A 144,179-nucleotide genomic window follows, 5' to 3' on the forward strand; every position below is an offset into this window, starting at 1 on the left:
TGAAATTCGAAGGGCATACATTAATTTGTGGCTATATCAACCTTTGATATATGGATATCCGCTGACTAGTAAAAAAACATCTTCATCGATTTCAGTCTTATTGGTTCAAAAGTTATTCGTGACTTGAATATTCAGAGAAAAATGCTGCATTTTGTTTCCCTTGCTATTTATTTCCAAGTAAACCATCTGGAAAGCCAGGATCAGACACATTTATTGTTAAAGAATTTAATTGTTTGAAGAAAGTTAATAATGAGGAACGATGTGCTTTTTTTTACTCATATGGGAGAAGGTCCAAATTCAGCTCATAGATTTGTTACTAGCTGCTTGGAAAATTTGAAAAACCAGTCATGTCATATTGAGAAGGTAGTTAAGAGGCAAACTACTTAAGAAATTCTGAATAATCGATTGCATATTAAAGCTTTAATAGATATTGTTCGTTGGCTCACATTTTAAGCATGTGCTTTTAGAGGGCATGATGAACGTCCAGAATAAAAAAACCAAGGTAATTTTCTTGAAATGATGGAACTTTTAACATCATACAATGAACAAGTAGGTGCTCTTGTTTTGGGTAATGCTCCATAAAATGTTAAATACACCTCACATCAAATTCAAAAGGAAATTTTACATGTCTTTGCTAGAAATGTTCAATCTTTAATTCGTCGTAAGATTGGTGATGTAAGATTTTATTTACTTGTTGATGAAGCTCGAGATGAATCTAGAAGAAAGCAAATGACCCTTGTTATTAGGTTTGTTGATAGAAGTGGATTTATACGAGAACAATTTTTGAATATAGTTCATGTCAAAGATACAACTAATGCAGCTCTTAAGGAAGAGATTTCCTTTGTTTTATCTCATCACAATCTTGATGTTTAAAATATTAGGGGCCAAGGGTATAATGGTGTTAATAATATGCGTGGAAAATGGAATGGTTTGCAAGCTTTATTCATTAATGATTGCCCTTATGCATATTATGCACATTGCTTAGCTCATCAATTACAATTGGCTCTTATTGTTGCAGCTAGAGAAATATTTGATGTTTACACTTTTTTTCAGAATTTGATTTTTATTATTAACATTATTAGTGCTTCTTGTAAGCGTAATGATGAATTACAGGCTTTTCAAGCAGCTATAATTGAACATTTAGTTGATATTGGTGAGATTGAAACGGGTAAAGGAGTTAATCAAGTAGGTGGTTTGCAACGACCTGGAGATAGCATATAGAGTTCGCACTTCAAATCAATTTGCAGTTTAATAAAAAAGTATGGGGTAACTTGCTTGGTTCTTGAAAACATTGCTTTAGATGGATCTAATTATTCTCAACGTGGTGATGCGGCCTTTTCATTTAAGTTGCTAATGTCATTTGATTTTGCATTCATCTTACATATAATGAAGGATGTTATGGGAATTACTGATGTGCTTTGCTAAGCCTTGCAACATAAATCTCAAGACATTTTAAATTCTATCCATTTGGTGACTACCACAAAAAATTTAATTCAGAAGTTAAGAGATGATGGTTGGAAAACTCTTTTAGAAGAAGTGACATCATTTTGTAAACATCAAGACATTGAAGTTCCTGATATGGATGCTTGTTTTTCTAGTGTGGGACGATCTCGCTGTAAACAAAAATCAGTAACAGCTGAACATTACTACCGAGTTGATATATTTACAGCTATCATTGATCAACAATTGTAAGAGCTAAATAATAGATTCAATGAGCAGGCGATCGAGCTTTTTAAGTTGAGCACAATTTTAGATTTTAAAAATAGCTATAAATTATTCAATGTTGAAGATATATACTTATTTGTTGACAAGTTCTATTCTCAAGATTTTTCTGACCAAGAAAAGGTTCATTTGAGACTTCAGTTGCAGCATTATAAGCTTGATGTACCTAATCATCCAAAGTTAAAGAGCATGTCATTAATTGCTGATTTATGTCAAGGATTGGTTGAAATAGAAAAATCAACAATTTATCCACTAGTTGACAGGTTGATTCGGCTTATTTTGACTCTTCCTGTTTTGACAGCAAATACTGAACGAGCTTTCTCTGCGATGAAGATTGTTAAAATAAGACTTCGTAATCGAATGGAAGATGATTTTCTTGCAAATTATTTGATTGTCTATATAGAAAAAGAAATTGCTGAAAGATTCACAATTGATATGATAATCGATGATTTCTATTCTATGAAAGAACGACGAGCACAATTAAAATAAATATGTAAGAATCATTCTTTATTATTTTTTACTATATTTCAAAGTTTATCAAACATAAATAATGCTTCGCTTTAGCTAATGTTTCTTATATACTTTGTATGTTTATATTTGATAGGTATAAAGACCAACAACATTAAAGTGATGGATACATCATGAAGATGAAATTAACTTCATTGCTTTGACTCAATTTGGTATTGCTCCAAACTTTTTACCTTATATAAAGGTTATTATATATTTGTAATAAGTTATTTGAATAAAACTAAATCATGTAGGTTTTTTTTTACAACTCATGTACAATAAATTAAAACAAATATTATATCTTGGTATATTATTTTTTATTACCCCTAACAAATAATCTTAGCTCCGCCCCTAATGGTGACCATACCGATATTAGTGAAGGATGGTGATTGGAGAACTTCATTCATAAAACATCTCCTCGCAAGGGAGCTACCACCAAATAGAGGAAAAGTGGTTATGATGACAAGGTGTATGATTGGATAGTTTTATTAAAAGTGAATTGTATTGAAAAGTTACATTATTATTATTTCTACGACACTTTGAATTTTTTAAGTCAATTTATAACATGTGTAAATGTTAAAAATTAATTAAGGAGCAATTTATATACCAACTAAAAAAAGACTTTGGACAAATGATTCTACTCATCTAGGCCAGGCCCAGGCAAGTTAATCCAGGTTCGTTTGGGCCTAACTTGATCTTTTTTTTCTTTATGATTTTTCTCTCCCTTTTATTTTTTTACACACAATCCTATAATTTTTATTAAAATACTTATAAAGTCAAATAAAAATATTCCAAAACCCAGACTCTTTATCGGATAACAAAAAGTCAAATAAAAATATTTAAATGCCATTTTAATTTTGTGTTTTGGATTATGTTTGATTTTTAACCTATTATTATGCAAAATCATTATACATGCACTTATCTAGGATCATTTGGAATTATGCACATAGTTTATAGGTAGATGTTGGATAATTAAAGAATTCAGTGTCATATTAGATATAAAACATGTTTCAATGTTTCCAAAACATAAGGATTTATCAGATTTTTTTCTGTTTTTTTATAGCTTGCTCCTCAACATTAACTTATTAAGTACTCCACATGCCATTTATCATAGTCTTAGTCCATTTTACAATGTTTAAACCATGAGTGAATTAAAAAAGAAAAGGAGTAGAATAACAAAAACTTGCTGGAAACTCCGATTCAAAAACTAAATTATTGAGTAGGAAAACACTTAAAATTAAAACACGCATATAACTTGTGTTGTGAAATAGCAAACAATGCATTGCTAATCAGAAAAAAAAATGAACTCTATTATTATTATTATTATCATAATAATTATTTTAATTGTCTTCAAGCTATTATTTATAGCTCGAGAATCTTAGTATATATTTGGTATTGTGATATAATGTGCTTTTTAAAAGTATTTTTTTATTTAAAAACACATTAAAATAATTTTTTTCTAGATTTTCTTTTATTTTTGACATCAACATTTTAAAATCATCGAAAAACAAAAAAAACACATCAAATTGATACCGTTTTAAAACAAACATGCTTTTAAAAAATATCTAAAAACAAAAACTATAATACTAAAAACTTCTAAAGCTGAAAGTCACTCTAATTTACCTTATGATTGATAAGCTCGTTTACCAACCACTTGCAACAAAATTAGTTATCCAAATTATCAATTACTTAGCATTAGTTAATTGTTCATGTGTATTGTAATATACAGAGCATCATTTATTAAATCATGTACTATTATTTTTTAATTTTATTAATCACAAACTAGCATTTTTTAGAGTTCATATATATAATATGGGAAAATAAAGCTAAGCTAATTATAAAATTGACCAAAATAACTCCTGGCCATCCAAATTTCCATGCTGGGCCCACTAATACCAGTGCAGCACACTTCGTAAAGGGCCCGAGTCCCACCGCGAAAAGGGCAAACACCGAAAATATCCCTCCACCCAAACCAATAAAAAGCACACAATTGTATTGGGATTTACATGTCAGTATACCATTAGCTCTTAAACCCCGCAATCTCACCGCCTCCACTTGGCATAAACAAAAGGCTAACATTACAATCCAGTCCCTTAACTATATAATTTAATTCAATTATGTTTTCATATTTTAAGATTAAACAATATATCACAACACTATCTGTTAATCAATATTTTCCCTCATGTAAAGATAAAACAATTACATGATTGTGATATTACTATTTTTTTTATTTTTTTATTTGAAATTAATATTTTTTTGATATTTTTAAATTATTTTAATATGATATTAAAAATAAATGTAAAAAATAAAAAAATAATATTATTTCAATATATTTTTAAACAAAAATACATTTTAAAAATCAACTGACATTATAATTAATTTTTTATTTTTCATGTGCTGATTAAATAGAACTGTAAATTAGTGGAGATAGAATATAATCTTAATTAATTAAAAATAAACAATAAATAGAATTGTGTATATTTTAATCATTGTATATTACAATCTACAAATTTATTTGCCATCCCTCATAGCAACAACCATTTAATTTTGGAATATATTAAAACATGTAAAAAATGCACATAAATATCAAAATCATCATATTCCAATAAGACATTATCATAAATGAATAAAAAAAAAAGAAAAAAAAAAGAGGGGTCTTAAGTCTTAACTCTCATGTAGGGTTTAGTGTCTTTCGCTTCCTAGCAGAGCAGAAGCCGTAACTAACAGCTTCTTTCCACTCCAAATCACCACACAAAGAAAATCCACCGATCAACAAGAACCGACCTCTCTATCTCCTTCCCTCTCTGTAGAGAATCACTATTGCTTAATCATCGATTAGATTTTTATAATTTGTATTATTATTTTTTAGCGGCAGCATGGAAGATATATTGATAAGTAGTAGTGAAACGGAGATGAGAATCGAATCGGGTGTGGACATTGAAAACGGATCCAAGGTCGATTCTACTTTGAAACGAAGTGCAAAGTTTCAGCTGGCGACTAAACATTACAGTGGTTTCAAGAACAGCACTGCTGATTTTAAGATTGAGACTTTAAATCCTGATAATAATTCGAGAAAGAGATCCTTCGGGTATGACCATCACCATCCGGGTCATTCTGGGAAGAGAGTTGACGGGTCCGATTTTGTCGAAAATGGGCTTGATCCGGAGCTTTGTTTTGGGATCACTTTCAGGAGAATTGTGAGTTTTTATTTACGTAAAGTTAATTATTTTTTTTGCTTGTTTTAGGGTTTAATTTAGAGGGTTTTTCCATGTGTTTTTAGGATTTTATTTTTTTTAGTTTCCTTTCTACTGTAAAGCCAAAAAAAAAAAACAAACTCTGATCTTTATATTTAGCTCTGAATATGGACTTAATGGCTTGATTTTTTAGTAAATTTTAAATGTTGAGGATGTTGTTTTGTTGAAGTTATTTCTTTCTTTTTTTCATTTTTAGTTCTTAATTTGAAATTATGGTTTCAAATATGAAGCAATTTACTGTCTGTGGAATCTGCTGCTGTGTATTGTTGAATTCTAAATACTAAATTGAAATTAAAAATAAATAAAATAACTTCAATCAAATAGCATCCTTAACTTTGAAATACTGAAAATTAAGCTATATATATTATATTTTGGTTTTATTTGTAATTGTTTTCATTTATCTATGTTTATTGACCTTTCTTCGTAGCACAATTTTGGCATTCCCCATGCTTTATGGATGCTTTTCAATTTTTTTTGTTTTTGCTCATGATTTCTCAAGCCTTTTGTTTTCATTTTGCTAATTGGCTTGATTATAATGTCGGTTTGGCTGGGAAGATGGAACTTAAGATGCGATTTTGATTTTAGCTAAAAGATTTCATTTTGGCCTTTCCATTGAATGTGATTTCATTTACTTCACATCATTTTAGGGGGTAAAATGAAGAAACGATATAATCTGACAAAAAATGTTTTCTTTCCATTTTCCAATTTATGATTGCTTTGTGGTTACCACCAGGGGTGGCATGCAAGCCATGGCCAAGGGGGGTGCAAAATTTTCCAAAATTCATTATTATCCCTGTAATTTGGTATTTTTCATATTGCCTTCGGAAACTCTAATTTAGCCTCTCCATAAAATTATTGTTTTTATTTATTTAAGGTCCCAATATATCTAACTTGCCCACCAACAATTTTACTCTAATTTTGCCACTGGTTACCACTTTAAATATCCCTGTAATTTGGTATTTTTCATATTGCCTTCGGAAACTCTAATTTAGCCTCTCCATAAAATTATTGTTTTTATTTATTTAAGGTCCCAATATATCTAACTTGCCCACCAACAATTTTACTCTAATTTTGCCACTGGTTACCACTTTAAATATCCCTGTAATTTGGTATTTTTCATATTGCCTTCGGAAACTCTAATTTAGCCTCTCCATAAAATTATTGTTTTTATTTATTTAAGGTCCCAATATATCTAACTTGCCCACCAACAATTTTACTCTAATTTTGCCACTGGTTACCACTTTAAATATCCCTGTAATTTGGTATTTTTCATATTGCCTTCGGAAACTCTAATTTAGCCTCTCCATAAAATTATTGTTTTTATTTATTTAAGGTCCCAATATATCTAACTTGCCCACCAACAATTTTACTCTAATTTTTCCACTGGTTACCACTTTGAGGAACTTTAGTTTGTACTCAAACTTGGCCAGCAGCTTAACTTGGTGGATCACGTGGATTATTTTTAGGGTGCTGGCCTTGAAAATCTTGGGAACACTTGTTTTCTCAATTCGGTGGTGCAATGTCTGACATACACTGAGCCTTTAGCAGCATATTTGCAAAGTGGAAAGCATCAAAATTCATGTGAGTGATTCTCCTACACTTTCTTTTGAGAAAGCATGATCTATATTACTGGGTGTCTGGTCCTCTATGTGCTTGATAATTTTTGACTTAATTATGGTTGCCGCCCTAGATTTCCTGCTTTGTTTTCCATATCTGGATTGGACTGTTCTTAGTGTTGTTGAAGGTTAATTACCCCTGTCATACTATTTCATCGTCTTAACATTTTTTTCTGTAAAATGGGGGAATAAATTACTTCTTTAACCGATCGACACCTTTGCTCCGTGCTGGTGTGCATTGATTTCGTGAAACTGGTTTCACCAGTTTTTAATAGTTGTATTTTGGTATATTACTTCACAAGTACCTGCTTTTGACTTGGTGGAAGTGACTAGTTTCTTACATTCTTCTGTTCTGTACGGCCATGAACTATCCTCCTATTGGACTTACCATTTGAAAAAAACTAATTGCTTGAGTGGAAAATTTGGGGAATGGTTGTTTTCTCTATTCAGTAGTGGTCGGACATATACCGAGACTTTAGCAGCTTACTTGAATAGTGGCAAGAATCAAAATTCATGTGAGTGACTCTCCTACACTTTCTCTCTACAGGCATGCTGTCCATCACTGGCTGTTAGTGCTTCTCAATAATCTATATACTGATTAGTTAACTCTGGGTAAAATATGGTTTCATCATAGTTTTCTTGCATAATTTCTCTGACTGGACTGTTGAATGTATCTGGTGCTGCTGAGGGTCAATTACCGCAAGCTAATAGTTCATTGATTAATTTGTCTTTTTTAACAATCTTTGCCTAAATGGGGATTTGTTACTTTGATTTTACTAAGTTTTTCGAAACTGTCAACAACATTTCTTCATGGCTGGTGTGGATTGTTTTCATGGTTTTACCAGTTTTAACACTAATTTTGGTACATGTCTTCAGGGACTGGTTAATTTACTTGATGGTTGTAATTAGTTTCTGATGCCCTTTCACCAATCCTTGTACTTTGTAACTGCTGTAAATGAAGTGGTGCTTGTTTTTTCCTATTTTTATGTTTGATTTATTTATGAAGGTCATGTTGCTGGATTTTGTGCCTTGTGTGCCATCCAAAAACATGTGAGCCGTGCTCTACAATCAAGTGGGAGGTCACTAGTGCCCAAGGATCTTGTCTCAAATTTGCGGTGTATCCTTCTGATGCTTTATGTCCTTTAATTTCTTGATTTTTGGTCTATGGTAATTTTTTGTTTTGTTTATTTTATCCTTGATTGTTATTTATTATCTTGGTGAACTAAGGAGAAGAAAAACTATTATGGTCGCTACACCTTATATTACACATTTATGGTCTTTTAGTAATTTTTCCGACAACTAGTGTTTTTTTTTCTTTGGTACTAAGGAGAAGTAAGTTCAAACTTGAGACCTCTTTGAGGGGTGGGGGGACAGTAATGCCAGTGGAGCTAGATTTTCTTCATTTATAAATTATGGATCTAAAAATACATGTACAAGTAATTTTTTTTTGTTTTTAAAATAGTTGTTCTGCTTTAGAGGGCTTGTGTCATCAATATAGTGACTGATGGAGTCCTCAAATGTTTATACCTGGCAAGGGTTTTCTTGCTGTTCACATGATTCGGTATTTGTATTTGTATTTCTTGACCACATATAAGGCATATCTCGGAACTTCCGAAATGCAAGACAGGAGGATGCGCATGAATATATGGTTAATTTGCTGGAATCAATGCATAAATGCTGCTTACCTTCAGGAGTGCCAAGTGAATCCCCTGCCGCTTATGAGACAAGTTTGGTACACAAAATCTTTGGTGGTAGCCTTTGTAGTCAGGTAAACTTTTATTGTCTTATGGTTGATTCATTGACAATTTTCTGAGGAATGAAGTCCTCTCGTGGAAGCTCCTCTGTGAATAAATGTGTTCTTGGGTGGGTGGTCAAGATGTTGAATTAGTTCCAGGGAAGTGATTAGATAGTAATAAATACAGCCTTTTAGAAATGGTTTTGCATGGAATTTTTTTGTATTTCGTGATTTGAATGTTCCATTTTTATTTGCAATCTTTTCCCATTCTCAATAAATGTTCTTTCAGAATATTGCTTGTTCAAAGTTCTCTTGAATTTCTCAAAACACTAAATGTATCTCTCAGTATGTTTTCAGGTGGAATGCCAACAATGTTCTTACTGCTCCAACAAATTTCATCCATTTTTAGATTTAAGCCTTGAAATAGCCAAAGCAGATACCTTGCCAGCTTTACTTCGGAATTTCACTGCTGCAGAGATGTTAGATGGAGGAGAGAAGCATTATCAATGCCAGCGATGCAAGCAGAAAGTTAGGGCTAAGAAATGGCTTACAATTCACAAGGCACCGCATGTGCTTACAATACATCTAAAACGGTTTCATGCACATGATCCTGGACGGAAGGTTGACAGGAAAGTTATTTTTGATCGTTCATTGGACATGAAACCATTTGTCAGTGGTTCCTATGTGAGTATGCGCATTCTTGTTGTAAACTATCATTATTCTAGACTTGATGAAATATCTTTTCTAGCATATTTAAGCTTTCAGGTTCTTAAACCAATTTTAGAATCTAACTTCAAAAATTGTGGCATTTGATAACATCCCAAATTATGATTTATTCTTCTAGACTTGATCAAATATCTGTTCTAGAATTCTTAAACTTAGAGGAGTTTCATTTGATAGCATTCCAAATCTTCTGGCTCATTTTTAAATGGGCCTGTTCAATGTTTTTGGCGAGGTGAACTTTGTTACGGTGTGTGTGTGTGTGTGTTTTTGTGTATGTGGTTATGAATGAGATGGTATATGCTTCTCTGAAAGATGTTTTTTGTTTGTAAAATAATAGCCAAGAAAGTTGTTCAAAAAACTAATGAGTTTGGAGTTCAAATATTCAATGATTAATGCTCACTAGAGTAGGTGGAAAATATTAGACAGCTGGTTTTTAGGGGCGAAAAAGAATAGTGCTGTTTATCTATTTTCTTTATCCTATGTGTTGCATGGACTTGCTAAATGTTTTCCACATCTCTTTTCTGTGTTAATATTTCTCATTAGTACACCCTTAGTTTGGTGTAAATGAGTTTAAATAGGTAAGCAATGGAATACCAGCACCAAAAGGTTAATACTGGTTCAAATGGAAGATACTTGGCACTTTGTCGTTCTTAGCATTGTATGCTAGTAAATGATTATTGTTTTTGTTACTTTTGTTATCTTTGGTCATGTGCTCTTTTTTTTTTACATTATTTATTGAGTTCTTTATTCTTGGCAGGAGGGGGATTTAAAGTACAGTCTATATGGTGTTCTGGTACATTATGGACACAATACCCACTCTGGTCATTATGTCTGTTTTGTTCGGACATCAAGTGGTACTTGGCACCTTCTCAATGACAATCAGGTATGGTGGACATAAGAAGTCAGTATTAGAAAATCTGCTGCATGTAGAGCTGCAAGCTAGATGCAATTTTTTTCGTATTACTGGTTTCTGTGATCAGATCTTTTATGAGTTTTGGCTATCTGGATCTAACAGGTTCGTCAAGTTAGTGAGAAGGCTGTTTTAGAGCAGAAGGCTTATATGCTCTTCTACGTTCGTGATAGAAAAAGTATTGTTTCAAGAAAACCTGTTGATGTTGTTCAAAAAGAAAGTATGAAAGCAACCTTTGGCAATAACTTTGCTGATCTGGTCGCCAAGCAATTCTCGAAGGAATGTGTGGGTGGTGGTTTGATTGGGAATAGATTGGATGCTACTGACTCTCCTGCTGCTATGAATAAAAAAGATGCATCAAGTGTTGTTACATCATCAGAGATCCATCCCAAAGACACATCATTTCAGCAAAGCAATAGGCCAACATTGCTGAAAGTGGATTCTTCTTTAGAAACTTCAAGTGCACCATTGTCAACAGACCCATCAAAATTGGCAAATTCTCAGCTTAGAGAATGCTTGCCACCTTCAACTGCATCTCTGAACAGCAATAATGTTGCTCCTAAACTTGAAAATGCTTCTATTATTACTGAGGCCAAAACCAGTGACTGTAAGGAGCCATGTAGCAGCAGCAGTGGCCCCCAAAGTTCTGCTATTGACAAACTTGTCACAAGGGAGACCTCACAAAAGGTAAATAGATGTTTCATGCCCATCATGAGCCTGTTCCCTTGTTCCCTCACTTGGGTGGCATTTTCACTTTGTTTCTAACTCGTGAATTCATTGATCAATCCAGATTAATGTTGACCAAAATGTGGGGGTTTCAAGCCAAGCTCCATGTGAGGATTCTTGTCCCATTGAGAGTCCTGCTTGGAAAACACCTAGTGATAAGGCTGGTGAAGGTGGGCAATATATTGTACATCAGTTGGTTGAGGGTTTAATCCCAACAGCATCTGTCCCATCTGTCATTCAAAATGAATGTTTGCAGAGCAAAGCTCCTGATTGCTTACCTAAAAAGAAATTAAAGAACAAGCATCTGAATCGTAGGATGCATCTTGGCACAAACTTATTCAAGGTGTCCTTGGGCCTTCAAAGGAGGGAAAAGCACAAAAAGAGCAATTGCCACACTTCGAAGACCAATAATCTCATTAAAGAAAACTTGCAGGAGCAGCCAGAGAAAGATGGTTTTTCATCAGAATTGGGGCCATCTACATCCAAAATCTCATCTACAGTTTTATTGGCGTCAATGAATTCTCGGAGGAAGATGGCTAAATCTGGTTCAAGAAAGGGAGATAATGTAAGAAACTGCAGTGATACAGGTGTGGTAGATGTAGAATCTGTGGAGAGAATTAGTCCAAGCAGTGCAGTGCTTGCAATGGATGAGCAGAGACGAAAGATCTCTATCTCAATCTCTGAAGTCAACCAAGGAGATCCAAGAGAACCTGACTGCTCAGAAAATAGCAAAAGATATGCATCACAGAACAGGATGATGGGGGTAATAACTGGGGGTGTGGACGAGACTGGTGAGCACTGTTCTGAAACTCTAATCTGACCATCTATGGCATATCATTTTCAGCAATTGAGCATGCACACTTGTTATCCAATAGTTTGCTTTATGCACTTAGTCATTGCTTTTTGGATTGTTTTCGTTTCTTTTTTTGCACCGCTCCCTTTATCATGGTGGAACAAATCTGGAAATCTAGATAGATTCTCATTCTTTCTTCATAGTGGAGATCTCTATAATGGGCCTATCAATTATTGGATTCAATCCCCCCTTTAGCTTTTCCCACTCTTGGGTGCATGGTCCGTTTAAGGAGGGTTGATGTCTCATGAAGCCATTGGCAGGTGCCTCCATGCATAAAAGTAATCTGCCCAGGTTCATGCCTTCAGTGGGGTGGGACATTTTTTTCGCTTTAGTGCTGAGGCTATAGAACAAAATGCTTAATTCTGAAGAAACTTGTGAAGGACTCATGTTCATAGGTTTATGATTATAATCCCTTGAATGAAAATTCATGCGATTGAGACTTGAAAGTTTGGTTTTGTGGCAGGGGCCAGAAGGCTAGACTGTAGCTCTTGCTTAGACATATTTCCACCTCTTAGCTCAAACACAGACAGTCATCTTTTCTCTGCTGACTAACTCATTACAAAGTAAAGACACATCAAACTAAACAGAAGAGCATGAGATCTATTTGGTTGTGGTCATGACTAAATTCTTGATTTGGAAATTTAACTCACAGTTTGACTTGCTGGAAGTTTTTTTTTTTTTGCCTTGTTTTGTTTATCACAGTTGCACCTTGGGATGGAATAGCAATGCCACCTCAGATTGTGGAATCCAATGGGGTAGAAAATCTCAGCACTGGTTATGTAGCAGATGAGTGGTGAGTTTGGATTCCTGACCCTCCCTTTTTAGAATGAAAAGAAAAATAATATGACCCTTACAGAAGGGGTAGTTGCCAAACTGATTAGTTTTGCTTATTGGACCTGCTTTCTGTAATTTTAATCTTGTTCTGCATGGTGCAACTTCTATTTTACTCAGGGACGAAGAATATGACCGAGGTAAGAGAAAGAAGCCAAGGCAATCTATGCACAACATTGACGGGCCAAACCATTTCCGAGCATTCGCTACGAAGAAAACAAAAGTTAAGAAGGCCAAGATAGACCGATCTTGGTCTGGAAACCAGCCCTTCAGGATATGAAGCTACATGACTTTCGCTTGTGGGATCATGATTTGTCGACATGCTGTTACATTCTATGCAGCAATTGTTGCTGTGTTTGGCCTGAATTGCCTTAGCGGCCTAACGTCAAATCTTTGATGCTTACCAATTTTGTTCTCTTTCCTACTTTTTGATGTTTACTGAGGGAGTGACTTTAGTTATCCACAAAGCCTTGGGTGACTGATCTGAAAAAAGCTTAAAAATGTGTTAGAATCGTTCTGTTAATAAGAGAACATTGTTTGTGGTGTATAAGCTCTGATGAGTCAAGGAAGATGGTGCAGCTATACAAGACAGTGAAGACCTTGCTGATTTTTGACGAAAAGAAGGCGTGCAATCATGGCCAAGGAACTCGCTTGTTACATGGATCTGGTTGCATCGGTGAGGGTTATTCTTATCGAGTTGTTGCATGGCTTTCTATTCATGTTATGGAAAATGTTGCGTGCGGATAAAACTTTATTTAGGTAGGTGCATTAAAAGACATTGAGGTTAAAATATTTAAATATTTTTTTATTAAAATTTAAATTTATTTTTTAAAATTATTTTGATATACTGATATTAAAAATAAATTTTAAAAAATAAAAAATATGATTTTAATATATTTCTAGATAAAAAATATTATAAAATTCATAGATTCATAAGTCTATTTTTATTGATGAAAAAAACATGTCATATTTGAGCATGAAATTTCAGTGTTTTTTTTTACAATCTTTTCAAAATCAAAGTATTACTCTCTCTGTAAACAACACAACCCAACCCATGTTGTTAATAATGATAAGAACTTATTTTAGGAGAGTGCTTGCAGCGGTGATTGGTACCACAGGCAGTTTCATGCCTGGTTATGAACTTATTTTACATCATCATCATCACTGGCCAGTGGAAGAACACCTCATTTCTACTCTTCTGATGTACCTCTAACATATGGGAATCATCACGCATGATTACTACTATAATGTTTGTTTTTACTTTCAAAAATATTTTTTATGTTTTTAAATTGTTTTAATAGTAAAAATAATTTTTTAAAAATAAAAAAAAGTATTATTTTAATATATTTTCAAAAAACCTCGCAAAAACCTCTTATTTATAAATAACCCAGAACTCTTTTGTGTGTCTACTGCTACTGTAATGATAGTAAAATAATAAGCAATCAGCAAGGGAGAAATAATTTTAAAAGGAAGGGTGTCCATATGGTGCATTGAACTCCAATATATGCCGCATAAAGGTATTTATTTATTTATTTATTTATTTGGGAAACATTGATGAACCCTTTGTTTAAGAATAAGTTTGCTGGGTTAGAATAATTAACAATGTCGGTTGATTTCTTGCTACTCCTTATCCTCAATCAACTTAAGATTTTTCTTCTTCCTCTTTCCAACACCAAGAAACAATTATTATAACATCGTCATAATAATTGTTTTTTTATTAAAATATATTGAAATAATATTTTTTAAAAAATAATTATTTTTAATATCAACATATCAAAATGATTTTAAAATAATAAAAATATTAATTTAAAATAAATAAAATATTTTATTTTTTATAAAAACACAATGACACCCTCAATCCCTCTCGAGATTATCCATGAGAAGAGACTATAGGAGAGGGGAGTTCAGACTTGTGATTAATCCTACTTCTGTGTTATAATTAGTGTGAAAACATACGTGGTAATGATTAATCAAGAAGCCATAATTAATAGATTATTCATCCACAACCCAACAATCACTCCAAGAGCACAGAGGGATTGTGGGGGCCTAAACCAACTCAACGCTCATACGGGCCCCAGATGAAATCGACTTGAACTTGGTTGGACTCATGGTGTACAATTGGATTTTGTTAATATTAATGTTTGGAGATGACCCACCAACTTGATGGTCCAAATTGTTGTTTTTTTAATTTAATGTTCTCATTCTCTAATTGGGCAGTCCAATCATTTCCTTTTCTATACTATATAGTATAAAGAAGAAGATAATCAAGTCATTAATTAATGACATTCAACTTTACATTACAATTTTGTTTTTGGTCCCAAATCTTTAATCCTGGCCGACAAAATCCTGTGAAAAAAAAGGCTGGTTGGATTAAGCAGTTTGTCAGAACTTGTGTATGAACGGTTATTTTGAAGCGCGTTTTAAATGATGTTTTTAGAAATATTAATTATTTTTTATATTTTTAAATTATTTAGATAGACTAATATCAAAAATATATTTTAAAAAATATATTTTTTTAATTTATTTTTAAATTAAAAAACATTTTCAAAAACAAGCTACTACGTCCATTTTCAATCATGCTTGCCCAAATTAGGATTTGTAAGTGGGCAGAACAGTAGTGATAATTATGAGATATTACCAAAAGATGAGGAGTTTGCTAGCTGTTAGTGTTATATGTTTACTACAGTGGGCATTAAGGATCTTATGCTGTGTAGAGTTTATACTAAAAATCAACACCTCTACCTAATTACCCATTTTTTAATTAAAATAATTTTTTTTTAATATTAGCATATCAAAACAATTAAAAAATATAAAAAAATTAATTTTAAACAAATAATTTTAAATTACTTCCAAACAATATTTAAACGTGTTCCCAAACACTATATATAAATATAAAAGTTCATAAAATCTATAATGAAATATATCCAACCAACCATCTTTGCCTTGTAACAAAACTACAAAACTTCAAAGCACTTCCCCAGTCAGGAAGTTAGGTGCCAAACTCTCCTCCCTGCCAAGAAGATCTGTCTCCTTCATTTATTTTTTTCCACTTTCTTTTGTGAGCTAAAAAGTCTTATGAAATATCATTCTTCCTTTATTTTATTTTTTCACCCTAAACCCTACTTCCCAACTGATAAAAAAATAATTAATAAAAAGTTGAAAATGCAAGAAAAAAAAAAGAAAAAAAAATTCAAAGTTTCCACTACCAGAGGTAGTGCAACCTTTAGCTAAATTGTGGCATAAAGTAGTACTAGAAAAATCACAAAGGTCACATTGCTTCTAGAGGTGCAACCTTTATTTATTTAATTTTTTTGTATTTCTAAGAATTGTATTATTACAAGTAACACAATCTTTTAATTTTTTTATATAAATTACATTATTACTAGTAGTGTAACCCATTAAAGTTTTGATTGGTTACGCTGTTAGGAATGGTTCAGACTAGGAAAGAGCAAAAAAATCAAAAAATCGATTAAACTGAGAAAACCAGAAAAAAAATAATCGAAAAAACCGATAAAACCAATTAAAATTTTAAAAAACCGGCCGGTTCGGTTTCGGTTTTATAAGCAAAAAACCAAAAAAACCGAACCGAATCCAAACCGAAAAAACCGAACCAAAACCGGAAAAACCGAGCCAAAATCAAAAAACCGAGCCAAACTGATTTGAAACGGTTTTTGTTCTAAAAAACTAAACCATACCAAAACCGGTCGGTTTGAACCGGTTTCGGTTCGGTTTTGGTTTTTTTTTAAATTTGGTTTGGTTACTTTTTTTTTATAAAAACCAAACCGAACCGAAAATGATCACCCCTAGTTCAGATAATCGAACCACATTATTTTTTGGATTTTTTTCTTAGTAGTAAATTATATTTTTCAAATTTGCTATTTTAAAGTGAAAAAACAAACTCTATTTTTGGCTAAATGGATGTGTTATTAAATTCTTATAAGAAAATATGGAAATAAACTCTACTTTGCTCTTATTAAATTCTATATTCATCTCACTAGACACATTGCATTAGAGTAAAAAAAGAGAGGAAGAAAAGGTTTTGTTGTTTTTTTTGCCCCCCCTTTAAACCACAATTAAGAAAAAGGAGCCCTAAGTAATCAGTAATAAGTATAAAGAAGAACCAGCATTGAAGAAGAATCATTGAATACACCGACCCAACAACATGGATCATAAATTCACCAAACCATGTTGATGATTTATATTTATTTCTTATCGATTTCCTCCACATTTATGAACCTTAACTCCTGTCCGCTTTCACTGTCATTTCTGTTCCCAATATTACTCCTGTCACTGTGTTTCTAGGTTACACCATAAGAAATAAAAATAAATACCACTACTCTGATTATAAAAAACATCCAGCAAAAAGTCTCGAGCTTTTTCTTGCTCCTCTACACACAGCAGAGACAAAAGTGCTTCTTCACTTGGGTTCTTTGTTTGTTTTGCTGGCTTTGCCTTCTCCTGCAAAACCAGACAAGGCATGCTCACATTCTCCTTTTAAACTCCATAACCTTTATAATTCTCATATACCTTTTGTTATCTCTGTAGTAGCTTTACACTGTTTTGGTCTTTCTGAGTTACACTGTTTTGGTCTTTCTGAGTCCTTTTTTTGGCCCTTTCTGTGCGCTATTACACAATCACCACAAGCTTGTAGTTCTGTGGTTTTGGAGAGTTTTTATCCCAAGTTTTTATCTTAGAACGCCCCCATAACACTCTGTTTAGTGGTGTTTAATGGAGTTGAATGAGCCTGATAGGATGAATTAAGATGGAGTCAGAAGCATGAATGTTATTGTGGTGGTTCTGTTTTGAAGCACCAGAGAGGCCGAGTTGTTTTCGGGGTTTTGGTTCAAGTTTGGAAGTTTTAGCCTTTGATTCCAAATGGGATTTAGTTTCCTTCGCTCTATATTGATTCTCTCACTGTTCTTCAAGCCTTTGGCTTGTCAACAACCCAATACTGATGGGTTCTTTATCTCTGAGTTTTTGAAGAACACGGGCCTAACTTCTTCTCCACTATACAACTCTTCTGCCTCCGTTTGTTCATGGCAAGGTGTGTTCTGTGATGCCAAAAAAGAACACGTTGTTGAGTTTCTGGCTTCTGGTTTAGGCCTTTCTGGGTCTATTCCTGATACCACCATTGGTAAACTAAGCAAGCTTCAGACTTTGGATCTTAGCAACAACAAAATCACATCTTTGCCTTCGGACTTGTGGAGTTTAGGCACTCTCAAGGTCCTCAATCTATCTTCAAATCAGATTTCTGGGCCCCTGCCCAACAACATTGGCAATTTTGGTGCGCTTGAAACAATTGATCTATCAAGCAACAATTTTTCTGGTGAAATCCCTGCAGCAATAAGCTCCCTTGGTGGTTTAAGGGTTCTTAAACTTGACAGAAATGGGTTTGAAGGAAGCATTCCATCGGGAATTCTGAGTTGCCAGTCACTGCACTTTATTGATCTTTCAATGAATAAGCTGGATGGGTCCTTACCAGATGGTTTTGGTGCCGCTTTCCCGAAGCTCAAAACCTTAAACCTTGCAGGAAATGGGATTCAAGGCCGGGACTCGGATTTCTCATCAATGAAATCCATCACTAGTCTTAACATTTCGGGGAATTCGTTTCAGGGTTCAGTTATGGGTGTGTTTCAGGAGCTGGTGGAGGTGATGGACCTGAGCAAAAACCAGTTTCAAGGTCACATTTCTCAGGTACATTTCAATTCTACCTACAATTGGTCTCGTCTGGTTTATTTGGACTTGTCAGAGAATCAGCTTAGTGGAGAGATTTTTCAAGATTTCAGTCAGGCCCCGAATCTCAAATACCTTAATCTTGCATTCAATAGATTTACTAAAGAGGAGTTCCCGCGAATTGATATGCTTTCGGAATTAGAATATCTCAATTTGTCTAAAACTAGTGTCACAGGTCACATTCCAAGCGAAATCGCACAATTGAGTAGTCTGCACACACTTGATCTTTCTCAAAATCATCTCAGTGGCCAAATTCCTCTGTTAACCATCAAAAACCTTCAAGTTCTTGATGTGTCACATAACAATTTGAGTGGAGAGATCCCAGTGTCCCTCTTGCAAAAACTCCCACGGATGGAGAGCTACAATTTCTCTTACAACAATTTAACCCTTTGTGGCACAGAATTTTCCCGTGAAACCTTCCAAACACACTTCCATGGATCATTAGACAGCTGCCCAATTGCTGCGAACCCAGGCCTTTTTAAAAGAAAAGTCACCAACCACAAGGGACTAAAGCTTGCTCTGGGTTTAGCCCTTTCCTTGGTCTTCTTGCTTGCAGGACTGCTTTTTCTCGCCTTTGGTTGTAGAAGGAAACCCAAAACGTGGGAAGTGAAGCAAACCTCGTACAAGGAAGAACAAAATATTTCAGGCCCCTTTTCCTTCCAGACTGATTCCACAACATGGGTTGCTGATGTTAAGCAGGCAAATTCAGTCCCAGTGGTGATTTTTGAGAAGCCATTGTTGAATATCACATTTGCAGACCTCTTGTCTGCTACTTCAAATTTTGATAGAGGAACCCTTTTGGCTGAAGGGAAATTTGGGCCTGTTTATAGGGGATTTCTACCTGGAGGAATTCATGTAGCCGTGAAAGTGTTGGTCCATGGATCCACATTGACAGACCAAGAAGTTGCCAGAGAACTTGAGTACCTTGGTGGAATTAAGCACCCCAATCTTGTTCCATTGACTGGCTACTGCTTAGCTGGGGATCAAAGAATTGCCATTTATGATTACATGGAGAATGGGAACTTGCAAAATTTGCTCCATGATTTGCCACTTGGGATTCAGATAACCGAAGATTGGAGCAGAGAGACATGGGAAGAAGATGACAATAATGGAATTCAAAATGTTGGTTCTGAAGGGTTATTAACAACCTGGAGATTCCGACACAAAATTGCACTTGGCACTGCTCGTGCATTGTCATTTCTTCATCATGGTTGCTCACCTCCAATTATTCATAGAGATGTCAAAGCTAGTAGTGTTTATCTAGATTATAACCTGGAACCAAGATTATCTGATTTTGGTCTGGCCAGGGTCTTGGGCAACGGTTTAGAGGAGGAGATTGCTCGTGGCTCACCTGGTTATGTTCCCCCAGAGTTTACTGATCCAGACAACGACAGCCCTACTCCAAAATCTGATGTGTATTGCTTCGGGGTTGTTTTATTTGAGCTAATTACTAGGAAAAAGCCAATTGGAGATGATTATCTTGGAGAGAAAAATTCAACTTTAGTTAGTTGGGTTAGAGGATTGGTAAGGAAGAGCCAAGGGTCCAGAGCAATTGATCCGAAAATTCGCAATACTGGACCAGAACGCGAAATGGAGGAGGCCCTCAAGATTGGATATCTGTGCACAGCTGACCTCCCCTCAAAGCGACCAAGCATGCAACAGATAGTTGGACTTCTCAAAGACATTGAACCAGCAACTCATCAATGAAGAAGTGGAAGTTGGTTCCTTGTGTTTTTTTAACTTGCCTTCTACTTTTATTTGTGTTGAGTTTTTTATTTTTTTAGCAGCCATTGGGAAATGGGAAGGATTGTATAGTAGCCCTCAAAAATATGTTCAGAGCTTTTGATGTTTTCTCTTTGCCTTTCCCTTCGTTGATGGCATAAAATTTAATTTATACAAGAGAGCTTGTTCCCAGAAAGTTAATTCTTCTTCCAAGTTTTCAGGTGTCCGACCTTAGCATTTATTTGATTCTTTTTCTGGTGAGTAAATAGCAGAACACATGCAAAGGCTTTTAACTTGCTACATCAGTGAGATAATGGAACAAAGAGTTTTCTATCCTGTAGTTCAAGTCGAGAAAGGAGATTAATCACTGCCTTTTCATTATTGAAGCAAAAGTCTGTTGAACTAGCTTCGTTAGCACTTGTTGTGTTGGCCTTTTTATGCCTCACCCTGAGGCACTTGTTTCTGGCTTCGGCTGATGCAGATTTGATGGCCCTCGGCAGTTAGCTGGGTGCACAAGAAGAGCGAGCCATACTGTAAAATGGATTGATGAAACCATGGACCACTGTTGCAACCTTAACGGCTCATGGGTTCTCCGTGGTTATGCATATAGGAAAAGACAACGTTAGACGTGCTTTGCAAGTAACAGTACAGCGTACTGGTCTACGCTTGACTATTCTACGGGCCATCTTGAGAGTAGAGACCAGCGCCATAGATTTACAGGGGACACGGATCAGAGAGATTAATCTTTAATAAAACCAAGGGGAGAGGGAGAGAGAACCATGTGCAAGTTCTCTGTAGCCTATAGCAAAATCCATTTTTGCTTTAACTAATAGCACGAGCAGCATGTTCATTTTGATTTTATATATGGTACTAATTTTTTCCTGCCGCAAGAATGCTTTACCTCATCATCATACGGTATGGAGCTATATACTAATAATGTGTAAGGACACATTCCTGATTGCTTTGAACATGACTGGCATAACTGGTTCGGTTGTCACATGCTCGATTCCCTTGACCCTCAGCTGCGTGAAGAATGACACCCACAAAAAGAAGAGACCATCTTCCATAATGTCCTTAACCATGGGTTATTCCAAATCAATGAACTCACTTTCCTTCTCGGACATCTCGGGACCATAAAAAATTTATATGATCGTTAATTTTAAAACTTATAGAATTAATCACAAATTAGCTTGTATATCTATGTTAATAAAAAATAAAGGACAATAATAAAAAAAATAATCACAAGTTGCATTGTTCTATATTCTTTTTTTTATTATTATTATTGTTGGGTGTCCGGGCCAGCTTGCACGCACTACGACTATTCCCCACGGCCCACTGAGCATCCTGCAAGCTCAGTGAGCAGATAAGGCACCGCGGGGATGACAGGCGTGCACATAAAAGATCGAACTCGGGACGGGAACGGAACAAGTCACACGGTTGACCACTGAGCCAGACCCTCAAGTGCACATTGTTCTATATTCTCATCGTGGAAGCAAGTGTGTCCAGAACCACAAAGGATCCTGTCATTATCTATAATTCCAATTGGGAAGGTTGCGTCAATGCCCCTTATGCCATGTGAAAACATTGATCTCCTCCCTTTTGCAATCTATCAGAAATTAATGGATTACGCAGTGCAAGTCAATATTTCTTTCTTGCACGTCTTAGTTGTTATAGAAAAAGCAGACCCATACTTTGCATATGCTAAACTTTCCACACCAAACTACGAACCCCACCAGCATCATTGGAAGTCCACGATATTAAAATGAAGAAAAATCGTCGAAAATGATGTGTTTTTCGCCCATACTTTGTGCACCAATTTGTGGGGACAATGGCCGTCACCCCAATAAAAACATTTTGAAGAAAAGTTTAAACAATAAACATGTAAATTAATAATTCATGAAAAATATATTTTTAATACATATATAATTAAAAAATTAAAAGCATGGATATATCCAAACTTGTAATTAATATGAAATTAAAATCCTAGCCTACATATTAATAATAAAATTAAGTATACTTAAATTAAAATAAAAAAGATATTTACTTATTGAAATACTTTAAAATAATAAATCTTTTGTTGCTGTCAAGAATAAATCATTTATTCTTAAAGTTTTATTACTCCCCACTTGTGCAACTAGAAAGTTTATAATATGCATTCCAAGATTCTAACAACACCACATTGATATTTGAATTAAAGAATATGAAACTCAAATATATTTCAACAAGATGAACCTAAACTCTAGATTTGAGAGGAAAATCAAAGCTTAAAATGAGAAAAAAACACTAAACTATGAGGTGAGGAATTTTTTTAAAAAAATTCAAGTTAGAAACTCTTCCTTCATCCCATCTTTTATAGTAAATTTTAAAAGATAGAAGTTTGAAGAATTAATGAGAATTAATTCTCATCGTTATCAATATTTGATTAGCTACTATAAATCAAGAATTAAATATAGAAAAACCAAGGGTTTTTTGAGTAGAAAAACCAAGGGTTCTTTAAGATTAATTTCTCATTCACCTATAATTTGTTTAAATTATGTTAATTAAAATAAATTCCCAAAACCCCCCCTCCCACATGAATAGAAATTGTCTCACCAGTTTGAAAATGACTCAAAAATTTATCGAGAGATACTACAAGAGGATAACTAGTTTTGGTTGTAAACCTTTCTCAGTAAAATGCTATCGGATTTACTTGGTTAAAAAGTGAACGTGATGTCCTAGACTTTTCAATCTTTTGTGTAAACCAAGACAATCTTACTTATATAGTTCTCTACCTATTTTTTTTTTGTTCTCACTACTGTGTTTATTTTGGCCTTGACAGCTCTTGGATTTATGAGCACTTTAAATAATTCAGCTTTTATTAAAATTATAAAATAAATAATCATATTTTTCACTCATATAAGTAATATTTTATTGAAAGTATTTTGTTATACTCTACTTGGTGTATCAAGATACAAAATCATTAAAAGCTCAGCCCACCTTTTATCACGCTACAATTAACACTTATTTTATCATAGAAATAAAAAAGAAAATAATAATTTTCTTGTGCTACCGAGGATGTTATATGACTTAGTTTTTTATTTGAACCTAGATCTTGAGATCTTTAATCAACTACATATGGTTATCATCACTACATCCTTTTATTTTTTAAAGGCTTTAAGTCCATTCCTCTTAATCAATTATACACAATCTCTCTTAACAAACCTTTAGTTAGCATATCTGCAATATCTTCCTTTGACTTTATATAGTCAATGAAAATAATCTCATTCAAGAGCAAGTATTTAACGATATTATGTCTATGATGTCTATGTCCAGACTTCTCATTATATATGTTATTTTGTGCATTTTCAATTGTTGACTATCATAATGAACACACATAATTGACACTAATTTTGGTCAATATTAAATATCATCTAAGAAATTTTGGATCCATTAGGCTTAATCTCCAGCTTTATCAAAAGCAATAAACTCTGATTTCATCGTGAATCTAATGATACATGTTTGTTTGAAGGACTTCCATAACACAAGTGCTCCACCAAATGTGAAGACATATCTACTTGTGGATTTTAAATCCTTTGTGTCAAATATTCAATTAGCATCACTATATCCTTTTAGTATTATTGGGTAACCAATATAGTGTAGCACATAATTGAAGGTGTATCTCAAATACTTAAGTACCCTTTTTATTGCCTTTCAATAACCCATACTTAGATTACTTGTAAATCTACTATGTTTATTAATCGAGTAAGTAATATCAAGCCTTATGCAGTTTATAACATACATTAGGTACATGCTTTTATAATATGATCTCCTCTTTATGAATGCATTATTTGGTCCCTGGTCTAATTGTGAAAACCACACCTTGGAAATGGTTCAAGCTATGATTTTCAAAATTGATTGAACATTAAGATGAATTGAGAAAAAGTGTCTAATATATAATTGAAAAAGATAAAGCAAAACAAAAAGATCTTTGCAGATTTTAATTAGTTTGCTTTGATCCATTCAAGTTGGATAAGCACCAATAGCCTTACTCTTAATCCAAGTAACACATGTTCATCCAACAAGACGAAAGAAACATAAAGGGCCCCGAATAGTAATTTTTTCTTAGGGTTCAACATTGTTGTTATCAGGGGCCAATTTACACTATCATGTCACTGTATTTTTGTCTTGGTCAACTGCCATCAATTAAATTGAAGGTAGTTTGAAGTAATTATCTTGTAATTCATAGAGCTCTAAGGTATAATTTGAGTACCTGCATATAATCTCAAGTATTCATTTTATTTTAAAAAACTCAGGTCCTCATGTTATAGAAGATTAGAAAACAGTTAGATCTTTTTTTAAGATCTTGAAACTATTTTACATAGTTACATTGAGATTTTCTAGCTCGTTATATATGACATCTGATTCTTTCTTTCATGAATTAATTTCCGTACACACAAGTATATCTCAACTTCGTAAAATTAAAGATGCTTTTTTAGGTGACATGGAAAAGAATATGATGAAAAAGTATAAAAAATATTAGGGAGATCAAGATAAACAAGACTTTTATTGTATATGGTTGTTGTGTTAGATTTATGTTATAAATTAAAATATGTGAGATATTATTTTTAGCTAGTATATGATGTTGAAAAGGCTAAAAGTTTTACAAAGAATGTTAGAGATACTTTGTTAAGGTTGTATGACTATTATATAATGGTTGATGAGGGTGTTAAGGTTATGCAAGATGTTGCAACTAGTAGAAATAAACATGATGTTAATGTTGATTCGATGGTATTAATGATATGTCAGATGACTTGGCTTCTTAATTCAAAAAACAATTAGAGAAGTAAGATGGTATGGAGAGAAAAAAATAAGATTGAGAGGTATTTGGGTGATAGTTAAGAAAATCTTATTAATTATAAATTATATATTTAAGGTTAGTGGAAGCGTAGTATTATAAAATATAAAAATTCTTTCTAAAGTAGCACAACATGTGTTAGCTATCCTGATATCTACTATTGTTTTTAAAGCAGCCTTTAAAACCGGTGGTCGTATATAGGTTTATTTTGAAGCTATTATCTCCTTCAATAGTGCAAGAACTTGTTTGTTCTTAAAATTGGTTATGTTTAGCACCATTTACAATTGATATTAGAGCTTTATAGATTATATTGAAAATTCTAATATGATTGATTCAAGTAATTTGTAAATTTAAAATTAGTTATTTTATATTATTATATCTTTACATATGTTTAATCTAACATGTTTAATTTATTATTTTGTAGAATTTGGTGCAAGTTTTAAAATCTCTACAAATTGTAAGTCGTATTGGCGATTTTGGTGAAATGTAAGAATGAAATTGTTTTGGGTAATTGAATTACTTTACCTTGTTAATTCCCTTTTAATTTTCCATTGTTATCTTTTACTAATCAAACTCTAATTTTTTTTTCTAATTTACTAGTGTTTCTTTATAGCATTAAACTTGCTAGATCTTTTGGCTTTTGTTGTTGTTGGATTTTTTGGATGTTGTTGTTGCTGGATCTTTTTCTCTAAACTATATAGTATGTTATTGTTTAATTTTCTCTAATATAGATTTGTTCGTATTTGATTTGCTAATTTTTTACTAATGTATATGCTTATTGCTAGTGTGTTAATTTGAGGTGCCCATAATTTCCTAATCTCCATGGTTCGGTCTTTTTTATTGGACCAAAATTTTATTTTTGTGTGCACCAATGGAGAAAAATAGAAGGCCCGGCAGAGTCATAATAAAATAAATTTGATCATGTATATTACATGGTGCAATGATTTGGCCTAATGGGAAAAAAAATACAAATGTCTAATTAGGTTCATGTTAAATTCAATTTTCAATTTAGTAATGGAGTTGGGCTAGTTTTGTTAAAAAACCTACAAAATACTAAACTTAACAAGAAATTATTAAAGCTTGATTTAATATAGGCCCGTTTAAAAAAACAAAAAAAAAAGGTTATTTAATAGGTATTAGGTTTTCCAGTTTTTAATGCCAAAAAACCAACCTTGATCGATCCAAACTAGTTCGGTTTGAACTGGTTTTCAATTTAGTCTAGGTCATATTCTCAATAAATAACATCTCTTGGTCTGGTTGGATTTTAGACCTAAACTGAAGTGAACCGAAAACACCCCTAGTTGTTGCACTTCTAGATCACTGTAAGAACCCAACCCGATTTAGTGGGTTGACCCATGACCTGGGTGACATGGGACTTAGGTCGGGCTGAGTTTCAATAAAAATATAAGGAGAATTGACTTGGTATGACTTAGTCAAAAATTTATATTAGCTAATAACCTTGTCAGCTTAGGGAAAATCTAGTCAAAACTCAATCAAAATTCATTGATTTTTTTTAAAATGATATCATTTCTATTTTTTATAAATAAAAAAAATAAATTAATCATAGTCAACTCACTTAACCTGTAACCTAGGACCCGAAACTTGCTTCAGGTCAGGTTCAAAGACTATGATCCATATCATCAAAACTGTTATCATCAATTTTCTTCCTTTGAATTCGTCTCCTTCCAAAATTGAGATTGTAAAAATTAAGGTTTTGAAAACAAAAGAGAATGAGAAAGAGAGAATTGTTATCTTCCACTTTTTTGGTGACCTAGGAGTTGTCAAGGGAGAAGATAATAGTCTAGTTAATTCCCTTTTAATTTTCCATTGTTATCTTTTACTAATCAAACTCTAATTTTTTTTTCTAATTTGCTAGTGTTTCTTTATAGCATTAAACTTGCTAGATCTTTTGGCTTTTGTTGTTGTTGGATTTTTTGGATGTTGTTGGATTTTTTGGATGTTGTTGTTGCTGGATCTTTTTCTCTAAACTATATAGTATGTTATTGTTTAATTTTCTCTAATATAGATTTGTTCGTATTTGATTTGCTAATTTTTTACTAATGTATATGCTTATTGCTAGTCTGTTAATTTGAAGTGCCCATAATTTCCTAATCTCCATGGTTCGGTCTTTTTTATTGGACCAAAATTTTATTTTTGTGTGCACCAATGGAGAAAAATAGAAGGCCCGGCAGAGTCATAATAAAATAAATTTGATCATGTATATTACATGGTGCAATGATTTGGCCTAATGGGAAAAAAAAAATACAAATGTCTAATTAGGTTCATGTTAAATTCAATTTTCAATTTAGTAATGGAGTTGGGCTAGTTTTGTTAAAAAACCTACAAAATACTAAACTTAACAAGAAATTATTAAAGCTTGATTTAATATAGGCCCGTTTAAAAAAACAAAAAAAAAGGTTATTTAATAGGTATTAGGTTTTCCAGTTTTTAATGCCAAAAAACCAACCTTGATCGATCCAAACTAGTTCGGTTTGAACTGGTTTTCAATTTAGTCTAGGTCATATTCTCAATAAATAACATCTCTTGGTCTGGTTGGATTTTAGACCTAAACTGAAGTGAACCGAAAACACCCCTAGTTGTTGCACTTCTAGATCACTGTAAGAACCCAACCCGACTTAGTGGGTTGACCCATGACCTGGGTGACATGGGACTTAGGTCGGGCTGAGTTTCAATAAAAATATAAGGAGAATTGACTCGGTATGACTTAGTCAAAAATTTATGTTAGCTAATAACCTTGTCAGCTTAGGGAAAACCTAGTCAAAACTCAATCAAAATTCATTGATTTTTTTTAAAATAATATCATTTCTATTTTTTATAAATAAAAATAAATAAATTAATCATAGTCAACTCACTTAACCTGTAACCTAGGACCCGAAACTTGCTTCAGGTCAGGTTCAAAGACTATGATCCATATCATCAAAACTGTTATCATCAATTTTCTTCCTTTGAATTCGTCTCCTTCCGAAATTGAGATTGTAAAAATTAAGGTTTTGAAAACAAAAGAGAACGAGAAAGAGAGAATTGTTATCTTCCACTTTTTTGGTGACCTAGGAGTTGTCAAGGGAGAAGATAATAGTCTAGTTAAGTCCCTTTTAATTTTCCATTGTTATCTTTTACTAATCAAACTCTAATTTTTTTTTTCTAATTTGCTAGTGTTTCTTTATAGCATTAAACTTGCTAGATCTTTTTGCTTTTGTTGTTGTTGGATTTTTTGGATGTTGTTGTTGCTGGATCTTTTTCTCTAAACTATATAGTATGTTATTGTTTAATTTTCTCTAATATAGATTTGTTCGTATTTGATTTGCTAATTTTTTACTAATGTATACGCTTATTGCTAGTGTGTTAATTTGAGGTGCCCATAATTTCCTAATCTCCATGGTTCAGTCTTTTTTATTGGACCAAAATTTTATTTTTGTGTGCACCAATGGAGAAAAATAGAAGGCTCGGCAGAGTCATAATAAAATAAATTTGATCATGTATATTACATGGTGCAATGATTTGGCCTAATGGGAAAAAAAATACAAATGTCTAATTAGGTTCATGTTAAATTCAATTTTCAATTTAGTAATGGAGTTGGGCTAGTTTTGTTAAAAAACCTACAAAATACTAAACTTAACAAGAAATTATTAAAGCTTGATTTAATATAGGCCCGTTTAAAAAAATAAAAAAAAAAGGTTATTTAATAGGTATTAGGTTTTCCAGTTTTTAATGCCAAAAAACCAACCTTGATCGATCCAAACTAGTTCGGTTTGAACTGGTTTTCAATTTAGTCTAGGTCATATTCTCAATAAATAACATCTCTTGGTCTGGTTGGATTTTAGACCTAAACCGAAGTGAACCGAAAACACCCCTAGTTGTTGCACTTCTAGATCACTGTAAGAACCCAACCTGACTTAGTGGGTTGACCCATGACCTGGGTGACATGGGACTTAGGTCGGGCTGAGTTTCAATAAAAATATAAGGAGAATTGACTCGGTATGACTTAGTCAAAAATTTATGTTAGCTAATAACCTTGTCAGCTTAGGGAAAACCTAGTCAAAACTCAATCAAAATTCATTGATTTTTTTTTAAATGATATCATTTCTATTTTTTATAAATAAAAAAAATAAATTAATCATAGTGAACTCACCTAACCTGTAACCTAGGACCCGAAACTTGCTCCAGGTCATGTTCAAAGACTATGATCCATATCATCAAAACTGTTATCATCAATTTTCTTCCTTTGAATTCGTCTCCTTTCGAAATTGAGATTGTAAAAATTAAGGTTTTGAAAACAAAAGAGAACGAGAAAGAGAGAATTGTTATCTTCCACTTTTTTGGTGACCTAGGAGTTGTCAAGGGAAAAGATAATAGTCTAGTTATCTTTTCTCTTGTCCGATATCCGATTCGCCTTCCTTTTCTTCTCTTTTAACGGTATGTTTTGTGCCTATCATCTCTCCTTTCTCTTCAATTTTCTCTTCTCAGTCGCAGATCCTTTTCTTCTTCCTAACGCCTCCTTCACCCCTTGCATTTGTTAATTTGGTTTTGAACATCCTCGCCCTCTCCCTGCTTTTCTTTTCCAATTCGCCCTGTTTTTATTCTCCTTGTAAAAAAAAAAAGGAAAAAATACTCTCAAGATCCATCCACATCAAATATACCATTTTTTTTTAACTGGACCACAGTTTATAGTCCGTGACTATGCCAGGGATTGGCCCACAGTCATTATCAAAACACACTTGCAAATTTTAAAGGGCAGAAAATCATCAAACTTTGTGAGGCAGTTTTCCTTTAGCAAATCATGCCAGCCCTTTTGAGATTGTCGGTCAGGCCGAAGAAGCCAGGTTTTGCAAGAGATTTTATGGGTCTCACTTACATGGGCCACATGGAAAGAAGGGCTGTCAAAGTGATCCGAAGCTAATTTGCTTGGACACTTTATTTGAGAACATATTACATTTGGAATGGTGTTTATTAAAAATTTGATTTTTTATTTAAAATTAATTTTTTTATATTTTTAAATCATTTTGAAGTTCTATATCAAAAATATGTTTTTAAAATTATTTTAGTATATTTAAAAAAAAACAATGTTTGCCTTGAAATGGGTACAAGACCTTCAGTTTTCATTTTTCCTAGTACTTTTGTCTAATTTAACAATACACACACACAGAGACACGGCCAGGCATCATGAGTACATTACCCAATATAATGCGTGTCATAATCTAGAGGTCATATCATTAGGAGCACGACAAGACCACCCACACCGTCGAGTGTTATGTAGTTTACAAAATCATTGGAAAACGGTTTTTTTTATAGTTTTGATACCAAGCAGCAATTCACAAAAGCAGCAATAGTTTTGGGCTTGAGTTTGCTTGACTGCTATGAGGTGTGTTGAGTTGTCGAGGTTGTTTAGTAATGAGGTTGTATTTGTATTTTAAATATAATGTAGATACAACTTGTTTGAATTAAAAAATTAGTTTACTAATTATGGATCTTATAATTTTTTTGTGTTCGAAACACAGGAAAAAAAATAGCAAAATATTGCTTTCTGCATACTGTTCATGCTAATTAATTAGCATGAACATTGAAACATGCTACACTGTTCAGTTCACTGTTCATGCATGCTGCACTGTTGCTTCAATGTTTTGGTCGGACCGGTTACGATTCAAAGCTCAAATTGCATTAAGCCAGGTCTGACCAAGTAAAATAAAAAATAAAAATTATTTTTTATTTTTTAATTGTGTTTTATTTAAAAAACTAGTGTTTAACATTATTCAATGATACTATATAAATTAGACAGAGATCGTTTGATGACGTAGTATTTGCAGAATTTGATCGCAATTCTAATTTTATTCCTGATTATATTTTACCTAATGTTGTTGCGCGCTTAATTCACTCGGACTGTTCATGTAAACAGAGTTTTTTTCTCTTGAAAACCAGTGCAGTTAATTGATTTTACTCGCACTGTTCATGTAAACAACAAATTTTTTTATTGTTTTCTTGAATGTTTTGCTAAGGTTTGTCTGTGGAATTAGCAAAAAGGAAGATCTCAATCGACAAAGGAGGAGAAAAAAGAGGAAGAAAAAAAAGGAGAGCTGGAGCTGCATGGTTGATTGATTGAAGTGGGTGGGGGTGGTACTTTATGTTGGTCGGTTTGTCCAATGGAGAATCGTTTGACATTTCCTTGTTGCTTTCTCTGGTTGCTCTTCAAAGGAAGTTCAAGTTGCTTTTCGTAATATTACTCAGCTCCTCACATTCTCTTCTCTCTCCTTCTCAACGAGTATTCAGATTACTAAAACTTGCTGTATGCTAGAATTATCTGGCGAGATATTTTCATATTGTGCCTCTCTCTCTCTCTCTCTCTCTCTCTCTCTCTCTCTCTCGGTTGGGAGGTTCAATGAATTCTAAACTATACAATAAAATAATCTTATTTCATTATATTATGACAAAAACAAAAAAAAACGAGAGTAAATGTTATTAGGTACAAAACTCCTCGTGTGGCGTATCTTTTGAGAAATGAATTAATTAGTTTTTATTATTTTAAAACTAATTATTTGATTAGGGTTGATTTATTATTTTTGTTATGGTTAATAAAGTAAAGATTCTATCTAAAATATAGTCGTATTTTTTTAAACTAGAGTTATGTCTTCTGTATAGTAACATTAAAGTTAAAATTAATTGTTAAAATTTTCAATATATAAAGACAATTTCAACAGGGTTTCAAATAGATGAATTTGGCAATGTTTGGCACCGCAGTTAGAATTTTTTTTTGAAAAAATTTGATTTTTTTGTTTTAAATTAATATATTTTTTATATTTTCAGATCATTTTAATGTACTGATATCAAAAATAATTTAAAAAAATAAAAAATATATATTATTTTAATATATTTTAAAATAAAAAATATTTTAAAAACAACCACTACTATATTTTCAAATATTCTCAAAGAAAAATTTTTGTTTTTCAAAAACCCTTGTCTTTTACTTTTTCTTTCGTCAAAATTTTTTTTACTTCTTTCTACGAGAATAAAGTACAGAATTTGAGTAGACTATTGAAAATAAAAGTTTGAGTATGTTTGAAGAATATTAAAATTAACTATAAGTATAGAAGAACAACCAATAAATTATTTTGAGATAAGAAAATTAATCCTTACTTTAAAATAAAATTTAAATTTTATATTTTGTCAACAAATATATAAGTTAAATACTTTTAAGTGTTGAATTATATTTATCATTGTAGGAGGAATTCCAATTTTATTCTAAAAAATGTCTTCTTTTCTCATCCGTCTTTTCTCGACATCTACTTATTTTTTTTATTTATCTATTTTAAGAGCAAAAGATGAAATAAATTGAAAAATAAAAAAATGGATAAAAAGGACTAAGAAATTAGTTTTTAAAACAAGCGGGGCTAATCAATTCATTTCTTAAAACTTGAGGGGGTCCTTTATAGTTTCATATGACAATAAAATAAATTAAAATTATTAATATTAAAATATGAATTTACTATAAAATATTGTTATTGAATGCGTAATGAATGGACCTGCTCCCTTTTTCTATTTTGAGAGATTTGTTCGTATCATTATTAATTCTCAATTTTCAATTAAATTAATATTCTCTGTGTTATAAAATCGCAACCTTTTCATTGTTCTAGCGGGCGGGCCACCATAGCTCAGCTTTTAACTATCCTAGACAAAGTTCTTTGTCTTCTTTCAGATATTTTAGACTTAAATGTGCCTTTTATCTTGCAGTTTGTACATGTCCAGTTTCTGATCTTATCAGTAAGCACGTGTCCAACTTTGATTGTATCCTTTTCCTATTTTTTTGCTTATTAGCATTGTTTCATATAAATTTTTTTGATAAAATAATACAATTACAAAAATTACAAAAGTTCAAGTTATAAATGTAGTAATTGAAAAATATGATTAAGAAAAAATAAAAAAAATAAAGAAAAATAATTCTAGAAACTCCAATTATAATATCATCAGTACCATTAAAATATTTCAACGATATAAATCTCACAACACTAAAAAATATCACCAACAATGACCGGAGAGAATCACACTAGCCACTCAAATATAGGAAGTGACTCACTTGCCTTTGACAACAACTATGACTCACTCTGATCACCGTTTATAACTCTACTTGATGTTATTGAATTTTTCTCGTTGAGATCTTCTAAGTAGTACATGTGATGTCCTAATCAAAACTTTAGTGTGTTTTCATTTTTTTTTTCTCTCCTCTCTCCTCAAAAATTACAATGAAGAGGGAAAAAAACATCATAAAACATCAAAGACACACCAAAAAAGATAACAAATAAAGAAAAACAATCTAGAGACATATCAAAACTCCAATTATAACATCATCAATACCATCAAAATATTTCAACAAGACAAATCCAACAACACTAAAAAAGATCATCAATAGTGACCAAAAAGGGCCACACTTGCTGCCAAAATATGGCAAGTGGCTCACTTGTCTTTGACAATAAAGTGGCTCACTCCGATCACTGTTTATGACCTTACCTACTGTTATTGAATTTTTCTTGTTAAGATCTTTTAAGTGGTACATGCGATGTCCTAATCGAAACTTTGGTGTGCCTCCATATTTTTTTTCTTTATTTTTTTTCTCTCTCCTCTCTCCTTGCAAACTACAATGAGAAAAAAAAAACATCAAAGACACATTAAAGCTCTGATTATGACGTCAATGGTACCATTAAAAAGATCATGACACATTGAAGCTCTGATTATAACATCACTGGTACCATTAAAAAGATCTTGATAAAACAAATCAAGTGATACCAAAAAGGTCACCAACGATGACTAAAGTATGTCACTCTTAGTGCCAAAGCAAGTGAATCACTCACCATCTTTGAAGGGCAAATGTGAACCATTCTAGTCATCGTTGATGACGTTTCATTACGTCGTTGAATTTGTAATTTGTGCAACCTGTTTTATAATTTTTTTGAAATATCATGTTTCTAATTAGCGACAAGCTTGAATATCACTTTTTCTAATCGCGACATATACAAACCATGTTATTTCATTCATTATTTTTCAAAATATGTTATTTTGTCAATTTTTTAAAAAAAGTGTGCTAATTTTTTTATATAAAAAAAATCCTTTGTCTAAGCTTATTCTCCATGACACTGACTCGACTCTCTTCTGTAAAGTTTAATTTATTTATTTTTTGACATAACTATATATCATCCCCAAACATAGTTTCAAACACGGGTCAGGTTTAAGGTCAAACCAGGAAAATTCTAAAGAAATATTTGAGGTTTTAATATCCCACATGAAAATGTTAAGAAACAATCCATGTGAATGTAGACTATACATGTTGTAAATAATGAAGTTTAAAAGATTATTTCAAAAATTTTTTTATCCCACATTGAAAATATATTATCTTCTCCTTTATAGTAAAAGTATTTAAACCAAAAAGGTTTCTTATCCTACATTGGAAAAACACATCCTTTTTTTTTATTGTGAACATAAAGTATATATACTAATGGGTTTTCAATCCTACATTATAAAAATAAAAGCTTCTTCTAATATTTATATAGTAAACTTTGATATGAGTTAATAACCAATAAGAAAAAGGTAGTAGGTAGGCTCACACGTATAAAGTTGGGCAGAGCAAGAGGAAAACCTTCGATTACCACCCATACATGCAAAACAACGTATATGCTTTCTGAATGTGACCTTTTATCTTCATTAGTATTTTGTTGTTATCCATCCTTTAACTAAAACCACTTGTTTTTGTCCCTCCTTTTATTCTACATAAAGATGTTCATAGACATGTTATAAACCTAGTTATTTATTGATTATGTAATTTTTTTCGTGGATATGTTATAAGATTATATCTAAAAAAAACTTTAAAGATGTCAGTTAAATAAAAGATCAACCTTTTCATTTTGTTGCAAAGATGCTAACATGAAAAAAAATGAAAAAAGGTCTTTGCCGAGTTTTGTTGGGTCACGGGTTAACCCGGTAGGTCAATTAAAAATCATCAGACCAATTGCAGGCCTGATTTTTATCTATTTCAGACCCGGTTAGAGCCCTGGGTCACGGATTAACCCGTCGGGCTTGATAACTATGTTCCCAAACCTTGCTAATTTTTCTTTATACTTTTTTAGTCTAACAACTTTATTTTCTACTTTATTCTAGGAAATTTTTATGGTACTTAAAGAGTAACTAGTGATATTCTATTAATTACTTATTAAATTGACTTTGAAGAAAGAAAAGGACACAAAGAGAAGAGAGAAACAAAATTCATGACTAACCAAAAATTATAAGAATATCTTCACCTATAATTCCTTTCTCCTACTTGTATCTCTTTATTTCTTTAAAATGGGTTCAAGAAATAATTAATTTGATATCACTAATTACTCTCTGAGCACTATAAAATTTCTTCTCGTTTCATAACATAAAAATTGAATTTAACAAACTCAATGTTATGAATTTTTAATACTATAATATTATATTTTGGGAAAATTACAAAAAAAAAACATTTATATAGTTTTATGTTTCTTTGCCTCTTTTCTTTCATAAATCATATTTTATATTCTTGTTCAACCAATATTTTTATATTAAATGAAATGGCTAAATTACCCTTGTATATACCATTATTAATTTCTAAATCCTAACCCTAAATTCCTCAATTCATGCCTTATTTGTTTTCAGGAAAACAAATTCTTGGAATCCATTTTCCTCATTTTTCCATGTTTGGTAACCATCTGGAAAGCTAGTCAAAGGAAAGTTAATTCCAGTCAAAAGAAAAAAGTTGATTTCATCACAGGAAAGGGTTTTTCTTTTGACAAGGAAAGGAAAACACTTTCCTATCTTTACATAAAACACATCTCAAATCCCCATCTCTCTGTCTCTTTCCGAAAATAGTTGAAGCAAGAACAATTGAAGCATATCTCTGGAACAATTGGATATTCCTCTTATTTCATGTATTTTTTTCCTCAAATTTCTCTATATTATTTCCTTTATGTTTTTATCTTCTTCGTTTAGATCTGTAAGAATTATGGTAAAAATCCTTTGATTAATTTGTTGTGTCTGTTCAGAAAAAAACTATTGTTTCTCTATGTTTTTTTTCCATGCTATTCAAACAACCCATGATAAATCTTCTGCCTGTCAAATTTTTTCCATAACACAGTTTTCTTCTTCATCTTACCTCATCACGTTCGGCTAGTTCACAGGAAAAACAAACCAAATTCATCAAGCAAGCCATAAAAAGCACATTTTTTCCATGACATTTAGCAGCTCACGTTTGTAACCAAACAAACTAAAAAAACTCACAAATAACAAAATCCCCAAACTTCCCCTTCCAGTCCCTACCCTGTTTCCCCGTTCCCGGATCCAGCCACCATATCCACTCCCCTCTCAAAAAAAGACTCTTGTTTCCATAACATAACCAATGGATTATGCCCGGGTGGAAGCACAAAGAGAAAGAGAGGCATAGTAAAAGGGGGGAATCAGTGAATCTATTAAGGAACAACCCTTGCTCTATTTTTTTTTCAAGTCCCAGCGTTATCAGTACATGTAGCCGGGGGAGAGAGGGAGGAGAACTGGGAAGGAGGAGCAGGTCTTTGAGGTCTAGCCCTCTTGCCCCTTGCCCCTTGAATCTTTGATCTTTGTCCTGCTTCTTTGTGCACAGAGAGAGGAAGTTAAGGAATTAGAGAAAGAACAGGGGAATGATGAGAGAGAACCGAGAGAGAACATAAGAATTAGAGAAAGAGAACCGAGAGAGAATAGCCGAGAGAGAAAGTTAAGGACTTTAGAGAACGAACAGGGAATGACGAGAGAGAACAGGGGAATTAGAGGGGAAATCGACCGAGACCGAGAGGAAGTTTAAGAGGAAGGAACAGAAAACATAAAAATGAGGATAACACCTCCACCATAGAAAAAGAGTGATTTTTGCCATAATTATTACTTTATTTTGCTATATTTATAAATGTGCTTGTTTTATTTTGCTCTGATTAATTCATGATTAGTGTTTGATTATATTTGTTATATATGGATAAATTTGTGGGACCATGTCGGTAATTATAGGATTTCATTGTGCAATGTTTATTGATCGTTGTGAACTTATGAATTGTATAATTTTCAAAAGGGTTTTATCATCGAGAAATTGAATTTTATGGTCTTAAAAAATATATTTTAAGACCTTGTTTGTTTAGGGAATCAAATATCATTGCCATAACTTTTATACATTGTCATCTTCTTTGAGCATAATTTATTGTATTGATTATGTAAGTATTTTATATGTTTTTTTTAATATTTATTTCCCTAAATTTTTAGGTTTTGTTATCAGAAAACTTCACTTTCATGTTATAGATAGTAAGATAATCCATGCAGCATGTATGAGAGCAGCTGTAACTGTGATAGCTACAGGGTTAGCTATTATTGAACAAGAAAAAAATAGAATTTATATACCAAGAGAACCACGTATAAATGCAATTGCTCAACGAGAATTCTATATTGACAGCATTTTGAATCGAGGTGATAGACATTGCGTTGAACAAATTCGTATGAAACTTGTTGTCTTATATAGATTGTGTGATGTTTTCACAAGTCGTGACCTATTACAATCAACTCAAAATGTATCTATTAGGGAGCAAGTAATTGTGTTCTTACAAATTGTAGGCCAAAACCAAAGATTTCGTGTTATTAGTGGTATATACTATAAGTCTGTTGAAACTATCCATCGTTACTTTAGAATTGTTTTTAAAAGCAGTTCTTGAGTCATACAAACACCTTATTAAAGATCTAGAGGATACAGTTCCAGCAGAGATAATGAATAATCGAAGATTCTATCCTTATTTTAAGGTATGAGAACAATACCAATATTTTTATACATTAATTAATTACATCTAGAAGAAAAGGTTTTAAATTATTTTTTCATGTTTATATAGGATTGTGTGGGAGCAATTGATGGTACCCATGTTCCTGCAAATGTTCCTGTTGAGATTCAAGGAAAGTTTCGAGGTCGAAAAGAAGGAATAACAAAAAATGTTTTAGCAGCTATAACTTTTGATTTGAAGTTTATATATGTTTTAATTGGTTGGGAAGGAAGTGCACATAATTCACGGGTTTTAGGTGATGCATTATCAAGACCTAGTGGTCTAAAAATTCTAGAAGGTATATAATAAAGTATGTATTATATGTAATAAACATATAAAATATCTTATTAGATAAAGATAGTAATAGGTTTTTTTTTTTAATTTGTAGGGAACTATTATCTTGGTTATGCTGGTTACGATATTTGAAAAGAAATCATTTCTCCTTTTCGTGGAGTTCAATATCATTTGAATGAGTTTACAGAATGTTCACCAGAAAATAAAAAGGAGTTATGTAATTTTTGACACTCTTCATTGAGAACCGTTATTGAGCGAGGGTTTGGTATTTTGAAGAGTCGTTTTAGATCAATTGATGGAAAATCTTTTTGGTTTTATGAAACATAAGTAGATGTTGTGCTTGCATGTTGTATTATTCATAATCACATAATGAGAGTTGATCCTTATGACTTTCTTATGGAAGAAATATGTTCGGAAAATGAACCAATTAGACGAACAATCAACTTAAGTCAACAGGAGGAAAGGGAAGAGAATAGGAAGTGGCTAACAAAAAGAGAAATGATTGTATCAACCATGTGAAATGATTATAACACTCAAAGAAACTAGTAATTGAGTGTTAATTATATGTGTTTGTTTTTATTATGTCTTGCTTGAGTTTGTATTATCTTTGTTATGTATATGGAGTAGATGTTGACTTTATTATAATTTTTTATGTATTTTATGTATTCTCTTTTAAATATTAATTATAGTTTTTATATGAAATTTATTAAATCTAAATATTATATATTTTATTTTGTATAAATTTGTAATTTCTTTTTTATAGAAATGAGTTCCACACATAATGGAAAATGCAAGGGCAAACACTTCACATGGTCTAAGCCTATGTCTCACATGTTACTTGAGATGTTAGTTGAGGAGGCACTTAAAGGAAGCAAACCTTCTTCCACCTTTAAAGCAGAATCTTTTGTTAAGTTGGCTACAGAAATTAGTCAAAAGTTCAACGTGCAATGCGAGCCTAAACATGTAGACAATCATCTCAAGACCGTGAAAAAAGAATGGGAAATAATAACCAAACTTACAAATAAAAGTGGCTTTGGCTGGGATGATTGTTTGAAGATGATTACAGTTTCGAAAGATGTATATGATGAGGAAATAAAGGTATGATAGATATTATATTCTTTGTAATTTTTATATTTACTTTTGTTTCTAAAATGTTATACAAGGAACTAAAAAATTGCATATTCTAAACTTTATGAACAAGCACATCCCAATCATGACAAGTATCTCAATAAAAACTTGATATGTATGAGGCAATGACAATTGTTGTTGGAAAAGACATGGCAACCGGAAATTATGTCAAATCATATGCTGATGTCAACTTGGAAAAGAACACTGAAGAGCAATCAATTTCAATTGAAAATGAATGGGAATATGAAGAAACTTCTAAGGGAAAAAGACATCTTCCTCTAGTACACAAAAGAGGCAACATCGGAAGAGAAATCGCATGTATGAAGATGATGGTGTTGAAAAGTTGTCTAAACAGATTGGAGATGTAGCATTTGCAATTCAAAGCCTCAGCAAAAATCAACTTGATGTTAATGCGTTGTATGCAGAAGTGATGAAAATTGAAGGCTTAGATGAGATCACTCTTGGGGATGCATTTGATCATTTGGTCCAAAATGAAATGTTGGCAAAAGCATATATGACAACAAATGCTAATTTGAGGAAAATTTGGGTTCAGAATTTTATGAACCAACACTACTACAGGCCTGCTTGCTAAGATGATTTGACTATGATAAGAAAATATATATTTGTTATTTGACAAGTATGTTTACTTGCTTAATTCGGTCTAGCATGTTTATGTTTGTTCATTTGAACTAATATGTATGGATATGACATCAAAACTTCATATTTATACATGACTATGTTTGATATTAGATATTTATATTTATTTCTTGATGCTTATGTGATATATATTAAAGGGATATTAAAGGGATAATTGGCTATACCCGTAAAAAAAATCTTTATCCAAAAAACCCATCAAAATATTTTTGTATTTATTTATCTTTTAAAAAAATCTTCATACAAAAAAAAAACCCAAATATCTAACTCTTACCATAAACTAATTTGGCTTTCTTCATATGAAAAAAAAAACTTATTTTAAGCTTTTAAAATTGAAAAAAATATATTAATAGGTTTTACTTAAGAAATATTTCACAATGTTATTTCTCTATAATATGATATGACACATAAAGTTATATTTTATAAAATAAGCTATATATGAATATAGGATATAATAAAAAAAAATTCATCATTATACTTTTTAGATTTCATTCTTTTATTGTAAGTGATTAAATATTATATTAAATATTTTATATATATTAGATAAACTTGAAAAAAAATTAATTCAATAATAAATTATTTTCCAGTTCATTTTCTATAACATAACCAAACACTGGAAAGTGTTTTTCAGTTCATTTTCCATAACACTACCATACATCGGAAAATAATTTACTTTCCAGGAATTCACTTTCCCCAGAATTCACTTTCCAAAAGGAAACAACTTTCTTGCAAACAAATGGAGGCTATGTTTGTTTTCCGGAAAATGGTTTCCGGAAAATCACTTTCCAAATTTTCCTGTGTTTGTTTGCCACTAGAAAAGTTTGGTCAACGGAAAACACTTTCCAGTCAAAGGAAAATTTGGCTTGATTTCCAATAAAGTGTTTCTTGAAAAATTTAGATGGAAAACACTTTCTGGAAGTTGTGAAAAATTTAGAAATGTCATATTATTTGTTGATTATATCAAATTTGGTCTTCAAACTTTTGATTGCTATATATATTTTGTTTTGAATATTTATTTTTCAATTTCATCTCTTAAAATTTAATTTTTATATTAACTTTGGTCCTTATTTTTATAATTGTTATTTGTTTTTCCCTTATCATATTTTTATTGAAATTTTTTGTCTATCAAATTTGATTCTCATTCTTTTGATTGTTACTTATTTTATTTGAAATAATTTATGAAATATTAATTATTATTATTTTAATTTCTTCTTCTTTAATTTTTTTATTTTTTAGATTTTATCTCTATTATTTTGATTATTATTTATTTTATTTGAGATAATTTATGAAATTATATTTTTTTTCATTTTTATTCTCATTCAACTTTTTAATTTGTAAGATTTGTTCCTTATTATTTTAATAAACTTGAGAAAAATAAAACATTAATAAGTTATTTTCCAACTTATTTTTCATTATATAACCAAACCGGAAAGTATTTTCCAACTTATTTTCCATTACACTATCAAACATCAGAAAATAATTCACTTTTCCGGAATTCACTTTTCAAAAAACTACTACTTTCCAGCAAATAAACGGATCTCAATATCAAAACTTAAGCCTCTCCTCTCCCTCAATCTTTTCTTGCACAACACTTTTGAGACTATCAAAAACCCAAAACCCAACCATCTAGGTGGTGGTCTAATGGTAAGAGCTTGAGACCAAGAGGTTTACTCCCTCTATGGTCTCAGGTTCGAGCCTTATGGTTGCTCATATAATGGCCACTAGAAGCGTACATGGTCGTTAACTTTAGGGCCTGTGGGATTAGTCGAGATACATACAAGTTGACCCGGACACCCACATTAAACTAAAAAAAAAAAAAAACCCAAAACCCATAATTCCTACTATAATTTCTATACCCAAAACCTCATAAAATCCAATTTCCAATATTTTTATCTTCAAAACTCTCCAAAGAAAATGAAGAATTAGAATGGTCCATTCTGTTCACCTTTCCTTTTCTACTATAAAATGATGGGTAATGGTATCTCACCCAACAGGTTCACCTCCCCTTTCAAATTTGAGCTTGAAATTTGAATCAGATTCCAGAGAATGCACACATCCACGCCCAATCTACTTCCCTCCAAATCGTGATGAGAGGAAGCCAACCAAGCTGCCTCATTTCAAAGATCTAGGGCAGGCCCGCCTTTCCTTTCTTTGTTGCTTGTTGTCATCGGAATTCATGCTCCTTTACACCGATCTTAGTTCCCTCATTCCATTTCTATTTTATACTTCCGCTGTGAATAATCAGAACAGATTAGCATAAACCCAGAAGAGTAAACTAATGCATGTTTTTAAAAATGCTTTCTTTAAGGTTGGTTTTTATGCTTTTTTCCTGTGTTTAATCTTCTGGGTTTATGCTGGTTTACCCAGCAAGGAGATGGCTTTAGCTGATTATGTGGAATCTAAAATCCCAATGAATCTCATGTAATTATCCTTTATATTTTTAAAGGTATATGACTTGGAAAGTGATTTTTAAGATGGGCAATAACTGGTTTTTCATAAACTTGAGATATAATGTTATAAAATTATTTTTTATAATTTATTTAAATAAATTTATAATTTTTTAATAAAAAAGTTATGATTTTTTTTTTGTAATTATCCTTTATATTTTTAGCATCTTAGTGCCTCTGGTTTTTAAGATGCTCTTTGTTTATTTCTGCGATAATTAATAAGCGAGTCTAGTCCACTAGTCAACTTCTTTTTTTTTTTTTTTTGTAAAAATCTAATATTCTAAATTCCTGAGGAGATCACCTCCTTCACTTGCATATCACAAAAAATACTGTTATCTACCAAGAAATTATTTTTGTTTCTTATCTAATCATGCCTTGTTTACACTAAAGTCAACAAAGAATGATAGGCTGAAGTTGTATTTTTTATAAACTATTAGAATGATATAAGCATCCTTCCTTTTTTCAATTTCATAATAACAATCATTCTCTGGGTTGATTTTTCCACGAGTCTGGGTGGGTCACCGGGGACCCATGCTTTTATATATATATATATATATATATATATATATATATATATATATATAATATTCATTGTATTAGTGTTTTTTTTCCTTTTATTTTTTTAAATCCATGTTTTTTTGGTTTGATATCTATGAGATTATCTTGATCTCATGATCCATTTCATGAGTTTGATGAGTTTACCCGAGTTGATTCGGGTTTTTTTTTTCAATTTCATCATTTAATATTGAATTGATTGAAAATCATCTAAATTGTTTTTAGATCCGCCAAGTCAACCGGATCATATTAAAATAGTTGTGTATCAAATATATTAAAATATAACTGATTCTTCTAAATAACTTTTTACTATTAAGATATGTATAAATAAAAAATTTATATATATATATACTATTTAAAAATTCATATTATCAAGACTCTTTTAAAGAGCATCTCTTAACAAGGATCAAGGATGAGTATTTCAAGAATATATTCCATGTAGGACCCTAAGCATCTTCCCCTTGAGTACCAAATGTTGCTTCATAAAATACATGTGGAAAATAAAATCAACAAAAGAAAATATGCTCCACTAGGATTTGAATATCCAAAAGAAGATAATCTTGCTAGAAAAAAAAGTCCAATGATGCGATCGAAAGAGGTAAAACATAAGTTGGCAAAGCATCCCATCCAAGTTAAGAGAAAAGTTTGAAAAGAAAAATAGCAAAAACATAAGAGAAAAAAAAAGGAAAATGAAAGTTATAACATGAAGAAAAAAAAAGAAGAAAATCAGGAATGGACAAGTCAAACACTGAAAAGTCAAGAAAATAGAAGGGCCTCGGCTTGGAGAATTTTTTTTTAAAAAAATAGCATGGTTTGCTAAAAATTTTGGGACAATAACATGAGTTGATAAAGTATTTAGAAAATAGTATAGTTTGAACATACCATGCTTTAAAATATCAATTTTATATGCAATCGCTATTTGTAATAGCGGTCGCGTCTTAAAATATATGTTTCTACACAACTGCTATTTGAAATAACGGTTATTTAGTGAATATTTCAAAACATTTTCCTTTTGCAAATGAATTAACTTCAACAAAAATCATCCAAAAAGTTTATGAAGATCTAATGGCTAAAAAATAAGATTGAAGATCCTTCGGCAAAAAAAAAAAAAGGGGGAATAAGAAGATGTGGCATGAGAGAAAAATGAGGGAAGAAAAAGAAAGAAAGAAAGAAAGTCTCACTCAAGACATACCGAGACTTTATTTTTTACATACCTAGTACTGTTATAAAAATCTTGACGACATGATTCTAACTATACCTTGAAAGAACATTAAATGAGGTCATAATTAACTCTAAATTAACCCTAAACAAAACCACTAACAAATTACGACCATGTTTGGTGGTATCTCAAGGTGCTGTTAAAATCATCTTGTTGAGATCTTTTTAATGATGCCGAATGTGTCGAAAACGAAGTTTTGGTGTGTCCCGGTGACCCATTTTGGATCTTTATAAAATTTTGAGTTAATTTTTATGCATGTTAATTATATAACGAGGGACATGGTTTTTGAAAAAACTGTTATTCCCAATAATGGTTATTAGATTGTTAAATTAAACTGTAAAGAACAAAATATGTCTATCAAAGAAAAAAAATTAATTTTTCAAGTTCTTCATTAAGTGTATAGTTCATCAGTCAGTAATAAGAATAAAAATTCATAATAATAACTAAAAATAGAAATATTTAATTTGTGATTAAATTAGAAACAAAATGTTGTGATTGTTTTTTTACCTCATGAAAGTCTTTTTTACCTTTGTAAATGTTGTGATTGATTAAATTAGAAATAGTTAATTGTTTTTTTACCTTCGTAAATGAAAGTTTTAAAAGGCATAATACTTATAAGTAAATCAATAAAATTGAAATTTTTCAAGAAGCAATCAAACATGAGACTATGTTTGTGCTAGAGTTTTATTAATTTTCTTTTGTTTTATATTTTTAAATTATTTTGATGTCCTGAAATCAAAAATATTTTTTAAAAAATAAAACAAATATTATTTTAATATATTTTAAAATAAAAAATACTTTAAAAATAATTCTAAAAACATTATGCTCAAAATGCAATCATAATTAAATCTCTTAAAATGTGACTCAGTTTTCAAGTATTCAAATTCAAAATAAGTTATTTTAGATTTTTTTTATTATCCTTAAAATTTAAATAAGAGACAGTAACAAGGGAATAACAACAAAAGCGGGACTCCACAGTAAGGACACTTATCTTCTTCATCTTCTTCCTTTTTTTTTTAAAAAAAAAAAACTTTGTAAAACCATTACATAAGAGAAAAAAAAATAAAATTAGAAAATAAAATAAATGCTTGAGCTTAATCTAAACCCAAGGAAAAATCCAACGGCCAAGATTGGGTTTAAGAAGAAGTGGGTGTCTCAGACTCAATGTCTTTCTCTATCTATATCAAGGAAGGCATAAAATAGAAGTGTTGGTGTCCTCTTGTGTCTTCAGAGTCATCGTCCTCTTTCACTTGTTCTTCTTTTTTCTGCTTGAGAGAGAATCGATCCAAGCCTAACTAAATCATCATGTCGGACGAGGAGCACCACTTTGAATCCAAGGCTGATGCAGGAGCCTCCAAGACTTACCCTCAGCAAGCTGGTACCATCCGTAAGAATGGTTACATAGTCATTAAGAACCGCCCTTGCAAGGTCTGTCTCTGTTTTTTTTTTGTTTCTTGTTACGGATTTCTATCTGGTTTTTTGTTGTTTTTACCAGATCTCTTGCGTGTTCTTTTTAATTTGATTATCGTTTTTTTTATAAAGTTCAATTTTAAAGAAGTTATTTCTAGCAAATTTAATGTTTGGATGTATTGAGAATTAATTAAATCTGTGTGGGTATGTTACAAAAAAGTTGACTTTGATTTTGGTGTTGATGGTGTACCCTGAGATTTGTTGTTTTCTAGTTGGGGTTTTATGTATCTGAAAGCTTTCAATTTTTCAAGCATGTCTGTTTGGCTTTGTTATGTGTGTTTGTGCATTTTAATGGTAGATTTAAAGGTTGGTGTCTTTATGTGCTATTTGTGTCAAGATTTCAGATTGGGAACTATTGTATTTAAAGCTTAGAAATCTTTGCGTGTCAAGATTTCAGACAGTGGGAATTATCGTCTCAAAAGTTTAGAAAGTTTTGAGCTTTCACAGGGTGCACGTGTGTGATGCCCTCAAGTCTCCCTTGCTTTTGTGACTTTAGTACCTGAGACTCCTCGCAATGTAACAATCAAAAGAAAATACACGAGTTGTCCCAAAGATGGCAGGAAGTAATTTTGCTCCATCTTGCCATGCCTTCTAATGAATTCGATAGGGTGCAGCCATTTGAGTGTCTTTTTTGTGTTTATATACAACAGATTAGCTGGAATCATAGAGACTTTTTCATAAAAGTAATGATACTAGTATCTAAAAAATTATGGATGCAAGTAATCCAATTCCCTCACGGAAAAAAATAGTATAGGAGCTTTTGTACCTCAACATCGACTGAAACTTTGAGGCATGCAAGTATAGTACTCTGCTTAGTCTTGATTTTCATAGAATATTTTACTTACTAAAACCCCATCATAACTGAAACCATCACACCTTAGCTAGAATAGAACAACCCAAAAACGGTAGGGTTATGGTGGGCTCAGTTTGTAATATGGCTTTTGTATCATATTATGAGAAACTTTCTTGAAAGAGGTGATATTGTATTGGAAGTTTTTGTATTTGGTATATTGTGATTCCTTAATGGTGTCAATGTTTCAATCTTCACAGTTCATGTTTCCTTTTCATCTCTTAACATTTACATTTTGCTTTCTAAAAAAAAACAGGTTGTTGAGGTTTCCACCTCAAAGACAGGCAAGCACGGACATGCTAAGTGCCACTTTGTGGGAATTGATATATTTAATGGGAAAAAGCTTGAAGATATTGTTCCCTCATCTCACAACTGTGATGTAATACTCTTGCTAATCTAACATTTCATACATGTTTTTTTCTTCTTTCACAAGTCCTCTTGGTCTCATTTTGATAAATTTCTGCTTTGACAGGTTCCCCATGTTAATCGTGTTGATTATCAATTGATTGATATCTCTGAAGATGGTTTTGTAAGTTTGTTTACCTTCCAATGTTTGTCTGGGTGAATTCTGTTTTGTGCCTGATTACTAGACTGGCTTGGGGCAAGTTGGGAACCTTATAATCTCTTGCATGCATCTTTGCTATGAATAATTTTAAATTGATGTTTTCATCTACATGTATAAAAGACTTGGAATTTAAAATCTGATGTGTAGTGCTAAATTACATGAGTCCCTAAGGCGCTCTGGTGTATATTCAACTAAAATGGGAGCATAAACCGCAGAATTCAAATTTCGAAGCATTAATATCAACCATTGTTTGGATGCATATCGAATAATACCATCCTTCAAGGAAGACTGTAGAGCCCTAGACAGAAGAGAAAATGGCAAAAGCAAATGTTTCCAATTGATCCAGCTGTCTCTCTTTTCAGTTTTGTTCTTTTAAACATAGCTACTTAACTAATTGATGTTTAACATCATGTAGGTGAGTCTTTTGACTGAAAATGGAAATACCAAGGATGATCTGAGGCTTCCCACTGATGACAGTCTACTTACCCAGGTATTTTACATGCGTTATCTTTTCTGAAGCATGTTTAGTGCTTGGCTTGGTTGTACATTATTATTTATTGAGCTTTCTCTGTTCCCATAGGCTCTAGTTGGTTTTCTTCCCAAAAACTGAAATTTTGTGTTTGTTATTTCGTGTATATAGATTAAAGATGGATTTGGCGAAGGGAAGGACCTTGTGGTGTCTGTCATGTCTGCCATGGGAGAGGAGCAGATCTGTGCCCTTAAGGACATTGGCCCAAAAAATTGAATATGATGCTATAGCAGTAGCTGTAGCTGATGGCAAAACGATTTCTTTTATGTTGCTAACAAGGATTTTTATCCACTATGCATGTGTACAACAAACTTATAAGACGGTATTTTAGCTATGGAATTGAAACTCGCAAGGCATGTAATGGAGGAGGTGGGAAGGACCCCGGAAATGCTGATTCCCTGATGCAGGGAACTTGTGTTATCAGCAGGTTGGAATTTATATATATTTCTATTTCGCATTCATCTGTGTTCCGTACAGATCGATAAAGGTACGAGGCCAATCCTTTTTCCTTTCAGCTTATATAATGATAGATCTAAGAGCCAAGCCATGTCTACAGTCATTGTCACTGTCGCTAAGGCGTGTTGTGTCTGGACCAACGTCTACTAATCACAACATTAATTACAGTAGCTACTGGTTAGGTGAGTGGTGCTCTCCTTTGTGATTAATCTGAATGTGACGAGGAATCTTGTGCCGTGCTGTGTCTGGATCCATCCTCTAATCACAACACAAGTTATAGTAGCTACTGGATTAGGTGGAGGCTGCTAGCTTTAGTGATTATTTTAAGCTTGGTTACGAGAAATCCTGTGGCTCTGCTGCATCCTTTTAAGGGTTGGAAAAATTCCTCCAGTTATGGTGCTTCTTTCCAGTTTAAGCATGCCAAGCTGGGATACCCCAATTTCTATTCATGGTCAATTATAAGCACAAGTCAAGATTAATGAGTAGTTTGTCGGGTCAAAAGACGGGCAAGTACTCTTAGATTTAGCTGCTGCCAGCCACAAGGTGTTTCCAAGTTAAAACCATGACTCGAAGTTATGCCTGAGGCATATGATAATGTCTTGTCGTCAGAAAAATCGCAATTCGACTAGGTGAGATGATTTTTTACTTGGATCAATTAGGGCAGACCAAATTTTCACATTTGTCACCTGACATAACAAGTTTGGTCTGGTCAGGTTTTTGTTTCTGCCAGGACCATTGACCACCTTGTGCATTTTTAATCCTAGTGCGTGGTTGTGTTATCGTGTGGCGAAGTGCATGCAAATGATAAGCGCTCAAAATGGATTTGCAATGTAGGCCAGAGGATGGAGGATGTCAAAATTCCCCCTTGAGTTTATAGAATATCATTATGCAAACGATGTAAAATGCCCTGCAAGTTTCAATTATGGCCATGATATACCTTCTGGATGACAATGTATGGCCATGGCCTGTGGCACTGAGGGTTGAAGAGGATGGTTGCTTAAGTTATGGTGAATCCCTAACATGGTGATTATTGTACAATGCTTCATTACCAAGATTCTGTTCTTATTTCCAGGATTTTGGATAGAGCAATTGACCACCTTCATGTGTAAAACGCTCAATCCATCTTTTTAAATTGTTTTCCCTTGGGTGCTAAGAATAAGTATCCGTTCTTCAGGCTAACGATTTATACACAGAACAATGTTTATTTTTCAACCATTCTTATTCCCTCCAAATATTTGATTCCAGCCTTAGTTATTTATGTGACAAACCACCCTAATAAGTCTTCTAAAACAGACAAGTAAAGCTTTTCTTTTATCATTGGCAGTAATGTCATCAGATAGATGTAAAGTTTACAAAGAGGTTGGCTACTCCAATATAATATAATCTGTGAAGGAGGAAAATACCACTTTAGTAGCGTCAATTTATGTAAATCATTCTGTAGAAATTTTATGTATTTATTTTATGCATTTCTGAATGTGCCATACAACTTACAAGCAAAGCAATAATATAGTGTTACAAACCCTGAGAGATAGTTAAACTGGTCGTACAGGTTGCTTTTCAATGCTTACAGGTTCGAGTCCTTTCAAGATTATTGAAGACTTGTATGATCATTAACTCTAGAACCCATAAAATTAGTTAAAATACGCGTAAATTAGCTCGAACACTCACGTTAATAAAAAAAAATTAATAACATTGTGTTACAACATGTAGTGTAGAGACGTAATCTAGGCTATATAGAAAGAACAAAAAGATACAATGGGAGCTTATCAAGAAATTATGACGGGGAGTCTTCACTACTAGCTGAGGAATTTCCATATATGTAAGAAGTAAATCCCCAAAATGTGATTAATAAGGAAATAATCTTGAAACCACTCATGGGATCATGTAGCAAAATAACAGCAGCAATAGCTGTGATTGGTACCCTTATTGCATTGAGAACACCGGCCATCACAGTGGAAGCCAAATAAAGCACAGCAGTTCCTCCCAAAACCCCCAGCTGAAAAGTAATGGCACTCCATACAAGAACCAGGATATATGAAGATTTACCTCCCTTGAATGATCTAGCCTCGGATGCCATCCCTTCAAAATCGTTGTTTAAAATAACCCCAATGGTGGTAAATACAAAACCAAAGAAAGAAACCATGACCTGCTGCTCCAACACAACATGGAAGGATCTTCTTCCCATCAACTTAACGAAAACTAGCTCCGAGAGAGCAAAGATGAGGCCATGAAGAGCGGATCCCAAAATATCCCATATAAAACCCATGGTATATTGGTGATCAGTAACATAATCGTACCTGTCTGAATCCGAATCTAATGCAATCATTGCCATGGCAGCAGTAATTATGACAATAGCATTTACCATGGAAGCATTCAGTTTGTTGTGCACAATAAAATATCCACATAGAGCAGAAAACACTAGGGATGATGAAGCCAGAAGAGCAGCAGTTGATGCTGGGAGGTATGCGTAGGCATATGCATACATGAGATTGTCCGCAGCACTTAAGAAACCCAGCACAATATAAGAAACAAGGAGTTTGAAGGTCAGAGGAGTGGGAGAACTATCAAGAAAGAAGTAAGAAGGAAACAAAATTAAAGCAGTTAAAGGCCACCCAGCAACTGCCACCCATGAAATAATCCACTTGCTTGCACCCCCATTCGAATAATAGACCCGTGTGAGAAGGCTTGATGCAGGAAAAGCCACAAGCATGGCCACGATGCTCAAAGCCAGAAGAATCCAGTGCGAGATTGGCTTTCTTTTGTATCCTTCCATAGTAATGTGCTTCAAGTTGCGAATTTTGTCCCACAATGAATTTGAAGGTTTTGATGATCCCTCCTCCATGGTTGTTTCTGATAATAATCAAGGAACATGGGAAACATAATAAAAAACAATGGCACTAGAATCAAATATATTCTTCGAAAAGGCTGTGCCTATGTACAAAATTCTGTTAGAAGTCAGTGAAATGTGTGCGTGCCTTTGTGTGTATGAGTCTTCTAGGGGTTAAACACCATCTTTTTCTCCCAGTGCAGGCCAATTAGAAGCAGTTGCAGAAAGTATTCCAGTTCAGAAAAGCCAGCACCGATGAATAAATCAATTTAAGCTTAACAGAATCCATCCTCAATAATGCAGTAGTAAGACCTCTTGATAGTAAGACAATACTTGATCTCATAAATGATACAAGAGAATCTACCAATGAAAGACACTCCGTTTTAAAAATAAAATCACAAATAGTCAAAGGAACTGTGCAAACATTGAGGAAGAGATCTCCACATTCACCAAAATGTGAGCTAGTAGAAGAGGTAATAAGTATGATGTTCTTAGAGCCTCACAATCACCAGCAGTAGCAAGGCAAGATTAATATGCATAAAACTGTGTAGTTATAAAACTACATGCTAGTTAGTTTATGCCTAAGAATCATTACAGCCCTGCCTTCCTTCAAAGACTAAATAACTCAAACAAATGAACAACGCCATCATGTGTTTTATTCATACTAAAAACAATTGCAAGGTTAAACCTCAAAACTGCTTAAGAGATCAGACTCTGCGGAATAACAATAGACCATATCACATAAAAAGCCTCAGCTCACAGTGATGAAATCTTGGTAATTTGAAGAGTAGCCCATTCATATTCAGAGATCTTTAATAGAAACAGATGTTGAAGATCAGCCATAATCTTCTTAAGCCAAAGATTAGCTTCAGAAGTTTTCTTTTAGCACTTCGCTTTAACCAAAATTCAATTTTTTGTTAATATATCAAGTATCATCAAGGGCTAATTTTACCATAGCCCAGAGAAAAAAAGTTGTTCATGAGAATTCTTTAGAGTTCACAACATTGCAAAACACAGCCTTAAGATTCTCTATACACTCTCCCTTTGTTTCTTAGAGGCCAAACAGAATCTCACAGTTTTTACAGTTAAAGGGACAGCAATTCACAATCCAAAACTTCATAAAATTGCTTCCATGCCAAATCCAATTAACATAAACAATACAAGAAGCAAGAAAATGACGCTAAGAAATATAAAGAACAGCCAAGAAAAGAAACAAGAAATCCAGATACTAATACGTAATTATGACGTTAAAATATAGATAGAAAGCAAGGAAGTAAACCTGGCTGGAGAAGTCGTGTTTCTATCATGAAATAGAATGAGAGAAGGAGCTACAACGTGTGAGAACTGACTTGGTTAGGAGAGACCTTAAACTCCAACCAATCTTATATTTCCCTTGACCATGAAAACCACGGTGGCAGTGCCATTTCTTTTTATTTTCTTAGTTTTTGTTAACCACCCTCCCCCCTTTTTTTTTTTTTTTTTTCCTTCCCTCTTCTTTCCTGGCATCCATCCATATCCATTCATGTTGATATTTTAATTGATATTGCTACTGACTGATAATGACTTTTTTTTTTTTTTTTAATAAAGAGAGTAATGGAGTCAATTGGTCCCACCAATTTCTAGGTATATATGAATCATGGTGTATTTTTCCTACAGTTTGATTTTTTTTAATAATATATGGTAAAAATTTCTTTAATGAGACAGCACAAATTGGTACATATCATAAGATTCCCACCAGCAACTTCGAAAAATGATTGTCGATATAAATCATGACATGTAATAAAAAAAACAATAACCCTACATCCTAACCTCAGATCTCAAACTTTTAACATTAATTCAAAATTCTAAACAAACCTATTATGTCAGTTCTATCACATCACCTCTCTTTTCTTTCTAATAAAGAATACACATGCATGATTGTTTATAAGTAAGTTCAAAAAATCATACATGGTTTATAATACAATCAATAATCTTATATACAAACAAGAAATCACAAGTTTTGGAGAGAAAGTTTTCGTTCCAGATGGTGGTGACATGCAAGGGTTTAGATTTTTTACCATTGGATTTTGATTTTTTTTCTTCCCTTTGTGATATTATGGATGCTGGGAAGTAGGAAAGGCTCAAGTGGAGCAATGCAAGGTCTATATCGGGAAGAACGAGTTGAAATTTGCTAGAAAAAAAACACTAACGAGCATCAAAATTAAACTTACATTAACATTTTATTATTTTTTAATTTGATTATAATAGCAACACAATGTAACCAGTATAATGGTAATTGGTGTTAGCAACATGCAACATAACAAAGTTGTTTTTGTTTACTTGTAAATGTATGATTTGAAATTCTAAACAACCTAAGAATGAAAATTGAAAAAACAAATTATCAAATTGTCATGCTTTTCGTACTCAAACATAAATGAGAAAACATATTGAAAATTGAAGTCTCCACATAATAATTAAAGAAAATTAGGGATTCTAAAATAAACACTAGTTCTAGAGATTTATGTAAGAGATTAGTTATGCTTAACGGAAGAACAATGTCACCCCGATCGTATATTTTCAAATGAAATGTTACATTTACTATATATTTTCTTTTAAATTTGTCTTTTAATTACCATTAAATATCCTATTTATTTTATAAGCTTGTTTACAATTTATATTTTAATTTATTTCTAATTATTTGTGAAGAATTTGATGTCAATCCCTAAAAGAAGAAGACCTATTAATTTGACCATGCATAAATTTTTTGACACTGATCCTTAAAAAATAAGATTTGTTGAATAGGACATTCACAAAATTTTAACATCAGTCCCTTTTTAAAAAATAGATTTGTCAAACAAGTCATTTCTATCATGGGTATTGGACCTTTAGTGATGATGAGAATTAAATTGGGCTTTGGCCCATTTACTTTGGCTAGTTTTAAAACAAACTCGAAAGGCACCACTCTAACTCAAAGGACCTTAATGAGGTCACGTTGACCTAGCTCAAATTATTATATCTCACTCATGAATAAGTTCACATCAATAAAATATATTTAAAAAATTAAAATTTATTTTTTATTTAAATTTTTTAGAATACTATTACTAAAAATATTTGAACTCAGACAAAAATAAAAATCAAGTTCATACACAAAAATATAGGCATACAAAAAACTAAACATATAAATAACAAAATATTCATTTGGGGTCTTAAAATCGACATTCAGGGTTCAGTAAGGGATTATTTCAAATGGTCGAAGTTACTAGATGAATTTTGTCAAATTTATCTGTCTACACCTTCGTATATTACTTGGACTATATCTATAGTTAAGGAAGTAATTATGCTTATATTCCAATTGAGTTAGAAAGTAGACATCTATACCTTTCCTAAGATATGTGTTAGGCCTGTTAATTCATTCGAACGATAGAGAAAGGTGTGTTTGAAATCAGGACTAAAACCTGCAAAAAATATACGAAAATTAGAGAAATATTATTTCGTTGTGTATTATAGATTCTGGTCAATACAAGGATTTCTTAATGCTATTGTAAACATGTGTTGAAGCTATTGGCTAACCTATTCTATAAGGATTCCATGTCAGATAAGGAGACATTTATGACAACAATTATTATCCATAGTTTGCAAGGATTTCATATCCATTATGGAATGTATGTGGTAGCAAGGAGGCTTGAGATTATTTTATTGTTTTTTTTTCTTATTTTACTGGAATTCCTAGCATATCAATGAGACTAATAGGATTCAATTTAAGAGAGAACATCCCAACAATTAAAAACAAAGTTTCCTATCTAATTTGGAGCATGAAACTTCGACAAAGCCTTCAAGGAAAACAAATGGGGAGTTTCGGTCATGCATAGGGATTTCAAGTAAGAGGACTTTGTTTTATAATATTTTTATTTTATTTTGGTGTTGAATATTATTAACTTTGAACTTTATTTTATAATGGGTTTGTTTCAGCCTATTAGACATTATTTTATTGTTTGTTTCAATATTAGACTTGTGTTAAATGATTACTAGATAAGTCTCATTGACTTGCTACCCAAAAGAAATCAATTAGGGTTATTTAGAGGGAATTATATATCACTTTTATGGTTGCAAGTCTCGGCAGCTATGATGATGATTTGAATAAATAAGATTTTTTCTTTGTTTTGCGTGTTGCAAATAACTTTTATTTGGAGGGACATAAATCATACACTAACCTATCAAATTTTAAATGGCTTTGTGGCATCATTCACACATTTCAAGTTCTTAGGTATAAGGTTATCTCTGAGTCCAAGTTTTTTTTTCTAATACTTTTGGTTCTTATGTATAGAGTTACCTCTGGGTCGAGGTTTCAAACTTGATATTCAACTTTCCTCGGTTGGTTTTCAATTTCGTTGTAGGTTGTGTGACTACATGATCATAAGGTTTGTATAGAAAGGGATGGAGAGTAGCTGGGGAGATTTTTAGTGTTGTTGTTCCTTTTTTATGGTTTGTGTATGATGAATTGAATATTATTGATAAATGTTAGTTTTGGGTAGTGGGTGGTGATTGAATTTGCTATAGATGATTGGTTATGTGTGGGCTTGAAGGTTGGTGTTTTTGTTGGACATGGTTAAGGTTAAATAAAATGGAAGAATTCTTAGGTGAATTGTGACTGTTATATGCTCTGTCTCTTAGTGATTTATTTTTTTTATTATCATATGTTGCTCTTGCTCTTGTAATTTGAGTTGAAAGCAATGAAAAAACTCTTCATTGTTGTTGTTATCTTTCATATGATTTTTATGTATGTTGCTTTTTAATGGAGAAAGGGGCTGGAAACCATCTCAATTGCTAAAAATTTAGGACTGATTTGCTAGATAATCAACTAAAAGTTAGGGTTGGAGTTTTAGGATTGAATTAGTTGGATTTTTAAGTTGAAAAAGACGAACCATATAAGATAAAAATTCAGTTGGGATCCTAAAGTGTTTTTGCTATTTCATTATAGTCCCTGACTTTTGACTTTTTTAATTTCATTCAATTAGGGTTTTAATTTTTATTTTGTTTGAAATTTAATCCCTAAATAAATTAATTGAATCCCTGAATTTGGTGTTTATCCTAGTTAATTAATTGGTTCCTAAAACTATATAATTTCAACCAATTTGACTTTCACTTTTGATTTTTTTCTTCAATTAAAGCCTTAATTTACTTTTTTTAATTTACCTATTTGTTTCGAATTCATATGTAGCTCTTTAATATTTCTAATCTTAACCAATTGAATTATTTTTTCTTCAATTGAATTTCTAATTGCAACTCTAATCATTTCTGGATTTTTAAAAAACTTTCCTAACTGAATTCTTGACTTATGAAACTCAATTATTTGTCCAACCCTCCAATTGTATTTTTGTTCCTCTTTTTTATACTTTATAATTTTTGTATTTTTATTATTATTTATTTTTAAGTCATTTATGACTATTTCTAACTTAGCTTGGCACACAAAATTAAAAATGATGAAACGATTAAGAATTGAGTGAATTTATTGGAAATAATTTTTTTTATTAGAAACTCTTTATTTTTAAAATATATAAAATCGGGGGTTGAAAATTGGGTTATGAAAAAAAATTAAAATCTCAACCTAACAAGGCTAAAATAATTATAAAAATATACTAAAATACATGTAAAACAAAACACAAACGCATCATTAAAAACCTAATACAATATAATATACTATCTACATTCAACAAAATCTATTTATCCCTACGACAATTAATGGATGGGTTGGCTTTATTAATATCATGACTTTTTTGTGTTTGAATAACCTCATCTTCGACAATGACATCATCAAGACATAACCTCTTTCCAAATACATCAAATGCATTACGACATACATCGAACCAATAAGATGTTAGGTAATGTCTTAGGTCATTATATTCATGACCATGAAGATCTACAGTGACCCTCCTATAACAACATGTCAACCTAATATTCAACAAATACATATATTAATCAATAAGTAAAATGCATCTTTCATCATATATTAATTACAAAAAATAATAAATACTTAAACAATTTTAAATTTGTTATGCCTACATCTCGTTCTCCATGTCCGTACATGGAGAAATATGTTCCAGGTTTGGCGTGATGAATCGACGCATTATACCTTATTACCACTCCAAATAGTTATCATCTGAAACCACAAAATGTATCTGAGTAAAGATCTCATTTCTCCATAAATTCCACAATGTTAGATAATTTTAGTGGTAGTTCAATCAATTATAATCATCGTTTTTACCCCTGCAACTAATGGCATATAATGCATCGCTTATATCTATGTCCATGGGATGTGCCACCACAAGCCAAATTATCTTATCAATAATCCGAGCAATCCAACTCAACCACATCCATAAATATTATGGGGACCACTAGTGTTTAGATATCGCTATCCATTATACAAATTGAAGGAGCAGCTGATGGGACATCCTCAAAATAAGAAGTCCACAACACCTATTACAACATCAATAATGCAATTTATTATACATATTTTTTACGTCAAAAATAATTAAATGACAAATTTGATTATGAAATATTTAGTAGCATATACTTAATTAGATTATTGTCTATCCAACTCATGACGATAAAAGGCAAAATATGAATTGTATTATTTTTAAATAACCTACTTCCACACCATCTAACATTGCAAACCACAAACTTATTAATAACTTTAATATAATTATAATTTAGCCTGATATAATTATTATTTATAATATAGTACATGGATCCTTATAAAAGTTATAGTTATACCTTAAAAGCCTAAATAAACTTGATTGGCTTGTGCTCAAACTAAGAATGCCCCACGTGAAGATACTTCCATGATCAAAGTTGTATAAAAAATAATTTAGTGATTAATAACCTTTTTAAGTATTGTTGTTATAATGAGAAACTTGTGTACATTATACAAAATCTATAAAAACAATATGACCCCCAAACTTGTTATCCTTTTTATCAACATCTCATCATTTATATCATCTGGTAGAATGAAGAAAATCTAATCAAACCATTTATGCCATGTGGTATTCCCTTTCTTCATGTTAGGAGGGAGGCTGGTCATTTATCTATAGGTAAGTCAAGTAGAATAGTCATATCTTACAATGTAAAAGTCATCTCATTTACTCCAAGATGGAACACGAGTCTCACACATATATTTTATAATCAATACGCAAATCAAGTCATGATTAATCTTGATATGTTAAAGATAAGTAATATAATAATAAATTCATATATATGAAAAATTACTTCACACATTCACACAGATGCATAATCTTATATTGCTAACAATATTTCTTACCACTATCCTGCAAAACAATTAAACATATGTGTATGGCATCATGATATCATGAATATAATTCTCATAATAGTGCAATTTCATCTAATATAAAAATATACTTACAATGCATATCTAAATATCCTCCTATCAATCATAAAATAAATATATTAATAGGACTGGAAGCAATGTTCTGAGAATCTATGTCTCCACCATATAGATCTAGTGTAGGCATACCAGAAGCACCACCCTAAGCACATATATGACCTTTCTATAAAGATGAAGCTAAACCTTGAGTATGTGACATCATATAAACGCATACCTGTAAGATATAATATAATATAATATAATATAATATGGATTTAAAATAATAAGTAATAACATTTAATATGTGAACTTATAATAGTGAGAAACATATGTTGTCTTATTTCACAAGTTTTTTTATTATGGTTTGTTTAACTACATATGCTATATCTATAATTGGAATCCCTTCCCTTACATACATCTTATTATGCAACCGAGTTGACTCTTTTCGACCTCAATCAAGTTTTCACCTAGACAAGTCTAATTCTATTTGAAGATTAGTATATTCGTTATAATCTAATTTGTTAGGTAAAGAATGAGGTGAAGTCTTATATGCTTTTTTTGTGGTTCTGGATATTATGATGCAAATTAACAAACTAGATATAATTAATATGATTTTTCATGTTACGTGCAAGAACATGTGGATATAATCAATGAACAACTTTTCATTTACCACATATGCATGTTCCTTTTTGTAATTTAATTATTTGATGAATATTTTATTCCCATCGGGTTTTAGAAGTGCATTGACCTAAAATAACCCATTTTTAATATTGAATAATATTACATTAAAATCTCTCAATCAATCCTTATTTATTGTTAGTTCTATTTATATAGCTAGAGGACACTATCCTGCAATCAATGAAGTCATATTCATTCTTTTTTTGTTTGAAAAAAATATATAGTACTCCTATAAAAAGCATGATTAAACTAAAGTAGAAACAAGTATTGCACGTGCATCTTTCAATACTTGATTAAAGGTTTTTGACATATTGGTTGGCATATTGTCATACCAGTTAACGTCATCATAAAAAAATGTTTATCTTTCTTTCAATTCATGCTTAAGTCATTCTTTCATCAAACCATACATTAAATTTATGTTTTAAAGCTTCATAATATATCTATATTAAATCTTTATTTTTTCTTTTCTTGCAGTCAAATCTTTGAATTTGTGATTAAAATTGCTTATAAAGTGTCGAGAACAATACCAATGATATCCAATCAGCTCAGACCATATTTATGCCATTCCATTCTTAATGTAAGCGTGTGTGTGTGTCTATAAATTGTTAAAAACAACTCAAACACCTTCTGTTTTGCAACTCATTCCTTATTGTATAAAATTTTATATTTATAATGTAATTTTATTTTTTTCCTTGAAAACTCACTACTATCATAGAAATGTTAGCATTAACAAGAGTTGAAAAGACTGATACAACAAATTTTACAACATCTTGATACTGGTCATTTTATATGAATATAATGGTACATGTGTGAAGACCTTTTAAATTTGCTATCTTAATGAAATCCGACCTTTTATGATACACCCAAGCAAGTACTATTGACATTTAAGTGCTTGAATATATTATAATTGTATAAAAGTTATTGTTGAATGTTGAACTTAATATTCAAGTGAATGATATATCCAATCAACTCAGACTATATTTATACCATTCCATTCTTAATGTTAGTGTGTGTGTGTGTGTATTGGTACAATCACAATAATGTATCGTTGAAGGTAAAGTAAGAACCATTTCCAGTTGTAATTATTTTCTTCAACTAGAGCAAAATCTAGATGCAATATCCCATTATTTACATCAAAAGGAACTACAATCAACAACTTCTTATCAAACCTTCCATATATATATATATATATATATATATATATATATATATATATATAGGTGCTGTCAATATTGATAAATAGGTTACAAAACTTAAACCCTTCAATTACAGGCCGAAATGACTAGAGAACTCTTTTAAAAATAGTTGTTTCACTATCAAAATCTTCATTGTGACCCTGTTAAATAATAGTACCAAGACTTGATTCTTGGAGTACCAACAATAATTCAGGTAACACTTCAAATGACTTCCCTTATGACTTATAATGTATTTTTTTTTCTTGAATGCTCATTATTGTCATAGAAATGTTAGCACTCACAAGAGTCAAAACAGTTGATGTAACAAATTTTGCAACATCTTGATGGTGGTTTTTTTGTATGAATGCAATAATACATGTGTGAGGACATTTTAACTTTGCTATCTTATTGAAATCCAACCTTTATAATACACCCAAGCAAGTACCATTGACATTCAAGTGCTTAGATATATTATAATTGCATAAAGTTATTGTCGAATGTTAAACTTAATATTAAAGTGAATGTACAGTATGATAATGCATAACTGTATTTATTAAATCATTATTAATGTTAAAATTTTGTTTATCTGCCAAATCAATATTACCATTAGAATTTCTATAAGTAAAAGCCAAATCATTATAAACCATAGCATCAACTCTAGTACCATCCTCGGATTCAGGAGTAGGAGGTCTCATCATCATAATCATCTAATATATCAACCAAGCCCAACATATCTTCATCTTCATTGTCATTAAGCTTAGAGGAGTCATACCTACATTAATCATTGTATAGATTCTTAAACATACTTTGATCACCTTTTTAAAAATTATCATACGAGTTTAATCTACTCCTCGTTGTCCTAAATGGACTAGCGGATTGTGATGTTTGTCTAGCCATTCGAGTATATATGGGGATCAAGATAAAAGTATGATCATTCTTCATAGTATAGAAGGAACCAATTCATTTAGGTAAACTACCCAGATACAACTCTATAATGTTCAATCCACTTTGGACGAACAATTCAATTGTATTCCCAAAACTCACATCACTTGAAATCAAAATGGAAAAATATTGATGTTTCTCGACATGAAACCTCCAACTAATATCTAAATCAACACATTATAATTTCACCCAAATCTTTGACATGGAACTTGTTTAATATCTTCTAATGGCATGCCTAAAATAGCATTTAACAAGACATTGCTTTCGTCATTGTAAGTGATATTATTTTTTATATTGAGAATAATAGTATCATCATAATAACATAACATAAATATATTATAAGACATTATGTATAACAAGAAAACCTATTTTGATTAATTGGATAAAATTTCTAAAAAAAAACCATTGCATCGATTCATATCTAATTTATCTTAACTAAATAACTTCTCAAACTATGACAAACGCTAAATTCATCGCAAACCCTAATTAATCAAATTTCTACATAATTAATATTACTTACAATTCATACCAAATTTATCTCAATTCAAACAAAATCCTCAACTATGATAATTAATCATTAAATTCATCTCAAATCCTAATTGATCGAATTTATATATAATTGATGTTGTTTACATGCTCATGCTCAGTAGCATGAAATCATACCTAATTGTATCGATTCACATCTAATTTATATCAATTCAAACAAAATCCTCAATTATAGTAATTAATTTTGAAATTCAATACAAACCCTAATTGATCTAATTTATACCTAATTGATGTTATTTACATCATCAATTGCATGTAATCATACCTAATTACATCAATTCATACCTGATTGATCTCAATTCAAACAAACCCCAATATATCAAACTCAACTCAAGACAATAATCAAATCAAAACCAAATTAATCAAAAATTAATAATGAAGCCCATAAAATTAAGAGTAATATAGGGTGTTTACCTTGATTTGTCAACAACTAAGATACTGGAGGTGATTTTTTATGAAAATATATTGTGGGGAGGCTTAAAGACGAAAAAGAAAAAAAGAACGAAAAAGATATCATGTGGATGTTATAAGGCAAGAGAGGTCGATTTGCAAAGGTGAGGAGGAAAGGTGGTTGTTTGTAAGAGGTTGGAGAGTGGGGGATTTGCGGTGGAAAAAAAGAAAAAAATTAGGTTTATAAATGGTAAAATATAGGAGGTAAAAACCATGATATTTTAAAAAATTGTATTTCTCACCAATGATATTTTTAAAAGTAGTTGGTGACAACCCCCAACATACTTAAAATAAATGTATTATTGCACCAAAATGTTTTATACATGTGTTATTTTAATAATTTATTTTTTAAGCAGTGCTAATTTAAAAAAAAATCTCACATGTGAAAATTTTTTTGGGTAAAATAAAATTTTCTATCTTGAGTTTTAAGTCAACCAATAGCTTTATTAATTTATTTATTTTTTATAAAGTTGAACCTCCATTTTCCAAGTTAAAAGTAATTTGAGTCCCTTCATTTATGTAATATGTGCCTTATACGTATTGTCATTTGTAGGAATATACACAAATAAGTGGACCGAGGGATTGAAGTATTGAAAAACCAAGATAAGGGATTTAATTCAATAAAAAAATAAAATGAAGTGGAGGTCTTATTTTTTAAAAAAACAAAATCTTACAACTTGAGGAATCATATCTGAAAGCATGTGTATTAGACATCCAGACCCCCTAATTATAATGGGTTCAACAGAGGCACGATGGGGAGGGACAAAACAACGAAATGATTGGACTGGTTGGTGAGGCACTAATTCACTTGCAAAACTCCAAGACACAAGGTAGTTTTCTAGCTCAGTTCTATTTCCTGACTTCAGAGTAGTGAACATACTTACAATGGCTGGCTGGTGGAAAGATGTAGACATGAAGTTGTTGTTGTCTGGACTTCGGGCTCTGGATCTCACGGTGGCCGGTGAAGAGAAAGTTGTCGATGATGGAAAAAAAGAGAGAAGGCTGTTGGTGAAGAGGAAGCTGTAGATCTCATAATGGCTGGTTAATTGTTGAATGGCTGAGAGAAAGAGACTAAAGAGAGGCTGGGGACTTGCATGTGATGGGTGGCTAATGCTGACGTGGAGGTACAAATCTGGTGTAGTATTATATTTTAGTTGAAATTATAAAAACAGTTTTAAAATTGTGAATTTACTTGATTTTAGTCTGATTTTATTAATTTTTGATGACGCCAAAACTTGAACCCTAGTTGAATGGGTTAGAGCCTGCAACTTCAAACAACATGGGAGCTACTAAACGGTAAATGCAGAATTCTTTGGTCTAACATGTGTTCCCGGACAACAATTGTAGGAGATACATCTTTGTCGTTGCCCTTTAAATTTTGCAAGCTGCAGCATCTCTACCACAACACGACTGCGTTTTCTTGAGTTGTGGGGACAAAATAATTTATTGCAAGTCTTCTAGTTAGGTATGCATAAATGTTGATTGATAAAAATTTGATATTTTTTAAATTAATTTTCTTTAAAAATATTTTCGGATTTTTTTAATATAATATGTTAAAAATAATTTTAAAAATAAAAAATTATTATTTTGATATATTTACAAGTAAAAAATATTTTGAAAAACAACAGCTTCTACAATATTAAACGCCACCTTAACTATTAGTAGGGGTGAGCAAAAAAACCGAAAAACCAATTACACCGAAAAAAATTAACCGACAAACAGAACTGTGAAAAAAAACCTATTAAATTTTTGAAAAAACCGACCGGTTTGGTTCGGTTTTATAAGTCTGAAATCGAAAAAACCGAACCGAACCTAAACCGAAAAAAACCAGAAAAAAACCGAGCCAAATTAATTTGAATTGGTTTCAGTTTTTTTTAAAAAAATTTCGATTTGATTTTTTTTTTATAAAAACTGAATGGAATAAAAAATAATAATTAGCACATCTAGATGTGATAAACAATGCTTTAATATCCTTAACAAATAATCATATGCAGTTGGCAGTTACCACATCAAATTCTGATCATTTCCATTTCATTCCTCATCAACCACGCAAGTTCATAAGAAATAATAATAATAATAATAATAATTAAAAAAACCCAATTAATTATCCTATTCGGGCATCAATCTGCATGAGGAAAGGAATGAACAATTAAAGGCCTCATTTTTTTGTCCCAGTGTCTGGCTAGGGCTGTCAGACTCGAGCTCAACTCAATAATTACTCGTGTTTGAGTTTGATCCCTAGTTGAACATACAAAGCAAATTTGATCACAATTTTAAAACCTGATTTTTTTTTGATATTTTAAAAATGATGTTATTATACTATGTTTTGCGTGCAAGGTAGTTTCACCTTATAAAATTAAATGCTTTTAGTATACAAATTGAAGATAAACCAATCGCATTATCAATTAAAAACTATGTTAACATTGTTCATATTACATTCATTTGATTTTCTATGTTTGTAAACATTATACTAAATCTATATATTAACATACCTATTTTACGTACTATTTTTAAGCTTAGTATGAACCACTGTGAATTTGATTAAGTTTAGACAATCTTACCTTTAATCACATTTATTTGACTTGATTTAATTTGATAATATTTTAAAATTTAAAATGTTTAGGAATAGAGTTTTTATAGTTTGAAAATGGTTTAATCAGGATTAATATGATTTATTCTTCTTAATTAAGGTAAATAGTAACTTAATGGAGAAAATCAAGTAAATGCAAAACAATTATTTTTGTTGAATTTAAGGACTTTCAAATGTTCAAGTTAATATTTCTAAAGAGTGTGATAAATATACAAAAAGATATTAAATTCTAAAACTAAGGTTGTTTATTCTTATTTTGATATGAATACTCTATAAAAAAAATTATGTTATGTGTATACGTTGAGAATTGATAAATTATGAACATTTTGCTTAGGTAGTTCAAAAAATATTTATATTTTATGAATCTTGTTTTGTGGCTTGAGGGAGAGGAATGTAAAGTCATTTCGCCCTGATAATATTAAAAATGAATAAATATCTCCTATACATGTATTAAAAAAAGATGAATATTCGTTACATAAATATTAATAAAAAAAAAAACAAATATTTCTTTAACATGTATTATGAGAGATTCCTGGGCAAGTGCCTAGCGTCAGGCTTTGTGTCCAAGTTTAGGTACTATGCCCAGCCCAAAACTAGTTTTCAAATCCCATTCAAAACCAGAAAAAATAAAAATTAAACTAATAAAAAAATAATTTAAAAAAATATTGATAAATCACTATCATCACAGCTCAACTGAATTTTTATATTAAAGGTCTTCTCATTTTGAAAATCGATGTAAATTCAAAAAATTCTTCGACGACGTCGTCGTCTTTTTTTCTTTCTTTCACAACACATCTAGATTCAGGTATAGGCGTGGATATTTTATTTATTTTTTATTTTTTTTTAATAATCTGAGTCACATTAGCAACAATTTTACGCTAGAGTTCAGTCCCACCTACTCAATGCATTCCAAATCCATCCTCTCGGTTTTCTTAAACGTGTTCCGATCAAATTTGACATCATCTCAACAACTGTGAATTTACAATTCATCCTTCTTAGGTTAATTCCAAGTAAAGCTGTTTAATTTAGTTTTGTACTTTATCGGTTTCAAGTGCTGTGCTGTGTTATGGCAAGATTAAAATTTTTTTAACTTAAAAAAAATGCTTAAAGGATAGCAATGTTTGTACAGAAGCAAAAAAACAATTCAAAAACTTGGTTATTAACTTGGCTATATACAATAAATTTGATTGATTTAATAATATGATTAAAAAAATAACAACAATAGATAAATCAAATAAAAAAACTATCAATAATTAACTATAAAAAATAAGTTGCTAATATCATATCCAGAAAAGAAGAAAGAAAAGCTTGTCAGAGACTTATCATCACTTTACCTTGGACACTTTCCCACAACCAGAAGAGCTCACTAAGATAATTTTAACGTCACTATGAAAAGTTGCACGACAACAACAAAAAAACCCGCATGCGTCGCTAAAGCAACGACCTGGTAAACAAACCGAATAAAATACCATGAAGTTCTCATGCTTATATTTAATCAATTAATTTAATTAAACTAAAAAATGAAAATTTCTTTTTAAAAAAACTAAATTTAACAAAGAATGATAAATAAAAAGATACAAGATAACTCATATCTTTTAAAATTAGTGAAAAATCCTATAAAAAAATAATAACATAGCCTAATATCCAATCAAATAAATATTAAAGGATGATGAAATTGAAAAAAAAATATAAATAAAAAATAGCAATAAAAAATGAGGATTAAATCTGATAAATAAAAAAACTAAAGGATGATGAAATAAAAAAAAATGAAATTTATAAATTATTTGAAATAAAACAAATAGAAATAAAAAGAAGGGAAACCAAATATGAAAAAAAAAATTAAAGGTTGCTTTGAAAATTTGAAGTGTAGGATGTGAAAATCTAGAAAATGAGAGAAAAAAAAGAAAAAAGTCGTTGTCATCAAACCAGAGATAAGTAAACAACATGTGTTGTCTTAGAAGAGAGGGTCCACTGAGACAACACAGATGTCTGGGTAGGGAGGATTCGCCGAGACGATTTCAAAAACATCAAATAAGATCTTCTTTAACCATCACAATCCACTATATATGCCACTTAAAAATGGTGAAGTAGGATATGCTCGCGTGCATGCAATTAACATATCAACTAATTTTTTATAATTATATTTTATATTTATTAAAATATTAAATTGCTCATATTAAACTTGATTATAACTAACAAAAACTAAGAAGAAAAGTAAAAAAAAGAAAACCCTTCGATGCTGGTTAAATAAATTTTTTTAAAAAAAATAATATAATTATTCTACCCTATTTAAAAAATTTGAAAAGTAAAAAATATCCTATATGTTAGTTAAATAAATTTTTATTTTAAGAATAATTTAATTATCTTACTATGTTTTAAAAATATAAAAAGACATAGTTATTCTCAATTAATTTGATAATAACTAATATAACTTAAAAAATTATATTACCCTTAACAATTAATCTATTTTGAGAATGGTAAATTGATAAATTACAATTTACAATGCAATAAGTCCGGTCCGCTGTAAAACATTTCGCTATTTTAATTTGTTCTCTTAATGAAAGGGTACAGTTAAAAAGTGTTTTTTGTTATGGATTAATGTATTTATTTTTCGTCTGTTTTTTTTTTTTTTTTCCAAAAACGAATGTGCAGAGATATATACGAAACACATAGTTCAAAGTTATGCACATTAAAAACTAAAAAATAATTTTTGAATCGAAGGGAATTATTTCTTATAAGAACGACAAAACTGTTTTGAAAAACTCGTTCAATATAGGAGACTTTTATCAACTTCAGTGAGCGGGCATTAGAGAGTGAAAAATCTCAGCTTCAATGTAAAATAAAATAATAATAAATTAATCATCATATTTTATCAAAATAAATGAATCAATCTTGACCATCATTTACATGATGCATATGGTATTTCTTTTTAAGATGCCTGTCTCTCTCTTAATTTTTCAAAATATCTAATCTCTCAGGATTCTGAAGATCTTTATTCACTTTAATGGTGGTGATGATGATGTTTAACGACAAAAATGACGTCTCTTTATATATATATATATATATATATATATATATATATATATATATATATATATATATATATATATATATAAAAGGAGTAAAATGAAAGCAAATTTTGTTTTATCAGTTTGATTATTGGTTGGTGTAATGTCGATATTGAAATTGGATTGAAGTTGAGTTTTATTTGTTTTTTTATTTTTATTTTTATTATTTTGTTGTATCTAAAGATTTAACTTGAAAATAAGAGCATTTTGATTAAAAAAAACAAAAACTCCATCTACTTTAATGTTAGGTTTTATGGGGGAAAAGCCCGTGTTGCTAATTTGTTAGTATATTTTACTAGATCTAGTGGAGCTGTACTGTTTTATTTTTTTCGAAAATGATGTTCCTGTATCATAAGCATATTTTAAGAAAAATAAATTAAATATGCAACTCAAATTATAGAGTTGATTGGACTTTATAAGTTGATTTTATTTTAATTAAAAAAACAATAATGATAAATGATTCAATTTTTTTTTACAAAAATAATCACGATAACTTGAAAAAAAAGTATTTTTTTTTGAAAAAAAACAAATAATGTAATTCAATTCACAACCTATTAAATACCACAAGATAAAAATGGGGTAAAAAATTGACTCTGGTCAACCCAAATTAGCAGGAAAAACCTATAACCCCAGTAATCAAGATCAAGCTAACCTAAGATATCTTGTCAAACCCACAGCCTATATCATGAGATCAAAATAACCCAATTGATAAAATAATTAAAAAAATTATAAAGCCAATTTAAAATGAAGTTGTCAACCCGTGTTAACTTTTCAAACCCATAACCCGAGTCATTAGACTCGAGTCACTTTATCAGAAAAAACCATAAAGCTCAATTCTCAATCAATCAAATATTAAAGGATAAAATTAAAAAAAATAATTATACAAAATGATTCAAAACAAAATAGGGATTAAAATAATAAAGATCAAAATTGACATAAAAAATAATAATAATTTTTTGATTGAAAGGTGAAATTGAAAAGAAAAATAATTTTAACAAAAAGAAAAAGAAAAAAAAAAAGATGAGGACCAAATTGGTAAAAATAATATACCATAAATTTGGATTGAAGGATAAAATTAAAAATAAATAGAACTTTTACAAAATAAGGTCAAGAAAAAAAATTAGAAATTAAAATAATAAGGATCAAATTGAAAAAAATAATACCATAAATTTGAATAAAATGATGAAATTAAAAATGAATAAAGCTTCTCAAAAAACATGAAGGAAAAAAATTAGAAATAAAAAAATAAAAAAAATTAAATTTAAATACCAACAAAAAGATCAAGCTATAATCAGTGAAAAAAAAGGAAACAAAAAGGTCCACCAACAACGAATCTCTCCACCATGATTAACACACATTGTACCAACAATATGAAAAAGTCTAGACACTTCCAATAATACAATGGAAGAGTTTTTGGTTAGTGGAAAGTGCTGCAAGCGCCACCCGTATTTTTATATATATCATATTTTTAATTAAAGCTAATTTTAAAATTTTTATTTTTAAGAATATTTTAATTGTTCCAATTTGCTTTTGAAATATAAAATGATTTATTTGTCCCCCTCAGTTAAATTTATTAATGAATAATGAGCCTTGTAAAAAGTTCTTAATATTCTCAATAGCACATTGGAACTTGCTAGTTGGTGCAACGGTGATATTGTGGTTGGATTGAAATTAAATTTTATTTTTTTATGTTGATTTTGCTGCATTTGAAAATTTAACTAAAAAAAATGGCATTTTAAGAATCAAAACACTAAATTCGTGACAGCTCGTAACTTCATTTACGAGAAATATCGAAGAACTAAGCTACTAATCTACATAAAATTACAAGTATTATTAAATTATTTTTCATACTTGGGGAATTAATTAATTCATAAAGACTAATAATTTACAATGAAGTCTGGCTAATGGGTGTTCTTAGGACACTTGTTAAAAATCATTTACAATATTCTTTTGTTAAGTTTATTGTAAACACTTAAAAAATATTTCTATATGAAATATTACTTATTTAATGTCTTTAATTAATATTATTGATTTTGATTCCCTTTTATCAAAAATCAATAATAAATTGAATTTAATAAATACACTCAAATTCTCAAATAATATTTGATAAGTTTTTCATAGACAATTACCTCTATCTAAACTTATAGATAAGATTCAAATTAGATTATTTTGCCTGCATTACGTTGCGTGTTAGATCATTTTTTAACATAAAAAATATCTAGGAGTTGCTAATACTTTTTCTAGTAAAGGACCAGATAAAAAAGAAAAAAAATAAAAAATAATAATTAAAAAAATAAAGACCAGATTGGATATAAAATTTAAAAGCAAAACAAATAACAATCAAAAGAATAAGGTTCAAAATTGATATAAATATAAATTGAAGGACACAATTGATTTTTAAAAGGGTTGATATGAAATTTAAGGCCAAGAGATAGAAAAGAAAGAGGAAAAGAAAAAAAACTCATTAGAACTAATCTATAGCTCTGTCATGAACACGCGCCCTATCATCACGAAGAGGACGACGTGTCACTTTCAACGCTATTATGAATGGCGGCGTTTAACTACTAAGAGGTGCCACATGTACCACCCAAAAAGTACGAGCACCTCTCACTCACTAACACGTGTATTGCATGTGCCAACCATTTTTATTCTTTTTAATTATTTTTATATATGCCAAAAGACTTAATCACCCCTCATTCAAATAGGTTATTACAAAAAAAATGCATGAAAAAGACTTAAGTGCCTATAACTGTAAGTTTTATTCCTTTTGCTTTTAAGAGCAATGTGGTCATTTAATTGTGCTTTCAAAGTGTTAAGAGACCGAAAAGCTCTTCTCCTTAATTTTAAATTTTAATGGTATGTAAGTCATTATACTATGTATTTAAAATATAATTAAATTATTTGTCTCCGATGAATATGATAATAACGAATGAATCCCATGAAAAGACCTTTCTACGCTTAAAACCAAGTTGTATGAGTTTTTTTTATTTTATTATTGGAATCCATAGTAAACCGTGTGAAGTTTCACTACTAATTAATTAAAAAAATTAACACCAATAAAATAATTATTAATGATTCAAATCAACTTATACTTTCCTTTTTAGCCATAGCATTTATTATAATAATTTAAAAATGCTGCTATGTAAAATAACACTTATCCAATATCTATAATCTTTTATTATTATTATTATCCAATAATAAATGAATTTGAATAATGTTTAATGATTACCCAAATTGAAATAGTAATTTTTTACCACATATATATATATATATATATATATATATATATATATATATATATATATATATTCAAAAAAAACTCCCTTTTCCATTGAGCACTTCATGAAAAAGCAATTGATGTTTCAACAAGATCTTACATGTTTGTTGCAAATATTTTCCAAAAAACTAGAATGTCTCATCTTGTTGGAGTACCATCATGCTTCCTCCATTCCAGCCAACACATGTGATATTTCTTCTCTTCCTCCACCATTAATGAATGTACCACCGCATGCCTCGCTCCTCTGATTATTTAAAAGCAATCATACTTCATTCTCATCTGGTCCGTCCATATTATTGATTCGCCATGTCCTAAGCTTCTTCTTCTTTTTTTCTTGTCAAAAATTCAATTCAAATAATAAAAATAAATACATATCCTTGAGATGTTTGCTAGGGTCCACCATATCCTATAATTTATAATTTACTCCTGTGTGCTATGACTGTGTGTATGTAGGAATTAAAGATGCGAGGCAAAAAACGGCCACCTGCGCCGTTAAGCGAACCCGCGAGTCACGATCACCTAAACAAACGGAGAAATGAACGGCGTTGGTTCCCAACACTCACGTCACGTACTCAAAAAACCACGAGTCATTTCTAGTCAAAGACACAGATACCCTCACTGGAAAAGCAAAGCATAGCATCTAAAAAGCCGATTAATCGGTTTCGGTTTCCATTTCGGTACAGTGTATAAAGGGCAGTTGTAACTGTTTTCGAACTTTACTCAAGTGGCCATGGCAGAGAGTGAGAGCTTCGAAGCTCTCGAAGTGCAAAATAATGAACAGAAACGACAAGGAAATGAACAAAACAACGGTAATTTTTTAGAAGAAGAGGAATTAGAAGGCGATTATATTGAGGAGGAGGAGGAGGAGGAGGAGGAGAGTCAACTCAGCGAGTTGCAGCAACCTGTCGAGTTGCCGAGTTCGCCGTCTTCTTCCACGGCGATACTATCGAAGGAGAATGATCAGCATGTGGGTAGGTTTTTTCTTTATTAATTTTTTTTGTTTGTGTGTGTGTGTTTTTTTTTTTTTTGAATTTCTGTAGATGATCTGGCAGGTTTGAAAGGAAATTCAGCATTGAAAACGCACGTGGAAGCTGAATTCAAGGTTAGGCGCGCAAGATAATTTATTTATTTATTCCCCTTTCTTTGGTGAACCTTTTTTAACAATTTGTGATACTTTAATTATTTCTATATGCATGTAACTAACGCGTAGTCTTCAAAATTTGTCTGTATAAATAGAATTTTTTGAGAACTGGTGTGTAATTTGTTGTTACTGATGGAAAGTTTTAGTTCTAGGATTTAAGGAGATGATGAAGTAATTTGTTCTGAGGGTTTAGGTTTTATCACTAGAAGTTATTGATTGTCAGCGAAAACTTTTAAAACCGGAAGGAGAGACTCAACTTAAGCATCAATAAGGAAATTTCAATGATTTTGATTTTGAGTATAACCTGAAAGTTTATATGCCATTGACAGAGAGTTTGATTTCTGGGTCTTGTGGCTGTCTCTGAAATCGAAAGGGGCGAAGACTTTGTCAGTTAGTAAATTCTGTGATGAATTTCAACTTGGTTTCTGACCCGAGCGATCAGAACCAGCACTCTCAATGTGATATACAAATTTCTTCGTTTCACATTACTTGGTAGTTTTCTTTTTTATGTTTTTGCCTGCTGGCAAGGTTTAGAACAAATTTCAAATATGTTGGATCATATATAAAACAATGTTTCTGAGGCATGGACCAACCTCACAAATCACAATAAGTCAGTGAGAGCACTTTTTCCTCAAATTTCTCCATGTACACTCTAGTGAACTTCCCATTTGCATGAACATTAGATCATATTCACAAACTTTTACCTGCTTAGTACAATTTAAGTCTGTCAAATCTATGATTTTTTTAGTTGTGCATTTTTTTTTTCATAGGAGCAAGTAGGCTTGTCGCACCAGGAAGTTCTGGGAAGCGTAACAGCCCAGAGTGCTAAAGCCCAGACCCAAAATCAGCTTCCACCTTCTGCATGTCCAACTTCCTCGTCAGAACTAACACTAACTTCTGTTACACAACCTATATCATCTGCTCCAAGTCCAACTCCACCAGAAAAAAGATTGTCTCCCCCAGAGGTTAAGAATGCATGTATACCAGAAGCAGGGCACCAAAGTTCTGCCAAGCTTAAGGCTCTCCATGTTCCTGTAGCAAGAATGTCAATTCCAGATGGGTACAGCTGGCGGAAATATGGTCAGAAGCAAGTGAAGAGCCCTAAAGGTTCTCGAAGTTATTACAAGTGTACTTATTCTGACTGCTGTGCTAAAAAGATTGAATGTTCTGATCACTCAGGCTGTGTGATAGAGATTGTTAATAAAGGAATGCACAGTCATCCACCTCGCAAGAATAACAGCACGAGGGAAAGTAGGAGTGGATTATCTGTTGGGCCTATTTTGCAGACTACTGTAACTGAGCGTACTGTCAGAATGCTCAAGGATTCAGAACCAGTCACATTGTCAATAGAACCTGCACAAGAAACACTGACAGTTTTTGAAAGAAAACGACAGAGTTCAAGCAGCTTGGATGAGAACAAGGAAACTCAAATCAAAGAGGAGGATGTCGGTGAACCTGAGCCAAAACGAAGGCAAGTTTTCCCATCAATTTGGTTTCCACAAATTTTATTTCTTAGTGATGTTAGCACTTCTCACCGTTCTTCTGTAAAGGCACTGTTGGAGATTTAACATTTATTTTTTGATCATTTCTGACCAGATTGAAGAAGGGAAACTTAGAGTGTTCAAGGGCTGTTTTAAAACCTGGAAAAAAAACTAAATTTGTCGTGCATGCAGCAGGTGACGTGGGGATCTCAGGTGATGGATATAGATGGCGCAAGTATGGACAGAAGATGGTGAAGGGAAATCCCCATCCCAGGTTCATGTTTATTTCTTGTTTTTTCTGTGTATTTGCAACAATTTTGATTTAATAAATCAATAAGATGTTATCATATGACAATGGTACATAAAATACAGTATGATTTTGAATTGCAAAGTTTCAGTTTGTTATCTGTTCTTATAAAATGCAGTGTGGTTTTGACTTGCAAAGTTTTAGTTTGTTATCTGTTCATGGTTTTTGCAATGCTCACACTATTAGCTGCTCGGTTGGTTTGATTATATATTGAACCTTGATAATATCCCTAGCATTTTGTTCTTAGCTATCAGACATTTTCATGGACAACATGTGGAAAATTCTAGATGGCATATATGTTGAAGTGCTTTTAGATTTGGCAGGAGTGAAATTATTTTCCAACTTATAAATGACTGAAGCACTTATGGCCTACAGGGTGTTTCTCATAAAATCATGTTCTCTAGATCTGTATCCGTGCTAGTTACTCCTTGTAACATGACTGGAGCACTTATAATACCAAACAACCAAATGAAGTTGGTAGGGCGTTTTCCACATTTATTTCAATATAGTTGTAAATAAGGAATTTTGGATTTGTGTTATATTCTGCATCCCTGCCACCCTGATGGATATCATTGTGCAAATGACATGTTGAGACAGTGCAGTGATTTCCTCTTAAGTTTTGGTGATTCTTTTGCTTCTTCCTTTTTTCTTCCTTTTCTTTTCTCAATGGGGTAGGAGGAACGAGCACTAGGGGAGCCTGAAGTTTGCTGGAACTTGAGGATTCGAAGTAGCTTGAGGTCTCTCTCTTGATTATCTGCCGAGTAAAGGGCAGAGGAACTGTATTATGAGCCACTTTCAAATGCTAAATTTTGAGGTGAACTTGATTATTTTCAAGAGCTTGAAAGGTGGGGGGGTTGCTTGAAAAGAGAGGGATAAAACTTAAAATGTGTTTTTGAAGGTGTGCTTTGTGTGAACAGCTGTTTTTCTGAGTTCTGTTTGTGGATAGTCAGATTAAGGTATGGCAGACTCTCATGAGGCACTGCTGTTAGTGTAATGCGGTGGTGACTTGGTTCATTTGGTACTGTCATAATGATAAGCCATCAGAGTTCTGACAGCTCGGCTTCCTTTTGTGAAGATTGCTAAGATTTGTGCTTTACCTATTCCAGAGCTGGCATGGAAGCTTCAGATGGAACAGTATTCTAATACGGGTAAATTACAATGACCCACCTAGGTTATCATGAAATTACACGAACCACCCAAAAGTTTGAAGATTTGACAGAAACTCCCTATTATACCCAAAATGCCCTTAGTTACTATTTAGAAAGAACAATAGTTGAGGTAAAGGAGTAACTAATGCTTGATGATTCGAAGGGGTGGAGTTGACTTATTCATATTCATGCACTTATGTTTGCACCTTGTATTGTTCCATTTTGTGCAGGCATGTCACTGTTTTCATACTTTGTAAGCACATTCATTCTTGGAAGAAAAAAACTGGATGTATTTCAGCCCACTCAATCCCTTCTTTACAAGATGATAGCATCTTTAGCTTGCTCAAATAACAACTCTATAAGAACCTTAGGGTTTTTGGTCAATGCATGTGGTCTCAGCTATCTTTTCATGTAAATGCTAGAGGCGCTTTGTATTGAACTGTTCCAAGAGTCTCAGTTCAGAAAACTCTGAAGGTACTTATTTTTAGTATAAAATAGATGGTATTTCATATTTGGAAGAATAAAAAAACCTAATACCCATTCTGGCAACTGATGTCATTTCAGGGCCATGGTTGTTTCTATGAGAAAATTCAAGCACTAATCTTGCACGTTGACTCAAGTTGGTTTATCAATCAATAACCAGACCAGGACTTGTATACTTGATGGGATTGAAGTTTAACTCTTAACCCCACAAATGCATGTCTTGCAAAGCATGCCATGCGAGTGACTTGTAAAGTAGGGAAACTGCCAGATAGAAACTGGTCCTGTGCTTACTCCCTCTAGATCGTCACTTGTCTATGCCTATTGATATACTTTTGAGTTAGATCCCTGAAAACCACCTTGCTGCACGGGCTTTGCAACATTGCTTTTGCATGCGATATCTGTCCCTCTGTATTTAAATGATTCTTTAGAGCCGATGATTTAAACTCTATGTGATCAAGGATTTTTATTGAATCTCAACCTCATTAAATTGAGGGAGTGACTTCCAGAATAATAACCAGCTCAAAAGCCTTACATGATGCATTTCCTTCAGCAATCCGAGTTGTAAGTTCAAATTATAAACTGGCTCCTGTATTGAATCATACTTCTGATTTATTGCATGAATGAATTTTACAGGAACTATTATCGATGCACTTCTGCTGGATGTCCTGTCCGAAAGCACATTGAAACAGCGGTAGATAACACGAACGCTGTCATTATAACATATAAGGGAGTACATGACCATGACATGCCTGTACCAAAGAAGCGACATGGCCCACCAAGTGCTCCGCTTGCTGCTGCTGCTGCTGCTCCTGCATCCTTAAGCAGCTTGCCAATTAAGAAAACTGATACATTGCAAAACCAAGTTGCTTCAACCCAGTGGTCGGTGGGCAAAGAAGGCGAATTAACTGGTGAAACCCTTGATCTTGGGGGTGAGAAGGAGGCGGCGATAGAATCAGCTCGGACGCTTCTGAGCATTGGGTTTGAAATCAAACCTTGCTGAAAAGCTGAAAAGATCCTTTCTGTCTAGGTTACAGTATAAAGATTACCAGTGGGCTGCCCTCATTTATATGAAAATCATGTAGCTTTCTTTCAATGTAAATTATCAGGTTTGAGGATGTCTTTTCGTTTTCTTCTTCTTCTTCAGTATTTCAGCTGTATATTTGGTGTTGTACACCGTCCCGACTCTGAAACAGCCTAATAGGAGTGGAAAACGGAGAATTTGTTGGCATCCACTTTTCCTTGTCTTGATTGAGACCCATTTCGATATCTCCATATCTGGTGCAGCTTTCTCATTTTTTCTGCGGTAGACATCGGATAATTAAGACAGGTAGAAATTACTAGAAATTCAATATAATGAATTTTGTTTTATTTTGTTTAAGATCTGATCGAGGAGGGACTTAGTTTTGATGTACAAAAACTAGCCTGCAGATAGTCTGAAAGAAAACTGCATTTGTAGAAAAAAGTGGACAGCTAATATCTGATGCTTGCAAAGAAGATGACTCCAGAATATACACATACAAGAGTGGAGGAGAACTTCAAGGATTTGCAAGACCAGGCATCCATCAATTATTGTCTCAGTTCTCCTCCTCCCCAGATCGCTAGGATCATATAAAATGATCTGGGGCAAGGAAGATCTCCCAAGTCGGTGTATCCACCAGTCATTATTTTATTTTATTTAATTCAAATCCTGAAACAGGCATACCCTCCAAGCATGTCTTGCCCTAAGGGGACATCAAATTGTCTCCACTGATGGGCTGAGAGATTTGAGCTGTCATGCAACTTCTGAGGCTGTCCACCCGCAAGATCATGAGCATGTTCGGGGTAGTTTTTTAAAAAAAAAATTTATAAAAAATATTTTTAATGAAAATTGATTTGATAAAATATTTTTAGTTAAAATTATGGTTTAAATTAAGATTGAACAAAAAGTAGTTTAATGTATTTAGTTAAAAATATTTTTTAAATTAAGGTCCGGTAATAAAATAATTAAAAAATATATATATTAATATTGATGGTTTTTTATTAAAATATTCTAGATTTAATTATTATTATATTATGAAATAAATAATACTTTATGAAAAAAAATATTATTATTATCTCATTAAACTATTTGTAATTTCATCACGTACAAAATTCATATGAAAAAGTCTGTGGTACCCATTGCTTTCTAAGCATGCAACAATATTAGCTAAAAATCATTAGGAACAAAATTGAAAATATGATCAAATTCTATAAATGCTACATCATCATGTGATCTCCTTTTATAAATATTAAGTTATCATATGATCTTTTTTTTAATGTAATTATACAGTGTCATTGATACCACTGCAATCTAAACTTACATTTTGTATGGATAAACGAACATGTTTTGTAAAATCTCCACCTATATTTTCATGCTTCAAAGAACATTTTATCACATTACGTTGTAATAACTGTGTACATTATTCATGATACCTAAAATCTTGTAAATGATACCTTATCTTTATATGAATCTAAATATTCATACTCATTAGAATATCTATTATCAATCAAATAATATTAACTACCTTTCAATGGATTAGAAAATTTTATATTATTATTACCAATAACCTAAAAAAAAATACATATATTATGGACATTACCTTTCTATCCTGCCCATTTATAAACAATCATTATATTTTATGTTGGTACAAATATTTTTTTAATAAATAAAATTTGACTTTCGATGTATGCAATCAATTACAACAATACAATTCTCCTACAAATTACGTTTCCTCTCTTTTTCACAGAACTGATAAATGGTAAACTCTGCTTCCTAATGTCCAAGTTGGGTTCAAAAGTAGATTCTGATTACTGGCTATTTTAACTGTACAAAAAATCAACATTAATTTTTCAAGGCTCGCTCGAACAGGCCCCATCTACAGTCCATTCATCTGTTGATTTAATTCGTTTTTAGTAATCTACAATCTAGGAATCCGTGATATGCATAAGAATTCATTAAAATTTATACAAAAAAAAAACCATATTCATTGCTACCCGAAGAACAGCTGAGAATCAGTTACTAGGGTAAACTGATGACTGAACATGGTGTTCCAAGTGCCACCTCCATCATTCCGAGGAGAAACTCAATTCATCAATAGATATGGATACTTTGGATTCCATGATGTCATCGGTTTTTACATCTTCAGACTTGATGCCATTTTCTTCTTTCCCTTCTGCTGCATCTATACACTCCTGGAATCTGAAGCAACTAATGAGGTGATCGTTTGTTACCCCTGCTACCTGCATGAACGAGTAGATGACTGTGGGCCCCACAGAGCGGAACCCTCTTCTTACAAGGTCCTTGCTTATCGCATCTGCTTTGGGAGTTTTCGCAGGGACCTGTCGAGGATACCGGAATCTGCTAACTATAGGCTTGTAGTTCACAAAGCTCCAAATATACTTGTCAAATGACCCAAACTCATCAATGACCTGGCATCAACAAAACCTGTAAAAAGTTAATTGCAAATGATAATCATGGAAAATATATGGAGTAAGTAATCATGGCTGACTTCATTAACAAAGTTAAAGGGGTTAATGACTGGAAGTCATCAAGTCAGATAAATCATTTGTAAGTTACCAACCAAGCAAGCTGGCATCTCGAAGAAAAGGAATAATTAGGTTGCATGAGCAACTCCTGAGATAAGATAAAGTTATCAAGGTCAAGCTGTTTGGTTGTAATAGTATAGTTTGTCCTATATGGTTCATGCAAATTGCAGGGGAAACCAGGACCACCACTCAACTACTTTTCACCAAACCAAACTGATCGAGTAATCATTAAGCTCACATTATGTGCCATTTAATACTTTCACAAATAAGAGAACATCATGAGCGGTCCCCATTACGACTGCACTGATCTAATTAAGGTAATCAGCACTAGGATATTGAAGCACAAAACGAGCTCTACCAGTTATGATTTTTAACACTCATCTAAACTCAGGGTAACGTCAAAAACCAGGATTAAATTTGGCTTTATTTGGATGGCCAGGCTACTCTTTCTATCTCCACATATAAGCACAATTTACAGTGTCCTATGTAAACACATCTTTCTGCTATTTGGAATAAATCAACGCTTAAAAAATGAGAATCTACCTTGGATATTTGGCGAGCATTCTCAATGATTGCACGGAGCTTAAGCTCTGATAACAGGGAAGCTGCGGTGCTTCCAGGTGCTATGATCTTCTTCTCATTAAATTTTGAGACTGCAATTGGATCAAAATCTGCAAAAACTTCCCTGCAAATAAAAGTTTTTTATAAACTCTATCTAGCAATACAATTCAGATAAGGAGGAGACTGCAACTAAAAGGACAAATGATGTGGATGGTCAGAGTTCATCGATGAGCATGTTGGTTGTTGAAACATATAGGAACTTGGATAGGCAAAGTACCTAAACATGTGCCTTTTACTTAGAATAGCAGGCCAGGTAAGTTCAGCCAAAGCACCTGAAAGGACAAGAAGCTCAAACAACTTCCTGCATGCGGACAAAAGTAGCAAGCAAATAACAGTTAAAACAGATCATCATATCAGGAACGACAGATCTTTTTACAAGTAGACAGATGCGAACAATATTGCAATTTCATACCTGTCATCATGTACTGGGAGTCCCCATTCTTCATCATGGAAAGCGGTATAATATGGATCTGGTTTCAATATGAAAACCAGTCAGCAATAAAATCCAAAATAAGCATGGCTAAAGCATGTGGACAATGCTATATAGCAAATCGACATGCTTAAGTAACACATGACACAACAATTCCTAAGTGACATTTATATGCTTTGATTATTACCTCCATCAAACATGAAATTGAATCCAGTCAATATTTACAAAAGGCAAGCGCACAATGTCTTTCATTTTTTTGCAGAAATGATACAAGAAAGCAATTTCAAAGATAACAGACTTGTGCATTCCTTTCTAACACCAACATAAGTAAAAACATTGAATGAGGCATATTATACAACAGCAAGGAAAACAGAATGAAAAACTGCATAATTTCATTATTTAATCAAAATATTTACTCTTAAGACACAAAACTGAAAGCACAATCATACAGCAGGTATCCATGTTTGTGGAAAAACTTCCAAAAATCAGAAAAAGTATATGCTCCACTTTATCTACTATTAAATAGTTATGGTTGAAAGGAAAAAAGCTTGCAAATCTAAACCAGACAGTCCAAGTCAATAAATCAGCATGATGGAAAGTAAAAATGCCTACCTATGGAGCTATAGCCTGATAGTTACATCAAATTCTTAAAATCTACTACAAAGAGCACTTGGCAAGCTTTACAAATTAGGAGTAGCATCGAATTATATTTGTTATATTAACACAACACTTGTTTAGAACAATCCACAAATAAATCAAGCCCAGTTTTCGGCTGGTTTAACTCAGTTCTTTAGCAATTATAATTCACCTCCAGTTAATAAAATGAGGTTCAACTTGGTAATTGAACCAACTTTTATGAGGTTTGATTCCAAGTAGAAATCACAGTTAACTGAATGTCTGAACCAAGTTTCAGAAACAACATTTGAGTGAAGCAGCAGAAAGCAGGGCAGCATCATCTATTCAACCAAAACCATCACATATCATATAAATGTCTCGTCTTGCAATGCAACTCCATATAAGCACTACGAATAGCACTAACTATAGCACTTCCAAAATAAGTTTCATTTTGGTGCTGGGAACTTAAAAGGTATGTAAAACAGAACTTCCAAAATAAACTACCCAAACCTATTCCACATTCATAGCATTAAACTCAAACGAGATCTCTGGTAAATTTTTTATATGGTTCAGAGAGACAAACTGGGTAAATTTTTTATATGGTTCAGAGAGACAAACTGATAACAGTTAATATATACAGTATGCAAGGCTCTACATATTATCAGTGTCACAATTTAACTGTATCTTTCATAAAAAAAAAAAAGGGAAAAAATTAAATCAAAGAAGTGAGAACATACCAGTATTTGGTGTCACCCAGGCACAACTTTTCTTGGACTGTGAACCATCAGAAGAAGGTAGAGATTCTAAACCCCCATCAGAAACAACACTTCTTGGCTTTGAAACATACTGCTTCCTTCTAGTCCCTACATTATTTGACCGAATCAACCTCCCAGTAGATGCTCGGCTATGAAATGAATCAGTGGAGGCATCGGATGAACAAGAAGCATTTAGTGACAAATTCGAATGCAACAACTGTTCATGGCGGCGAAGCACTGAAGAAAAATTGCCAGAAAGTGATTTGGGGGATAAATTACCGACAGTGGGCACCGTAAGGACTTTCTTCTCTTCCCCTAATTTAGCCTCCTCAGGCGATTTCCCATCCTTTCTTAATTGCTTTGAGGCAGGTTTCCGAGCACTCGTCAATGGCCCTGCCTTAGTGTTTCCAGTAGGTCCTAACACAGGCCTAGCCTCAGAGTCAGCCACATTCATTGACCTCACTCTTGGAGCTCCTGACATTGTCCAAACCAACTTCAATTTGACACTGTTTTTCAAGAGATCTTCACCTTGTTTGCCTCAAAGCCACCAGAGATTTCCAAATTTATCAAGCTTCCCTCAAATCCTCCTCAAATTAAACAAAATCACCAGAAACCCACCAAGAGAATTCACGAAGACCCCATTTTGCAAAATAACTGAAGCTCCAACCAGCACAAAACGCTTAAATATCACAAACCCATTACAGTTATCCACCTCCAGTACCCACATTCACCAGCCAAACCCTGAGGCTCCCAAAAAATATCTTACCTTTTCAACAAATTTACACTTCAACCACCACTAGGGCTCACTCCACTGAACCTCAAATAAAAACACAAAAATCCATTAACTTTTCCACTCAAATCAGCCCCAAAAACTCACTTTTAAAAGCAACCCACTTCAAAACACACCAAAATAACTTCAACTATTCATCAAAGACAGGATTTTTATACACTACAAGAAGAAAAAAAAATCACAGTAAACTACAAAAGGCCCTCCATTGTATATTCAAAATACGCCTCGAAACACAATGATTCCATTCTGCATTGTTAAAAACGAGATGGAAAGAGAGAGAAAGGTACTGTTACCTCCTTAAAAAAGGTAAGGTTTTTGAACTGTGTCGTTTCAGTCAATCCAACACCACCACATGGTAAATAAAGCTGACACATTTCTCTACACTGCTTGGAATTTTCATTTTTTTTTTTTTTTGTTTTGTTTTTTCTTGAGAAAAATGGAAGGGAAAATTGCAGAGAAAATGTGATCTATTATGGAAGAGAATTGAAGTCTCTCTATTTCTAGAGATAGAAAGTGAGAGCGAATGAGTGAGTGAGAGAGAGAGAGAAGATTGGGGTTCTTGGTTGAGTGAGGGAGTGATGTTGACTGGGACAGTCGGTTTAGAGCTGTAATTTACTTGCTGTCTCCGGTTTTTATCTTATGCTTTTCTTGTGTCTCACACTAGATAAAAAAAATTATGAAAAGGTTGTCAAAGATCACAATTGTTCATTCAATTGATATTTATTAAAAAATATATAATTTATTTTATTTTATTTTTATATTATTCATGTTTCTTAAAAAATAAATAGATGGATGGGTATTTTAAAAGGTTAGTTTTAACATTAATTAAGAGGGATTAGTCTCTAATTTATTATTATATAATTTTTAAAGATTGAATTTATTTGAAATTTACTTTTTAATACTCAAATGGTTTTATATATGATATTTCATTAAAACTTTTAAATTGATTTTAATTTAAAAAATTCAAACAACTCGTTAAAAAAATTAAAATGCTAAGTGATGCCCCCTTGTGTTAGCTTTTATATGTATTTTGATTTCTCATGATTGCAAATTAAATCTTTGATCAAGTTTTAAAGAAACTATATATCTATCTATCTATATGACTTATCTATATATAACTTACGAGAATTGTAATGTCAATAGGAAAAAAATAAAAAAAAAATGAATTGCAAAAATATCAAGATTAGCTAACTAATCAACATGGAATTAATTACATTATAATAAGTATGATATGACTAGATGCATGATCCTTTATGATACTCTTATCCATTTAATTTGGACTATTATGGTGATAAGATAAATTGAAGTTGAGATGGATGATTTCACCAACAAATGGTGAGTGTCACTATATGTAAAATATACATGAAAAAAAGAGTAATAATGTCTTTTCATGGATAAAGAAGTCATTACATTTTTTTTAAATGGGTAAGTTCTGAAGTTAGATTAGATTATAATAAATCCAAATTTAACGGACCTAAAAATTCTTGAGGATCCATCTCTTTTGGGCTCATACAAGGGAATGGCCTACCTCCCTTACGTCCAGCTTAGGAAAAAGCTCAGCCTTCATAAACTCGTATACATTTTATATCATATTATCCTTATACCTCTAAGTGTATGAAGAATCTCTCAATGACCTACCATATTTTCATCATATTAATGTTTGTATAAGATATTTTTATCTTTCATTAAATGTTATTAAAGCAAGAATACACTTCAGCCCATTCTTTTCATTAAATGACAAGATTCATATGTTGTAAATACCTCATGAATCCTTCAAGCTATAGGTTCATAATTTTCATTCTTTGTTGCATACATATTTTCTAAGCATATCTCTATATAATATTATTGCATTTTCTCTCTCTAAAACAATACTTAAATATCTAAGAGCCCCAAATCTATATATATATATATATATATATATATATATATATATAAAGACTTTTTGCAAACATTAGCCATCAGCCTCCTTGTCCTACTAGCCATCTTGGTTAGGAAGAATGGATCAAATTATTATAATCAAGATATTAACTGATTATCCAACAAGTCTTGCTCTAAAACTACCTGGATTTTTTTTAAGAGATCATCATTAGCGTCGTCTATAAGAATTGATAAAAAATTCATCAATTTCTAAAGCTTGTTTTTGATATTTTCAGGTCATTTCATAACTCCACAACCTTTCAAAAACAGGATGGACTTAGTCTCCCTAATACGATTGCATAATTTACCTTGGAATGGATCAATTCGGTCTTTCTAGTGTGATTGCACAACTCTTTAAGGATGAGATTAACAAGAAGGCTTTTTAGAGCAACAACCTCACAACCTTTAAAGGATGGGATGAACTTAGTCTTCATAGTGCTATTGCATAATTTAACTTGAAAGGGATTAACTTGGTCTTCCTAGTACGATTGTATAATTTACCTTGGAAGGAATGAATCTAAAGCCTCCCTAGTGTGATTGCACAACTCTTCAATTATGAGATTGACACGACAACTCTCTAATATAGTAACATTATTCTTCAAGAGATGCCTAAAAGTCTCTCACTAATTTATCAATGGTTGATCTCGAATCCTCCATTCTCCAGTCTCGGACTAATATATTCTTCAGGTGATGCCAAAAGGCCTCTCACGAATTCGCAAGGGGTTAATCTCGGATCTCTCATTCTTTAGTGTAGTCTTGAACTAGCATATTTTCCTGGTGATACCTAAAAGCTTCTTACCAATTTGTCATGAGTTGATTTCGGATCCCCTATTCTGCAATCTCGGATTGGTACAGTCTCTAGGTGATGTTAAAGGGTCTCTTACCAATTCATCAAGGATTGATCTTGGACCTCTCGCCTCTCCAATGTAGTTTCGAATTGGCACCACTCTTCAGCGGGGGGCTCTCATGCCCTATGTCATCTTAGGGAGGTTATATACCTCTCACAATCCATTGATCACTCTTTAATGAGAGACTCTCAAGTCTTATGTCATTTTAAAAAGGTCACATACCTCTCACACTCTAATGCCACATCTCTTCTTGAAAGTGGATTGACTTGGTCTCCTTAGTGCAGTAGCACAACTCTCATAGGAATGGATTGATTAAGGATATCCCTAGTGCAATAATACAACTTTTTAATAAAGGAATTGACTTGGTCTCACTAGCTAGTATAATAATATCACCCTCAAAGGGTTTCCATCAGCCTTTGATAAATTTACTAAGTATGTTTTTCATTCTTTAATAGAGGTTGAGTTCCTCCAAAGGGAATTCCCTTAAAGGGAGTTGAGTTCCTCCAATAAGAGTTTCTCTAATGAGAGTCCCTACAACAAGTTCGGAGATGAGAGATCTTTTAAAGACATTTTTCTAAAGGGAGTTGAGTCCCTCTAAATGGAGTTTCTTCAATAAGCTTAGAGATTAGAGTTCCTCAAATAGAAATTACTCCAAATGGTGTTCCTCCAAAAAGAGTTGAGTTCCTCCAATGAGAGTTTCTCTAATAGGAGTTTCTCTAATAAGAGTTCCTTTAAAGGGAGTTGAGTTTCTCCAAATAAAGTTCCTCCAATGAGTTTAGAGATGAGAGTTCTTCCAAATAGAGTTCCTTCAATGAGTTCGGAAATGAGAGTTTCTTCAAAGGGAGTTTAGTTAATGAGTTCAAAGATGAGAGTTTCTTCAATGAATTCAGAGAAGAGAGTTCCTTCAATGGGAGTTGAGTTCCTCCAAACAGAGTTCCTTCAAAGGGAGTTTTTCTAATGAGTTCAAAGATGAGAGTTTCTCTAATGAGTTCACAGATGAGAGTTCTTCCAATGAGAGTTCCTTCAAAGGGAGATCTTCCAATGAGTTTTAAACGAGAGTTCCTTCAAAAGAAGTTCCTCCAATGAGTTTGGAGATGAGAGTTCCTCTAATAGGTTCCTCTAATAGGTTCCTCCAATAGGTTGCCCTCAACAACTTATAAATATTTCTAAGTATAAACTCCTTCTCTATATGTTTTTCTACCTATTAGAAAATTTTTCTAAATATGTATTCCTTTTTTGTTTCACTTTACACTCCTAGAAAATATTCTAAATATAAGTTCCTCCATGGTTCCCCTCTACATACTTAGAAATTGTTTTTTAAAATATGATGCACACCCCTATATACGAGTTCTTTGGTAAATTACCTTGGGTTTCCACCCCTCTTCTCATACGAAGAAAATTGATAAACTCGTTATATAGGGCATTTTTACAAGTCTTTATGTATAAATATCACAAAGACTTGGAGGCTACTAATAAACTCAAATTTAATTGGTCTAAAAGACCTTTAGGACCCACCACCCACCTTCCTTGGGCTCATCCAAAGTAAAGATCAACATCCCTTAGGCTCAATCAAGAAAAGAACTCACCTCTCTTGGGTCTAACTTAGGAGAAGAGTTCAGCCTTTATGGACTTAACTATATTTTGTATCCTACTCTCCTTACACCCCTAGGTGTATGAAAAATCTTCCAAAGGCTTACCATAGTTACATCGCATTAATGTTTATGTAAGATGTTTTTATCCCTAATTAAATTCTATCAAGGCAAGACTACACTCTATCTTCTCCTCTCCACAAAAAAAAAAGAAAAAAAAATTCATGAGTTATAAATACCCTATGAATCCTTCAAGCTCCAAGTTCACAGTCTTCATTATATATATATATATATATATATATATATATAGAGAGAGAGAGAGAGAGAGAGTCTATCTCTCTAAAATATTATTGTACTTTTTTTTTCTAAAAAGATATTTACTTAAGTATTTGGGAGTTTCTAAATTTACAGAATGAGATCTTTTGCAGGTACCGGTTACCAGTCATATTGGCTAAGGAGAATGGATCGGATTGCTAGAACCAAGATAATGATAGATCATCCAACACATAAATCTTGTTTCTAAACTACTTGGATTTTTTAGGACATCATCATATTGTTATGTCTTAAGATTGTTAAGACTTTTGAAAAAAAAATCAAAGTGATGTATAGCATCTACCATATGGGAAAATTTTATATATATAAATAGCACTTGTTATTATTGTATGTCATTTAATACTCTATCATAGATTATTTATACCTTATTTTAGTGAAGTATATATGCGGTGTTCATGATAATGAATGAGATTCTTTCATTTCTAGGAATAAATTTGAAGATTTAGTTGATCTTTTAAATCTCATCCTCTTCAAATACAATATGAAATTAGGAATTTAGGAAAGCCCCACCTTCCCATATGGCAAACTAAAATATATCTACTTTGTGAGTCACTTTGGTTGTACTAGGGCTTTGATGCAGATATTTATTAAAATTTAGATTGATCTTTTACTTTAATGGCCAACAATCCAACAACTCTAACAATTCCTTTCTTTTGCCGTGTCAAACTTTTATAAAGATGGTGAGTACACGATCAGGTAGCTGGCGAGGTCTTTCTATTTCTGTCCATTGCAACTTCCCAAAAGGAAACAGCTTCAACATTCCTTTCGCTGATCCAAGAAAAGCATTACTAAGGTGAGCTATCTTCTCTAAATGTCTTGTCACCGCAACTTTCTAGCAGGCTTTTAGGCTGAAGTTGCAGGCTAAGCATCAAACTCCAAATAGTAAAAGCCAAAAGAGAGACAAGGGAGTCAAGCGTGCCGCAAGAACTTTTAGACTGAAGTTGATCAATGATTTCGTATTCATGCCAGATTTCAAAAGGATTAGCTATACAGCAGTGCTTAGCAATGAGAGAGGAATAAATTGGCAATGGGTCGCTTTTTGGCAACCAATTTACATCTGCATGCCTTCAGATTTTTTGGCAGATCTATGGGACGTGACCGCTCTTGAGACTTTACCCTCTCTACCTGCCTGCTGCATGGCTGCATGCTAAATGATTACTGTCAAATATATATTAATTTTTTTTATTAACGTGAATATTCAATTAACTTATGTACATCTCGAACCCTAAAATCACCGTGGATGTCACGGGTCATGCAATGCAGCAAGGACAGCAAGGTCAATTAATCTCCTGTGTACTGTGTACCCTGCCATACCCATCCAGTTAATTAACGTTAAATTCAGTGACGAGGCAAGTTAGTAAAAGAAAGGGAAGATAAGTGAAGATCGTGAGTGCCGCAGTCTTCACTTCCCAAGTTAGGGAAGTGAAGAGAAGAGTGACACGTTCCATCTTCACATGCAGGAGATGCTTCGGATCTGCAGACTGCAGCTTGATCATTGGCATATCCCGTTTGGGCTGGAATCAACAAATTTTTATACCAGCTCGCATTATACACTTTCCGGCCATATCTCAGAGCAATTAGCATAAAGAGAGGTATTACAGTCATTGTATGTGAATCAGCGAATAGAAATGGGCATGTGTCGTGAAATGCAAGGCTGATCTTTGATTGTGAGGGCTCCTGTTTTCTAACATGAACGAATTTTTGCCTTCAAAATTCATATGCTAAAGTGGAGCTCACACTCTTTCCCCCTCCCCCCAGCATATTCCAAGGCAAACACGGACAACATACATAACCAGAAGAGAGAAAGGCAGGCAAAACAAAGACAATCGAATTAGCATCAAGCAGTTCTTTAGACATCTTTGAAACAAGCTCAAGTCAGACAAATTTTGAGTGCATACTAAAACTTGCTAGACCAATATCTGATTCTTGAATGCGGAAGAAACAATTTTTAATGCTGAAATCTGAAACAGAGTCTTGCAACTGGCAATAAAACCAACCAACCACCTTCCCCATTATCCCAGAAACAGTTATAAGATCCGGAAACTGCATCTGCAAGCATATCAAATAAAAAAAAGAAGAAGAAAAGAATCAGTAACCTCATGAATTAGCAGTAGCAAGGCATATGTGTGATGATCGATATATAGGCACACATGTCCAAAATAACTTAGCTATAGCAGTTCTAAGCATGGCTGTTAGAATCTTACGATTAACAATTCGAATCGTACAATTCATCTCGATTCACATTCAAAACAATGCGAAACATGGGTTAAATCTCAGGTGCACATGAATCTTGTGAATCAGTCATGATTCAATTCAGTAGGATTCATTGCTTTTTACGAGTCTAACCCTCCAATAGAAAATGAAAGTAAAATGCATAATTTTAAAAGAGATGGTAAGAATAGGAAGCTTTAGTCTAGAAGTCATGGATGACAAACATATGAGCAATTTTCTTTAACAAATATGTCTACTTGAAACTGAAACAGATTATAAATTAATTTTTCACACAGAAAAAAAAGAGTGAAAGAAAGCAAGAGTCTCAAAGACCACAAGAATGACAAGGGTGATATCAACATTGGGAAAGATTATTTAAACTAGGAAATTTAGCAGTATGCTAGTTAGAAGGTAGTTTTAGATGTATTTTTAAGTTATTGAGTTGTTAAAATGATCAAGAAGCAATGAATAATATGTTGAATTTTGAGACTGGGTCGTTTAATGACCAGGAACTAATAAATTAAATGAATTGATGCACATTTTGTTTAGTAAATGATCATTTTTAACTTTATTTAGTAATGCTAGTTATCTTTTATTGTGCCGTTTTCATTTGTTAATGAATCTTATGATTCACAATTCCAAAAATGGGCTTTCCAATTCAGGAGTCGAATCTCAATTTAACAACCATGATTCTAAGTAACACACAACTTAAGCAGTGGCAATCCCCTCCTGCTGTATCTAAATTTGGCACCAATTAGATGAAGAGCTGAGTTGATACTGGAAGAAAAAAAAAAGGAACAAAAGTAGGGAAAAGAAATCTAGTATAGTCACAACAGCCAGACTTAGCAATTAGTTTAAAAACATCATAAGAACTCTTAAGGGAGACTTGAAAGAAGCTTCTCTTTCCATCTAAACCTAGACAAGCCCAACCAGAATTATAAAAGGATGATTTATTGGTTGTCACTTGTGACAATATATGTCATAGTCTCATAGTAGATTTCATTGAAGGCTATACAATACTTGCCTATTCAAAGAATGCGGTAACCCAATTTGAAGACCTGCTTGCGGTATTCCAAGAAGTTCCATTCGAGTATGTTTTTACTTGCTAGAACACCAGTGAAAAAACAACCAGTATGCAAAAGACAATTGAAGTTTATATTTATAAATAAGAAAAACACAACCAGTGTTCCCAAGAATTATTAAAGAAGCATACAAAAAAAAAAAGGCATGCATGAAAATTTTTATGGTCAATCTAACAAGGTTACAGATTAAGTATATCCCAGCATTACCATCCTCAGCACCTCATTCTCATCTGAATCATTTTCTGCCATCACCCCCACCCCCCTTTTCATACATACATTGAAATCCATATTTTTAAGGATGTCATGTTCCAGAATTTGCAATATTATCACCTTTTGTAGGAAACTTTTTCCACAAACTAATCTAAATCGTATGTAGACTACAAGCAACAAATAACTAATAACTAAAAAAAAAAAATCCTGCTAAGAATACTATACACAACAACTCAGGCTAGTCAGATTCTTCATCTTGGTGGTGGTGGTAGCACATACCAATAGTTTTAGTAAAGGGAAAACATTGTTGGATAGAACACATTATAAACAAGGACTCAATCATGAATTGCATGGAATTGTACGAAAAGAAGAAAATGAAAGGCAGGCATACCCCAGTAGACCCCTGCCAGGCCACACTCTAGGAGTCACTGATAAGTTGATGGGAGCACCTTGCCTCATAACTATCACTGGTACTGCATGACCCTGATTTGCCTGAGCCTCAGAAGCAAGCTTTTGCAAAAGATTCTCACCAACTTGATATTCCACAGTACCAAATTTAACAAGTTGATCTCCAAGTTGCAGACCATCCTCTGCCGTTGGGGATGCATCGGCAATTTCATAAACCACAGCAAAGGGTATGCTAGCCATCATGTCCACATCCATGGAACTGGGAGAATCTCTAAGAACAACATTGTGGGAAGTTGCAGATGGAACAGCATTGCCAACCACTGAGTTTTGATTATTTGACACCCCATCATTTCCATGCAAGTGAGGAAGAACTAGTCAGTCAACTTAGCACAGAGAAGAAGCCAATCTCTTATTGAGATATAGCATAAGTATTTCTATCTTGAAGTATAGAAGTTAAGCAGAGATAATTGGCTCGTGGGAGACATATAAACTCTATTATAGATATGAACAGTAAGCGATCAAAGATGACTGCCAACAGAAAATGTGTTTTTCTAAAAAAAAAAAACATGAAAATAAAGATTGATCATCGTTTAATCATTTGATTAGTTTTATATTTTGTTCCTCTCCAATGAAGAACATAAGCACAGTTAAATACTTGTCATCATTCAATACAAACGAGGCAAGTATTTGTATTGCAAGTCCATGCCCAACATGCAATGATAATTGAGAGAAAATATGAGCAAATAACATTATTACATATCTACGTACCTGAATCTTTGGTTGCAAGCCTGGCTGAATGCAGAACTTGTATATTCTCATTTATTTTCTCTGTAATCTCCTTATGATCATTCCGCAGCTCTATTGATACAAAACACAAAAAAAAAAAAACTACAGAGATTGAAGTACAACAAAATAAGGGAAAGGGAAAGGGAAGGGAAATACCGGCAAGACGGTGTCGTTCAGCCCTAACGACTGGAATATCAATATCCGACCGAGGAAAACCCTAGAATTGATTTAAGAAATAAATTAAAACCAAAAATACTCGGCAAATCTTAACAGCTACGGATACATAAAACTCTAAAAAAAGAAGAAGAAGAGAATTTATGTGCCTCAGAATCGACGAGGTTGCCGGAGAGACCAGGACCGCCAGGCTGACAGAGGCGGTCGATGATGACATTCATCTCAGTTTCCAAAGCACTTCTCTTCTCCATCAGTTTCATTGTTTCTGCTTTCAAGTTCGCTCCCACCATTTTCTTTTCTTTTTGAGTCTCCTTTTTGGAGGAGGATAAGAAGAAGAAAGAAATTCAAAATTTGTGATGAGTCTTTGAATTTGTTCGTTCTGGACTGGGATGGGATGGCTTCTCATGCCTGCTTGGGATTTTTCAATAACGACATGTCATTTGCTTCATAAACCTACAGTCCTTGCATCATGCCACCTTCTTGTTCACTGTCGTTGGCTGATTAATTTCCATTTATGTCCTTCGAAATTTAAATTTAGCAATTTGGCATGCCTCATGCCTATTTAGGAAAATGTTGAGTTGTGTTTTCTTGTGATTACTAATTTACTGTAAAGATGACTATAAAAAAATTGTGTAACTACACTTAGTTTACTATTCATTACTATAATAAAATTATTTTTTTTTATCATTGGAAGAAAAAAAAAATGAAATGTCTTGGTGTTCATGTAATTTGAACTTTTGACATGGCATATTGGTACTTAAAAAATTATCTAAAGGTTTTCTTTTCTAAATTTTTAAAAAACTAAAATAATTAAATTATTCTTCAAGTAAAAAATATAAAATTATTAACTAAGAGTTTAAGTGTACTTAATGATATATCATTCTTTTTGTTTTTTTAAAAAGAATAACCTCTTTGTTTTAGTTTCGCAATCCAATGCATAGCTGGTATGGACTCTCTTGGCCCTTTCCTAGATTTCTTCTTTTAAAAAAAATATATTTTTAAATAAAACAATTAATGATATTTTAAAATTATACAATGATACCATATTTTTTAAATAAGATTAAAGGTTTTTAAAGTAATGTTAGCAATTATTTTATGGATAATTTCATATATGAACCTATATATTTTTAATCTTTGGTTTGAGAGAAAAGAGAGAAATCTCTAGATTCTAGTGGTAAAAATAAAAAATCAGTTTTGACACCGATTCTGACAACCATAATTATTGACTGATGTCAACGGGTTCCATTTGGTTAGGAGAGTTCCGCTTATGTGTTTTTTTACCTCGAAATTGCCTAAAAACCATATATAAACTCAAGAATATTTTTTATTTCAGGTTTCTATGTGTGTGTATTTTTGTTTTGTTTTTTAAGGTCATTTATGTGTTTGTTAAGGTGTTTAGGTTTTTTTCTAATTGTTTTGAGTCAAAATAGGTTTTTGGGTAAAAAAACATAGACCTTGTTTTTTTTGTTACTATAATGGCCGGAATCTAGGGAAAACCAGGCAATGCATCATCTAAAATTTTTGTTTTCAAAAAACATTAGGTTGGGTGACATGTCATCTGCCTTAAATGAGTTTTTTTTTTTTTTTAAATAGGGCCTTCCCGCAGGCCTTTCTAAATGGGTCAGGCTTAGCAATGCTTGGCCTTATTTTTTTTTTGTTTTTTTTATTATTTTGCTTTTTAAAAAATTATTTTTTTTATGTGTTTTTTAAATAAGTTTTAAATTTATATTTAAATTAATACCACTTCTCTATGATTTTTATTTTTTTATTTACCTCTTTAGTTGTTTTTTCATTATTTTATGTGTATTTAATTTTTTAAGAGGTTATTCTAATTTATCTATAATTTTTTTTTTATGTTTTGTATAATTGAAATTTATTTTTAAAGATTAAAAATATTTATTTTTGGATAGAATTTGTAATAGGTGCAACCTTGCGAGATATTTTTTTTCCTTTGATTTTATTCAATCAATTTTATATGTGTCTATTTGTACTATTATTTACTAAAATAAAAAATTATTTTAATTAACAAAGTCATTGAACATTGTCGACTAAATGACTGGTGTTGCGAGCAAGGTTGTCAATTCCGTTCCGTTCCGTCCGGAATGGCCGAAACATTCCATACCAATTCAAAAAACGGAACAAAACAGAACAAATTTCATCTCATTTTAAATCTCGGTCCGTTCCGGATTTTTCGGCTAAATTCCGCCCGAAACGTTCCGGTTCCATTCCACATGTTCCGTTCCGCTCTTGAAAAGCCATTGAATCAAATTGAACCTTATTCAATTTAATTAATTAAACCACCCAATTATAAAAAGCTCTTTTTTATTACTATTTGCTATAACAATGATATTAATAATAACATTGAAAATTATTATTACTATTTTCATTAACAATGATATTAATTTTTTAAAATTAGATTTATCACTAATATACATGGTTTATATTCATGTTGTTTTTTTCATGTTTATATTTTGTAGGAATTTGAGCAAAATAAGGGATGCTTTAGATTTCATTAGCTTTAATAACATTGACCTAACTTTATATTTAAAATATTTGTGTTAAAACATTTTACTTTCATAATATTTTGATATTTTGTTTAAGTTGAATTACTTTAAGTTAAAGATCTATTTATTCTTGACTATTTAGAAATATTTTAAATTTTGAAATTATATTTGTTTGACATTGTGTTTGTATTGCATAATTTATAATTAATTTATCTTGAATTTGAATTATGTTTGTTGAATATATATATATGAACAGTACAACCCTGAAACGGCACGCCGAAACACTCCGAAACTGAATCATTCCGTTCCAATTGAAAAAACAAAACACCTACCGAAACGGAATTGACAACCTTGGTTGCGAGATCAAATATTTTTATCTACTTCTGTCTCTTGACTTTTCCAGATACGTATTTAGTTATTGTTAATTATTTTTTTTTAATTTATTGACATAGATGGTTCTCGATTTATTTAATTAGAGATATGTATAAAATTTTTAATTTACACTTAATATTTTTTATATAAATAAAGGTGTAAAAAAAGCCTGCATGTTCAACTTTTTCATTAGAAAAATAATATCCAGCCTGCGGCTGAGCGCAGGTGAAATAACTATTCATAACTTAACAAAGTGGTATCAATTTGTAATTATCCTACTCAATTTTATTACTTAATAACTAATCGATTATCTAGTTTTATCTTATCAACATCTAGGGTAATTCTTCTAATATGAGGTCTGCAAATTCAATTAGAACATTTTAAACCTCTATAGAACTATCACCAGTCTCCTCTATATAACCGTTTATAAGTATCAATGCAAAAACTACCCTTTCATTTTCTACCTCTTCCATAAACTTTGACAAAGACAATAATCTTTTTTTTTATTTGGTTCAATCTTAAATATTGCCCATATTGTCCTTAATGCCCATGTCACACACTTTCTTTTTATACTAAAAGTGTACTTATTGTGTTGCTTATCATGAATGACATTTCTATTATACTCACAAGGTCTCCTTAATAATACATGACACATATCTATAAAATTACATCACACCATATATTATCACAATATTTTTTACCTATAAAAAATAAAATAATACATTGTTATTCCACTATTATCTCACTATCTCGCTTCACCCATGTCAATTTATAGGGCTTGGGATGACTGTTTGTTTTAAGCTATAACTTCTTTACTATCTTTGCAAACACAACGTTGTCATAGTTGTCACTATTGATGATTAGATTCCATACCTTATCTTTGATTATAGACGTTGAATGGATGATTTTAGTGCACAACCAATCTTTACTCTTGTCACTTTTGAGAGACTTTCAGATGACTAAGATAGCATCATCAACTATATACAAAATCTCCCTACTATATGAATCATTAAAAGTAGAATCTCTTTTGGCTAAACTCTCATTTATAAGTTCTTCTTTTATCAATAGATTATTGTTTGAAGACTCTTTGGTTTATAGCATTTAACATAATGATGCCCTTACTTACCAGATCTATAATATCAAAATTTTAAACCAACTTGCAATTTGTTGAGGAGTAGGAGTATGTTTAGGTTGATTTTTTGTTCATTAATCGTTGATACGCGCATCCTCAACATTTTAATCAACTTGAAATTTGTTATTATGGCCAGTTTGAAAACCCCTATTCGTTTATTTATTTTTCTATTTCTCTATGGTTAGAGTTATCTGATGAGCTTTTAAAAATATCTATAATAATTGCGAACAAAGCATGCCTTGCATAAATTGTTATAATCCAATCAGGTACTGAGCTACCAATTACTCCTTCATTTCTGGTAGATCATCTCTAGCCACTAACTAATAAAAATTATCGATACACTCATTAACAAACCTCGCCCATTACCTCAATGTATGAAATCGTTGGCATAGGGTTTGAGTGTACTTGAAAGAAAGAAAGTGGCATTTCATTTATTCTTAATTGCTAATATTTGATTTTTCCTATCTCTCTCAAGTCTTTTTTTAGCTACTCTCACCAAGTAAACTAGTTGACCTCGTAGCGATCACTTTCATCCTTATTTATTCTAGGACCTTCTTTAATTAAAAAAAAATCTTTCCATTTAAAGCATTCAATCAATGAATTCTCAACTTGTAAGATACCTAAAAACTCAAAAAATTTAATTCAAAATCTTATGTTTCCATGAAATTAATCTTGTTCAAGAGATTGCCTCATTTGCTCCTCGTGAATTTAAAAAGGATTTTCAAAACTATTTACTTATCCCCGATCACTCTTTATATGATACTCCAATTTTCTCTCCTCCAATCAACATATTAATTTTGTTACCTATCTTTATAAGTCCTCAATTGTTAGTTCATAAATGCTTCACTCCTGAACATGTTCTATTTTGCAACATTTTCCAACCATGGTTTTTCAACAACACATAATAATAAACTACTAAGAATTGTCATGTTATGATACTGACATAGCTGAACATAAGAAATAGGAATCCAAAAACAAGGAAGAAAAATGTTTCGGAACAAAAAATTACATGGAAATCCTAATTCATAGTTTTGTTACTCAAAACTTCTTTTCTAAAAATCCATCATCAAAAGAAGGTTACAACTTTTTTTAATAGGCCTTAAACTAACCTTTATAAGACAAGAATAATTCCAATTCCAATTCAAATATAAAAATATCATATAACAAGAAATAAAGCAAAATATCCAAAATTAACTAGAAAAAAAGAACAAAACTTGTGAAAATATAACTTTTATGTTTAATTCCAAGGCCTTCCCAACCTCAACCAACTACGGTAGCCAACCCCTTATAGAATTTGGCATATAGAATCTCCTAATTAAATTTGAGCTAGATTTAAATATCGTATCAAAAATCATATGCCTTTACATAAACATGACATTTGATGTGACCGTGCCTTTTACTGCACCTTTTTATTGTGCTTGAACATGTCCGTTTAATCCAAATACATTTATAATAGACTATACAAGTGATTCAAATATAATAAATTCATATCCAATTAATCATAACCTCTTACATCATTATGCCTCGAGTTTAGTGTCTAAAACTCGTAGTCGATAACTCGCCACATTCTTACTTTACATGCCGGGCTTTTTTTAATTTACTTTTTGGTTATATCATTGGTTATTCAACCATATTAGTTTTTTAAGCTGGTTTTTAAATTTATTTATTGGTTAAGAAGATGCATTTTTTTCATTTTTTTTTAAGTTTCAAGGAGAAGATTTTTAAGTTTGAAATTTAGAAGCTATATCTAGAAAAATTTATAAAAAACATGTCTAAATATATTTGGAAAAAGAAAAAAAGTAGTACCACTATATATTAGAAAAAAATGAGCAATTAACACACATAACTTAAATAAATACGAATTAACGTAGCAACAAGAAGTTTTTGTGAAATAACATACTTTTACATGTCGCTTTTAAGAACCGCAACATTTAAATGATGTCATGTTTCATAATCATGATATTTAAATTGATATCGCAGTTGAAAAACATAATAAAATTTTATTTGATATCACTATTTATAATCATGATATCAATTATATTCTATGTTCTTATATAACTGGTATTTCGATTGAGCCATTTTTATATTTATATTTCACGTAGCAGCTAGAAATCATAGAGAATGATGAATGTTTTAGCTTTTTTATTTGCAGTAGAAATATGGTCACACACAAGATGGCTAAAGCTCTACATGAAAAAACATACATAGACGGCAAGGACTTTAGCATGAAACAAGGAATACAATATGGAATTTATCCCTCTAAAAATTATCAATCACTAGCTAACCGAAGCAAGAGCCATGCCTATATCTAATCCAATTGGTCGGTCAGCACCCTGAGCTGGTGTCAATGCACCATTCATGTCTATTTTAAACAATGTGTACTTGCGATGTAACTATCAATTAATAAAATTATTTTAAGTATTCAAATTAAAAATAAAATTTTAAATATTATTTTAAAATAAAAAATAATCATAACATATACTAAAACATACTAAAACGTATCAATGTTTTAATGGACTCCACAATGCAGCCCACAATAAAATGTTTTTTAGTTCTTTTTGTTTTAGCTGTTTTGTTTTTTGTTTTTTTATGCATTTCAGGTTTTGTTTTTTTCTTCTTTCTTTGTTTTTTTAATAATTTTTTTATTTAATTTAGTTTGTTAATGTTAATTTTTTTATTTAGTTATCAGACTTTCATGATACAAATTTCAGGTTTAACATGTTAACCTGGTTTGACGAGTTAATCAGGAATTTTTTTTTTGTTTTTAATTAATTTTTTTCGTTGCCTTTAGTTTATTAATGTTAAATTTTTTTCTATTTAGTTATCAGACTTTCATTACACATATCTCAGGTTTGACAGGTTAACCCAGTTAATTCTGGGTTAACCCGTCAATTTTTTTTGTTTTAATAATTTTTTAATTTAATTTAGTTTGTTAGAGCATCTCCAATGGGAAATGCTACATTGAAGAGCCAAATGAAGAAAATAGCTTTTTGAATAGTGTAAATATAGTTTTTTGAATTATGTGCATTCCAATGGTAAAAAGCTATTTAGAAAAGCTATTTATATTTTAATATATTTAATGTTAAACTAATTTTAATATAATTATATATCTAATTTAGATATTTTATATATAATATAATTATGATGTTATTAATTATATAATTAATATGAGTAATTTATAAAAGTAATATAAAATTAATGAAGTAATATGAAAGTTAAAAAATATAATTTAAAATTAAATTTAAAATTTATTTATATGAATATTTTTAATTTTAAGTTTTATATGTTATTGTTAAAAATTTAATTTTTTAAAAGTAAATTTAAATTCAAACTTTGAAAAAATAACCGCCAACATAACCACCAACATTTTAAATTTAATAAAAATTGTCTTCCTTAACCCATATTAAAAACATAAAATAATAAAGAAATAAAACTCATCACAAATATTAAATTAACAACAAAAGGTCTAAAAAATCAAGAGATATAAAAAAGAAAATAGAAAAAACTTTTAAACAAGCATACCTTTTAATTTCAGCTAATTAACACAACCAATGTTAATAATTAACCGGAGAATAATTGATTCTTGTTTTTTTTAAATTTGAGAGAAAGGTGAGGCACAATACAAAAATTTAAAACTACAAGTTTTTTCTTCATGTATTTATAGAAAATTTCTTCTATATTAAAAAAAAAAAGCTATTGGCCAACGGCTATTAACAACTATCATTTTGGCTATTTTTACAGTTAAATGTAGAAATGGCTGTTTAGAAAACAAATAGTCATTTTGGCTATTTGTTTAGCTCCTCTGTTGGAATGCAAACGGTGAAGAAATAAAAGGCAAATGACGTTTGGTTTCTCATTTAGCTGCTCGGTTGGAGCTGCTCTTAACATTGATTTTTTTATTTAGTTATCATACTTTCATGACACGGATCCCGGGTTTAACGGGTTAACCAGGTTTGACGAGTTAACCCATAATTTGTTTTTCTGTTTAATTAATTTTTTTTGTTTAGTTTAGTTTGTTAATGTTAATTTTTTTTTATTTAATTATCAAACTTTCATGACACGGATCCCGGGTTTGACGGTTTAACCCAGTTAATTCTGGGTTAACCCGTTAATTTTTTTTCCTATTTAGTTATCAAAGTTTCATGACACGAATCTCAGGTTTGACGGGTTAACCTGGTTTGAAGGGTTAACCCAGTTAATACATATTTTTTTTTCTTTTTCTTCATTAGTTTTTTTTCTTCTTGTTGCTTTTTTTTCTTTTTAATTAATCCATTTAGTTATCACACTTTTATGACACGACCTTACAGCCAAACCCACATCCAAAGTTATTGGGTATTGTATTGCAGCCAAACCCACTTAAACCCGGGTCATGCAAGTTTAATGTTATTAATAATATTATAAATATTACTTTTGGATCAGATGTTACAGTCAAATCTAAGATTTTTGGATATAACTATATAAAAAAACCTAATATTTTTAAATTTTATTTTATTTTAATATTTTTTATACAAAAAAAATTAACCCAGAATATCGTGCGGTAAACGTAAATACTTTAAACTATATCTTGTCAAATTTTTTGACGGATGGATTCATTATAAATAAATAGAGAAACCCACACCGAAAAATGGCCGTTATAGTAGTATCCTTGGCCACTTCACTTACTGCTGCTGTTGTGCGATCATCTTTCTCCTCTTCCCCGTCCTTGTTTCTCACGAAGTTGAGTCAGCTCCTTGTCTTAGATTCACCTCTTCAGTTTCACCCTTTGGTTCTTACAGAAGACGAGGAGTCAAACTCATGGCTCACTCAGCTCGTGCCACTCTTGGCCTTACTAAGCCTGCTAACATCGATGTCCCTAAGGTCAATCTCTTGTAGTTTCCCCTAAAAGAATAAACCCCACATTTTGTTTCTTTGTATATTGTGTTTAGATTATCAAGATTATTGATTTTTTATGATGGTTATAAGTTTTAAAGTCAATAATAGATTTGTGTGTTTTTTTGCGGTTGGAATGTTTTATTTACTTTTGTTAATGGTTTTTGTTTTTAAAGCCAACTATAGATTTGCATGTCTTTTTACATCTATATGAGTAATATTGGTTGAAACCAATCTGTGATTTTGTTTTTGTTTCGCATAAAGTTATAGTTTTGATTGATCATCAAGGGTTAAAATTCTAATCATACTGTTTTTTGTTGGTGGGGTTTCATTTCTTTGCTTTCAAACCTGCTTGATTTCGCGTCTCTACGTGTGATTTATGCCTTAAAGCTGTGATAAATATATGCGACCTGATTGGTGTTTTCCCCTGCCGATATGTGCTTTGATCAAATATTAATTGGTGAAGTTTGTGATTATTTGCATTTTGATTGTTGTTTATTGCGTACTAAAAAGATGGATCATGTGTTTGTGTAATCCTTGACAGATTGCTTTTTCTGCAAAAGAAATTGACGTGGCAGAATGGAAAGGGGATATACTTGCTGTTGGTGTTACAGAGAAAGATATGGCCAAGGATGACAGCAAGAAGTTCGAGAACTCTCTTTTGAAAAAGCTAGATGCTAAGCTGGGTGGTCAATTAAGTGAAGCCTCTTCTGAGGAGGATTTCACAGGAAAACCTGGCCAGTCATTGGTTCTTAGACTTCCAGGTCTTGGTTCCAAAAGAATCGGCTTGATTGGCCTTGGACAGTCTGCAACAAACACATATAATTTTCGCAATTTTGGTGAGGCCATTGCGGCTGCTGCCAAGACTGCTCAAGCCAGTGATGTTGGCATTGTGATTGCTTCAACTGGAAGCATCTCGAATGAATCAAAACTTAATACTGCTTCGGCGATAGTATCTGGTACTTGTATTAGGAATTGATGGTATTGTGTGGATTGATTGTTTCAACTGTTAGAAATAATTTATGTTGAATGGTTTAAACTGTGACAGGGACTGTGCTGGGGACATATGAAGATAATAGGTATAAGTCGGATTCAAAGAAACCTGTGCTTAAATCTGTAGATATTCTTGGTCTTGGAACTGGACCTGAGCTGGTGAAGAAGCTCAAATATGCTGAAGATGTTTCTTCTGCTGTAATTTTTGGAAAAGAGCTTGTCAATTCACCTGCCAATGTACTCACCCCTGGTTTGTACCAGCTTCCCCTTAAGGCTTGCGTGCAAAATGCAATAATTAGAATTACAACCTGACCTACTTCCTGTGTCTGAACTAATATTTTAATGGGCCGTAGTTCATAGTTCCATCCCAAGACATAGGTATGCACCCATAATATGTATATGTGTGTACATGTTTAATTGTGTGCGATGACTTCTATATTTCAGCGGTACTGGCAGAAGAAGCTTCAAAGATTGCTTCCACATACAGCGATGTTCTTTCTGCTACCATCTTGAGTGCAGAGCAGTGCATAGAGTTGAAAATGGGATCCTATTTAGGTGTTGCTGCAGCTTCTGCAAATCCTCCCCATTTCATCCATTTGTGTTATAAGCCTTCAAGTGGACCTGTTAAAGCCAAATTAGCATTAGTTGGAAAAGGATTGACTTTTGACAGGTGATTATATATTTTCCAAAATGTTAGTTTTTGGTTCTAAAACCAACTGTGGGGATATGGTGCTGACTTTTGGAAGCTCAATGTGTGATGGTGTCATGTAGCATCATTTAGATAGTGATCATTCACGTCATAAGCGGTCTTGGTTATGCTCTGTCAAGAAGGAGGCCATGCTTCTGATCCTTTCTCAGCATGTGCTTTTCACTTGTTATAGGAAGTGGTGCTTCTTGTCTTTTATTCTTTCTGCTGTTTTGGATGCCAGTAGGGGTTCCTGAATGCAGTGTCTTTTATGTTTTCAGTGGTGGCTACAACATCAAGACAGGACCTGGCTGTTCCATTGAGTTCATGAAATTTGATATGGGAGGTTCAGCAGCAGTTTTAGGTGCAGCTAAAGCCATTGGTCAAGTTAAACCTCGTGGGGTTGAGGTAAGCTGTTTGTCTTGTCCTTGTTCTCATAATCATTGCTAAAACCATGTTCCTATCAATTGAAAATGTTAGTTTCTTTTCGTCCTTTTTTTCTAACCATTTGTTTGCAATTACATGTATATTTTTTTTTAAAATTAAATGCCCTTGTGACTCAGCTGAAATTTTGTTATGCAGGTCCATTTCATTGTTGCAGCTTGCGAGAATATGATCAGTGGAACTGGTATGAGGCCAGGAGATATAGTTACAGCCTCTAATGGAAAGACAATTGAGGTATAGCTTCATCATCTTGCACGGAACAAGATTGGACAAAAATAGAAGCTCTTTTTATTTGATTGAGTATTGTGTTTTGCATGGATTGGACATACATTTAAGAGTCTCTGGTTGTCATTACCTCACCCCAACCCCCAACCATCACCACCCAACAATGGTAACCTCGCTATTGGAATTTGTGCATCCTGCAATATTGTAATATTTTAATCAAGTCATTTTGTTAAAAAGCATGTCCTGTTTGTTTTCTGTTAGTCATTGTAGAGTAGAGACAGCAATAATTCAGGTTTGTGTTGGTTGAATTAGGCACGTACAAATCCCAGAAGCCAGCTATCTCACACCGTTTTATCATATGGACTTTCTGATTCATTCTCTAGTATCAATAGAAAAGTTTAGCTGTGACTTGTTGGGTTTGTGCCAGGTAACTATGGTTTTTCTGATAACTGCAAACATTCCAGTTTTGGTTTTCTTCTCCTCTTGTTAGTGACCTCTTTAGTGATGCCTTTTGTTGTCTGTAAGGGTGTTTTTTTTATATATGCATTTAGTTTCTTATTGTCAATGCATCAAAAGGGTACAATAAAAGAATTAAATAAAATAGAAGCATCAAAAGAGAGATAAGCCTTTACTATTGCTGTCACTAAGTAGTTTATTTGTACATTTAAATACGTGGCAAAAAAGTCCAAAAGGATGTAGAGCCTTTTGTCTTCATATCTTTAGAAGGTTGGATAAAATTCTTGTAAGTCCTTCAGCCAGTTATGTAATATCTTGCTGGATAATCTCGTTGCAGGTGAACAACACTGATGCTGAAGGCAGACTTACACTTGCAGATGCTTTAGTTTATGCCTGTAATCAGGGTGTAGAGAAGGTACCATTTAAATATAATATTGTGACAATCAGATGAAAATTTTTGTATGCTTTGGAATGATCGTGCTAAAATACATGTTTACTGGGTAGGAGTTGTTTAATTTTCATATGCTACATAAGCTGAACTTTTTGTACCTTGATATTTGATCAGCAATCAAAATTGTAGTTGTATGACCTCATATTATCATTGCTAAAGTTAACACAGTAAGGATGTAGCATGCTGATAGTCATGATCGTTTAGTTTGGATTTGGAATTTTGCTGAATGTTATTAATTATTTTGCAGATAATTGACTTGGCAACACTAACTGGAGCCTGTGTAGTTGCTCTCGGGCCCTCAATTGCAGGTACACACATGTTTTCAATAATCCTGCAGGGTTGTGCTGAAAAGCAAGTTTTTGAACACATTTTTATTAATCATGCTGGGAAGTCCGATTCTAATGGGGATAGAGTTTTAAGAATTTCTTCTTCTTTCTATAGTTGGGAGAAGGGAGGGGTGGGGGTTTTGCTGAACAGCAAGTTTTTGACTGCTGAACAAATACACAGCTGTTATGATAAAAGTACCTAGAGGTTTAAATGCAGTCTGTCACCAGAAAAAGATGTGGTCATGCATTAGTTGTCTATGCAGTTTGTAGAAAACTGTTTATAACTTCTAAACTCGAGTCTGCTAGTGTCTCAAAGACATTAACATGGTAGCTAGTAAACTTTGGTATTTGTGGTCATTTATGAAACTGACACCCTTTCAAGGCTAGATTACTCAATTGCCTGTTGTTTAAATAGTGGAAAACCTTTTCTTATGCAGGTGTTTTTACACCCAGTGATGAGCTGGCAAATGAGGTATTCACAGCAGCAGAGGCCAGCGGAGAGAAACTCTGGAGGATGCCATTAGAGGAAAGTTACTGGGAGTCCATGAAGTCAGGAGTAGCAGATATGGTAAACACTGGTGCTCGTCAGGGTGGTGCTATCACGGCAGCTCTGTTTTTGAAACAGGTACGTGATCATGATAATCCACTGCCTATTCTTGTAGTTGTCTTTCCAATTTTTATTTTTGTTCTTTACAATGCCCTTACCCATGTTACATGGACTTGCAAAGCAGTGTCCAGTTGGGTATGCAACCATGTGTAGAGCTCATCTACTTGGGATATTTTCCATTATTTTCTATAGTAACAATATCCTATCAATGTAGAAGTGTTGGATATGGGGTATCTGCACTTCAAGCTGAAATTGTCTGGAACTCTGGGTAATGTACCAAACAATAAGTGGTTTCTCTAAATATTCTTGAATGCATGTTGTCATCCAGAAGGTACTCTGTCTAAGTTGGGACAGACACTGTCAACAGGTTTTGGTAGGGAATGTCGCCTACCACCTTTGGATGAAGAACCGGCGAGGCTTCTAATGCACCACAAAGCACTGTGGTTGTTTCCACTTTAAGCTTGACAAAAATCAAGTTATTCCTTGTATATATATATATATATATTTTTTTTTTGAAAAAAGAAAGAAAACTTTGATAATTTTTCAGTCGTAAGTGCTTGGTTCTTGGCATCATATTATCTCACATCCCAGGAAATCCTGAAAAAACATCTCTGATTTTGCAGTTTGTTGATGAGAAGGTTCAATGGATGCACATTGACATGGCTGGTCCTGTATCCAGTGAGAAGAAGCGCACCGCAACAGGATTTGGCATCCTAACCCTAGTAGAATGGGTCCAGCAACACTCTTCTTAGATGCCAAATGTGAAGAGAGTCGAGAAAGGGAAGCTTTGTAGGCTGTTTGGTGGTGCTGTGACTCAGTTATATTAATCAAAGATGTTGGAAATGGATGTCTTATGAGGCATAGTTTGTTTTTTCTCACTACAGTAAATTATCTAGTTTCATATTAGGTTCACATTAATAAAAGGGTTTTTCTTTCTAATATATGTTCTCCTTAATTGATAATAAATGAAATATTTTCACTTTTATAATTGAATGGATTTACTTTCATAATCTAATTATTATATAGTCTAGGAAAGATAAGAAAGATAGATTTAAGGAAGGGTAGACTTGATAAGAGTGTCACAAAAGTAAGAACAGTATTTGGTTATGAGGTGAACTAGGATTTGGTTATGAGCTGAAATATTATTATATAAAGGAAAACAAAGTTTGAATCAAGTGAAAGGAAATTAGAATACGGAGTAGAGTTGATCTAGATTTGTCAAGGAAAACATATATGGAGTAAATTTGTCAAGGAAAAACGGACATGGAGTAATGAAGAGAAGCAGCTATCTTTAAAATTAGGGAATGAAGAAGATGGGTGGTTACTTTACAGTTTTTTTTTACAATTTTTCTATTTAATGGAGGCAAAAGGGAGAGAAGAAAGCACACAACAACTCAATAAAACATTTTTTTCTATTTAATCTCGAGAGATATAGTTCAACCGATTAGATTATAGGTTTGCTTCTTAGAGGTCGCTAATTTGAATCCTATAAATCTTAGAGTCACTGGAAGATTACATGGTTGTTAACTTCAAGGCTTGTAGGATTAGTTGAGGTACGTATAGATAAGCTGACCTGCACACCCACATTGCATTTCAATCAATTTTGTAGGAACTTCAAAACTTGTTTAATAGTAAGCAAGCAACTTGCAGGCAATAATCACTAGGGTTGCATTTCAATCAAGTCTTCATGAACTTCAAAACCTGATTATTAGTAAATAGTAACTAGTAGGCAAGTACCTTGTAGGCGATAATCAATAGGCTTGCAATTTTCATTACAAAAAAAACCATAAAAAACCAAAATATTAGTTCATGCTCTTTTATCAAGGCATTTTAGTGCGAGGTTGTAATCAAAATAAAAATCATTCTATGAATGCAAGTTTTATGATCTTGAATTGTTAAAGTTTGTATTTACATTCAATGTATTGAAATGTTTGATTACTTCTTGAGTTTTGAATTATATTATGGTATTGTTATAAGTCTAAAGTTATAAATCAAGAATAATAGTGAAAGTCTTAAAGTTTAAATATGGAATACAAGTTACAAAGTCATCTTAGTCAAGAAAAATCACAAAAAAACCCAAAACAATTTGCGAACATAGTGGGAGTGTTAGATTTGTTTCTTTGAAAATGTGGCACCAAAAGATCAAAATTACTAGAAAACCTAGAGGAAAGGGAAAAATTAATAAATATCCTTGTTGAAAAAGAAAATAAAGAAATAATCCTTCTAAAGGAGGAAATTGAAAATGAAGAAGGAATTAAGTTTATGACTATAAAAAAGAGATATTTATTTTTTGAACAAAGAGTAGAAAAGGAAAATAAAATACTGGAAGAGATATATAAATGTTTTTTTTTTAAGAAATAAAGCAAAAACATAAAATTAAGATGAAGATGATTAAATATCATTGTAATAATGAATGAGAGATCAACTAATGCTATTTCAAAGTCAAATATTAAAAAGAGATAAAATGATGAAAGAAATCTATAGCATGAAGTAGAAAAATTGCAAAACTTGAACAAAAAATCTTAAAAAGAAATGATTAAGGCTATTGAAGATGTCAATGCAAAATAAGATGTTAAAATAAGAGAAAAAAATGATGAAGTGATATTTGATTTTAATTATACTATGTTGGAGGCACTGAATAAGATTTCTAAATAAATGGTAGTTGAGGTTAAAAACCATTTTAATAATAAAATGAAAAAAATAGTTTAATCATAGAAGAAATGACCCTAAACAAAATGAAAAACAACCTTGTTGATCAAAACTGTTTAATATTAAGATTAATTCTCTATTTTAACCAAGAGTTAACCAAAAAAAACCTTTAATGATAGAGGAAGTGGAGAGTAGTTGTGGATGAAAGAATAATTTCAAATAATTTAGAAATAAATGAACCTCAAAATAGAGTTGATCCAATATATATTCTAAAGATAGTAGAATAAGACCATGGACATATAGTTCAACAAATACATAGTCCAACATATAAAAGACCATATCCAAATTATATTGATATGATGTATCTTTATCCTATTAATTTTAAGTTCCTGGACTTTTGCAATTAGTGGATTTTTAGGGAATTTTTACAAAGAATGATTAGAGTTAGCTTAAAAGTTGGTTTGTCAATTACAAAAACAATGTTATTTGTTGTGGATGTAATCCCATGTTATAATATCTGGCTAGGGAGATGCTAAATTTATGCAAATGGTTATATACCATCATCTCTGCACCAAATGTTTTTACTTTGGAATTGGGATAAGTTTCAGGTTGTACGTGCAGATAATAAGTCATTTACTGTTTGCGTAAATAATTTAGAAGCATAGTTTTACAATGAAAAATAAAATACAATTATAATGGAGCAACCAAAATCATTTGTTAAGATTAAAGAGATTGAATATAAGATCTATAATTTTTTTTAACAAAGCCTCTATTAGATGAGGAGCTTGTAAGTAAAAGAAAAATCTCACTAGATAAATAAGCAAAAGGCAGAATATAATTCTGAAAAGATAGCGATCCAAACTACTATTCAGAGATTGTTAATATATTGGATAAAAGAATAAGTATTAACAAAATTAGAGGAAAAAAAGAGAAGGGACACGCAAGGATAAAAAATAAATCAATAGTATACAGAAGAAACAAAATAGTCAGATCAAAGGAAAAAAAAAAGAGAGGTGGAATGTTCTTGGACATGCCATAAGTCAACATAAAAAGAACTTAAAAAAGAATATGAAAAGCTTGATCAGTTAGAATAAATAAATCTTGGAGAAAAAAAAGAAGAAAAAATCACTTATATTAATGCTTGACTACAACCAAATGAAAAACAGGCCCCAAATCAGGTACTAAGAAGGAATAAAAATTGATTTGCTTAAGATTACAAAGATATATATGGTCACATTACTTATTAATTCTCATTCTTTTAAATATAAATAGGTGATTAATGGGCTATTTAAGGGGAGGAATAAGTGATATACAATAAAATTTAAAGAAAAAAAACAAAAAAAATAGATTTAAGAAAGGGCTAGACTTAATAAGTGTGTAACAAAAATTGAACCAAATTAAGAAGAACATGATTTGGTTATGAGTTGAATTACTATTATACAAGGGAGAACAAAGTTTGAATCAAGTGAAAGGAGGATTAGAATACAAAGTACAAACAATTTAGATTTATCAAAGAAAACTGGCATGGTATATAGAGGAATGAAAAGTAGTTGAAGTCGCATATCCTTAAAATCAAGAAGAATGAAATAGATAGATGATTGATAGATGGTTTTTTATAATTTTTCCTATTTAAAGAAGGTCAAAAAGAGAAGAAAGCACGTAACAACAACCCAACAAAATTAATCAACAACAATTGCATTATAATTCAATCAAGTTTGTAAGAGTTTGAAAACCTATCTATTAGTAGGCAGTAGTAACCTATAAATAAGTAACATGTTGGCGATAATTAATAACCTCATAATTCAATAGGTTTGCAATTTTTATTACCCAAAGAAAACTAGAAAACACCAAAAATATTAGTTTATATTCTTTTTTCAAGGCAGTCTGGTACATGGTTGTAATCAAAACAAAGATCATCTTATAAATATAAGTCTTATGATCTTGAATTATTAAAGTTTTTATTTACATTCAATGTATTAAAATATTTAATTACTTTTTTAGTATTGAATTATATTTTTACATTGCTTCAAGTATGAAGTTAGAAATCTAGAATTATAATGAAAATTTAGAATTTTAAATCTGAAATATAAATAACAAAATATTTTTAGTTGAGACAGACACAAAATAACCTAAAATAATAATCTATTAAAATCATAATTCATAATTTAATATTATTAATTATAAAAACTAAAACATTCTATTTACATTTATTAAGTTCCTTTCATTTATAATCACAACAATAACAAAAAGAAGTATCTATTAATAAATTAGAAAGATTCATTAATAAATTATAGAGGGTAGGGAGCAAGTAGTATGTATCCATGCTTTTTTAAATTGGGTGAGTATTCGATATAGACTGCTTGATCGAAAAAAGGAACCTAATTGGATCGCACGATCTTAAAAGGAATTAAAAGATCCAATCCGACAATGTTGACAAAATCCCCCCAATCGTGCATTGATGTCCTCAAAGTTATCTATTTCTTTTCTGTACTTTTAATATTTGACTTCCCGTTTTAGTTACAATTTTTTTTTAATCATTTAATGGGATAAAATATATTTTAATTCTTATAAAATAAAATGCTGAATTTTCAATTTTCTCCTTCATCTTTTGTAATTGAACCTTTTTAATTAATATTACTTTTCTAGTTCTACGAAATCTACTCCTGGTCAAAAACAACTAAATAAATATGATGATAAAAAAACATATTTCTCTTTCCTTATTTTTCTCCAATCTTTCCTTTCAAATCACCACAAATGCAATATTAACGAATCTTTGATTAATTTTGTTTTGTCATTTACGAGCCAAGGATTTTACAAGTGCTGTTTCTAAACAATAGGATTAGGATTAGTATTCTTTTGAGATTAATATTAGAAATGAAGTTAGGATTTGTTTTTGTAAAATGTTTTTGAAATTGATTATCATTTTTTTTAAAATTAAATTATATGTTTTTGGATGATTTTAATATGCTAATATTAAAAATTAAAAAAAATCTAAAAAAAATATTATTTTAATACATTTTTAATTGAACACTTTTGAAAAAACATATTACACCACGATACACAAATACATACATCAAAGTTGATACATCAATGAACATAATAACAACAAATATCAATTCACTTTTTATATAAATTAATATATATATATATATATATATATATATATATATATCTCTCTCTCTCTCTCTCACACACACACACACACACGCACACGCACACATTAAAGATAGTGTTTGGTATGCTAGATAATATTGATTGGACTACACAAATAATTGTCATGTTTTGTGTTTGGTGTGCATTAAACTAAATAATTTGTCTTATTTTATATTTGATAGACACTAAACGGGACACGACCAACCCGAGTACTGCACCGGTCCGGGTTTAATAAGAAATAGAGGAAGAATTGATTTGGGTTAACCCAGTAAAAAACTCGGGTCAATCTGTACCCTGAGTGACTAGAGATAAAACATGAGTAAAAAATTTATTGATTTTTTTGGTCAAACAAGGTAGTTTAATCCTTTTTTTTTTTTAATTTGAGTCAACTTGAGTTGATTCTTCCTACCATTGACCCGGGCCTTGCCCCAAGTCAACTCTCGAGTTACGTTCTTAAATTATGATAATAACCATTTTTATCCATAAATTAACTTTGATCAACCTTGGTTGATCCTGTCGACTTGTGATCCAACCTTGATCTTAGATTAACCCCCGAGTCGAGTTTTAAAACTATGATAATAACTATTTTTATTCTTACATTAACTTGGGTCAATGGTCAACTTGATCTGTGACTCACACTTTGCCCCAATTGAGTTTTAAAACTATGATAATAACCACTTGTATCTTAAGTTAACTCAGGTAAATTGTCAACCCGATCTATGATTCGGGCCTTACCCCATGTTGACCTCTTTGTCAAGTTTAAAAACTATGATACTAACCATTCTTATTCTTACATTCACTTGGGTCAATGATCAACCCGACCTGTGACTCGGACATGGCTTTGGGTTAACCCTTAAGTCAGTTTTTAAAACTATAATAATAATCACTTTTATTCTTTTGTTGACCCGGTTTAATGGTCAACCTGATTCGTGACTCACACTTTACCCCAGTTAAGTTTTAAAAGTATGATAATAACTACTTGTATCTTAAGTTAACCCAGGTCAATTGTCAACCCGATCTGTGATTCGGGCCTTGCCCCATGTTGACCTCCTTGTTAAGTTTAAAAACTATGATAATAATCATTCTTATTCTTACATTTAACCGGATCAATGATCAACCCGACCTATGACTTGGGCATGGCCTTGGGTTAACCCTAAGTCAGTTTTTAAAATTATGATAATAATCACTTTTATTCTTTTGTTAGCCCGGGTTAATGGTCAACCCGACCCGTGACTTAAGCCTTACCCAAGGTCAATCCTTGAGTCGGATTTCAAAACTATGATAATAACTACTTTTATCCTTATGTTGACACAGGTCAATAGTCAACCCAATTCGTGACCTGAGCTTTGCCCCAAGTCGATCCCTAGTCGGGTTTTAAAACTATGATAATAATCACTTTTATTCTTATGTTTACTTGGATCACCCTGGGTTAACTTTTGTGTAAAGAATTAGACAAGCTTGTTCAATTTTTTATAGTGAGACAAAAATTTCTCCACAAGAACAGCCTTGGATAAGATAAAAATTGATTTTTGTATTGTTCAAAGATGCATCAAACAACTTCACAAAAAAAATTATTCAGTTTATTTTTGTTCAACACACCAAACATTACTTAATAGTTAATGTATTATCTACAATATATAGTTATAATTTTTTTTATTAGAAAAATCCTAAATTGTCAAAGGTAAAAAGTGAAATGTTGTTAAAGCTAAAAAAATACAGTGTAAGAAAAAAAAAAGGATCATTCTTACTCCATATAGTTTGAAGTTTTAAAATATATGCATTTATTTCTCTTAAGACAAAAATATGTAATCACTTAAGGATTACTTTTTTTACAGTTAAAACTTCTTAACACATAAATTTCAACATGCTCAACCTCTCTTTCTTTTTTTCTTAATTTGTTTTTCAAAATTAAAAGGTATTTTTCATTGGTTTATACATTAATTGAGATAAAAAGTTGTCTTTTCAATAATATTAAATGCACAAGTCTTATATTTTAAAAAATATTTCTTGAAATGCTAACCTTTTGAACATAAAAAAAAGATCCTCTTATATTTTGGTATGTTTTTCACTCTCTCTAAAGTATAAGAAATTACCCTTTCCTAACTTTTTTACACTTTACATCCTTCATTTTAGTGCTAAAATGAAAGTCAACAAAAAATATATCATTATAATATTTTTAATGAATAAAATACTCATGGTAACTAAAAATCATGAAAAAACCACAATCTTACAATTGAGATTTTTTTAAAAGATGTAGTCATTGTAAAATGTCATTACATTTATAAAAATGCCATTAAAATCATGTTTATAACATATTGCTAAACAATTCTTGATCATTTTAAGCCAATAAAAAACATCAAATTCTACAAAATATTTCTCAACGGTTCTTCACCATTTCAACCTAACAAAAACAACAAAATATATAATATTAGTTACACAAATATCCAACACAAATTTCAAACAACAATTCTTCAACTTCTAGCAATAATTCTTCACTATAAATCCTGCAAATAGGCATTGCCTAAAAATAGCCACTCCAACCTAACACACACACTACGAAAAAAACCCAAAATTCACAGCACACACATTTGAATATTGTCATCATATTCATCAAATGCTAATGGCTTACAAACTTGCAACAACTTGAATGGACTAAAGTTCAAGAACAACATGTGCATGAAATATGAAAAAAAGAGTAGCTATAAGGACAATAGCAACAAATATAAGTAAAAATAAGATATTTTATAGATGTAATGATAGGTCATATGAGAACAAAATTATTAATTGATATAAACCTATTAATGATATTAAATTAATCATTAGAAGGGGAGGAGATGTTAATGATATCGATCAAATACTAGATGAAGTGAAGAGAATTAAAGATGAATTAGTCAAGTTTGGATCAAGAATAATAATATGAAAGTTAGCTTTGCAAATACAAAGTTATTATTGGTCGCTAATTTAATGTGTTTAATGTTACTATTCCTAACTACGATGTTGTTTATCATGTTCAAATTAAATGAACAACACTAGTTAATTTAACATATGTTCAATATTTGTAATAAATATAGTAAAAACATGCGTTAAACATAACATCAAATCCATATCTTAAACCTATCATAAAAGCAACGATGATCCATAATACATACTTTAATTAATGCAATTAGTTTTGGTTGAGTGTTAAGATGATGGTGTTCTAATAGTAATTTGTAATTTAAAATTAAAATGATGACTAATAGAACAATCAGTAAAATAAATTAAACATCATGCATATTTAAAAGAAGTCTCACATGATTGTAAAGTGATGGCCGAGAGGATGGACCAATATTTATACCACAAAATCTAATAGCTCTCCCACCACCTTTGTCAACTTTCTCATCTATTAAACCCCTTTTAAATTCAATCATACCTTAACCAATACCATTGTAATTGTTATTAAAACTTGAACTACGACATCCATAACACCCCTGTTAGCACCCCTCATATCTCTGTTAGCACCCCTTATACTATTAACACCACTCAAACCCATTTGAACACCATTTGAACTTCCAGCACCATGATGCACACAAGGGACCACATACCTACAATGAATGTTTGCATCCTCCATTCACCACATGAATAATCTCTTTTCTCCAAATCAATAAAAAAATTTGTTTGGTCATAAAAAACTTGATATTCAATTGAACTAGCTGTTATAATTCATATTTGTATGGACTTTCCAACAAACCTATCTAGTAACTTCTTACCATTGGGTGTGGTATATATTTTTTAACATGTAGTCTTGACATATCTGTTATGAAACCTAGATATAAGTTCCAATATAATCTTTTCTACTAACAAAATAATTGATGTACTTCTATATTTTCCAACCTAAAAATTAAATGACTTGGCCAAATTGTTTGTTATATTTTCAATCTTAATCTCGCTATTAAAGAAATGTCTATACCATGTTTTGGCATTAATGTTATTCAACCAACCTAGAGCTGCTTTGTCAACATCACCGATATCCTTTTAAAAAAACTTATATTAAAGATTTATTTAAGCTTCCATTGATCAATAAAATTTAATTTTCTTCTCCAAACCTTGAAATTCTGTATTCTTTAAATTAGTATAGATATGCCTTGCATAGTGTCTATGAGTAGCTTTAAAGAATATTTCAACCATTGCTTTAGGTAGACTCTATAAGAAAAAATAAAATAAAACAAACATTATATAAAAGAGAAAAACATTACAAATATGGTAAGATGTTTAAATAATAATATACTTTTTTTTAATCAGACATCATGCAAAAATGTCTCTGATGTACTTTATTTTTTGTTGAACCATACAAGACATATAAGAACCACATTCAGGTGTCGTCGTTTTCTACCTCCATGATGACATAAACAAAGGAAAAAAATCCATTGTTGCCATCCAACCCCACTGTTGATAACAAGAGGCCTTCATATAGACCTTTTAGATGGCATATAACAACGCTAATAAAAGATTTACAACTATTCACAAACCTTATATTCTAAGTTCTCAAACATACATACTCTCTAAAATTTCCTTAATAAATGACCTTTCAAATTGAAGTTAGGGCCTTACCTCGGGAAGATATCAGAACATATGTTATCCTTATTCAACATATATATATATATATATATATATATATATATATATATATATATATATATATATATATATATATAACTTCAATAACAATGAAAGGTCTATAACCATTTATAAACCCTTTCATATAATCTTTCAAACATACATACACTTTCTAAAACTTTCTTGGTGAATGACCTTTAAATTGAAGTTAGGATCATACCTAGAAAAAAAATCAGAAACCTAAGTTATACTCCTTCAACAACATGTATGTTTGAAAGCTTATAAGAAAGAGTTTATAAATGGCTTTAGATCTTTCATTGTCATTAAAGTCATAAAGAAACTTCTTTTATATATACAGAGGAAGTCTTTGAAATTACTTATTATAACTTCCTTCCACAAACTCATTTGTTTTTGTCCTAGCCCTTTAAAGCCATATTGGGTGTGATTTAATGCCATATTTTTCTTTTAAGATTGTATTCAGTTCTTTATTAGATATGTTTGGATCAACACTACTAACTAGTAGTATCATTTTTGCAATCTAAGTATAATTGATAGCTTTTATAGTGAAAAGCCTAGTGCAATTATACTTATCTTTTATAGTCTTAACCATGAAAGTATTGCTCTCAGGAACAAGTGAAGCATAAATCCTTCACTCACAACCAATATATGTACATGTTGTTGCAACCTTCTCTTTTTGACTAAGGTATCTCTTCACATAATATCCATAATTTACATTCTTGTCAACACTATCATTATTTCCATTATTGCCAATAATAAAAACATCATCAAGAAGATACAAATTCTTTGCATCAAATTCTAATATAACTTTATTATTGATAACAACATCATCAACATCATTGAAGTAGTTCACTTTAGTTCTCCAACTGCTTTCAACCTTGCTTATGAAACATCTTGGCATCCTTATTGTTAAAAGAGCAACGACATCATTAGTGTCGGCATAAATATATATTTGTTTCTTCTTCTTCATGCATGTTCAATATCTTTAATGTTGATGCATCGTCAAATATTCAATTCTCTTTGTCATCCCTTATTTAAAACCATATATTTCTACGTCAAAAACTTGTTTGCATATGAACATTATGTTCATAGAGACTATATAGGCATACCAATAACCTATCATGGCGAGCAATAATAAATGAGATCTTATATCTTTCCATTACAAACAATACAAACCTAATTACAGATCTTTTTAGTAATAACCCTAATTTACAGACCTATCTAGCAATCATACATATCAAACCCTTAATTTTAAACATTAGGGTTACTATTTGATCAAATTGAGGGTTTTCATGATTTTGATAACAACCATAATTAGTATAAATACACCTAAAACATATGTAGAACAATCCAATTTATTGATTATCAAGCCACAATCCCATTTTCTAGGGTTTTTAGAGCTTCAAGATTACGTTTAAATCAATTAAAAACTATTCAATTGTGTTGTAAAATCAAGTCAATATTCATAATATTTTAACCATTATCCACTAATTTAACATAAAATAAACCCCCACACATACCATTCAAAATCAAGATTTTCTTAAACAACTTATCTCTATAATTACCCATTGTTTCTGATAAAAAAAAGTTGAATAAAAAAATCAATCGGGGGTTTTTAGTTCTTATTACCCGTATGGAGAGATTAAGTGTAAAAAACAAAGTTCTTGTTTTAGATTTAGTGTTTGTGTGTCGTGTTTTAAGAAAGAAATCTAATTTTAAAAAGAGAGAATCAAGATTTGTGTTGAATCTATATAAATTTAAATATATTCTATATAAAATCAAAAATATATTTTCAAGATTTTTCATTTATCACGGAGAGGGTGTAATTTCCTAGATCTTGGAGGGAAATTGAAAAACAACTAAAAGCATATAAGTTTTTTTTTTTTCATTATTAAAAAAAATGAAAAACTGGGAAAGAGCACATTCCCTTCTGTAACCAGGAAAACGAATATTTTTGAGGCATAGTGTAGTCGCTGTTTCCTCTGGTTTCACATTTGCACAGGAAAAAAAAAGTACCAACTCCCCAAAAAGAAAAAGAAAAAGAAAACTGAACAGCCCTGAATCCAATCAATACAAAGCCTCCAAAGCCTGATCTCACTTCACAAGAATGGAATATACCATTGCTTATTATTAGCTGTTTCGCTCTTCTTTTATATTTTTTCTTGGCAAATCTTATGATTTACAACACCATGTAATGCTTCTTGAAATTTCAAAAAAAGATACACACAACAAGACCGAAGAACGAAGAGCTAGTTTATATTTAATGAAAAAAAGAGAAAAAAAAATATGAGTGTTTCTTTGACTGTGATGACCTTTAATCTTCATGAAGATCAGGCTGAGGATAGTCCAAATTCATGGGAGAAGCGGAAGGATTTGTGTATTAGTGTCATCACTAACTACTCTCCTATGATTCTTTGTACTCAACAAGGTTTGCTGCTTCTCTTTTTACACGTCTGCTTGTGTGTGATCTTATTTCTGGTTGTGTTTTCTGTGGATAGGATGTTCTGGTATCTTTCATTTCTTTTGGGGACATGGGTTTTTGTGCTTTTGAGTTCTAGTTGAGTTGTGTGTGTGTATATATATATATATATATGGGTTGTATTGTGGTGGTTTCTTTGACTTGGGCTTCTTGTGTTTACTTCACCTTGTCGATCTGATTGTATTTCAATTGGAATTTGAATGGTTTCCTATTGGTATATCTTACTGTTCATTTCTGCCTTTTATTTTGTGTATGGATTTAGGTGTGAAAACGCAGTTGGATTATCTTCAGCAGTGCTTGCCAGGTAATTTTTCTCTGATGGTTTAATCACGTGGCTTCTAACCTTATGCAGTAGTAATTGAGAAGTTGTTAGTTCGAATTGCTTTTCTCAATACTGCTATGTTATTTGATGCGTTTATAGCTGCCATTGTAGTCATCATATTCATTGGAAATACCCAAGACAGTGTGGAGATATTCGATCTTCATGTAGCAGCAAATTGCCTAGCTATGCCACTTCGGTTCTGTGACATTTATGAAGGCCATATGATTATATTGGTCTATATTCCTGATGCACTAGCATTTGGCAGGATAGATAACACGTTGAGCTGCCAAAGTAATACAATTCTTATAATTTTGATTTCTTAAATAGAACCATGGTCTTGAGGGTTTATGTAGGACCATCACCAATAAAATATGGAAGGGATAAGTTCTAACATGCCTGTGTTACTCCTTTTACATGTTTCTGCTTTTCACAGTATTGTGTTTTGGCATTCAAATGTATGCAGTGGTCAAAACTCTCTTGTTTTCAGCTAACCAGAAAACCATTCACATCTTTGGGTTGGTTGTTTATATCTATTAGGTTATGGTCAATTTGGGATATCAAGAAAAGGTTCTCAAGATGCTTCAGATGAGCACTGCACTATCTTCTATGACAAGGAAAAAGTATGAAATGACTTGCTCTTCAATCTGGTTGAGATTTCCAATTTTGTTTTGTCTGAGATATTGATGGAATTTGGCTACTTTTCATGTCCTTTTCTTGTTGAATGAAGGTAGAGCTGCTAGAAGGTGGAACTTTTTGGCTATCAGAGTCGCCTTCTGTCCCAGGAAGCATGTCATGGGGTGCTGCAGCTCCATGCATTGCAACATGGGCTATATCCTTCCCAATATTAGTTTTGTCAATTTTACGTTGTTTATCTGCCAAGTCCCTTTATTTTTATTTGGACTTTTGAAAGTGTCTTGCCATGTTTCTTTGACATGATGTCACACATTCCAATTGAAAGGGATCGAGCCCCCAGGATTTTCATTTCAAATAGTGAATACAAACATGGATGAGTTCAGTCCTCGTGCACGTAGACGAAGTGCTTTACTCACGTGGCAACACATTGCATCCTTACCTCCTAGCTTACCAGTTGTGTACTGTGGAGGATTTAACACACAGAAGGAATCGACTACAGGACGTTTTCTTCTTGGTAGATCAAGGTATCTTCATTACATAGACATTTGGCATTTTCAAGTTGTAATTTTCCATGTTAGGTTATTGCATTATATCAATATGAGGAATCCATGGTCATGTTTTAAGTTTGAAACTTCCTTCTTGTAGATACCATTAGTAATAATCAATTTGCTGAACCAAAGAAATAGTTTTGTTTTTTTTTGTTTTCCCCGGATGCTTGTGCTTCCAAAACTGTTCATTAGCTTTTCAGAAATGAAGGATTAAGACCTTTTGATAGTTCCTTTCTGAACGACCATGATTTGTATGCAGAGACAGGAATAGATTACCCAATGCTCGTATATTTCATGTATAATATGAATGGTAATTTCAATTCAGCCCCCCCGTCAGTTCTAAAACTTTTCTCACTGTCCAGTAATCTGTAGCTTAGTCAGGTTGATGATCACATAGTTTATGTGCATCACTATTACTACTGATTACGAAATGTTGCTATTGTTGCTAGTCAACTCTGTTTATTTGTAATGAAATTGAAGTCAACAAGGAAATATTTGATAATGCTGGGCGGAAGTTGTTGCATAGTGGTCTATAACAGTGCAATTGATGAAATGCCTAATTTGATTAAGGCTTCCATTACCAGGTTATGTAGTAAGCAATGCTCCGGGAAGCGAGGAAAGTCATTTCTCTTTATCTTGTGAAACGTTGCTCAAGGATTTATGAGCATTTCACTTACCTTCTTAATGACTGTTTAGGGATTGATTCAGTTTTCCTCTGCAGAGAGCATGGTGTAGTGGGAGATATGAGGGATACATGGCCCAATGCTCGAGTGAGGAAAAACCATTCCCTCATACACACTTATCACGGTTTCAAAGGTATCATCTTACCACTTTTTTTTAATGATCATTCACTATGGTATAATCCTGTCCCAACTCAATTATTCGGTATTGTCAGGTGACAAGCAAGGAGCTCTTGAATTCTTCAAGTTGATCTTGAGGGCACTCTGCCTCTGCTGGGACCGTCAAACACAGGATCTGCATGTAGATTGGATTCTTTTCAGGGGTAGATCTTTGATTCCTGTCCTGTGCGAAGTGGTGAATGATAATATAGATGGGAATTATCCTTCATCACACTACCCTATATTCGCCGAGTTTATGCTTCCTCGTTCCGTGAGACTGCTTGAACCACCTCCTACTCAAGAAGAAAATCCAGTTGCTGTCTGATTTGAAGTTAACCATTTCGCTCCTCTTCCTCGTTGTTCTTTCCAATTAAACACTAAGAGTATCCACTATCATTCATTGATTCCAGCGAGAATTTAGTTACCTATTTCAAGCACAACATTTCTTTTTTCTGGCCATACCAGGATATTCTAGTAATTTTCTTTTTATTGTATCCAAAAGCCACAGTAGTTTTTTTCGTGTGAGGATAATTTATTAACAGTCCTTTGCATGGGACTGCTACTTTCTCCATACTAGCCATTCCAAAAAGGAGGGGGGGGGGGGGGGGGGGGGGGGGGGGGGAAGAACTGTCAAGTTAGCACATACTGAGATGATCAGTTTCTGTCACATTTTTCTTTTCTGTAATTGCTAGCGCGAAACTTCAAGTCATTTTGTTCATTACCTCAACAGAATCTGGATCTGGCGTGCTCTCAGATCTCGAGTAATAAGGTATTTTACGTTGAATCTCTGCAAAAGTGCACTTGTGATAAAGGGAGACCGGGAAAAATAGAGTTGATAATATGGGATCTTTATGCCAACTTCTTAGGCAGCTATTGTAGGACAAATTTATCAGGACTACGTGGGCTAAATGTTTTTTTTTTCTATAAAAAAAATTATATATATTGATTTTTTCAACGTCCTATTTATGTTAATAAACGAAAAAAATTATTAAATTGAAAAAATCAAGAGATGTATACATTAATATATTTAATCTCGTAAGATAAGATATTTATTCAGTTATAGTTGTTGAATTTTTTTAGTAAAATTAATTTTTTATTCAATCAAACAAAAATATAAATAAATACACATATTAAATTGATTGAATAAAAAATATTAAAAAAATTATACAATGTTGTACATATTAGAAATATTATCTGAAAAATAAATATTTTTTAATTTAAAAAATAAAGTTCATCTATATAAAACATTAATAAAAATTATAGATGAATAAAAATAATTTTTTAAAAAACTAAATACATACAACACCATTAAAAAAGATCTTTATCCATAAAAAAGTTAAATAAAAAAAATCACATAGAAGTGATATTAATTGAAACATAAATTTAAAAATTATTGAAAAAGACAAAAAAAATATCAATTAAAAAAAGCAATATTAGAAGAAGAAAAAGCATGCATGTGTTTTAACTCGTCAAACCTGTCTTTCGGGTCATGAACTCAACTGAGTTTAATAATTTGTTTTCTCAAATTTATATTTAACCTTAAAAAAACCAAAAAAGGGTAAAAAAACAGCCTAGGCTCTTGAGCCCATAGCCCAACACGCTTGTGTTATTGTAAGGAAAAGCCCAAGAACGTGAGTGGGCTTTCAAGCCTAGCCCTATGTCTGAGCTTGGTTTTATTTTCTTATATATTTTAAAAGCTAAGATGACCTATTCTCCACACCTAGTGGTGCCCGGAAAATCAGTATGGTACCTCTTTTTTCTCAAAACAATCTAATTTTATAGCTATTTCAATCCAAAAACACCTTTCAAACATTCTTGGAACATCAATAAATTAATTCATCAACTCAAAATGCTCAAAAAAAGGTTTAAAAACTCAAAATCAAATCAGGTTAGATTTATCTTTCTAGACTTAAATCTGTTTTTTCAAGTAATATTGAGGTTCTAAATAACCACCATCAAGCCTCTTTCATCTCATGGAACCCATAGACACCAAAAAAATAAATCCATTTTAGTGATTGGAAATGACTTGAATAACAACTTTCTCTCTCATTATTAAAATCCAGTAAACCCCCTCTCTCTCTCCCCTCTCTCGAACTATAGAATGAAAAAAACTATAAATTAACTTTTATACCAAAACTATTTTTTTTTAATCTAAAGGGACCTAAATTGTCTAATTTGTGATGTTTTTAAAGTTTGAGAATTTAGGTGTATTTTTAAAAATCTTTCTGGCATGCCACCTATTCTTAACATTTTTTTATTTCGGTCCATCTTATTTCAATTCCACCATTGTTTAGGAAATCAAAAGCAATTGGTCTTCAATTATGATTAAATCACTAAAATAAGAGTTTAAAGACCAAAATGAATTATTGAAAAAAGCACAGTATATCCATAGTGTTTTATAAGTATGTATACAGTGTTGACTAAACAATATTTAACCTACACGTTTTAGTTTTTTAGTTAATTAGGTATTTGAACAACACTCCGTAGTGGGTTAGATAATTTTTTTTCTAACAAAAAAAATACATTGGTTTTTTCAAAGTGTTTTTTGACATAAATAATCTTAAATATAAATTGAAAAACTTATGCATGTATTTAATTAAAATAAATCAAGAACTATTTATTTCACTAAATAAATAAAAAACTGTTAACGATAACTAAATATGAAATTAAATAAATCGAGAGATAGATGTAAATCAAGATATTTGATCTCGCAATACAAGTCATTTATTTGATTGTGTTTAATGACTTTATTTATTAAAATTATTTTTTATTTAATCAAATGATAATAGAAATAGACATACACATGAAATCAAATCAATAAAATCAAAAGGAAAAAAAGTATTATGCAAAGTTGCACACATTAGAAAAAATACTATCATTTTATGTGAAAACCAATATTTAACCAAATAATAAATTAGAAAGTTGAGAGATAAACATGGATGTAGATATTTGATCTCAAAACATGATCTATAAACTCAATGATATTTAATAATATTGTTTATCGTAACCAATGTTTTATTTAATAATAATAATAAAAAGCATGTATAGGAAAGTGATTTAATAAAATTAAAGAGAAAAAAAATTAAGGTTGCACAGAAAGAATGCCTTCTAAGATCAAAGGTTTTTTGAAAGCATATATGTAAACTTTCAATAAAAACCCAGCACTAAATAATGAAATTATAATAGAAAAAAAAGGGACAAAAACAAAAGATCAAGTGCGTGATCCTGACATAGGTGGCATATGTATTTGGGCTTAAAAAAAGCTAAATAAGTAGTATAAATAATCAGAAAAAAGAAATATTAATTTAAATATAAATTAAAAAATTATTAAAAAATCATATTTAAAAAATATATTCATTAAAAAAATAAAATTAAAAAAAAAGAAAAAAGAAAAAAAAAACTAGGCCCTGCTAGGCCTGCTCGCCTAACCCATTTTGAAAGGGAAAAAGCACGGGCCTTTATTTTTTTTATTTAGTAATGGGATGACTGACATGTCATTCGTCCCAAGATTCTTTATCTAAAAAAATAAAGATAGACAACACGTTGCTTGTTTTTCTCTAGATTCTAGCCATATTGGTTATCCAAACAATAAAGTTGATGGTTTTGTTTTATTTATAAATCCAATTTGTAATCCAAAACACATACAAAACACCCTAAAACACATCGATAAACCCATAGATGGCTTCAAACAAACTAAAACTCCATAAAAAAAAAACTCATAATCAACCCGAAACCAAAACATTCTCAAGCTTAGAGTTATCATCCCAAGCAAAGTTAAAGGCAAAAAACACATAGGAAAAACTTCTTTCATTGAATAAAATCCATTGACATCAAAATCAACATTTGTTATGGCCGAAATTAGTGTTAACCAAGACTTTCTCTCTCTACTACCGAAATTCGATCACTTTCTCTCTCACATCTCAAACTAGGGATTGAAAAATAAAGAATAAAATTTTAGACTAAAATCAAAATTTAAAAAATATAGGGATTGAAAGTTTATAATTTGAATAATATGAGGACCAAAGTGATCTTTTCATGCCATTTTTTAAATGCAACCTATTTCCTCCGTGTTTTCACTTCAGTTCCTTTTCTTTCAATCTTGCCCTTGCTCAACAAAATTGAAACTATTGGGCTTCAATTTGGCCCTCGAAAGATGCAATCAATCAAAAAGAAAGTTTGAGAATCAAAATAAAAAAAAATACCATAATAAATCCATAATGGAATGTGAGAATATGAATAGTGCTTTGGGCTATGGTGAATCTCCCACACGGCTTAAAGCTCCTTATAATAATTTTTGAGTTATCTAACAAAATAAATGAGATTATTGGAGAAGCAAATCATTTTTCCTTTACTTTTCATGTGACGTACATTCCGAGGAAAGATTTTAAGCAAATGACCAATTAGGGGTAAATCAGAAAACCATTAGGAAATCCATCGATAATAATTAATATGTCTATAGAAAAAGAGAAATTGAAGAACTTATGGTTTATGGAACATCAAAGCATTTCTATTAAAAGAAAAACATCATGATTATCTAAAATATGGACCCAACTAGGCTCATTTTTTTTTTCCTAAGATGACAAGGTGACTTAGGCAAGTATTTGATTCGAGGTTCTTTTGTCCGTGTGGGGCCTAGTAAACATGGATTAAGTCAATCCACACTATCATATACATGATAGTAAGTAATAATTTTTCAAGAAACGAATAATTTAATGTGTAAGATGATGCAATTAATCAAACCTTTTTGGTAATTGAAATTGACTAATTATTATTGAGTAAATAATAAATATTATATATTAGATTGTAAGATTTGATGTTAAGTTATGAAATATCTTCTTATCATTAATTTGTGAGTTATAAAGAACTTAAATAGAGTTCATCTGAATTAATTCTGTTATAAAGGATTTAATTTTTAAAATAGATTTACATGCCTAACTAATTGATATATGCCTAACTAACAAATAATATGGTTGTTATAGAATATTTATTCTTTTGAATCTTGATTTGAATTCTTCTACACGCCCCCATAATTAAAGGGGTAATGAGTAGACCCTAAGATTGTTGTGGAGAATATGAAAATGACGAGAAGGCAATGGTTTGGTGTGAGCATTTGCATACTGATTCTTTGTAAAAATGATATGAATATTCAGTTGACCATGCATTACTTGATTATGAATATAATGAAAATCTGTTTCAATATATTTTATACGTGTGTGGGAAAATGGATTACTTGTTAGATAAATGGTGTCATTGTTATCACACTAAAGGATTGAAGGGTGTATAGTCGAGACATGAAGATTTGAAAGTAAAGTTTTGATCCACTGAACTTTAACAACTATATTTGTTAAGGATTTATATTTTGCTTTAATGTTGCTTCTAGCAACACTGTGTTGCTTTTTACAATTCCAGAAAACTAAGTTTTGGCCAAGATATACACAATATGCACCCATGGATTGTCTAGCATCCTAATCAGATGCCTAATCTATATCACTAAAGGTCTGAATTTGAAATTATGGATCAGACGGAGTGAGAAGGCCATATGATATAGTACCTTTTAAATATCATAAAATCCATTTGATTGCTGCCCAATTAGGTTCTTTTAGATCATGAATATATTTGCTAACTTTATGGATAACAAATGCAAGCTATGGCTTAATGAAAGAGAGATATTGAAGGTCTTTGACAATACTTTTATACAAATATGGATCATGAAAGGAACCACCATCTGATTTAGTTAAAATTTAGGACGATGACATAGAGGTAATACAAGGTTTGTATTTGTCAATATTGCTACGAAGAAGAAGGTTAAGTATATAATGATATTAAGATAAATAAAGTCTATAGTCATTGCGAATGGCTTCAACGCCAAGGATGAAGTTGAGGTCACCAAGGTTTTTTTACTGGAAAATCATTTTGTAGTAGATGTATGACATGGTTGAGTGAAAATAGATCATCACCTGCTATTATAATGTCATCAACATAAATTAGAAAATAAAGAAAAACATAACTATGGTAATAAATATATAAAGAATGATCTAATTGGCTACCTTTACTGCTAATAGCTTGCAATCTATTAATTAAATGAGAGAACCACACCTGTGGTGCTTAACAAAACCCATATATAGATTTATAAAATTTGCAAACATGCTATGGGTATTGAGGATGAAGAAAGCTTGACGGTTATGCCATATAAAAATCCACATATAAAAGGTTATGCAAAAAAACATTTTAGTCATCTATTTAAGACACAACAAGTGATAAACACAATATGGACTATTATAGGCTTGACAACAAGACTTGAGGTTTCTACACAATCAACAACCTCCTATTGATGAAAACCCTCAGCAATTAGTCGAACCTTAAAACGTTCAACACTGCCATAAACTTTTCTTTTAATTTTGTATACCCATTTGGAGCCAACAATATTAGCATGAGGTGGAGAGGGAACTAAAGTCTAGATACCATTTGTTATTAAGGCATCAAACTTTGTAGTCATGGCTGCCCGTTCATGTAGGTGTATATTGGCTTCTGAATAGCAAGTTGGTTCTTATACGATATTAGTGATAATGGCCATGAGAGCTTTGGGAATAGGGTGTTTAAAATGGAAATCTTATGATAGTTTTGGTTTGTGGATATTGTTTTTGTTGTGGGTAATCATAGGGTGAGTATTATGATTTTATGGTAGAAGTTCATAAGCTAAAAAGGGAGGGGTTAATTCATTTTCATACTAATTCAAAATGTTATCTGGCATAGAAAGTTCTGCAGTGTGATCAGATTGAGAATCTGTTGGTGCAAATATATTGCTTGGAATTGGTATTATAGTTTGAACATTAGTAGTTATAGAAGAACTAGAACTAACAGATGTTATATGGAGTTTAACAAGAAGACAAACATGAGTGTTTTGAGGTGTAGGAATAATAAAATTGTACAAGTTTATATGAAAATAAAGATTTATTAAAGACATCATGATGAGAAACACAGATGTTTTCATTGAATATATCTAACATTTATGACCCCAATTTACAACACTATAACCAATAAAGATTTAATTTTTCAAATGAAAATCCATTTTATATTTATTATATAGATTTAAGTAGGGCCAACAATCACATCAAATATACATAAAAAATTGAAATTAAGTTTGGAGCGATTGACCATTTCATAAGATAAGTTATATTATAAAACAAGAGTTGGTAAACGATTAATCATATAAACAATAATTAAAAATGTGTCTTCCTAAAGACTACTTGGTAAATTAGAGTGAGTAAGTAAAGCAAGTCCAACCTCTATTATTTTGGTGATGATCATTCAATAATGCCATCATATTGATGTGTATAAGGACATGTTACTTGGTGAGTGATTCCTTGAGTTTGTAGAAATTGATTTAAGTTAAGATATTCATCATTCTCATCGAATTGTATAGCTTTAATTTAATATTAAATTGGTGTTTGATTGTAACTTGAAATTTTTAAAAAATTGGTAAAGCATCATATTTAAGTTTTAATGGGAAAAGCCATAAGAATTTAGTGGAATCAAATAAAAACACTTATGTCATAACATGTAGCAGTAGTGGATAATACAAGTGCTAACCCTCAAACATCTAAATATAATAATGCTAATGGTTTCAAAACAACAATGTGTGAATTTTTAAAAGGCAAAGCATGACTCTTGACCATTTGACAATGAGAACAAATAGAGTGTTTATTATTTAGAATTGGAAAAGAAATTGCCTTATTAATAATAAGAAAAAAAACATGGCTAAGCCACCAATGCCATACATTGGCTGAGACTTGAACACTAGAAAGAGATTGTGATTGAAGAAAACCAAATGACAATGAGAAATTATAAAGGCCATTACAAGGTGGTCCCTGATGTAGGATTTTCCTTAAGTAGTCATTCACAAGAAAGAAAGACACATGAAACTCAAAGAAAACATGATTATCAAGACAAAAACACTGAATTAATAGAAGATTTTTTATAGTATCAAGAACAAGTAATATTTGGATATGAACAAAAGATTTAGATAGGAAGGATATATTAGAAGTGCTAATGTGGGCAATTTTCAAACCTACACCATTTGCTACTTGAATATGATCTTGGCTAGCATAGTCCTCATTCTGAATATGAATGTTGTTCATGGATCATGTGTCGGAATGCCACTCAGTATCTATATATAGATGTTTGGCAACAATGAAAGCTTGAGATTGTTGATGTTGGGATTGATCTTAATGAGAGAGATCAAAATGATGATAGCACTTAAGTGTGTTATGACTCGTTTTGAGGCATACTTGAGAAATAATAGAAGTATATGATGCTTGATCACAGTTAGTTGAACGACCACCACGACCTTTGCCACGATAGGTATTACCATGAGCTTGGTTAATGATGGATAGTTTTTAGTAGGGTGAGACTGAGAATAAGAAGGTAATTTGGTGGCTATAATCACTGATGCATCAACCTTAAGAGTTATATGATGTTGATTGATCCTTAACTTAGTATTGAGAAACAATAAATAAAGCTTTCTAATGAGACAAATTTAGAATGAGATATATTTATAGAGCCCAATGAATTATACTCTTGACCAAAACCATTAAGAACATAAATGAGAATATCATTGCATGTAAGAGGGTGTCCAACAAATACAAGTTCATTAACCATATATTTAATAGAAAGAAAATAATCCTTAGCAGACATAACTCCTTTACATGTAGTTTCAAGCTCAGTGTGAAGTTGAGCAGCTTAAACATGTGCAATGGATGAAAGATTGTGTTCAAATGCAAGCCATACATCATGAGAGGTGGTATATGACATGACTTGGAAGAGAACATCCTTAGTAAAAGAAACATTAATAGTGGCAATGATTAAATAATCCTGATGAAGCCACTAGTCATATTGAGGATTTGTTATTTTAGCAGTGGTGCTTAGAGAAGGATTTAAGTCATCGATTTATTGAGGAAGGGGCTAAAAAATTCCATCAAAATACCTAAAAAATGGCTTGACCATGAAAATATAGTAGAGCCTATGCTTTCCATATAGGATAATTAGAGTGATTGAGTTTGACACTAATTGTAAAAGGTAAATTGAAGAGGGATGGAAGAGTGGAAGGTATTGTTATGGTAGAGGAGGAAGATGAGGCTATTAGAAAAAAAAAGAAAAAAAAAAGGATTAGACGTTGGTCTTTTAATGGTGCTCTGATACCATATAAGAGTTGATGTTAAGTTATGGAATTTCTTTTTATCATTCATTTGTGAGATATAAGGAATTTAAATAGATTTTATTTGAACTCATTCTATTATACAGGATTTGATTTTTTTAAATAGATTTACATGTTTAACTAATGGAAATATGTCTAATTAACATATAAAATGATTGTTACATAATGTTTATTCATTTGAATCTTGATTTGGACATATATGGTGATATTTTCTTCAACAATGACTAACCAAACAAGTTATCTAGATGTACAACTTCAAGACAATTTCACACATAAGTTTTGATTAAAAAGAGAATTATAAACAATCAACAACAAAGAAAATGAGAATATTGTGTATGTATGTGTTTGTTGTAACTTAAAAAAGATCAAGGTTAGTTATCCTGTATGCATTAAATTAGTAATGAACCTTAAACAAAGCAAATCTCATGATTTCTTGTTAAATAAAATGTAAACTATATTCTAATCCTTATAAATTCTGCAATATCTAGTTCTATCTTTATAATTCAAAGTTTTTCAATGTCAAATCTAGTGTTAATAAAAAAATCACAGGTGACCATTTATAAATAACTAATGAAAACTAACAGTGATAAAATTTTTCAATTTTAATATTGAGTATTTTTAAATTTTAAAGGTATCTATAAAACACTACCATATGCATGAGGTTTTAAGAGGGCAACAAAAAAAAAACAAAAAGTAAAAACGTAGGAAAAGGTAAACATCATGTTAGATAAGAGTCCCATTGAAACTTTTGAAGAATTGTATGATTAATATCGAAAAGGTTTTCTATATAAGAATTGATGTGGGAGCATTATAAAATGTTCAAGGCTAAAATATAAATGATCCTAAAACTATTATGGTATGAGAAGATGAACCCAAAATAATAAACATATAATTGTCAATGTAACCTCAATCATAAGATTCATTAAATGTTAGCATGGTGGTTCCAGTGACGAGATCATGGGGGATCCACTACCACCTTACCAGCTCAGTTTTTTTATTTAAAAATCAATCTTGCAAACTCAGTTAAGTGGTGGTCACTCTCATACTCGAAATGTATATTCCTTTCTTTAGCATGTTTGGAGCCAACATTGTTTTTCTTTAATTATAATGATAGTGATCAAAACACAATTCTTTTCATGTTAACATTTTTATTAAAACCAATAATATAATTAGTTGACTACATAATGCTTGTGGATGAGACTGCATCATTGGAACTGCATCTAAAATCCACACTCATAATTAATGTAATTTATACATAATTAACATAATATATACCTAATTTATCTAAATTAAACTAAACTCTAGCCTTATTTAAATAAACCCTAACATAATCAACAGAATACTAATTCATGAAATTTATACCTTATTAAAGTAAATTATCAACTTAATTGATGTAATTTATACCAAATTTTGCATGATTTATACCAAATTGATATAAATTCAACTAAATTGTAACCTAATTAAATAAACCCTAATGTAATCAACAAAACCCTAATTCATGAAATTTATACCTAATTGATGTAATTTATACCTAATTAATATAATTTATACTTAATTGGTCTAAATTCAACTAAACCCTAATATATTCACCAAAACCCTAATTCATCAAATTTATCCTTAATTAATTTCATTTATACCCAATTAACATAATGTATACTTAATTTACCCAAAATCAATTAAACCCTAAAATAACAAAATAAACCCTAACATAATCATCAAATCACCACAAAATCCATAAAATTAAGAGTGAGAGATTAAGTGCAAACTAGAAATTGTTGAAAGAGAGGTGGTGAAAGTGACGGTGATGAAAATAATAATGGTTGTGATAATGAGTGCAAATAAATGGGGTGCCATTTTTTATGGTGGAAGAAGGAGGTAAAGAGACCAGGAGTTGAGGAAAGCTCATAGCAAAGAAGGAGTTAAAAGTGTTCTTAATATTTATTGTACCAATCCAATTTTTTCTCCTTCAATTTTGTTGACCTTGCTAATTTGAAAAAAAAAATTCTAAATCTTTTTGTTGACATATGAAAGAAATGAAAAGTAGCCACAAATTGTTGCAATTGACTATATCCATTTGTAATTCTATTATAGGCAAAGAACTAGCTCTGGGCTGTGCTCCACCGCGGTCCATTATAGGGTCACATTTTTGTGTGTGTAAAAAGTGATGTCTAGGTGTCACTTGTGTGTTTTTTTAAAATAAAATTATAAAACGATTTGGGTTATAGCCTTTACAGGGTTGAATACGTCAGTTATATGTTAATGAGGCGATAAAAAAATCACAATGACAGTAAATAGAGAAATGTTTTTAAAAAGCTGACCAAGATAACATTAGAAAAAAAACCATGGAAGTTTGTAACTGGACAAAAAAAAGGTAGAAAAAAGCTAGCTTGAGTAAAGCCAAGGTTGAATGATAAACATACAACATGAGTAATAAGAGGCGAGCCAATTCAGTTTAACCATCAAAATTTATAGTCTAGGTAATTAGATCAGGATAATTTGACATATCACTATTTTAAAACCCGACTTAACTAAGCAGTTTGTTCCATTATTTGGGTCCTAGGTTGAGTCGGGCTTCAATAAAAATAATAGGATAATTGACCAGATATGATCTGATAAAAAAACAGCGTTGACCCGTAACCTAATTAGCGTTGAAAAAACCCAATCAGAACCTATTGACATTTTTCTTTTCTTATTTTTCTTCAAAATGATTTTATTTTTATATTTTTATAAAATAAAAAAATTGGGTTAACATAGGTTAACTTGAGGAAACCCACCTGACCCATAACTTGGGACTTGTCTAGGGTCGATCTTTGAGTTGGGTTTGACAATCATGCAATAGATAACTTTTAAAACCCATGACACATGTCACTAGATCAGAAGCACTATACATGAAAAAACTGAGAAGTTCAATCCTTAACAAATCAAATCCTAAATGATGAAATTAGAGAAAAAAACTAATTACATAAAAGGATCTGAAATAAAAAAAATAATAATTAAAAAAATAAGGGTGAGAATCAAAATTAAAAATAAATTAGAGAGCAAGAACAATTCTTTGATTGGTAGGTTAAATTGAAAAAAATAAATTAACAAAAGGACAAAAAGAAAATCAAAAGAATAAGGATGAAATTAGAAAAAACAAAACACTATAAATATGGATTGAATGATGAAATTAAAAACCACCAAAAAAACCTTGACAAAATGACCAAGGAAAATAATTAGAAATAAAAAAAAATGCTCAAATTAAAAACATTATTTATGACAAGTTAGAATTGATGATTGAATTGAAAATAAATAAAACTTTAATAGAAAGGCAAATGACAAAAACTAAAAATTAAAAGAATAAGAACTGAAGTTGAAATACCAAAAAACAAAAAGGATTAGGCTGTATTTCCTAGGTAAGAGAGAAAAGAAAAAAAAAAGGTTGACTGGCAAGAAACCACCTGCTATTTATCTACACGCGCTACACTAGGAGAAAGAGAATGAGATCACGCATCCTACGACATGATGAAATGACATTTTCTGCCACTAGAAAGTGCTACACGCGCCATCTAAAGTGCATAGACGCCTTCCACGTGTCAATGTGTGTAAAACAAACACCAACAACGTTTTAAAATTAAATAATATTTAATTAATATAAAAGACATATATGCTTATGATTACCTTGACAATTACCAAAAAAGCAACGAAAAAATCCTGAAGGCCCCTAATCCTATGTTTTTTTTTACCTTAAGAACATACTTGTCAATTCATTGTACATCAACAAACAAAATGACTTATTTATTTCTCTATGCAATTTTTATAATTTTTTTATTTTAGGGATAATTATATTATTTTAGTGTGAAAAAAAAAATTATATCCCAAATAAATTTGTAATGAATAATGTATGGTGTAAAAAAGTTAAATGACCTTCAAAACCAAGACATATTTTTTAGGGAAGAGTAAAAGCATTATTTCAAGGTAAATTGGAAAAAAGTATCTATACTTAAAAAAAAACTCTTTTTAGGGAAGAGTAAAAGCATCATTTCAAGGTAAATTGTAAAAAAGATAAGGACGTTCATTGGACTATTAAAAAAGAAAAACTCTTTTTTTTTCCTTTTATGGAAATCAAAAGGAAAGCATACTTGCGACTGAATTTAGGTACAAGTCTCGATTTCCAACACATAATCTAGTTGATAAAATTCATTAAATAAAACTCATTGATAAATGGATAGCTCCGTACTTCGATTTTGGAGGATTTTTTTTAAAGGTAAAATAAATCAAGATAATTTAATAAAATAATGCAAAAAATAATACAAGAAATTATATAGTTCATGAGTTGTGCTAATGGAAAAAACATGACCATATAAATTGTTCCCAACAACACAATTCAAAATATTATGCTATTGGGAACAATATACCTATTGAAATATAATTGTTTTTTATTTTTTTAATTAATTTTAAATTTTAAATAACACATATCCTCTACAAATCAAAAGTTATTTTATTCTCAAGATAATTATCTATCAAAATAATTAGTTGTTACCAAAGTCTGTTTCAATTAGCATTATAAAGATTACAATGTCTCCCTTAAATCTGAATTAGTTTTTATGTAAAAAATACTTTTTATATGAATAATGATTAACTTAATTATTTGTTTTTTTAATAAAAAATCAATAAAAAATAATTAATAATCTCATAGTTTTCAATATAATTATCAAACACGATCTAATTTAGTAATTCATCGACTCAAAATATAATCTAAATTAGTTTTGAAAATTAATTTTTGTTAAATTTAATAATTTAATATTTAACTTACGACTTAATTGACCTACTCTAGATTATATCAACTTGAAATTTTTTATTTAAAATAATGTTGTTTTTTTAAGATTTATCTAAAATAATAATATTCTATTTTAAAAAAAATAATTATACAAACAGCAATGTTTTATTTTAAAAAAAAACAAAACTAACATTATTTTATAAAACATAATAATTAATAATGATAATAATAATAACAGTCAATAAATAATCGCCTAGGATGTTGAAGCATTAATCGGTTGCTGTCCAATTTGGCAGGAAGAACACACTAGTAATTAGTTAGTTCTTTATTAAAAACAGAAAAGAACAAACAAAACGAGAAAACAACGCGCGCACGCAGTTCCTCCTCCTCCATTCCCATTTCTTACTGCCAAAGCAGAACACAGAGAAAACAAAGAAGCTGAACTAAGAAAGAAACTCTGATTTAGTTAGCAAAATAGCAGGCATGGCGAGAGGTTCTCTCGCGCTGAAATTAGGGGTCTCTTTTACATCATCTTCGTTGGTTTTGCTCTTATTAGCCTATCACTCTTGTTCCTTCTATCTCCCTGGTGTCGCCCCTCAGGATTTCTCTACTGTAATTTACCCTTCACTTTTACTTATACATATGCATCTACTCTTTTTTTTTTCTGGGTTAGATCTTCTGTTTTTCTTTTCCGTTTCTTGATTGACTGTTTTTGCATGGGTTGTTTTGTTCTTTCTTTCTTTATTATTTTATTTTTTTGACAACTGTTGATTCTTCTTCTTTTCTTATTTTATGGGATTAATTTTAAAATTTGTTTTTTTTGCATGATTGGGAAATTTTTGCTTGCTCTTTTAGTCGTGGAAAAAAAATAAATTGGGATTTTGCAATCTGGAAGTGAAAAATAATGGTTTAAGCTTAAAAATCTGATTTTGTAATGAAAATCAGGTAACTTAGAAATTTCAAGTGATTTTGAGGAGAGACCGATAGAAAATATGAAGACAGAAAAATATAAAAAGGAATTAGCAAGGGAAGGAAGGAGGTTGAGCTACATAACAAGTGGTGCTTCTCTTCCCCCTTAAACTATATCTAACTCTTAACTTTTCATAATGATCTCGCATGACTTTACTGGCTTAGTTATGTTAAACTTTTGTGGATGTATCTTTAGCTGCTGTTTTCTAGAGCGACGCATGTATCTTTTTGTCAATGACTTGGTTTAACCCTCTGAACTGAGTGAGATCAAACAGTTTTGCTCCAAATATTGATACTTTGAATTTGGGGTCTCGAATTTATCAGGCTTCCACATGTATGTATAATGATGCTGTTGTTTGGTCTAAGTGTTTGTGGTGTATGGAGAAGAGATTGGTGGTGGCGGTAGGAGGAAACTGAGTGAATGTCGCATGTTCCTTGTTACCATCAAAGCCAAGCTCCCAAATATTGATTGTCATTTCAATGCTTGAATTTTTATCAATTCCTATATCCATTAACCCTTTCAATATGTGCTTTGTAAATGGATTGTGATGATGCTTCCAAGTTGAATGTCCTAGTGCTTGTGAATTTAGTTACCCTCAATGAATTATGTTGATAGGATTTTTTACTCAGTCATCTTATTGTGGATACATCAAGCATCGTCTCCTTAATAGTTTCTATCTTATGTTTTATATGTGTTTTCCATTTGATGAAGTAAAGCTCAATCTATTTTGGTTTTCATCTCTTTATTCCTGTCAAGTCTTAACGTTGCATTTACCATCACAGGGGGCTGAGCTAAAGGTGAAAGTAAACAAACTGACTTCTACAAAAACACAACTTCCATACTCTTACTATTCACTCCCATATTGTCCTCCAGAACATATAGTTGACAGTGCAGAGAATCTTGGGGAAGTTCTTCGTGGTGATCGCATCGAAAACTCTCCTTATGTGGTAAGCTGTAGCTTGCCAGTTGGCTCTCTTAGCACATGTCCTCTTCTGTGGCTACTGTGTGGTTGACCTAAACATTTTGTTGCAGTTTCAAATGAGAGAACCGCTGCAGTGCAAAGTTTTATGTCGTAGAACCCTTAATGCAAAAACAGCAAAAGAATTCAAGGAAAAGATTGATGATGATTACCGTGTCAACATGTGAGTGCTAATTTCATGCTCTTTTTTCTTTTTATTTTAATGTGAATAACACCTCTTCTGACTTTCTGGCATAAATGCTTAATGGAACAGGATTTTGGACAATCTACCACTTGTTGTACCCATTCGAAGGTCTGATCAGGAAAATGCAGTAGTGTATCAGCATGGCTTTCATGTTGGTCTTAAAGGGCAGTATGCTGGGGTAAGTTCTTGATTTATCAAATCTGTTTTGATTATTATTATTATTGATTGCTGATTAGCACTTACTAAAGCAATTTATTTATCTGTAGAGCGAAGATCTAAAACATTTTATCCACAATCACTTAACATTTACTGTCAAATATCACAAAGATTATCAGTTAGATTTAGCCAGGATTGTTGGGTTTGAAGTCAAACCATTCAGGTTATACTCTATGATTCTATGCTTATCACTGTCTCTGAAATTATAGTCTGCTTTTTAATTCTAAGACTTGGCTATTTTAATGAATCCAGTGTTAAGCATCAGTATGATGGTGAGTGGAAGAATGAGAATATGCGCCTAACAACCTGTGATCCCCATGCAAGGCGTGCAGTTACTAGCTCCGATTCTCCTCAAGTGATTGAGGATAAGAAGGATGTAATATTTACATACGATGTTGCATTTGAGGTCAAGTCCTATACTTTCTTGTAGAAAAACATCTTTTATCGCTGCTGCTATGACCCTGGCTTATAGTGTCACTTTCTACTGTTGGCTTCTGTATTGTTTTACCTTGCAGGAAAGTGATGTGAAGTGGGCTTCTCGGTGGGATACCTATCTTTTGATGGCTGATGATCAAATTCATTGGTTCTCCGTTGTCAATTCTTTAATGATTGTTCTTTTCCTCTCGGGGATGGTGGCTATGATCATGTTGCGGACACTTTATCGGGATATCTCCAAGTACAACCAACTAGAGACCCAAGAAGAAGCCCAAGAGGAGACAGGATGGAAATTGGTCCATGGGGATGTTTTCCGCCCTCCAACAAACTCAGATTTACTCTGTGTCTATGTTGGGACAGGGGTTCAGTTTTTTGGGATGATCCTTGTTACTATGATATTTGCTGCTCTTGGTTTCCTCTCTCCATCAAATCGTGGTGGTTTGATGACGGCCATGCTCTTCCTCTGGGTATTTATGGGTCTTTTTGCTGGATATGCTTCAGCTCGTCTTTATAAGATGTTCAAGGGAACACAATGGGAGAAAATTACTCTGAAAACAGCTTTCATGTTTCCTTCAATAGTATTTGCCATTTTCTTTGTCTTGAATGCTCTAATATGGGGTGAGAAGTCATCTGGGGCAGTGCCTTTTGGAACCATGTTTGCGCTGGTATTCTTATGGTTTGGCATTTCAGTTCCACTTGTCTTTACTGGTAGTTATATTGGTTTCAAGAAGCCTGCAATTGAGGATCCAGTGAAAACCAATAAGATCCCAAGGCAGATTCCTGAACAGGCCTGGTACATGAACCCGGTTTTCTCTATTCTAACTGGAGGCGTTCTTCCATTTGGAGCTGTCTTTATTGAGCTCTTCTTCATCCTTACATCAATATGGCTGCATCAATTCTACTACATTTTTGGTTTCCTATTCATTGTCTTTATCATCCTCATTGTCACTTGTGCTGAGATCACAATTGTGCTTTGCTACTTCCAGCTGTGCAGCGAGGACTACCTTTGGTGGTGGAGGTCTTACCTGACATCAGGGTCCTCTGCGCTCTACCTCTTCCTCTATGCTGCTTTCTACTTCTTCACGAAGCTTGATATAACAAAGCCAGTGTCTGGGGTCTTATACTTTGGCTACATGCTGATTGCCTCGTATGCTTTCTTTGTGCTGACTGGAACAATTGGCTTCTATGCCTGCTTTTGGTTTACCAGGCTCATCTACTCATCAGTGAAGATTGATTAATTGTTTGGTGCGGCCTGAAAGGATTTGGCTTGTTTGTTTCTACACGAGGATGAGCAAATACCTTGGTTGTGACATGGGATCAGAAATGGAGGAAATAGGTACATTGAGAATTACCATTTTGGTTAAATTTTTAATCTTAAATCATAGAAATTGTCATTAGCATTTGCAACCAGGTTCGGTAGATCTAGTTATTTTTACACTTTTTTCTGGTTTGTCTTTTATGTTTCCCTTTCCGGTAAACATCTAGGGGGATTGTTAAAACTGTCAACCTGCTCTCCCTATTCTAGAAATGAGAATGAATCCTTATACTATCCATGATGGTGCCTACCAACAAACTATTTCCTGGTAAACTATCTACTGTCTTCAAGAAATCTCATATGCTTATTTCTGCCTAATTTAAGATTGACTTTTGTGATTTTCCTTACTTTATCTATATATCAGGTTCTGGGTCACAAGATTTACGGGTTAGTCCGGGTTGACTCAAGTTTTTTTTTTGTTATTTTTTTCAGTTTCTCCCTTAAACATTGGATTGGTTTGAGAGTCGAGCTTCGTAGTTTTATTCAATTTGCTTTTTATATAGTTATTTCGATCTCATGATCACGTCGTAAATTTGGTAGGCTAAATCCATGTATTTTTCTGTTGTTTTTTTCTTTTCAATTTAGTCATTTAATATTTGATTTGCTTGGTATTGAACTTTAAATTTTTGTTCACTTCTTTCTATATGATTATCCAGCTCTTATTTAGTTTTTACTTTGTTATCAAATAAAATTATAAAATCTTTTCAGAATATTTGAAATATATATTTCTATAATATTGGCAGAGTTTATTTTTTAAGGTTAAGCATTGCTAAATGTTTTTGTTCTAGCTTATTTACTATTGATGTTTTTTTAATTATATAATTAAATTAATTAAGCTTATTAAACTTCGATAACCAAAATCCTAATTTTTTTAATATTTTTTTAAAATATTAGCATTGCTTAAATATTTTTTATTTATATTAGAAATTTATTAACTCGGCCCGCAGGGAACATGACTGTATTTTCGTAATGCCTGAATATACGTACGTAGGCCTCTAGGTTCAATGCTGCAATGCCAGGTTAATATTTTATTCACCAACCTGGATAATTTAATAATTTATTGCCTAAATACATACTATAGATTTTAAGACCTTGAAGCAACAATATTTTTTACCAGTTCGATCTAGTTTACACCTCCCAAAATGAATTCCAAAAGCAGCTTTGGATCATCATAGTAGTAGAGCAGCTTTTATTCGATCTATGTTCGCATCTGAATTTCTCTGAATTGCTGAAACCTATATATATATATATATATATATATATATATATATATATATATATATATATATATATATTGAACCCTTCGTATTTTTTCATTAAAAATGGAGAAAGAAATAATTATGTATTAGATTATTATTCGAAGAGATTATATTGAAAAAAGTTGACTGCTAAAAATCCTGACTCGAATACAATTAAAGAAAATAGAACAAGAAGTTAATAAATCGTCACCAGAAGATAGGAGGCTGAATATGAGAATTATAGCAGCTATTGCTTGCGACGAAAACAATACACGCAAGCACCACGATAAAGAGAGATTTTGTATAATTAGTTACACTCCGGTTTTCATTAGCTAATATGCAATGTCATCATCAATGTCAACAACACAAAAAAAAAAAAACCTCTATTTTCTTCCATCTACTTCCCACCTCCCCTCCTAAAAAAACAATTACCTCCATCTCTATTTGTTGACAAAAAAAAACCATAAATTCATCAATTTCCGGGACACTTTAAAAACCATAAATTCATAGAAAATCGAGGAAACTTTTTTAACATGTTCCTTTTAAAACATGAATTTTAATTGTTTAAAATTAACATGTGCTATACCAAAATTTCTACTAAAATTTCGGCAGAATTTTGTCTATAAGTAGAACATTTCAAGTTATAGACATTCACCTATACACTTTTAAAACAATTCTCAACTCTTAATCCAATCATTATGGATCACCACTCATGCCCAAATCATTTTATCATGTCCCAAAGATCTTGATCTTCCATCGTAATATCAAGCAACCATGTAATACAATACTTAAAGAAATCAAGGAAGACATAATTATAGTACATCTAAGCATGCATAAATTCAAATATACAAGAATAATGTAACATGAAAGTTCATAATTTTTAATAAGCAGAGGTCAAGCATTAGTTTTACATTTTTAACAATAATTTCATTACATTTCAAAATGTATATTTCTACCTAATCGATATAAAAAATAGAAATATTTCCAGTAAAACTACTCCTGACAAGTATAGAGATGAACCTGAAGACACGATAGATAAAATTATATTTAAATGACATAATTTATTAACATCCATAAAAATAACTAAAGGTACAACTAATCTCATTTACAAAACTCAAGATTATCAACTTATTCTTCGTAGTTTGCATTTATAGGCCAAGAAAACATATTGTTGTTATAGGATTAAGACAATAATAACACCTAAAGGGATGAATTAGATGTTTTATTAATAATAACAATTATTGCAACTAACTCAATTAAACACAATTAACCAACAATATAATTAAAGTGGTAAAGAATATAGGGATAGAAATTGCAAACTGGGTTTTTAACGTAGTTCAACAAGCCTACATCCACACCTCAAGAACCTAACTAGTCTTGAGTGTTGTATTCTTTATTAATCCAAACCAAAGATTACAATGTCCTTGATGAGTCCTCACCAAGCTTTTTTTCATCATTTAAAGAAATATCATCTTCAAGATTTTTCATCTTTGTGATGTACCTCACTGATGACTAAGAGTTTTTCATTTAAACTCTTGAAGAATTACAATTTATTTGAAATGTAACTACACTCTCTCAAAAAATAGATAACAAAATTGAAGCTTATATATTTATAGCTCACTCAATAGCACTTGGAATGTATGAAGGTGTTTAAATGTAGTAAGTGTGAGAATTTATACTCTTGTGCAAGAATATGAAGATTCTAATACACAAATATGAGTATGATTTATGATTGATGATTTAAAGTTGTTTTTGCTCTTAAAATAACTTTTATATTATATATATTCAATTTGTATATTTTATTCTGCAATTAGACAAGCCATATATATATGTTTTTAGCAAAAAAAACTAGTCGTTTTATAGCCGTTACTGTTCCTCTAATAGATAAAACGATCAACTAGTTCAGATTGATCAAGCCAAACGTTCGACCAGTTTCTGCAGATTTCCAGGTGTTCATCCCTAATGAACAAGTGATCGATCGGTTCACTTGGTATGACCAAGTGGTCGAGTAGTTCAACTTAAAATCTAGTTTTAGCAATTTTAAGCCTAGTGAATCTTGAATCGACTATATGCATATCAATCATGTAATCCATATAATGTGAAGTGTGTAAACTCATTTTAATTTGTGCTATCACATAAAATATAAAGATTTACATAATTTGCATTAAGATGAATCCTTAAGAACTAAGTCTTCACTTGTTATGCATCTTGTACTTGTTGATTGATTTTTTCATGCTAGTTGATGATCTTCATATAAACTTGTTTAAAACGTATTCACAATCAAGCATATTATTAGTCTATTTTAATTCAATTATTATCATCAAAATATATAGATATTGATATATGATCAAAAGGTCAACATAGATTTTGGGCATTTTAATACATGCTTTCCAAGGAAAGAATGAAACGAAGGCATATCTAGAGTGAGAAAAGAAGGTTGATGGGATCTTTGACTATCATCACTGCACAAAACATAAAAAGGTATTGTCATTGATGTTACAGACTATGTACTAATATGGTGGGATCAATTTGTTTTGAGTAAGAGGAGGAATGATGAAAGGCCTATTGAGTCATGTAATGACATGAAAGCTATAATGAAAAAAATAATTTGTTCCTAACTTTTATTGTAGAAAGCTTTTTTAAAAATTATAGAGTTTACATCAGGGTTGCAAAAGTGTGGAAGATTACCACAAGGAGATGGATTCAATGAGACAACAAAATGGTGGAGTTTGACGTAGAGCTTATCAGAATGAACTCAATATGAGTAAGGAAGAGAAATGGAGGTTACGAGTTTCAAATATTTATTATCACAATACTTCCATGAGGTTAGATAAAGAACATGAGGCTGAACAAACTGTAAATGTTTATAAAGAAACAAATAAATAACATGAAAAATGGAGAGCTTTAGTTCAACAACGTAAGGATAAAATATGAAAGAGTAGAGCAGTTATTATCATTAAAAAATATGTATATAAGTGGATGGTAAGGCATGTTTATTTAAATTTATTATCGACTACTAATTTCATATAAAGTTGTTTGAGACGAGTATTTAAAAAAAAAAAAAAACTTTAAAGGCTTCAAAATGAGCTACATTAACCATGTGATGATGAGCTGCACTTTGTCTTTCTTGGTAAGATAATGGTTAAGGTATTGAAATACTCAATGATACAGGTAAAATCTCCCTAATTAACTCTCTACTATATATATATATATATATATATATATATATATATATATATATATATATATATATATAGTTTCTAGTATTTGCATCTTAAACTCCTTTGCTAAATTAACTGAAGTATTGGAGGGTTTTTTAAAATGCACAGGAGATTTTGTAATGTAAGTTACTCCAATCCATCCACTATCAATCGTGGAAAAACCCCGATGGATCCTTCAAAGTTTGTATGCAAACACATTCGTCTATACCAATCCTCCCTCAGGAAGTAGAGAAGAGACATTAGACACATATACGATTAACGTTGTTTTCGTAACTATTTAGAGGTTTTCATGGTGTCTTGTTGATTTTATTGTGCCTTAATTAGTTGTTTTGACTAATTCTAAAATTGTTTCTTTGTGGTTTTCTGTAATCCTTTTATGGACAAACATGTTATAATTTAGCATTGCTTTTTATTTAAAAATATTTTAAAAAAATTATCAACTTTTTTAAAAAATTAATTAAAAAAAAAAAACTCTTAAAAGAACGGTCTAGCCGAAATGTGTTCATGCAATGCCTAATTGCCTATGCCGCAAGGTTTATTCTGATAAAATCAAGTAGGCGTCTTTGGCTTTTCCCCATCTTGAGAGAGCAAAATCCTGGATTGTTGCTGATGATATCAAAGAACATATCATACAAATATATAAACCGGAAATATTTTTCTGTCACAACTAAGATAATCCGACCAGCTAAATAAATAAATTAATTAAATCCTTGTAACCCAAATGTTGACTATCATTTCCTCATAACAGAATCAGCCCTGTCAAGACCCCAAAAATCAACCCCAAACTACCCCTCAAATTCACACCACCAGTGCTAGTTGGAGCCACCGCAGGACCTCCAAATTCTACCGGAGAAGGTGCTGGAGAAACACTCATGAAATGGCTTCTCATTGACATAACCACAGTAATTAACTTTTGTCCCTGCTCACAATGCCCATCAGCTCCACTTATGAAGTAGTATGGCCCTGACTTGTCAAGCTTCACCTTTGTGTTACCATCCTTGTATGTAACTAGAGGACTTGATGTATTACAGGTTTCATAATCCTTTTTAATCACTTGAAGTACCGAGTCCTTTTTGGGATCATAAGCCCAAACTGTGCAAAGAAAAAGGGTTAAACAAAACTCGGACAATAAAATCGAAAATTTGAAAGAAATAGAGAAACCCCATGATGGAAAAGGGGCTTAAAATTGAATTGTCGTTTATGAATATGTACCTAGTGTGTCTCCAACTCGGAAACGTGAAGCCTCAGCCCATTTGTTGAGAGAATCAGACTCAGAGGAAGGGATTTTCCATGAATAATTTTTGCCTCCAACCATGATGTCTCTAGCTTCTGTGAAGGTAACGAAGAGAGAAACAATCAATATCGAGGATAATAAAGC

At 31.6% G+C, this 144,179-nt stretch overlaps 10 protein-coding genes, 4 long non-coding RNA genes and 1 pseudogene across 20 annotated transcripts in view; 9 read left to right on the forward strand and 6 right to left on the reverse strand.

The window, feature by feature from the left end:
• Positions 1–4,876: 4,876 nt before the first annotated feature.
• Positions 4,877–13,427, forward strand: LOC133689707 (ubiquitin carboxyl-terminal hydrolase 23). The gene is made up of 10 exons (XM_062109699.1): positions 4,877–5,426; positions 6,950–7,064; positions 8,106–8,216; positions 8,695–8,867; positions 9,192–9,518; positions 10,315–10,440; positions 10,573–11,154; positions 11,258–11,984; positions 12,749–12,839; positions 12,998–13,427. Exons 1-10 carry the CDS (start codon positions 5,106–5,108, stop codon positions 13,155–13,157), a joined length of 2,733 nt encoding a protein of 910 aa, XP_061965683.1. The 5' UTR covers positions 4,877–5,105; the 3' UTR covers positions 13,158–13,427.
• A 3,668-nt stretch (positions 13,428–17,095) lies between these two features.
• LOC133687856 (probable LRR receptor-like serine/threonine-protein kinase At2g24230) lies at positions 17,096–20,528 on the forward strand. The gene has a single exon (XM_062107191.1). The coding sequence runs from the start codon at positions 17,753–17,755 to the stop codon at positions 20,315–20,317; it is 2,565 nt and encodes an 854-aa protein (XP_061963175.1). The 5' UTR covers positions 17,096–17,752; the 3' UTR covers positions 20,318–20,528.
• A 24,941-nt stretch (positions 20,529–45,469) lies between these two features.
• On the forward strand, positions 45,470–48,170 carry LOC133690220 (eukaryotic translation initiation factor 5A). The gene is made up of 5 exons (XM_062110446.1): positions 45,470–45,727; positions 46,876–46,998; positions 47,092–47,148; positions 47,600–47,674; positions 47,825–48,170. The coding sequence occupies exons 1-5, from the start codon at positions 45,605–45,607 to the stop codon at positions 47,927–47,929; spliced, it is 483 nt and encodes a 160-aa protein (XP_061966430.1). The 5' UTR covers positions 45,470–45,604; the 3' UTR covers positions 47,930–48,170.
• A 1,630-nt stretch (positions 48,171–49,800) lies between these two features.
• On the reverse strand, positions 49,801–52,468 carry LOC133690221 (probable purine permease 5). Of its 2 annotated transcripts, XM_062110448.1 has the most exons (3): positions 52,276–52,468; positions 51,145–51,356; positions 49,801–51,019 (listed from the first exon to the last, which is right to left on the reverse strand). In XM_062110448.1, the coding sequence occupies exon 3, from the start codon at positions 51,009–51,011 to the stop codon at positions 49,944–49,946; it is 1,068 nt and encodes a 355-aa protein (XP_061966432.1). In that variant the 5' UTR covers positions 51,012–51,019; positions 51,145–51,356; positions 52,276–52,468; the 3' UTR covers positions 49,801–49,943. The 2 variants fall into 2 exon arrangements, with proteins under 2 accessions (XP_061966432.1, XP_061966431.1); XM_062110447.1 differs by lacking the exon at positions 51,145–51,356 and having other exon boundaries at positions 52,276–52,466.
• Positions 52,469–56,801: 4,333 nt separating this feature from the next.
• LOC133688947 (uncharacterized) lies at positions 56,802–62,878 on the reverse strand. The gene is made up of 2 exons (XR_009841235.1): positions 62,109–62,878; positions 56,802–57,132 (listed from the first exon to the last, which is right to left on the reverse strand). It is a non-coding gene; the product is annotated as an uncharacterized LOC133688947 (long non-coding RNA).
• On the forward strand, positions 62,791–63,360 carry LOC133688948 (uncharacterized). Its single transcript, XR_009841236.1, has 2 exons — positions 62,791–62,974; positions 63,049–63,360. It is a non-coding gene; the product is annotated as an uncharacterized LOC133688948 (long non-coding RNA).
• An 8,188-nt stretch (positions 63,361–71,548) lies between these two features.
• On the forward strand, positions 71,549–76,867 carry LOC133690211 (probable WRKY transcription factor 32). Of its 2 annotated transcripts, none has more exons than XM_062110436.1 (5): positions 71,549–72,050; positions 72,120–72,181; positions 72,991–73,691; positions 73,817–73,975; positions 76,273–76,867. In XM_062110436.1, exons 1-5 carry the CDS (start codon positions 71,810–71,812, stop codon positions 76,637–76,639), a joined length of 1,530 nt encoding a protein of 509 aa, XP_061966420.1. In that variant the 5' UTR covers positions 71,549–71,809; the 3' UTR covers positions 76,640–76,867. The 2 variants fall into 2 exon arrangements, with proteins under 2 accessions (XP_061966420.1, XP_061966421.1); XM_062110437.1 differs by having other exon boundaries at positions 71,551–72,050; positions 72,132–72,181.
• Positions 76,229–77,404, reverse strand: LOC133690212 (uncharacterized). The gene is made up of 2 exons (XR_009841399.1): positions 77,158–77,404; positions 76,229–76,937 (listed from the first exon to the last, which is right to left on the reverse strand). It is a non-coding gene; the product is annotated as an uncharacterized LOC133690212 (long non-coding RNA).
• Positions 77,405–78,442: 1,038 nt separating this feature from the next.
• LOC133689977 (uncharacterized) lies at positions 78,443–82,992 on the reverse strand. Of its 3 annotated transcripts, none has more exons than XM_062110101.1 (6): positions 82,708–82,992; positions 81,607–82,435; positions 80,237–80,294; positions 80,042–80,125; positions 79,747–79,888; positions 78,443–79,086 (listed from the first exon to the last, which is right to left on the reverse strand). In XM_062110101.1, the coding sequence occupies exons 2-6, from the start codon at positions 82,103–82,105 to the stop codon at positions 78,724–78,726; spliced, it is 1,146 nt and encodes a 381-aa protein (XP_061966085.1). In that variant the 5' UTR covers positions 82,106–82,435; positions 82,708–82,992; the 3' UTR covers positions 78,443–78,723. The 3 variants fall into 3 exon arrangements, with proteins under 3 accessions (XP_061966085.1, XP_061966084.1, XP_061966082.1); XM_062110100.1 differs by having other exon boundaries at positions 81,607–82,573; XM_062110098.1 differs by having other exon boundaries at positions 81,607–82,992.
• A 5,916-nt stretch (positions 82,993–88,908) lies between these two features.
• On the reverse strand, positions 88,909–92,407 carry LOC133688437 (uncharacterized). 2 transcript variants are annotated; one of them, XR_009841145.1, is made up of 6 exons: positions 92,122–92,407; positions 91,955–92,015; positions 91,781–91,870; positions 90,996–91,332; positions 90,337–90,417; positions 88,909–89,150 (listed from the first exon to the last, which is right to left on the reverse strand). XR_009841145.1 is itself a non-coding variant. In XM_062107919.1 (5 exons), the coding sequence occupies exons 1-5, from the start codon at positions 92,260–92,262 to the stop codon at positions 89,129–89,131; spliced, it is 651 nt and encodes a 216-aa protein (XP_061963903.1). In that variant the 5' UTR covers positions 92,263–92,404; the 3' UTR covers positions 88,909–89,128. The 2 variants fall into 2 exon arrangements, 1 of the variants encoding a protein (XP_061963903.1); XM_062107919.1 differs by lacking the exon at positions 90,337–90,417 and having other exon boundaries at positions 92,122–92,404.
• An 8,175-nt stretch (positions 92,408–100,582) lies between these two features.
• Positions 100,583–105,975, forward strand: LOC133688159 (leucine aminopeptidase 1-like; annotated as a pseudogene).
• On the forward strand, positions 105,064–105,542 carry LOC133688160 (uncharacterized). The gene is made up of 2 exons (XR_009841113.1): positions 105,064–105,304; positions 105,404–105,542. It is a non-coding gene; the product is annotated as an uncharacterized LOC133688160 (long non-coding RNA).
• Positions 105,976–117,359: 11,384 nt separating the features above from the next.
• LOC133687859 (uncharacterized) lies at positions 117,360–120,841 on the forward strand. Its single transcript, XM_062107194.1, has 7 exons — positions 117,360–117,877; positions 118,191–118,232; positions 118,788–118,870; positions 118,978–119,079; positions 119,193–119,407; positions 120,153–120,247; positions 120,327–120,841. The coding sequence occupies exons 1-7, from the start codon at positions 117,736–117,738 to the stop codon at positions 120,593–120,595; spliced, it is 948 nt and encodes a 315-aa protein (XP_061963178.1). The 5' UTR covers positions 117,360–117,735; the 3' UTR covers positions 120,596–120,841.
• Positions 120,842–134,565: 13,724 nt separating this feature from the next.
• Positions 134,566–138,576, forward strand: LOC133687998 (transmembrane 9 superfamily member 8-like). Of its 2 annotated transcripts, none has more exons than XM_062107363.1 (7): positions 134,566–134,855; positions 135,996–136,160; positions 136,246–136,355; positions 136,446–136,554; positions 136,643–136,755; positions 136,845–136,998; positions 137,108–138,576. In XM_062107363.1, the coding sequence occupies exons 1-7, from the start codon at positions 134,727–134,729 to the stop codon at positions 138,263–138,265; spliced, it is 1,938 nt and encodes a 645-aa protein (XP_061963347.1). In that variant the 5' UTR covers positions 134,566–134,726; the 3' UTR covers positions 138,266–138,576. The 2 variants fall into 2 exon arrangements, with proteins under 2 accessions (XP_061963347.1, XP_061963348.1); XM_062107364.1 differs by lacking the exon at positions 134,566–134,855 and adding an exon at positions 135,095–135,302.
• A 4,804-nt stretch (positions 138,577–143,380) lies between these two features.
• The window catches only part of LOC133690166 (early nodulin-like protein 15), an 895-nt gene continuing 96 nt past the window's right edge, over positions 143,381–144,179 (reverse strand). The window contains exons 1-2 of the mRNA XM_062110382.1: positions 144,014–144,179; positions 143,381–143,893 (exon numbers count right to left, since the gene is read on the reverse strand). The exon at positions 144,014–144,179 is cut by the window's right edge and continues 96 nt beyond it. Of these exons, the coding sequence (XP_061966366.1) occupies positions 143,541–143,893; positions 144,014–144,179 (519 nt within the window). The 3' untranslated portion in view covers positions 143,381–143,540. The remainder of the gene's footprint in view (positions 143,894–144,013) is intronic.

This window comes from Populus nigra, chromosome 3 (genome assembly GCF_951802175.1).
Source record: "Populus nigra chromosome 3, ddPopNigr1.1, whole genome shotgun sequence".
NCBI lineage: Eukaryota > Viridiplantae > Streptophyta > Magnoliopsida > Malpighiales > Salicaceae > Populus > Populus nigra.

Coding starts and splice junctions, on each gene's coding strand:
- LOC133689707 (XM_062109699.1), top strand. CDS start 5,106: ATGGAAGATATATTGATAAGTAGTAGTGAAACGGAGATGAGAATCGAA. Junction 7,065..8,105: donor TGGAAAGCATCAAAATTCAT/GTGAGTGATTCT, acceptor TTATTTATGAAG/GTCATGTTGCTGGATTTTGT. Junction 10,441..10,572: donor ACCTTCTCAATGACAATCAG/GTATGGTGGACA, acceptor TGGATCTAACAG/GTTCGTCAAGTTAGTGAGAA.
- LOC133687856 (XM_062107191.1), top strand. CDS start 17,753: ATGGGATTTAGTTTCCTTCGCTCTATATTGATTCTCTCACTGTTCTTC.
- LOC133690220 (XM_062110446.1), top strand. CDS start 45,605: ATGTCGGACGAGGAGCACCACTTTGAATCCAAGGCTGATGCAGGAGCC. Junction 45,728..46,875: donor TTAAGAACCGCCCTTGCAAG/GTCTGTCTCTGT, acceptor AAAAAAAAACAG/GTTGTTGAGGTTTCCACCTC. Junction 47,149..47,599: donor ATATCTCTGAAGATGGTTTT/GTAAGTTTGTTT, acceptor AACATCATGTAG/GTGAGTCTTTTGACTGAAAA.
- LOC133690221 (XM_062110447.1), bottom strand. CDS start 52,303: ATGATAGAAACACGACTTCTCCAGCCAG. Junction 51,020..52,275: donor AACACGACTTCTCCAGCCAG/GTTTACTTCCTT, acceptor GATTATTATCAG/AAACAACCATGGAGGAGGGA.
- LOC133690211 (XM_062110436.1), top strand. CDS start 71,810: ATGGCAGAGAGTGAGAGCTTCGAAGCTCTCGAAGTGCAAAATAATGAA. Junction 72,182..72,990: donor ACGTGGAAGCTGAATTCAAG/GTTAGGCGCGCA, acceptor TTTTTTTCATAG/GAGCAAGTAGGCTTGTCGCA. Junction 73,976..76,272: donor AAGGGAAATCCCCATCCCAG/GTTCATGTTTAT, acceptor TGAATTTTACAG/GAACTATTATCGATGCACTT.
- LOC133689977 (XM_062110101.1), bottom strand. CDS start 82,105: ATGTCAGGAGCTCCAAGAGTGAGGTCAATGAATGTGGCTGACTCTGAG. Junction 80,295..81,606: donor CTGGGTGACACCAAATACTG/GTATGTTCTCAC, acceptor TATTGAAACCAG/ATCCATATTATACCGCTTTC. Junction 79,087..79,746: donor ATGCTCGCCAAATATCCAAG/GTAGATTCTCAT, acceptor TGTTGATGCCAG/GTCATTGATGAGTTTGGGTC.
- LOC133688437 (XM_062107919.1), bottom strand. CDS start 92,262: ATGGTGGGAGCGAACTTGAAAGCAGAAACAATGAAACTGATGGAGAAG. Junction 91,333..91,780: donor GCTTGCAACCAAAGATTCAG/GTACGTAGATAT, acceptor ATCAAAACTCAG/TGGTTGGCAATGCTGTTCCA. Junction 89,151..90,995: donor CCTGGCAGGGGTCTACTGGG/GTATGCCTGCCT, acceptor ATATGCTTGCAG/ATGCAGTTTCCGGATCTTAT.
- LOC133687859 (XM_062107194.1), top strand. CDS start 117,736: ATGAGTGTTTCTTTGACTGTGATGACCTTTAATCTTCATGAAGATCAG. Junction 118,233..118,787: donor TCTTCAGCAGTGCTTGCCAG/GTAATTTTTCTC, acceptor TATATCTATTAG/GTTATGGTCAATTTGGGATA. Junction 118,871..118,977: donor TCTTCTATGACAAGGAAAAA/GTATGAAATGAC, acceptor TGTTGAATGAAG/GTAGAGCTGCTAGAAGGTGG.
- LOC133687998 (XM_062107363.1), top strand. CDS start 134,727: ATGGCGAGAGGTTCTCTCGCGCTGAAATTAGGGGTCTCTTTTACATCA. Junction 136,555..136,642: donor TTAAAGGGCAGTATGCTGGG/GTAAGTTCTTGA, acceptor ATTTATCTGTAG/AGCGAAGATCTAAAACATTT. Junction 136,999..137,107: donor CATACGATGTTGCATTTGAG/GTCAAGTCCTAT, acceptor TTTACCTTGCAG/GAAAGTGATGTGAAGTGGGC.